Source organism: Melitaea cinxia, chromosome 1, assembly GCF_905220565.1.
Source record: "Melitaea cinxia chromosome 1, ilMelCinx1.1, whole genome shotgun sequence".
NCBI lineage: Eukaryota > Metazoa > Arthropoda > Insecta > Lepidoptera > Nymphalidae > Melitaea > Melitaea cinxia.
The window spans coordinates 15,034,615-15,178,793 of NC_059394.1; the positions used below are offsets into that span (position 1 = coordinate 15,034,615).

The 144,179-nt window shown below is 35.3% G+C and overlaps 13 protein-coding genes and 3 long non-coding RNA genes across 18 annotated transcripts in view; 9 read left to right on the forward strand and 7 right to left on the reverse strand.

Annotated features, from left to right (window-relative positions):
- The first annotated feature begins 3,445 nt into the window (after positions 1-3,445).
- On the forward strand, positions 3,446-4,998 carry LOC123654168 (lipid droplet-associated hydrolase). Its single transcript, XM_045590093.1, has 2 exons — positions 3,446-3,629; positions 3,741-4,998. The coding sequence occupies exons 1-2, from the start codon at positions 3,446-3,448 to the stop codon at positions 4,457-4,459; spliced, it is 903 nt and encodes a 300-aa protein (XP_045446049.1). The 3' UTR covers positions 4,460-4,998.
- Positions 4,999-8,722: 3,724 nt separating this feature from the next.
- Positions 8,723-10,019, forward strand: LOC123657617. Its single transcript, XR_006743732.1, has 2 exons — positions 8,723-8,902; positions 9,935-10,019. It is a non-coding gene; the product is annotated as an uncharacterized LOC123657617 (long non-coding RNA).
- A 2,437-nt stretch (positions 10,020-12,456) lies between these two features.
- On the reverse strand, positions 12,457-16,899 carry LOC123670121 (alpha/beta hydrolase domain-containing protein 17B). The gene is made up of 4 exons (XM_045603630.1): positions 16,886-16,899; positions 16,172-16,804; positions 13,208-13,340; positions 12,457-12,718 (listed from the first exon to the last, which is right to left on the reverse strand). Exons 1-4 carry the CDS (start codon positions 16,897-16,899, stop codon positions 12,635-12,637), a joined length of 864 nt encoding a protein of 287 aa, XP_045459586.1. The 3' UTR covers positions 12,457-12,634.
- Positions 16,900-19,401: 2,502 nt separating this feature from the next.
- Positions 19,402-25,428, forward strand: LOC123670129 (F-box/WD repeat-containing protein 9-like). Its single transcript, XM_045603638.1, has 5 exons — positions 19,402-19,530; positions 19,609-19,920; positions 20,020-20,288; positions 22,590-23,130; positions 25,190-25,428. Exons 1-5 carry the CDS (start codon positions 19,402-19,404, stop codon positions 25,283-25,285), a joined length of 1,347 nt encoding a protein of 448 aa, XP_045459594.1. The 3' UTR covers positions 25,286-25,428.
- LOC123670138 lies at positions 21,001-28,204 on the reverse strand. Its single transcript, XR_006745875.1, has 2 exons — positions 28,010-28,204; positions 21,001-21,170 (listed from the first exon to the last, which is right to left on the reverse strand). It is a non-coding gene; the product is annotated as an uncharacterized LOC123670138 (long non-coding RNA).
- Positions 28,205-28,901: 697 nt separating this feature from the next.
- LOC123657620 (DNA ligase 4-like) lies at positions 28,902-46,478 on the forward strand. Its single transcript, XM_045593144.1, has 13 exons — positions 28,902-30,435; positions 34,613-34,925; positions 36,081-36,256; positions 36,338-36,523; positions 36,918-37,113; positions 37,411-37,624; positions 38,602-38,728; positions 39,302-39,419; positions 41,743-41,930; positions 43,387-43,524; positions 44,138-44,402; positions 45,094-45,356; positions 46,123-46,478. The coding sequence occupies exons 1-13, from the start codon at positions 28,978-28,980 to the stop codon at positions 46,444-46,446; spliced, it is 3,966 nt and encodes a 1,321-aa protein (XP_045449100.1). The 5' UTR covers positions 28,902-28,977; the 3' UTR covers positions 46,447-46,478.
- A 5,216-nt stretch (positions 46,479-51,694) lies between these two features.
- LOC123670142 (doublesex- and mab-3-related transcription factor 2-like) lies at positions 51,695-58,096 on the forward strand. The gene is made up of 3 exons (XM_045603651.1): positions 51,695-51,886; positions 55,930-56,098; positions 57,784-58,096. The coding sequence occupies exons 1-3, from the start codon at positions 51,695-51,697 to the stop codon at positions 57,987-57,989; spliced, it is 567 nt and encodes a 188-aa protein (XP_045459607.1). The 3' UTR covers positions 57,990-58,096.
- A 4,759-nt stretch (positions 58,097-62,855) lies between these two features.
- LOC123670150 (transportin-1) lies at positions 62,856-82,024 on the reverse strand. Of its 2 annotated transcripts, XM_045603669.1 has the most exons (16): positions 81,834-82,024; positions 81,258-81,522; positions 80,941-81,156; positions 80,742-80,864; positions 80,471-80,566; positions 78,315-78,485; positions 75,094-75,100; positions 70,843-71,012; positions 70,209-70,418; positions 69,121-69,432; positions 68,692-68,805; positions 68,192-68,365; positions 66,528-66,699; positions 65,572-65,667; positions 64,886-64,961; positions 62,856-63,620 (listed from the first exon to the last, which is right to left on the reverse strand). In XM_045603669.1, exons 1-16 carry the CDS (start codon positions 81,935-81,937, stop codon positions 63,338-63,340), a joined length of 2,589 nt encoding a protein of 862 aa, XP_045459625.1. In that variant the 5' UTR covers positions 81,938-82,024; the 3' UTR covers positions 62,856-63,337. The 2 variants fall into 2 exon arrangements, with proteins under 2 accessions (XP_045459625.1, XP_045459618.1); XM_045603662.1 differs by lacking the exon at positions 75,094-75,100 and having other exon boundaries at positions 70,843-71,045; positions 78,302-78,485; positions 81,258-81,590; positions 81,833-82,024.
- Positions 82,025-87,276: 5,252 nt separating this feature from the next.
- On the forward strand, positions 87,277-90,087 carry LOC123657639 (probable dimethyladenosine transferase). The gene is made up of 5 exons (XM_045593161.1): positions 87,277-87,474; positions 87,785-87,971; positions 88,267-88,570; positions 89,546-89,767; positions 89,935-90,087. Exons 1-5 carry the CDS (start codon positions 87,417-87,419, stop codon positions 90,082-90,084), a joined length of 921 nt encoding a protein of 306 aa, XP_045449117.1. The 5' UTR covers positions 87,277-87,416; the 3' UTR covers positions 90,085-90,087.
- LOC123657629 lies at positions 89,843-91,517 on the reverse strand. The gene is made up of 3 exons (XM_045593154.1): positions 91,149-91,517; positions 90,423-90,524; positions 89,843-90,348 (listed from the first exon to the last, which is right to left on the reverse strand). Exons 1-3 carry the CDS (start codon positions 91,389-91,391, stop codon positions 90,196-90,198), a joined length of 498 nt encoding a protein of 165 aa, XP_045449110.1. The 5' UTR covers positions 91,392-91,517; the 3' UTR covers positions 89,843-90,195.
- Positions 91,518-91,854: 337 nt separating this feature from the next.
- Positions 91,855-105,057, forward strand: LOC123657643 (mitogen-activated protein kinase p38b-like). The gene is made up of 9 exons (XM_045593168.1): positions 91,855-92,078; positions 92,445-92,581; positions 95,853-96,046; positions 96,495-96,604; positions 100,408-100,532; positions 101,124-101,203; positions 102,697-102,818; positions 103,357-103,487; positions 104,281-105,057. The coding sequence occupies exons 1-9, from the start codon at positions 91,975-91,977 to the stop codon at positions 104,358-104,360; spliced, it is 1,083 nt and encodes a 360-aa protein (XP_045449124.1). The 5' UTR covers positions 91,855-91,974; the 3' UTR covers positions 104,361-105,057.
- Positions 92,662-92,965, reverse strand: LOC123657651. The gene is made up of 2 exons (XR_006743733.1): positions 92,927-92,965; positions 92,662-92,827 (listed from the first exon to the last, which is right to left on the reverse strand). It is a non-coding gene; the product is annotated as an uncharacterized LOC123657651 (long non-coding RNA).
- Positions 105,058-108,268: 3,211 nt separating the features above from the next.
- LOC123654179 lies at positions 108,269-108,625 on the forward strand. Its single transcript, XM_045590104.1, has one exon. It carries the CDS (start codon positions 108,269-108,271, stop codon positions 108,623-108,625), a length of 357 nt encoding a protein of 118 aa, XP_045446060.1.
- A 1,267-nt stretch (positions 108,626-109,892) lies between these two features.
- LOC123670166 (E3 ubiquitin-protein ligase Topors) lies at positions 109,893-118,339 on the reverse strand. Its single transcript, XM_045603678.1, has 4 exons — positions 118,133-118,339; positions 117,383-117,558; positions 112,272-112,481; positions 109,893-112,143 (listed from the first exon to the last, which is right to left on the reverse strand). Exons 1-4 carry the CDS (start codon positions 118,337-118,339, stop codon positions 110,688-110,690), a joined length of 2,049 nt encoding a protein of 682 aa, XP_045459634.1. The 3' UTR covers positions 109,893-110,687.
- Positions 118,340-123,545: 5,206 nt separating this feature from the next.
- Positions 123,546-129,111, forward strand: LOC123670175 (NADH dehydrogenase [ubiquinone] 1 alpha subcomplex subunit 5). Of its 2 annotated transcripts, none has more exons than XM_045603687.1 (3): positions 123,546-123,738; positions 124,365-124,526; positions 128,840-129,111. In XM_045603687.1, exons 1-3 carry the CDS (start codon positions 123,721-123,723, stop codon positions 129,014-129,016), a joined length of 357 nt encoding a protein of 118 aa, XP_045459643.1. In that variant the 5' UTR covers positions 123,546-123,720; the 3' UTR covers positions 129,017-129,111. The 2 variants fall into 2 exon arrangements, with proteins under 2 accessions (XP_045459643.1, XP_045459649.1); XM_045603693.1 differs by lacking the exon at positions 123,546-123,738 and adding an exon at positions 123,830-123,857.
- A 5,185-nt stretch (positions 129,112-134,296) lies between these two features.
- LOC123657657 (tax1-binding protein 3 homolog) overlaps positions 134,297-144,179 on the reverse strand; it is an 11,305-nt gene continuing 1,422 nt past the window's right edge. Inside the window, exon 3 of the mRNA XM_045593181.1 lies at positions 134,297-134,534. Within this exon, the coding sequence (XP_045449137.1) occupies positions 134,346-134,534 (189 nt within the window). The 3' untranslated portion in view covers positions 134,297-134,345. The remainder of the gene's footprint in view (positions 134,535-144,179) is intronic.

The window sequence follows — 144,179 nt, forward strand, 5'->3', positions numbered from 1 at the left end:
AGTAGTTATCAGATCTCGATAAAATTTATATGTGACCACATGATAAACATCAACTTTCGATTAAATTAAAAATTACCAAAATCGGTACACCCAGTAAAAAGTTATTGCGGATTTTCGAGAGTTTCCCTCGATTTCTCTGGTATCCCATCATCAGATCCTGGTTTCCTTATCACGGTACCAAACTAGGGATATCCCCTTTCCAACAAAAAAATAATTATCGAAATCGGTACATCCAGTAGAAAGTTATGCGGTATAATACACCGTAGGTCGACGAAAAAAGCGTCAAGTAAAAACGCATTATTAGATATAGCTCAAAAAGTAGTTGTTAGATCTCAAATAAATTTAAATGGGCCCAATTGACACACACCACCTTTCGATTAAAAAAAAAATTCTCGAAATCGGTCCACACGGTCAAAAGTTCGTCGAATTGAGAACCTTCTCCTTTTTGGAAGTCGGTTAAAATCAAGTCATACTGTCATCGTTTATTATTATTCTTTGACATGATTACAAACACTGTATATTCGACGTTGCAGAGCATGTATAGCTGCGAATGGGGGTCATTTCGAGCATTTGGTGTAATTTTTAGAGTGTAATCATGTCAAAGTAAATAATAAACGATGACAGTATGACTTGTTTTTTTTTTTTTAATACCTTGTTCTAATTTACAAGTTAGGCCAAAATCACTCTGTAACAGTAGTAATTTTTTATTTTAATTTTAAGTCTTTTTCAATTAAAGTTGCAATATTTTTTTTTATTAATGGGATGGCAAATCGTTTTTAAATCTGTGTTTAGTAGGAATATTTTAAAATGAACAGGCACTGACAGTGTAGTTACTTTTTTTTACAAAAATCATAAGTATTAACGCAACTAAATTTTAAAATGTATTTTAATGAAAATCTTCCTTTCTTCAATTAAAATTGGATATCTTTCTGTTAAACAATAGGATCTGCTATTGTGATACCATTTTGAAATTGGTATTTAGTAGGCATATTTTTAAATGAATGGGCACTGACAGCTTAGTACATTTTTTTTACAAAAATCGCTCTTGAATTAGCATGATATGTTAAAAATTTGGGTTTAAAGTAGAGTAGAACCAATTTTTTTCTTCAAAAGCCTTAAATTTACATTAAAAACATGTTATTAAACGATAGCTCTAGTGTTCAGCAGTAATTGCCAGTAATCAAAATGAAAAAATTATGGTATTTGTTAAAACTACAACCAAATTTGTAACAAGGGGTACAAATATCGTAAAAAAATAAAAAATAAAAATATTTCCGGAACCTTTGGGTAAAAATGGATAAAATTGTAAAATGTTATAGGAAATTACCTGGTTTATCGAATCCTTAACGGTGGACCACTATTTACGCCACACCCTGTATATACTCAATATCTCTGATAAATTTGATAGCGCGGTGTAGGATGCGTCAATTTTTCTCTAGTTTCATGTCATCACGTCGGTCACCAGTTTGGGGGTGCGGAGGAACAAGGTGTTGAGTTCCTCGTCCGCCATCGCAAAGGGAGAATCCTCCGACCAGACGGGTATTGTGCCTGATGGGCTCCTGCCCCGACGGTTGTTGTCGGGTTCTTGTATATAAACTCAATCATTCTGATAACATTTATAGCGCGATGTAGGATACGTCAGTTTTCTCTAGTTTTTGTATGTCAAAACAAAAACTAGAGAAAACTGACTGCAAACAATCTGACGCGTAATTTATTTATATTAAGATACTACCTGTGTCCGCGACTTCGTCCGCGTGGAAATCAACAAACAAATAATTGTGTTTGCTCACAAACGAAAAAAAAACCGACTTCAATTACATCGACAAGTAATACAACGTTGATCGACGAAAAAATAGTCAAGCAACTACGCGTTACCAAAGATTACTCAAAAAGTAGTTGTCAGATCTCGATAAAATTTATATGTGACCACATGATAAACATCAGCTTTCGATTAAATTAAAAATTATCAAAATCGGTACACCCAGTAAAAAGTTATTACAGATCTTCGAGAGTTTCCTTCGATTTCTCTGGGATCCCATCATCAGATCCTGGATTCCTTATCGCGGCACTAAACTAGGGATATCTTCTTTCCAACAAAAAAAGAATTATCAAAATTGGTACATCCAGTAGAAAGTTATGCGGTATAATACAACGTAGGTCGACGAAAAAAGCATCAAGTAAAAACGCATTATTAGATATAACTCGAAAAGTAGGCACACACCACCTTTCGATTAAAACAAAATTTGTCGAAATCGGTCTACCCGGTCAAAAGTTCTGATGTAACATACATAAAAAAAAAAAAAATACAGTCGAATTGAGAACCTCCTCCTTTTTTGGAAGTCGGTTAAAAAAACTATAATTTAAGTAGCCTAAGTTACTCCTTATTACATCAGCTATTTGCCAGTGAAAGCCCTATCAAAATCGGTCCAGCCGTTTCAGAAATTAGCCAGAACAAACAAAAATTATAAAAAATGTGATTGTGGTATATGTATCGTGTATACATACATATGCATTTATTAATAGCGGTTATTTTAATATAACAAACAGACACTCCAATTTTATTTATTTGTATAGATTTTTTTATGTACTTATGTTCAGGGGATAACTTCGTCGTTTATGAACCGATTTTAATTTCTTTTTTTGTTGGAAAGGAGATATCCCAAGTGTGGTATCATGACACGGAAACCAGGATCTGATGATAAAATCCCAGAGAAATCGAGGGAAACCCTCGAAAATCGTAGTGACGACTAGTGCGTTTGTTAATTTTTTTCGTCTACTTACGTTGTGTTTGTCGATGTAATTGAAGTCGGTTTTTTTCGTTTGCGTGCAAACACAATTATAATATTACAACCAGTAATAATAATAATAAAATACTAAGTTTATTTATTTGTAAAGTTTTAACTTGAAATAATCAATCATATTATTTTAAATATTAAAATTCAAAATATATAAACTCTGATTTAGCACGTGTGTATAACAATGTAAAAGACGGGTTTGTTATGACGTCAGCAATTTCAAACGCTAATTAAATTTCTTATGAAAGTCTATTTTGTTTGTTTTCAAAATGAAATTGAAACTGTTATCTCAACCGTTTTGACCAATCTCCTTCGTGTATCCACTCTACGTGACAATGTCACGATGACATTGGCGGAATCAATTCATCAATTGTTCTTTGATGATTGATGTTTGATTTGATCGTGCTCCACTTTTTGGTGCTCCACGGGCACAACTAAAAGGAAAGCCCTTTAACCAATCAATAAATGATCTAATTAAAGGTATAGCGCGTTTTTAAATATATATATGTATAGGTATAATATACAACAATAAATTATCAGTTCCTAGTAATAGATAAAAAAAAATTATCAAACACTTTGTTCCGTGATCGTTTTATTATCATTAATTATTAGTTTTATGTTAATTATACAATCATATCGAAGAGAACAAAATGAAGAGAATGTGTAAAAATGTTAACTGTGTGAAAACAGAAATATTAACTTGGGGAGAACCTTTCTTTGACAGAAAACAGGATATAATTGTTTGTATTACCGGTAATCCCGGTATTACAGATTTTTACATAGATTTTGCTTCAGAATTGTACAAAGCTGAACAAATGCCGATATGCGTAATTGGTAAGTAATTAATTAAAAAAAAATTCTGTGAGCTATAATAGTAATCTAAATTTAAACACGATTTCGTTGCAGATTTATTAGAGAAATTTATTATGAGCTTTTTTTTCACAGGCCATGCTGGTCACGATGGTAATTTTAATGATAAATCACATGGATTGGTTAACAATGAGCATTTATTTAGTTTAGATGCGCAAATTAAACATAAATTGGACTTTTTAGAAAATCATGTACATCCAAACAGTAAAATACATCTTATTGGCCATTCCATTGGTGCCTGGATAATTGTTGAATTATTACACAAGTACGATCAGTTAAAAGATAGAGTGTTAACTATCAATTTATTATTTCCTACTTTGCAAAGAATGGCTGAATCTAAAAATGGTAAATTTGTTAATAATTTCTACAGAAATATGCATTGGTTTATATTATTTTTAAGTAATTTTTTATATTTATTTCCAACATTTGTAATCATGTTGATCATTAATTTATGTTTAGCTGTTAGATCTTTGCCAAATAACTATTGTGATGCAATTTTAAAAATGATCAATCCTTTTATTCTTGAAAAAATTTTAATTATGGGATATGATGAAATGGATATAGTTAAAGAACTTAACAGAGACGGTATTGATAAGATTAAACATTTGACTCATGTCATTTATGGAATAAGGGATAACTGGGCACCATTAGATTACATGGATGATTTGAAAAAATATGAACCCTACATCAAAATGACTAAGGCCCATGATGTTGAGCATGCTTTTGTTTTAAAATCATCTGAGCAAGTCGCCGATATGGTAGCTAAGTTTATAAAATCAAAAGTGAAAGGTTAGCCACATTTTTTCTAAATAGGCTTTAGAAAATAAGTTTAGATAGGTGTACTTAAATTTATTAAAATCATTATAATACATTGTTGTTGATTTATGTTAATATCAACAGTAATAAAGACCATTTGTGATAATAGCACCTTTACATAGTATTACTTCACTTTTTATATATATAGTTGCAATCAACACAGATGGTACACTTAATTTAACTGACAAATACTTTTATTATTACACCATTGTTGATGTTAAAATTCACAAATGTTAGTTTAATATATAGTTTAGGTAAATACGGGTATTAGGATATTTATTGATTGAATTCACATTAGAAATGTTTGAGAATGAAGAACATGGCTGGAAAAATTGATAAATATTGAAAATCATGTTAAATAGTTATTATCATTATTATGAACTTTGACTTATGAAAAGCAGAATATCTTGATATATTTATAAATTACGCATCACATTGCTTATCCGCAATGGATTCCTAAACTACTTAACCGATTTTAATCAAATTTGCACACTGTGTGCAGTTTGATCCAACTTGAAAGATAGGCTATATTTTATTTTGATTTATGTAATTATGATGATTATAACTTTATTTATAGAATTTATTAACTTCTATATATAGTTTCATAATTCGTGTTTAATATTTAAAAATGGTTTTAATTGAGAGTGCAACAGTAACTTGTACAATAAATGTTAAATAAATCAAAGAAAAGTAATAAAAAACAATAACTAGGTACTTCACTCTGCTAATTGTAACAACACAAAGAATAATTTTGTTCTTAAATATTACATAAAATAAAGCAAATGAAATGTTTATTTAATATACTATGCATAAAGTTGTAATATACTAAACATGTATCTTATTTAATGTAAATAAATATTGTTTTTTTAATAAATAATTCTTTGATTTGCGAGTGATGTAGACAATTTTGATGTAATCCTTTACTTGTTAAAGAATAATGAAGAGTATTAGGTTTTATTTTTAATTACTGCAATTTATAAAATTTAAATTTTTTCCCATATTAAAATGAAATTAAAAATTGGAATAACATACCTACATAAATTTTTTCCATAACCAACCCATTTCTTACTGAAAGTTAAGATTCTTGGTTAATTTAAATGAATAATTTCAATATTCGTCTCCTTAATTTAGTTGATTCAATCAAATGAAAAATCAGAATTAATGAGTATTAAGTATGTGCCAATAATAATAAAATATAATATTTTAGAATAATATGATCATTACATGACAACAAAGTCGCTGTCTGTATGCTTAGATCTTTAAAATTACACAACGGATTTTGATTCGGTTTCCTTTAGTAAATAATAGTGATTCCAGAGGAAGATTTATATGTAAAATACAAGCATAATATACTAGAGGAACACTGATACTTTTAGAGGTTTCTAATGTGATGTAAATAAACACATTTTTTGCGCTTACGTTGCAAATAGTTATTTTATATTTAGTATCATAGCATTGCACCCTTGCAAAGCTGAGGCGGGTCGCTAGTAATTATTATATTTATATTATTATTAATTTCTTATTGGCTGACACTAAAATATTTCAAAACATAATATATTTTTATAACATCAAAAAAATATATAAGTACAAAAAATCTTAACGTAGCCTTGGTATGAGTGTATGACCTAATTAGCTGTACAAAATTAGGTCGTTTGTATTTTGTACTACTAAAATAATAATGGCTTGTAAATAAAAGAGGTCCATATGATATGTAGTATAGATATAATATATTTCTGATAATAAAATAAAATTTAAACATAATATATTAACTAAGTGACCGTTGCAAATGCTTTTATTTTAAGTGTCAGTAGAGACTGCCCCAAACGACTTCAAAGTTTACAAAATATGCGAACTGCAATTGAGTATCTTTAACAACTATTACCACCGATGTTATTTTTATTTATTGTCTGCCTTGCATAAAAATATTCTTAACAATGCTAAAAAACAACAATGTAAGATTTTGGTCTCAGATCCTAAACAAGTATATGAAATGTGTTGGAGCACAACCATTTTAATAACTTATATTTTATTTGGAAACAAGAACTGTATGTTCATTAGCTGTAAATATAAATTAGTTCAGTTCTTAAAAGGTTGCTTATGATAACATCGATGAGTGAAAACGGAAGCCCACTATAAATCAAGAGCTGCTTTGAAGTTATGTTAATTAATTTATGCAATAGCTGTTTTGTCAGATCATCAGATTTTTAAGTTTATATGGAATGTTAAAGCTAGAAAGTTCAACACTTTTTCAAGCACCTCGTTTTAGTATACCAACTTCACCAATAGCAAGCAAGGGTAAATTTTTTTTAAATATATGTGGTGCATATACTTGATGAACTATTAATTTATTGTATGCCAATTTTTATATTACTAACAACAATTTCAATATTTAATTTCAAGTTTCTAAATTTATTATTTATAATTGGCTAGTAAAATTATTAGACTTTAGAACTCATATTACCATCATTTATTATTATAAATAAATAAACATTTTTATTCCAAAGTAAAATGTAAATTTAAAGCAATAACTATACTTTCAAGGCTACACCGCAGTCTCCCAAAATGTTTTAACATGGAACTATTTGAATAGATTAATATTTAATTATTAATGTTTACTTTCGCGGAAGTAATTTCATTATTTTTTAATGATCATGGACCTGGTCAAACAATAACATTACATAGCTAATTCAATTTGTGTTTGTGAGTTTACATGAAAATTTATATTGAATAATTTAATGTTTTTTATAAATAATATAATAGCAATTTCAGGAAAACACAAAGTGAAAGTAGAATCATGAAAAACAATTTTTTGATAAACTATAGGTTCTCGCCAGTGGGATTTTAGTAACAAGTGCATTGATTATTACATATATTCCATTTATTTTAAAATTACCTAAAAATGTAACTATACATTAAAAATAATCGACCACACACACAACGGAACCAATAAATATTTACTTTCATTTTCAGCAGCATTATTTTTTAATATATAAATTCAATGAATATTTGCTCACTGGGATTATAACATTTAAAAACGTTTTTTTAACCATAATTGTTTTGGTAAAATTACAATGATAATAAATTGCATTTGTTTATATATGTATATATTATCGTCACTATTAAATAACGCTTTAATGCAAATGATATTAATTTATTTAATTAAGTTTTTTTAATGATTAAACTGTTCAGAACTATAATTATTGAAGGAGTATGTATAACATAGGAACTAGTAAGATATCGTTTTAAGTATTCATCGACATTAAGTATAATAATGTATATAATTTCGTACGATAATAATCAATTAAAATGCATCATCGATACACATTCGGCACTCACATATTTTGCGCACAACCTCTCACATTTAAAGATAATTACAATATCATAAAAAACATACATATTACCATACCAAAACGCTACATAGAATATGATACAATTACAATTTTGAAATCTTAAACCTAGCGGGATATAAAAATTCGCACTAATAATACTCGTACATCGAGGAGACGAGACGCACGCGTCACACCGACGAGACTCCTCAGCACGTGGTCTCGAGCAGCGGGTCGGGCGCGTCGGGCGCGCGCGCGCGGCCCTCGTCGTGCGAGAGCGCGCGCGGCGGGCGCGGCGAGCGCGGCGAGCGCGGCGGCGGGCGCGCGGGCGACGGCCGCGGCGAGCACGTGCAGGCCGCGCGCGCGCACTCGCACGCCGCCGCGCCGCACGCCTCGCACACCACGGCCGCGCGCTCCAGCCGCCCGCGCCGCGCGCGCGCCTCCACAGAGTCGCGCGAGGCCGCGCGCCGCGCCGGCTTGCGCACCCACGGGTCGAGCGCGTGCGACGCGTCACGCGAGGCGCGCGCCGCGGGTCGGCCGGAGCGCCCGAGGTCCACGTCGCTCATCTTGCGCCACGGGTCCGCCTCGGGCCGCGCGCGCGCCTCGTCCGCGAGCGCGTGCAGCGACGCGTCCGGCGAGGAGCGCTCGCTGCGGACGGCGCGCGGCACGAGCGCGTGCGGGCCGAGCGGGGAGACGGGCGCGGCCGGGCGGCGCGGCGAGGGCGCGGGGGAGGGCGCGGGCGAGGCGCGCGGGCGCTCGGAGTGCGAGCGCGCGCGGGCGGCGGGCGAGCGCGCGGCGGGCGTGACGTCGCTGAGCGAGCGCAGGTGCAGGCGGCGGCGCGCGGCGGGCGAGTCGGCGTCGGTGACGCTGATGCTGATGTGGTGCGCGAGGCGCGGGCTGCGCGCGGCGTCGTCGGCGCTGCGGTCGGGCGCGCGCGGGCTCGCGGCGCTGTCGACACTGAGAACGTTCTTTTCGGGGCCGGCCCTGCAGGGCCCGGCCCCCGCTAGCTAGAGGAGTCTCTCGGTCGCCGAACTCGAAGTTCCGGAGCTCAGTGTGGATGCGGGATTTTGTTCTTCTCCTATAAATAGAAATAACGTAAATATACTAACAACTAGCTTTAAATAAAAACAATGACTGTAAAAACCCATATTTCCGTATACTGATTTTTTTTTAATTCAAATAGCCTGTGATAGTATCAATTTGTTTTCTGAATTGAAGTTTTTTTCTTTATACCACTATGCCAACAAACAAGCGTACGGCTCACATAATGGTAAGTTGGTAAGCGATTACCCTATACCTGCAACACCAGAAGCATTACAAATGCGTTACCGACCCTAACTCCTTATCCCTCCCGGAAGTGAAAAAAACTTGAAAACAGTATAATTTAGCTGTGTATTTAACTTCTGTAAGATCAAGGTACTTCCCCTGAGGAGCTACTCCAGGTTTTGAGTAGGATATTTTCTGCTGTGCCCTACCTCAGAATATTATATGTATACCAATTACGTTTTCTAAAATTAACGAAATCATTGCTTATTAAAAAGTTGATTTAATTAATGGTTGCATAGTTTAAGTTTAGTACGAGATACGGCTTGAGAAGGTAAGTTAGGCAAGGAAGTTCTTTATATTTTAACTTGCCATCAAAACATTCTGTCGCGGACAGTACTGTTGTACACATGCAACATCGTATCGAGGTCAATGTCGTACATTGATTAATTTATTGAAACAATAATATCAGTACAACATTCTTTTTTTATAGTACCTAAAGCAGTATTTTTTGAATCTCAGCATATGTTCTAACGCATTTGTAATTTGCAATTACCGAGCTTAAACGAGAATTACGCAACTATTGCAGACATATTGAATGATGCCTATGAAAGTTACTTTCAAATATAGGAAAAATCATGGTTACCCATATATAACGATATAGATTACCATAGGAGTTGGGACTTGATGATCGACGACGGTCAACGAAAAAGTAACAACCGCGTCATTACTTTAACGATAACATTAAAAAAAAGAAAAAAACTTTTTTGATAAAGCTGACATGTACGGTACAAAACGTGGACTTCGCAGAGTACCAACAACTAAATACTACTACGTATTTTAATGTTGTATTTTTTGTTTTAGGACCTTCCGGATGAATCTAAACCAATTTTAACCAAGATTCAATCTTTGATACACCTAGAAAACATAAACTATGAGAAAAGTTAAATAAACAGGAAAATTATTTAAAAAAAATTAAATCATTACAGCAAGGAGTTAGACGTCTTAAAAAGGAGCTTGCGCCTCAGAGGAATCATCAATAATTTAAAAACGCAAATTTTCATTGACACAGATTTATATAATTCATTAAATCAAAACATCATAGATTTCTTTGTGGTAAAGGATATGTCACGACTTTTCTACAATATCTATACATGCCTGGATGCTGAATCGAACCACGTGCCAGTCTTACTGACAATCAGTACCACAGTGGTGAGCATCAGAAAACCAGTCAAACTATACAATAGCCGTACGGACTGGACCTCATTTCTAGAACTAGTGGATTGTAAGCTGGATCCAAAAGTAGCTTTGAAAACAGAAAATGATGTTGATATAGCTACAAAAATATTCACTGCAACTGTCCAGGAATGTTGTTGAGTTTGTACACCGGAAGTTACTGAACGTCCATCTCATTGCAAAGTATACTCTGAAGAAGTAAGGGCAAAAATAAAGGAAAAAAGGAGGCTACGGCGTGTATGGCATACAAGTAGACATACAAGTGACAAAGAGCCCTCAATAGAGCAAGCAGAGAGTTAAAGGTCCTAATAGCGGAGGCCAATGATATGACTGTGCAAACACATATAGAAAATCTCACAGCTACTAACTATTCGCTATGGAGAGCTTGCAAAAACTTTAATAGACCATTACACCACAAGTCTGCTCTACGGAAGAAAGATGGAAGCTGGGCTAGGACCGTGCAAAGCAAAGCGGAAACCTTCGCAAAACATCTAAGCGAAGTGTTTAAGCCGAATAATATGCAGACGACCTGATGCAGACGAGTCGGACATTGACTCTATTCTCAGCCAGGATTTCCAACTTGATCGCCATCTAAAGTTAGTTACGCCGGGAGAGATAGCCCGGCAAATCAAATGTCTAGCAAACAACAAGGCACCATCTCATTGATAGGAAAACCTTGTAAAACTGCCACGTAAAGAAATAGTCTACCTCACCATGCTGTTTAACGCCATCATGAGAGTGGGACACTTCCCGGAACTCTGGAAGGTATCCCTGATTACAATGATACACAAACCTGGCAAACCTGCACACGAAGTCGCTTCTTACAGGCTTGTTAGTTTATTGCCGACTATGTCAAAGCTCTTTGAAAAATGTTTTCTACAGAGACTTAGCAAGATCCTGTTGCAAAATCGTATCGTTCCCAACCATCAGTTCGGATTCCAGAAAGAACACTCAACCGTAGTAAAGGTCCACAGAATTTGCAAAAAAATAAGATCTTCATTTGAGAGGGGCGAATATTGTTCGGCTGTTTTCTTAGATATAGAACAAGCCTTTGATAGAGTTTGGCACAAGGGGTTGCTGTGCAAAACAAAATCATTGTTGCCCCACCCTTTCTTTGGAGTACTGAAATCATACATTTCTGATAGAATATTTCAGGTGCGAGAGAACGATTCCACATCGAAATTCTACGAGATAACTGCATGCGTAACGCAAGGCTCCGTCCTGGGACCAGTTTTGTACACTATATACAAGTCGGATGTACCACAGGGCTCGGACGTTACTGTTGCAACCTTCGCGGACGATACAGCTTTATTGGCGTCAAGTGAAAGTCCGACTGAGGCGTCATCTATACTCCAGAACTCTCTTAACGAGATAGAAGAATGGTTGGCCAAATGGAGAATGTCTGCTAGCACCACCAAATCCATTCAGGTTACCTTCACGCTTCGCAAGGAGAACTGTCCACCCTGAATGGCACATAGCTCCCACACCATGACACTGTCAGGTATCTAGGCATGCATCTTGACCGAAGGCTCATCTGGAAGAAACACATTCTAACGAAAAGTGATACAATCAACCTAAAGTTCAAGGATCTCCATTGGCTTATGGGTTGAAACTCAAAGCTGAGCAACGACAACTACAAAGAGTGCAAAATGGCATGCTACGGCAGATGTCGAACGCGCCTTGGTTCCTCAAAACCTCGGAACTCCATGAACTGCTCCACATTACAACCATCAAAGAGGAAGTAGCTTTCTCTTGTCGTAGATACAAAACACGACTGCAGAAACACTCAAATCAACTTGCGGGTCAGCTGACGATACCGGAAAGTAATCGCCGTCTGAAAAAGCGACGGGACATGTTTGACGATAAAGACGGCTGGTCAACCTGATTAGCTGTAACATACTAAAGGGCTGAACTTCGATGGGAGTTGCACCCTACACATGATGGACCAACACCGCATCTGCTCATGGCCTACCAGCCGATTGCATGATAAAAACCAGAAAAAAAAAACTCAAAACATGACTACAATAGATTTATTTAACAATTTCAATCGAAAAAAAGGAGTAAATTTATTTAAAACGAAAAAATAGATTTTTATTTTTACATACCCATTTTACCTATATTAAATTAATTTTGTTTAATCCCACTTAATAAAATTTTCAGGGACTTTTTTTAAAAGTGTCAACACTTCACTCACTCACACATACTTATAAAAGTGGCTTCGGTTTTTTGTTCTAAGTGCGTTATCTATTTTTTTTACTTGATCTATGAAATTATGTTAACTTTTTTTTATTTACCTTGAGTCGTCTGGCCCGTGGCCGGCAGTCTTTGTCAGTTGAGCAATTCGACAGAGACAAAACGTTTCAGTCTTTCTAAGTATTGATTAAAGAGTTCCACGTCATTATGTCCAGCACCCTACAAAAATAATAGAAACATAAAAATACCAGAGATTCAAAAATACTGTTGATATTATAGTATACATATGTATAAAGAGAATTAAAGATTAAATACATAGTCACGCGCAACAATTGCATAGTTTAACTAAGTATGGGTAAATAACCAATTAGCATTAAAACAATACGTGTCGGAAAGAAATTCTTACAAAATATTATTGTGACTCACATAATCGCATTTACTACGATGTTTGACTTTTTAATCGATTTAAAAAAGAAAAATATAGATTGATTTGAAATATATTTTTACAAATAAAACAAAGATCATTTATAATTTTTTCAAATATTAACTGAATTCCTAAGTATTATTTACGTTTACAAATAGTGGTTTATTGTTTATCAATTTCTGAATAATTTACAAATAGGGTATTGTAAATCATGACAAGACGATATTTCTTTTATAGAAAACTGGGGGAGATTGTAAATAACAAGTATCATAAATGTCATTTACCTCAACCCATAATGGCTCTACCGCGCGTGGGCATCGTTCGTATATGGCGAGACCATGTGAGAAGTCTATCACCTCGTCCTCAGTTCCATGAATGACAAGAACTGGAGAGGTCACTTTGGGAATTTTATCAATACTGAAAAAAAATTATTGTTTTAACTTTAAATTAATAAAAAATATACAAACAACACTGCTCCAATGCGAATCGGCGGATATATTCCCTACTATAAGTAATGATCGCTATCAGATGTACATGATAACATCTTGGTTGTTTAACAGCGGCCTAACGTGCTCTCTAAGGCACGGTGGGAAGACCCACAAGGACTGCACAAACACCCAGACTACAGCAAACATCTGTACGGCCAATACAAATGTAAATCATGTGTGGGGATCAAACCCGCACCCGTCAAGGCAATAGCCACAAACCAGTGATGGTGACCATCGCGCCAACGCGTCGTCAAAAGACCTATGCCCAGCAATGGCAAATTAAAGTGTATACAAACAACATATACATGTTTCATTTTGTAAACATATTTTGTTTTATAAGCAAATCTGCAATAAATTCAACACATACTTTTTAGAAAACTGAATGCATACAAGCTTTATAGGTTTGTGGTGGCTATACTTACATAATATTTACAAAATGAATGTAATTCAATATATATAGGATCTAGTAATTGATCACATTTAAAAATGTAGATTTTTAGGACTAAAGTTGAAATACTAAAATTCAATTGTGTATATCTATATTTTCACGAGAATTTGATATAACGACCGATACACTGGCTCACTGGCAATTAATTACATTTTATTAGTGTTGAACATCATATTCCATTATGACAAGTGTCAACTTGAATATCTTTAATCGTGTTTGCATAATAGTACTAGTACGCCTATGACTATTAAAAACGTCGGATGTGAAAAACAGCAACTTTACAGGAGTGCGATTCAAAGTGTAAATTGCGTGTATCTTTTTACTTATTTTAAGCAGGATCATGAAATTTTAAAGTAATGCTGTACAGGCTATTTATGTTTAATAATATTACTTGCCGGTATTTAATGTGTAAATATAAGAAAAGTCACTTGTTAGATTTTTAACAGATTAAGACTAATAGGTACTGATTTGTCAGAAGTACCACAACTAAATAATATATGCATAAAATAAAAAAATTCTCTTCAGCTGATGATAGACTTGGTTATTTGGGAACGTTTTATGAAATAAACAAAAAAATGCAATTTTGCAGTTCCGACGATGTTAACAGTCACTAGCGAGTAGTTCTGAGAAAATTTTAAGCCATTTAAATCATGCAAGGTGAATGAAAATCAGACTTTATAATCATAACATATATAATATATACTTTCTTAGAAATATACTTTCTTAGAATTTTAAATCAATTTTTAATTAAATATAAACAAAATTGCAAGAACAAAACCTAAATCCTATTGAAATATCATAATATATTTTAAACAATCACAACCTTTTAAAATATGTTTGTTTATACTATTGGACCAATTTTTCCAATTAAGGAGATTGTAAACATAATTGTAATGCTACTATATTAATTTCAGCTTGTTATGGTCCAATTGCTATTAATTTTATTAACAACTTTACTAGTTATACATGTACATTTATACCTTTTCAGCATTATTAGACCTAAAACAAATTTAGGAAGCTTCGCTAAGCAACTACTGACACTAACTTCACAATGTTAATTGGGTGTTAGTAAAAGTTTCTAAAAGCTCCGACCATCCCCAACTATGATGTTAATCCTGTGTCAGGTTTCAAAAAACACAAACAAGACATGACTACAAATGCACAGATCATGGCAATCTTCTTAATATCTGATACATCAGAATATATATATTTATATCTATATAATGCATCAGTCAGTTGCAGTGACCAAACACTAAAGCACCACCAAATCAATTTGGTTAAAAGCTTGTCAATTAGATATCAATGCTAACATACAGCCATTTTGCATGATAACTAAATTATGTTTATAAGCAATGAAACTTATATTTGTTTTAAAACTAGCTGCACCGACTGACGTTGTCCTGTCTTAACTATGAATATTGAATTCGAATTAGTATAATAATTTTTTTTTTGAAAAAAGTGTTAGTTCCAATCTTCTTTCAATTCTATGTATTATGTATATGTCATAAAGTTTACAATAAAAAAAATTATATTGTCCAAAGCACTATGGTTAGAACAGAAAATTTCTTATATATATTAATGATTAATTAATATATTTTATATGGTAGTTAAGTATTCTTAAAATTTTCTAATTTTCTATGCAATTTTCTAAGTTTTTTCTTTTATAAGAACCTTCAAAAAACAAACACTACAAAAAAATAATTAGTGGAATCGGTCCAGCCGTTCACATGTGATGGTATGACCAAGGGAAATAGGGATTCATTTATTTATATATATATGTATTGATGAATAACCATAACAATCCTATGAATAAAACTTTGATTTCTTGATAAACGTGTAGTTTATTATTTTCTACATAATATTCTTAAGATAATTAAAAAAAATATTATATAGGCCATAGAAATTAAAATATTTATTAATAAATATTCCTTTAAAATTATTATTTATTAATAAAATCTATGGAAATATTACATTGAGTACTTAATTATAACTGGTAAAGTTAAATTAATAACTATATATATTTAAAAAATAAATTTTATCAACATAATTTTAATAATAAAACCATAGTAGTAAATTTGTACGTATGATCTATCGCAAGAGTTCAAAATAGAACACAAATTAAAACTAAACTTTTGTCTTCAAATACTACAAATATTGTTCTACAATTATATTGATCTACAATATGTTTTCCTTCACTTTATTTGAATTCTCAATTGTACTGTTTCCTGTACTAAACTTTCGTCACAATAGTGTAAATATGTCATGAATGACTCATAACATTTGATAAAAGCAAGTTTAAAAATCTAGCTTACCTTGGAAAGGCATCAAAAAACCATGTTCTCTTAGTATTTGGAAATGCCACACGCATGCCAGACATCAATGGTGAGTGGAGAACCACTGCCCCTACTTCGTAACGAGCTGCAAGGTCCACAGTGGGTACAGTACCAATGCTCTGCCCATACAGTATAATATTCTCAGGGCTGATACCGTAGCGAGTCCGTAACGCCTGCCACGCAGCATCAATATCGGCGTATAAATTCTTTTCTGAGGGCTTGCCACCACTGACACCATAACCAGAATAGTCATAACTGAATATGTTACAATTTATTCTAGTACCTAAACCTAAATAAAAGCTACTCATTTGTCCCAGATCTACGGCGTTTCCGTGCGAGAACAATATCGTGAACCGAGCATTAGGGCTGCATCGAACAAAGAGGCAAGCTATTCTATTGCCTCTCGACGTTCTCGAATAAAAGCCTTCGATATTTTCTTTTTCACGTTCAGAATATTGCCATTCTGCTCGTTCGGTAAGAGTTAATGAGAACTTGGATCCAGTTTCATCGGGTGTGAATGCATACGTGGGTTCAGGAGGCAGGAATGCTAACTTAGCCGCGATTTTTCCTGGGCATGGCGGACAACAAAACAGGCAACAGAGTTCACTGAAACTTAACCCGTTCATAGTGAAATTTTATTGTAATTCATCTAAATAAGCATTCAAACATTATTTTTTACAAATCACAACTCACGAATTACAGGTCATTGCGAAAATAAAGGAAATTTCACTGATTTTGACAGTAAGACAACATTTCAGCCATTTTTTAAAGATATTTAATTTTTATTTAGGGTCTTGGAGAGAGTCCTTCAAGCCTAATTTCGTTTTGAAATTAACGTCAAAGTAATAGATTTGTTAAAATATCCTAATAATAAATAAATAAGTGCTCGAAAGCAAAAAAATACTTATTCTCTATATGACATTCATTAAAATAAATAAGAGAGTTGAAAATAACAATACACAATACATTTAGTAAATAAAGACAACGATGTTACTGCGATTCAGTAATATATTTTTAATGTTATTATTAACTGTAATTATTTTATTTTTACAAAGAACGTCTAAAAGACTAAAAACACATAAAAAAAATAGTTAGCCAAGAGAAACAAAGAGTCATCATTACAGCCTATACAGTCCACTGCTGGACATAGGCCTCCACAAGTTCACGCCAAAAATAACGTGAACTCATGTGTTTTGCCCATAGTCACCACGCTGGGCAGGCGGGTTGGTGACCGCAGTACTGGCTTTGTCGCACCGAAGACGCTGCTGCCCGTCTTCGACCTGTGTATTTCAAAGCCAGCAGTTGGATGGTTATCCCGCCATCGGTCGGCTTCTTAAGTTCCAAGGTGGTTGTGGAACCTTGTTATCCCTTAGTCGCCTCTTACGACACCCACGGGAAGAGAGGGGGTGGCTAAATTCTTTAGTGCCGTAGCCACACAGCACAAACAAAGAGTATATAAAGCTAAAGAGACAGGCAATTTATTTGACGAAGATCGAACCGCAATGAATGATAAAATAAGAACTAATTCTTTTTTTAATATTTCATCGGACGATTTTAATTCATTACTTTTTGCTTAAAATAACACAATTTATGATAAGAAAATAACGATTATTTTTGATTTTGCTAAAAGATATTTCCTTAGAGAACACACGATAGGCATTGGAGGTAATAAGAATGCCTCCAATTTATAGTTTTAGTATGATACTATTGTCCAGCAGTGGACTACAATAAGCTGAAATTATGACGAAGAACGTTGTGATATAAAAAGTAGTACATAACAATTTCAAAAGTATTTATGTATAGGTAGTATGTAGATAAAGAATCATAATGTGATTATGGTTAAAGAACTTTATTTTTCATCAAATAATACAGAGCAATACCAAGAAGATCCAAATTTAATATAGATGTTTGCTAGTAAAACTGCTAAAAATATATTAGATCTACCTAGACCTTAATACCATCTTAAAACTTATCTATATATATTATATAAAAATCAATGTTTGTCGGCATGTCCTTTATAGAATGGTAAACTATGCATTTCATCATGTCATGATCTTCAGCAAAGTGTTGTGCACGAGCCCACAAAGGTTTCTGAGTTGATACAACCCAAAAATAATTGTGTTTGCTCGCAAACTAAAAAAAACCCGACTTCAATTACATCGACGAGTAATACAACGTAGATCGACGAAAAAATAGTCGCGCGTTATCAAAGATTACTCAAAAAGTAGTTATCAGATCTCAATAAAATTTATATGTGACCACATGACAAACACCAGCTTTCAATTAAATTGAAAATTATTAAAATCGGTACACCCGGTAAAAAGTTATTGGGGATTTTCAAGAGTTTCCCTCGATTTCTCTGGGATCCCATCATCAGATCCTGGTTTCCTCATCATGGTAGTAAACTAGGGATATCTTCTTTCCAACAAAAAAAGAATCATCAAAATCGGTACTCCCTAAGGCTCCCTCGGTAAAGATTGTTTCCTGTGAAAATATAAAAGAAAAATTGAAATTCCATTATCATTAACGTTTTGAAATTTTATACAGTTGTACAACTTTAAATTTTACTTCTTCTTGCTACCATCATTAATTACATCTATACAATGGTGTTTAAGTTATGCTTTGAGTTTCTTGCTTTATACAAAGACTTTTATTCTAAATTAAAATTTAATGCTATCAAATAATCTCAATTAAAAGACTTCGGAACCCTTTCTATTTCTGCCATCTGTCATGTTTTATTATGTCAATGTCAAATAAGTTTGCTACATGTTTGCTATTTCAATTTCTTTGTTGACAAATATTGTGCTATAACTTTTTCAGTAAGTATCCTATCCTTTAAAAATATATAAAACATCACTATCCCACAAGTATTTGAAATTTATATAAAATAAAATATAGAGACAACTAACGAAAAAAGTCAATTATAATGGTAAAAATCTTAGAATATATTGTAATAATTGATTATCTTTCTTTTTCTCCTAATTCAAGTAAATATCATATTGAAAAATTGTGTTCACATTTTTGTAAATAACATTTATTTCATATATTTTAATTACATCATGGTCGTATTTATAGTTAACCTTTGAGTAATAGGATAGTGACATAGATTTACCATATGTGGCCACTTGTGAGACTGTTAATGGATATGTTAGTCATACAAGTTTTCTTAAATACATTTTAGCCACAGTGACCTTAAAAATCACAACACAATGTGTGATGTATTACAGTCTGTAAAAGAACAATTGATTGACATTGAAAATGAGTGTAAGATTCCAATCACAAAAACTGATGATGTTTACAATGCAGCAGAGCCTTCTTTGCAGAATATGCCTTTAGAGGTACACATTTAACTTTCTTTTTTACATATTTTAAGTTTAAACTATTTTACATATTTAAGATACATAAATTGTTTACAGATAATCTTAAAAATATGCTCATATTTAGATGCAAATTGTATAAAAAATAATTTGAGTAATGTATGTCAGAGATTTAATGACATTCTAGCAGACATAAGTCTGTGGAGGTACAGAGTAAGTTGTAAAGTAAGTGGGTGTTTTCCTCCATTATCTAATTTGAAGAATTGGAGTGAAGATGAGGTGGACTGGACTGGAATGTGTATTGAAATGGAAAGTGAGAGGGACAAATGGTGCAATGTGGACAAAACTGCAAAACACTTAGTTATAAAGGATGTTCATTATGCATCTGTTGATGCTGTTATATTGGTTAATGTAAGTTAAATTATTTTATTTAATATACATTTATTATTTTAAGAAATATGTATCACTACTACATTTTCTGCAATTTGTTTAACATAAGAAATATTTTAGAAAGGTCAGACATGCATTTCTGGTGGACGAGACAGGTGTTTAGCTCTGTGGAATGTGTTAGACATAGAAATTGATGAGAATGGTGCAAACAATACTGTGATGTCAGATCTCAAGCCCACAAAAATCAGACATGATGCCCATGCTGGTTGGGTATGGGACTTAGCTGCAGTTGATGTTAACTCTGCAAACACTGTATACTCTGCTTCTTGGGATAACACAGTCAAAGCATGGGACATTAATTGTGGATTTGAGTGTATAGAAACATTCAAGTAAGTATTATTACTATATATAATGTCTAGGAACAGTAGTCAAAGATTCTAATTATATTATTATAGTAATAATGGTCATATCAAGTTTTTATCATCTTACTAGTTATCTTACTACTGTTTACTAACAAAGTATGTTAGTCTATGTAAAGGTATAATATAATTTTAAATATTAATTAAAATGATGATTTTCGCTACAGTGGTATAATAATTACACAATGAACACATGCCTGGCTGATTTTATATCTTAATAAATATAAATTATGTGTCATGTTGTTTGTCCGCGATGGACTTCTAAAATACCCCTAAACCGATTTTAATCAAATTTGCACACCCGTGTGCAGTTTAATCCAACTTGATAGATAACATACAATTTTATATTACATTATTATATTATGACTAATTACAATAACTGAAATCAATAAAGTTTCCACTATTAGCTAATACATACAACAGCACTATACATTGCGTGAAACATATTGTTTAGAAAAAAAATCAACAAAACAAAATGGAGAAAAAAAATTTCTAAATTTAGTGTAAAAGAAAGGAAAAATCTTTTTAAGTAGGCATATATTTAAGCATTTGCTTAACGTCCCGCTTGTATCTTTCTATTTTGCAATTAAAAATATCAATTATATTTAAGGTATTATATTTAAAGGGTTAGGTGTAGTCAGAGACATGAAAACATGACTGACTGACTTTTAAATAATTTTCGTTTTCCAGTAAATTATTTTATTTTATAAAAGTAAAAACATGGCATAGTAAGTTCAAGTCAAGTCAGAGAGAAAAAAAGTTAATAATTTAAAAGTAATGGCTGTGTTTGTTGTTCATCCAGTTCCATCTAAAGCTCCTTGCGGTGACCATCACGTATCCTTGGAGATTCATCTAAAATCAATCGGACGAAAAAAAAATAGTTTTATTAATAGACTAGCTGCCCGGACAGACTTCGTTCTGTCAAAAGTAAAAAAAAAAATTATTAGGCGAATTGGTCAAGCCATTCTCGAGTTATGCGCTTAACAACATTCATTTTTATTTATATAGATAATCTAGTGCCTGATCGAAGCTGTTTTTTCTTTTTAAATTAACAAAATGGTGGTCTCAGGATTTTTTTACAGATTTTCAGAAAAGAACCAATAGTTAATTTTTTATAAAAAATCGAAATTAAAAACAAAAAAAAATTCAATTAGACACTAGTTTTTCATGTTCTCAAAATCATCATCATCATTACAGCTTATACAGTCCACTGCTGGACATAGGCCTCCACAAGTTTACGCCAAAAATAACGTGAACTTATGTGTTTTGCCCATAGTCACCACGCTGGGCAGGCGGGTTGGTGGTCGGTGGGCTTTTTAAGTTCCAAGGTGGTAGTGGAACTGTGTTATCCCTTTGTCGCCTCTTACGACACACACAGGAAGAGAGGGAGTGGCTATGTTCTTCATTGCCGTAGCCACACAGCTAATAAAGCTTTTAATGTATGTTACCTCAGAATTTTTGACTGGGTGGACCGATTTCAATAATTTTTTTTTTTGTAATCGAAAGTTGGTGCGTGTCATGTGTCCATTCAAATTTAATTTAGATCTGATAAGTACTTTTCGAGTTATCTATCTATACATATAATAAAATGGTAGGAAAGTCAAAATTGTACATTGAGTATTTTTTTAAAAGAATATACTTGGGGTGTGATCTACAATCGATACAGAAGCTAAAAAAATAGTTTTTAGAATTTTTGTCTGTTTGTCTGTATGTATGTCCGGGATAAACTCAAAAAGTACCGCATGGATTTACTTCAAATTTGGCGCGAATATTATTAAGAAGTCGGGTCAACATATAGGCTACATATTATCACGCTATCACCTGCCGGGAACGAGCAGTGAACCTTTATTTCCTCAACGCATTCTGTGAAATGTAAAGAAGAAACGGGTAAATGAATGTTATTTCAAAAGGTATAATCGTAGGTATTTTTGGTGCTGTATAGCGTTCACGCAGACGACGTCGCGGGCAGCAGCTAGTATTTAATATTCTGTATTTACTCGACTCTTTTTTTCATCGACCTACGTTATATCATACCAAATAACTTTTCATTGGGTGTACCGATTTTGATAATTATTGTTTTAATCGAAAATACTGATGCTTCTTATGTAGTCCCATTTAAATTAATCTTTAATAATGCTTATTTACTTGACGATTTTTTCGTGTACCTGTACATTGTATTACTTGTCGATGTAATGTAATGTGGATGTCATTTTGCAAGCAAACATAACTATTAAAGAATATTTTCTTTCATAATTATTGTATTAATTTCAGTTGTGGTATGTCTGCTCTTTCTGTGGTTGCTTATGGAAATAATGTGATGGCCGGGTTATATTCTAAAAAGATACTTAGGTTTGATGTTCGATGTGGGCCCAATCCAATACATGTTTATAAACCTCACAGAGGTCCAATTCTATCTCTAACAATTCATAAGGATCAAGTTGCGTCAGTGAGTGAAGATAAGACTTTAGCTATATTTGACAGTGTAGCTGGAAAAATACTGAAAACCGATATTAAAATGCCATCAGAGAAGGCGTACCCAGTTTGTATGAGCTGGAATACATATGCAATGTATATTGGTGATTCTAAGGGATGTTTGCATCTTTTTGACCCCGACAACCACACCTACGTTAGAACACATGAGTTGTGGGAAGAACCTTCTATCACACAACCTTCAAATAGAGTAGCGGGATGTCATCAGGGTGAAGGAACTTTAATTGCTTGTTCTGACAGAGGTGAAATTAAATTTTTGTACAACTCAAGTCCACCTACAGAGTATCAAAAAATACATACCAGCACTGTTGATGTCACACAGGTAATCATTACCATTAACTGTAATCTCCGAAACTATAAAATCTACAAACTTGAAATTTTGCAGGTAGGTTCCTTATAGACGTAGACGTAGACATCCGCTAAAAACGGATTTTATGAAACTCGACCCCTAAGAGGGTAAAACGGGGGTTGGAAGTTTGTATGAAAGTTCTATGTTTTTGAAGTAAGAGACCTGAAATTTAAAATGTAAGCTCTATAGATGGTGTCAAGGTGTCCAAATAATGTATCTTTAGAAATCAACTCCCTTTTGGGGTTAAAACGGGGGATGGTAGGTTGACTCACTCATCACGAAATCTCCGAAACTATAACACAAGCTTGAAATTTGGCAGGTAGGTTCCTTATATGGCGTAAACATCCGCTAAGAATGGATTTTACGAAACTCGACCCCTAAGGGGATAAAACGGGGGTTGACAGTTTATATGAAAGTCCTATGTTTGTGACTTGAAATTTAAAATGTATGCTCTATAGATAGTGAAGAGGTGTCCAAATAATGCATATATATAAAAGAGAAAGTCACTGACTCACTCATCACGAGAACTCAAAAACCGCTGGATGGTCCATCCATCCAGGATAGACAAAGATGAAATTTGGCAGGGAGGTAGACTATAGTTAGTAGACGTCCGCTAAGAGCGAATTTTGCGATATTCCACCGCTAAGGTGGTTTAATTGGGAGGTGTTCTGATAGGCTATTTATACTGCAGTCGGAAAATAAAACTAAAAATGTGGTGTATAGTAAGGTTTTATAAAAACAACTATTAAATTATACTAAATTGTGTCTTTTAAAAAGTTACTCAGTGTGATAAGCATTTAAAGTGACTGAGATAAAAAAATAATTTGCATAAAAGATCTTAATAGAAACGCATATCTTCATAACCACGCGGACGTAGTCGCGGGCGACTGTTAGTGTATTATAAAACAAAGTCCCCAAAAGTGTATGTGATCGATTCCCTAAAAATCTACTGAACGGATTTTCATGCGGTTTCACCAATAGAGAGAGGGCTTCAAGAGGAAGGTTTACGGAACGGCTAAGCCAATTTTGATGAGAGTTTCACTGGAAGTTTGCCGGGAAAACTTTGTGACACACTGATTTCAACGCGGGCGAAGCCGCGGACACAGCTAGTCTTAATATATATTAATTACGCGTCACGATGTTTGTCCGCGATGGACTCCTAAACTACTTAATCGACTTTAATCAAATTTGCACACCGTGTGCGGTTTGAACCAACTTGAAAGATATGCTATATTTTATTTTAATATATCTAATTATTATATTTAAGAATAAAAAAATAAGGCGGACGAAGTTGGCCAGGTCAGCTAGTAAATATATACTTTTAGTAATAGGTTATCTTATAATAAACTAGCTGACCCGGCGAACTTCGTATCGCCTAACACAAACTTTATCGTATGGTATTAAAGTTCAAATTGACTTTTAAGTATTATCACAAATCTTTTGTATGGGAGTATAGAAAAGTGTTGTTTTTAGACTTTTTCAGAAAATTTAAAATTTTTTTTTTTTAGAATTTTTCTCTCCGTAAGAACCATCCTCGTACTTCAAGGAATATTTTAAAAAAAGAATTAGCGAAATCGGTCCAACCGTTCTCGAGTTTTGCGCTTAGCAACACATTCAGCGACTCATTTTTATATTATAGATAAATAGATACTTAGTGTTACATTTGACTTTTTTTTTTAAGTTATACTTCTTTTGGCGCGTTAGGGAAAAATTATGAGAGTAAATTCTTACGATGCGCACCATGCACACCGTCACAAAAAAAAACCGACACCCTGACGTTAGCTACTCAACAAAGAAGTTAGCAACGTGAAGTTAGCTAGCCAATGAAGTATATTATAGAACTTCTTACGTGCGTACATAAGTACACACACACTTTTTATTTAAATATTATACCATAATGAGTTTCATTTAGTACTATTTTGATTCTATAAATCATATTGTAGTGTTTCATACATAATTTTCTTAATTGGTTTCCGAGCTTAGTGCCATTATCTAAATTTTTATATATTACTTTGGGATTATTTATTTTCAGTTGCAGTACCTAAATGGAGTATTAGCTGTTGGCACCTGTGATTCAGCCCTCGAGTTTTGGATACCTAATGAGAAGTTTAACCACAATGAATTATAAAATAATTTATTTAGATAACAGATTAACAAAGAACGTTATGATTTATTAACTCAAATGAAATGTTATAATTTATTAACTCAAAGGTTACGAAACGTACCTTTGCGAAAGTTGTATTGTGAAATTACACGTTATTCAACCTCTAATATAGCGGTAATATTTTATTACAAGACCACGACGTAAAATGAAAAGGTTGATAATGTAGATGCTATTTATGCAACAAATTTTATACCGGTTGTTTCTTCTAAACTTATTTATTGCATTTAAAATGTTTAAAAAAGTGTATAGCACTTTTACTGAACATTGTCACAATCTCAGTTATTTTAAAAGTTACCTAATGTGTAGTTTTATTAATAAATTCACATGTAAAATTGATTAGGTAACTGCATGATTACGAGATTTAACTCGAGTTTACGTTCATATCTTTTCTTCTGTGCGGCGTAGAGTGATCTCGCCTTAAGCCCTTTAGATAATAATCTTCAGAAAAATCGGTTTTCCAATGTAAGGCATGATGACCATTTTTAAAATTTTATTACTGAATTAAGGTCTGCAACGCCCAGTATGTTGAGACGATATGATTAGTATGATTATGAGTATGATTTTTATGTACTAATATTCTAATTACACAATCATTATTTCGAAGAAATATATAAAACATAATATAAGATACGATAACTATGGGGTAGGGTCGGTATATTTTTTTTTTGCGAGTGTAGAAAAATGATACTACCTTCTTCATTTATTAAAAAATAACATAAGCTGATAAAAATATATAGTGCACAAATAAATCGGTTTCAAATTAGTGTAAACTAAGGTATAAATAATGAAGCTAACATTATGTCGAAATTAAATTTTATTACCAAATTTCTAAATCGTAAATTTTTGAGTGTTGAAAATTTTCAAAGAAATCAAAATTGCCTGTGACTACTGTTACAGTAGCTACCTTTTACCTTGTAAGCTGTAAAAATAATTATTGTTTCACTGAATGTTAAAATAATTGTTAAATTGAAATAAACTTATAGCTTTTTTACTGGAAAAAAATTGTTAAGATAAAAACTTATCAAATCATTTTTATATGATAGTTGTAATAAGACGTCTTTTTTATTTGATTTGAACACAATTTTTTTTATTGTTTAAAAATGTACTGAGTTTAGTGTGATAGCTGATTTAATAATTTATCTATGAGATTATAAATTTCATGAAGAATTCGTGTGTTTTAATTATATTATTAGGGTATTGATCTATGATTGTATAATGCGTTACAAAATAAAAATAAAATTAAAATAATTTCATCGATTTAATTCAATGTTTTGAATATACGATGCTTATACTACAATAAGCATCATATATTTAAAACATGGAATTTATTATCGGCGCGAATATTGAGCGCTGACTTTCCTGCACAGAAATAAATTTTAGGTCTCTGGTGGTAAAATGGAGGCAAAGGGGCGAAGTAATAATATAGTTATATGTATGATTGGTCGTACTTCCCTCGTGCGCTTTTCATAATTGGTTCCTATTCTAAAACTTTATTGATTTTACTCCTGACGAAATGTACTACTACTAACATTCATATTTTTATGGATCTAGTTAAAGATAGTTACGACCATTATTTACACTACTATAGGCCTCTTTCTTCATGTAAGAGAAGAATTAGAGCATAATCCATCACACTACTTTACTGCGAGTTGGCGGATATATTACCCACTGGTCTAAGATCCGAACCTAATTATTTTTAGAATTAGAATATGAATGTGAATAAACAAGTATGTCGATGCCAGTTTTCTCTACATACCTGGCAATCCAGTAAAAAAATAGGCATCCTAACGGCTGACAGTCCATACGTTTCTATCACTACTATCAAATACTATCATTTACTATCAAATCAGATTTTTATTTGAAAATAATTAAAAATAGTCGGTCCAGGATTTTTTTAGGCAACCCATTTTTAATATATTATCTAAATATAGTAATTTATTATAAAGTATGTTTCATTCTATTATCAGCTCGGTGAAGATCAACTTAGGTTCGAGTCTTCTACTATCACAGAGTACTATGGTATAAAGAGGAATCTACTATATTAGTCTGGCTAATGAAATTAGAAACTGAAACAAAAACGCGCCAAATTTAAAAAATATATCAGTATGGCAAACTCAAACTGAGTGTCAAGTACTCAAGTAATGTATTGTGCACGGTCTTATATACAGATCATGCAACTAAGCCCGATTTCAATGGTGAGAGATTAGTACGATATTTTCATAACTTTTCGTTCGCGTCAACGCCGCTGTACGTCTCTGCTATCGATGGGTGCGGTCATGTGGTGCAATGTGCAGTTCGCACTGCGCACGCCGGTTGATTCGCTCGCCGGATGACGCTCCATTGTAATTGGTTATATTTTAAAACATAAATGTGTACCGTGTGATAGAAAAAGAGACAGAATGCTATTCTGTCTTCATTGGACAGCACACCCATTGATAGTCATGCCTCTGGCGGTCATAAATTGAAAAGAAAAGCGCAACTATTAAGGCGACGTAACTCCTCAATTGTACCGTGGTATTGTGGCCTATCGATGACACCATACTCTGATTCTTCCGAATCTTTAGCGTAGTCGCCGAAATTCGTAAATTTTTATTATAAAGTTTAACTTGCTGAGTTATTTTGGTTATTTTAAACTATTGCTGTATGTTATTGAATTAAGTTGTTTTCATAATGGTCATCGACACGTACCTACTTACTTGAGCTTTTGTAGGTTTCCACATGATATACCCAGATCCAAAGGCAAATACCCGATGGTGGAAATACTTAAGTGCTCTCGTGTAAAAATATTGCCAAAAATGGAGTTTATACATTCGTTAATATAAGTATTTTTTAATATCAACCGGGACTGACACATGACAACTTAACGTGCTCTTTATGGCACGGTGAAGTGACAAGTATCAACAGTCAAACCGGAAACAAATATATGTACAAATACAAATATCCATCCCGAGTGGGTATTTGTATTTGTAGGGTACGTAAAAGCTCGTATTTACTATTATTTATTTTTATTCGATTGCATAACGTTATAATTTAATGCCACACCCTATTACCGATCTTATCCATCCCCCACGTGTCTTACAGAGAAGGAGGTTTAGTAGGTGTTGATAAAAACGTCTTGATTAATGACGTCAGGAGCGTGGTAAAAAAGAAAATATTTAGTGACGTCGAGGTAATGTTACCGGTATCGTTACCTAGCCCTGGTCCCTGGTAGAAAGAATAGAAACGTTAAGCCTTTTTTTACGTGAGCATCCCTAGTCTGTGGTGACGTTATACTCTTTGAGTCTTTGGCAGAGTTTGGCATTTGTTCAAAGAGTAAAATAACTTTGCATTTGTTTGACATGTTTGCATAATATAAGTGATTGATAAGTGATATAATCTCATCTCACCTCAAAGGCTGCTCCTGCTCAATAAATTTTGTCATTAAATAATAACAAACTCAATATAACCGTACTGGGAAACTCGTTTTATTATTTTGAGCTTTAACACGCTAATTTACATGATTGAAGGAACATTTATGTACAAGAAAAAAGTGAGTACACAAGACATTCGTAAAGTTAAATTTTAACCTTTTACATAATTGAATGACTATTTTTTTAAATGTTTTATTAAAAAATAATCATACGTCTGTAAGTTAACCATTTAAAAGGTTACAAAAAATGGATAAACACCAGCCTAGTACGTCTCAACAAAATAGACAAGATATGGATGTGGATAATGAGTTGACCAATAAATTTTTGAGCGGTGAGATGTCGTTTGCTGAATATTCAAGCGAATGGTGCAACGGAGAAGACGATGAGGAATTTGAAGAATTAAAAAAGAACAATGAGGATTCCACACAGTCAATACAATTAGTAGAAAAAATCAACATCAGAAGACGCAGAGGAACACGTTTATCTCCAGCTCTGATGGGGTTAATGGGTGAGGCAAATTTACGATTTGCACGTGGAGATATTGATATGGCTGAACGAATGTGCCATGAAATTATCAAACAATTACCTTCTGCTGCAGAACCATACCAAACATTAGCACAAATATATGAACATGATATCGAAAAATCTTTGCAGTTTTTATTATTAGCTGCTCATTTGAGTCACTCAGATGCAGAGCATTGGTGGAGACTGGCTGGAATGTGCAAACAAGTGAATGATGTAAAACAAGAAATGATTTGTTATAGTCAGGCAATAAAATCTGAACCACAAAATTTTGAGGCTCATATGAAAAGACTTGAATTTCTAACAAAATTAGAGGAAACTAAATATCCACTCAACACTTTAAATATTACAAGAGTAAAATGTTATCATAAGATAGTTAATTGTTTTTCATCAAGTGAAGGAGAAATTTTAATGAAGTATGCAAAACTGGCAGCCACTATGTATCATAGTACTTCAGAACCTGAAAAGGCAGCTGAAGTTATGTTTACAGCATATAAGAAATGCTCGTCACTATTCACCCTTGCAGATATAAATATATTACTCGAGTTACTTATTTCACAAAAACAATACCACTCATGTATAGATATCTTTGTATCTAATATAGGTGTTGAAATTGAAGCTGAAATACAAACAGTCAAGAACGCTAATGATGAAATAGAGGAGCATACTAATTACTTAAGTTGTACCACACCTGGTAATTTGGCTGTGGATTTGAAAAGTAAATTATTAGTATGTTTCATTCACTTAGGAGCTTTCAGTCTTGTACAAAATTTATTAAATGATTTTTTAAATAGTGATGTCGAAAAAGCTGGAGACCTTTATATGGATATAGAGGAAGCTTTTTCATCAGAGGGTCATTATGAGATGGCAATTAAGCTACTGGAGCCTCTCGTAGAAAATACTAATTTTGATCTAGGAGCTGTTTGGCTTAAATATGCAGAATGCTTACTCAAATTGGGCAGAGAAGATGACGCTATGCAAGCATACTACAAAGTATTAAAACATGTACCACAGCACCCTGATGCTTGTAGAAAACTTTTCACAATTTTAAAAGACCGAGGTGAGATAACAGAAGCATTAAAAATTTTACAACAAGATTATAAGTATGTAGTTAGTGCTAGTTTATTGTATGAACAATGTAAGTTGTTAAAAAGTCAAAATGATCTACTAAAATACTTAGAAGTTGGAGAAGCACTATTTTCGAAAGATTTAACAAAATTTCGAAATCAAGAAGAATTAAAGTTAGCCTGTAGAAGTAAAGGTAATGTAGAACTTATTTATAATTTTCGTACCATGAGGGGTGAGAGTACTTTTCATGAGGATGATATTCAGTTTGAAGATGAAGCATTTCAACTATCACCGAATGAGGAATATGAATTTTTCAAAGAGCTACTTAAAATTGCTTGTGACCACAAACTTTATTGTACAATGCAAAGGTTAACATTTTATGCCATGATGTCTAAGGGACTAGCACAGTATCGCCATGCAATTGAATTTTACTGTTTCCAAGCTTGCCTTTTGAATCGTGATTTTACAAATGCAATAAGATTTATTAAGGAATTTGCAGCAAAATATCCTGGCCCACGAACATATAATTTATTAAGTTATGTTGTTAACTCTTTAGACGACAATACTCAAGGAAAATTTTTATCTAGACTTTTTCAAAAAGATTATAATATTGTTAAACATATGTTTTTGGGAAACAATTTTTTAATATCAGGTAGATATCTTGTTGCTTTAAAATATTTTTTGGAATATCATGTACAATGTAGGGAACCCTTGTCAGCTTTACTAATTGGAGTAACAATACTTGCAATGGCAGCCCAGAGAACAGTGGATAAACATCACAATTTAATATTACAAGGATTATCTTATCTTCTTACATATAAACAACTGAGAAAATGTGACCAAGAAGCTTATTACAACATAGGCAGGGCATATCAGATGTTGAGTATTAATAACTTAGCAATTGAATATTATGAGAAAGTGTTAGAATGTGGTCCAATTACTACATGTAAAAAGCATGGAGTAGTGGATTTAACGAAAGAAACAGCATATAATCTTTATGTATTGTATAAAGACCAGTCACCGGAAATTGCAAGAAGATACATGATGAAATATTTAGTTATTTGAATAAACACCAAATCATTAAATTGTGTTTTAATGCCTTCGTAGAACTTGTTGAAATTTTTTTTTTTTATTTATTTAAAAATTAACATCCACGGGCTTAAAATGCCTATGCCTTTTGTTAAACATGCATGCATTATTATAATATCACAGGCGATTTTTCATTACAACTACAACTCGACAGTCCTGTGACTGCCTAGTAACAGTAGGACGTGGTCAGACACTGACGGTTTTTTTTTGTTTTGTCTTTTTTTTTTCCTTACACTTTGATGGAAAAGTATACACATTGTTCATTAATTCGTAATTTCTGAACATACCTATTATTATTTTTCGTATCTATGTCTATATTTACACTTATTTGCTAGTTACCCTACACTCATGTTCTTACAATATACACTTGCCTATGTTACTGCTAGTAAGGGTTTTTTAAAATATATTTATTTATATATAGTTATTATTAATATTTATCTATTTATTATTTATTTATTTCTGTTATTTACTTGCATTTCACTACATCGCATACTTACATAGGACTTGTTTCAATTAAATTTTTTATATATATTTTTAATGTTACTGTATATTTTATTGACAATTATAACCACCATATTAATAATGCTATATGCTATAAAATTTTAGTTATTTCTCACTTCTTTTTAGATTAGCTTAGAAGAATAAACATGAGTGCAGTGACAAATGTATTTCCGGCAAATCTTATTTTATTTGGAGATTTATGTGAAGTTCTCGAGCAATTGTATAAAAAGAAGAGGCAAAAACAAGAACAAAATAAAATACTGGCAACGTTTTTGAATAATGTAAGACTTAAAAGTGCAAATACAAAAGTCGAAAAGGTAAAGGTCATCCCCATCTCAAATACCTAATAGACTAACTTTTCTGTTTCTTTGTTTACCTTTATGATAAAACTTTTACATTCACTCTAATATGAGCAATACACAGAAAAAATAATTTATAAACAGCTATAATATTTCTTCAGATACATACCTATTAGGTACAGTTGTGACGGTTTTTTTGCTTGATCATCAATGCTTGATTATATAAATATTACTTACATTTGTCTATCTATAGATAGACAGTTGCATAATTGTTATTCGTTAAAATTCAGTTTTAAAATATGTATATACCTACCTACTGTATTTAATTAAATAATTTATGTAGGTAGTGAAATAGTCGGATTAACCATTTTTATCCTCATAATGCCCACCGATTTATTGAAATCTATAACCAGAAAAATGTTCCGCATACAAGTACTTTAGTTCCTGGTACAAATGCACAACCTGATTACGATTTTTTTGGAGCGGCTGCCGCTCGTTTCAATGTTTCATAATATGTGTGTGTATAAAAAATACTCTTGATAACGAAATTATCGCCCAATGGGACAGTTTAAAAATAATTGTGTTTGCTTGCAAACGAAAAAAACTGACTTTAATTACATCGACAAGTAATACAACGTAAGTAGACGAAAAAATGAACAAACGCACTAGTCGTCATTACGATTTTCGAGGGTTTCCCTCGATTTCTCTAGAATCTCATTATTAGATCCTGGTTTCCTTACTATGGTACCACACTTGGGATATCTTTTTACTAACAAAAAAGAATTATCAAAATCGGTTCATAAACGACGAAGTTTTATCCCCGAACATACATACATACATATATATAAACGGTTGTATTGAGTAACTTCTTCTTTTTTGAAGTCGGCTAAAAATCAGTCAGATTTAAATTGAACATAACTTTTGTGAATACACAATATATTCAAAATCAGTCTGTAGTGAAAGACTTATAGTAGTGGTAAGCAAGCAAGTCAAATTAATGTAAAATAACATGGTAAGCATGGTCCATAGATTATACACTTAAATACTAGTAGCATGGTCTTTAGGTGGTAATGCGCTCTTCTTCATACATCCTACTAAAAGATATAATATAAAATGTATGCAACAAATACAGATAATAGGTCTAATGAAGTGAGTGCGTTTTAACCGACTTCCAAAAAAGGAGGAGGTTCTCAATTCGATTGTATTTTTTGTATGTAGGTATGTTATCATTATCAGAACTTTTGATTGGGTGGACCGATTTAGATGAATTTTGTTTTAATTAAAAGGTGTTGCGTGTCATGTAGTCCCATTTAGATTTAACTAGCTGACCCGGCGAACTTAGTATCGCCTAACACAAACTTTATCGTATGGTATTAAAGTTCAAATTGACTTTTAAGTATTATCACAAATCTTTTGTATGGGAGTATAGAAAAATGTTGTTTTTAGACTTTTTCAGGAAATTAAATTTTTTTTTTAGAATTTTCTCTCCGTAAGAACCATCCTCGTACTTCAAGGAAAGAGGAGCAGCGAAATCGGTCCAACCGTTCTCGAGTTTTGTGCTTAGCAACACATTCAGCGACTCATTTTTATATTATAGATTGAGATCTGACCATGACATTTTAAAGTTATATCGAATAATGCATATTTACTTGACTATTTTTTCGTCGATCTACGCTGTATTAATCCTGATAACTTTTCACTGGGTTTATCGATTTTGATTATTCTTATTTTCATCAAAAGGTAATGCGTGTCAGGCAGTCTTATTTAAATTTGATCGAGATCTGATTACTAATTTTTGAGTAATCTTTGCTAACGTATATTTACTTGACTGTTTTTTGTATTTTACCTCATAACTTTTTACTGGGTACACCGATTTTGATGTTCCTTTTATAAATCAAAAGCTAATATCTGTGGCTAATTTTTTGTGCTGTCATGTAGTTCCATTTAAATATGATCGAGATATAATGAGCACTTTTTGTGTAATCTTTGATGACGCGTATTTATGAGACAATGCAACGCCACGTCACGTCACGCCAACTTCTTTCTTCTTGTTTTAATCGAAAGCGGATGCTTGTCTTGTGGTCCCATTTAAATTTGATCGGGATCTGATGACTACTTTTTGAGTAATCTTTGATAGCGCGTATTTACTTCATTATTACGTTACTACATACTTACGTTGTATTATTTAGTCTTGTCGGTGTAATTGAAGTCGGTTTTTTTTCGTTTTCGAGCAAACACAATTATGTGACGTAAACTTGTCCAGATTCCTCATTTACGATATCTATATTATCATTAATTTTCTCTTTCACAATCGTACCCAGTCACTTATATAATAATGGTTTTAAAAGCAAGTTTTTGAACTAAACAAATGAATATTATATAATAAAAACAAAAACTTTCAGGACGCTACGTTGTATCCAATTTTGAGGTTACTGATGCCACAGTGTGAGCGGGAAAGAAATGCGTATAATTTAAAGGAAAAAAAGCTTGGAAACTTGTTAGTAAAAGTTTTATCACTGACTCCGCAGTCACCAGATGCTCAAAAATTAACAAACTTCAGTTCCGTTCACAGTTCATCCCAGGAGGGTGATTTCGCTGGCATAGCATATTTTGTTTTGAAAAGTAGATTTGTTCAGAAGTCGTCAATTTTAACAATAGGTGATATTAATGAAATTCTTGACAATATTGCGAGGGCCGATGTCGATAATAAAGGAGGTATGTTTTTCATGCAATTATGTACCTATTTATATTATGACTCTGGTGTAGTTGTGTGTGTCATGTTGGCGCCTACACATTCGCGGTGGCGGTTCGAGTCCCGGTCGTAGTGAATTTTTATATTTTAACAAATTTTTTGTACCGGTCTCCGTGTCTATCCTCGTGGGTCTGTGCCTCAGAGAGTACGTTAAGCCATCGGTCCCGGTTGATATCATAGACACATGATAACGATCGTTACTCATAGCTGGGAATATATACGCCAACTCGCATTGAAGCAGCGTGGTAGGCCAATGCCCAGCAATGGATTTTATAGTCTGAATCATTATCCATTTATAAAAAAATATTGGCGAAGCGAGTCACTATCGCAGACAAGGTAACTATTTTTATCGTAGATACTTATATAATCGAAGACGCGTTGGCGTAGCGCTGTTGCGCTAGCGGTCGGGGGTTCGAACCCCGCACATGACAATTTTTTATATTGGCCACATAGATGTTTGTCGTGGTCTGTCTATCGGTAAGAAATTTTTGTGCTAGTGTATTGTGTGTGCTTCCAGACCCCCGACACAGGATACAATCCTACTGGGGCCGTTGAGTGTGACGCATTTATTTATTTATCAGTACATACATACAATAATACAGCTCCATGGCTGCCTGTCAGTGGGATACTTTTTTAAATACCTGTGCAAGGCTGTCAAAGTAACGTACCTACCGTGCAGGCGCATGTTTTCTAGATTATACAGAGCACCAACTTAACAAACTTGAGCGCCTCCAAAATTTCTGTATACGGTTCATATTTGGGCTTCGCAAATACAACAATATCTCCGATTACTCTAACTCCTTCTAATACATCTTCCTTCTGTTCTAATTCCGTTACTGTTGAAGCTGACCGCCTTTGGAATTCTGTTCTGCTTCCAAAAAGACGTGCTCCTACTCCAACCTGATGTAAGCAACTTCTAAAGAAGAGTTATACGTCGCTTAATACATACATACTGTCGTAATTCAACACTACCATATCGTGCCCTTTATTTATTTATTTATTTAAAAGTTACAAAACGTTAAGCTCTTCAATAAAACATAACATAAAGCAATATACCTACCACACAGATATTTTAATACAACATTAGTTAAGTAAATATTTCTGTATTTTATTTTTAGTGCTTTTGGATGAAGTCTTTAGCTATGCTATAAAAAAATTAACAGCACTGGAATTCAAATGGTTCTTGAGAATTATACTAAAAAACTTAAAACTAGAAATGAGTGAAAATCGAATATTAGCAACTTTTCACCCAAATGCAGTGGATCTTTATCAAAACTGTACAAACCTACTGAAGGTAACTTCTGACCCTTTCTATATCGTTGTCAATCAAACATTATGTATTCATTTTTATTTTTAACATTTTTTACTGTCTAAGGTCTGTGAGGAATTAAAAAACAGTGATGTTCCGTCTGGAACTAAGAGTTCGGATGAGGTCGGTGTTAAGTTGTTCTTCGCTGTGAAACCGATGCTGTCTGAACGACTGGACGTGACAGATGTTCATAAGCTTTCTGCTAATATCACGTACCACGTAGAAGACAAATTTGATGGCGAGAGGTTCCAGGTTAATGGTTCCAAGAATAAATTAAAAATACATAAACACACATAAGTATAACACGCTACGTAGATGCGAAACATTAACATTCTCGAATATCCTGACGAAATCTCAATCAAGTTGTAACAGGAATTGTCGATTACAATATTAATAAAAATATTTTTGTACTTCGACGTGGTTTGTGTTATGGTTTATGGAGTTTTTTTTAATTATCAAATAAAATAACACTTAAACACGATCTTGTATGAGTAACAATATACGGAAATAAATCCTAACACTGCACAGAAATACGGCAGTAGCTGCTGATGATATGATAGATAGGCCTTAATTTGGTATCTATTCGTAAGCAATATTATTACACAACCTTAAAGTATTTAATAAAAATCTGTAATATGTATTGCAGATACACATGGAAAATGGTATATTCGAATATTTTTCGAGGAACAGCTTCACGTTTTCAAAAAATTATGGAAGAACTTATGATTCTGGATCATTGACGCCATACTTAAAAGACTGCTTTTCGTCTGATGTTCGTAATTTTATTATAGACGGTGAAATGATGGGATGGCATAAGGAAGATCAATGCTTTGGATGTAAAGGTGACTTGTTAAATTTTAAATTACTGTTACAAATTACTAAGTAAATTGCGAAGGTTAGTGGGTTCTTTATGTTAAGTTGTGTTACATGACTTTTAAATTCGATTGATTTATCTGGAACGAATGGGTTTTTGAATATAGAAATCGGCTTAAATTTTAAAACCACGTTCTGTCTAAGAATTTATTATCTGTGCTTTCTGTGATCTTTTATGTGACTATTTTTTTCTATTTAATGCTGCAAATATATTTTAGATCGAAATTTTTTAATACTTCTATACTAATCATGTAAAATAATTTTAGGAATGTCATACGATATCAAGAAGATAACGGATAATTCATCGTTTCGTCCATGTTTTTGCGCTTTCGATATTTTATATTATAACGGAAAATCGCTCATTGGTTCTTCGCAGAATGGCGGCATGCCACTGAATGAGAGACTCGAGATATTGGACTCACTGTTCATTGACGTACCTGGCGTAATACAACACAGCAAACGGACTATTGTTAAAAACAGGTATTAGGTTTACTGGATGCTAGTTTTTGATACTTATTATAATTATTTTTTAACCGATTAAAAAAAAGGAGGTTCTCAATTAGAATTTTTTTTATTTATGTTATAATTCTGTTTTAATAGAAAGGTGGTGCTTCTCGTGTGGTCTCATTTAAATTTGTTCGAAATCTGATGAGGACTTTTTCAGTAATCTTTGATAGCGCGTATTTACTTGACTATTTTTTCGCGGTTTTCTTCGTGGTTTTCTTGTTTTTTTTTTTTTTTTTGTTTGCGAGCAAATAAAATTATTATACTACTAGGGTGGTAAACAAGCGTACGATTCGCCAGGTGGTTAGCGGTTATTGTAGCCTTTAGAGGTCTGCAATACAAGGAGCATCAAAAGCGCGTTGCCGACTGTACCTCCGAACCTCTCCACGACGTCTCGACGGCTACCTTACTACATAACACAATAGTACTTATGAGTAGTGTTATTTGACTGATATCTTCTGTAAGGCTTTGATGGGATCTCACCAGTTCAATTACTCCAAGTGTTGAGCAAGATGTTTGATGCTGTACTCCAGCTCATAAAATAAGTACCATGTTAAATTTTATCTTTTTAACGCCGAGTTGCACGAAAAGAAATTAAAATTTAAGTAGTGATTAAACTAATTTAATTGCAAGAATTGTATGAAATTATTGTGATTAAATTAGTTTAATCTCTACTTAAAGTTTAATTTTGTTTCGTGCAACTGGGCGTTAATTCCTTAAAATACAGAATATCTAGTATGAATTTTTTTGGAATATTATTATTTATTTATTTTCACATATAGGTTGCGTGTAAGTCTTTGTTTTCTTATAAGAGCAATCTTACCTTTCAAGAGAGGACAAGACGATGAAAAATTATTATAGATAGTTAATATGATGGTTACAGACATTATTACAGTTTCCCAAATAAGCCTGTTATCATCTGAAAGAGAATGTAACATAAGTACCATTTTCAGTACAGACATCTTGGACGCCTTGAACGCCGCCATCGACAACCAAGACGAGGGTATCGTTGTCAAAGATGTGAAATCATATTACTGTCCCAACAAGCGCAACGCGGGTTGGTACAAAATTAAACCCGAGGTACATACGAACTACAAAGTTCAAGATTTTTTACATTTTTTTGTTTCGTGGGTATAGAAGATTTTTTCTCTTCTTCAGAAATGTGGTTTTAGTTTTGGCCTTAGATTTTGATGAAGTTTCATCCGTTGATCATCATCATCATCATTTCAGCCTATCGCAGTCCACTGCTGGACATGAGCTTCCAAAAAATCGCGCCAAAAACGGCGTGAACTCATGTGTGTTGCCCATAGTCACCACGCTGGGCACGCGGGTTGGTGACCGCAGGGCTGGCTTTATCGCACCGAAGACGCTGCTGCCCGTCTTCGGCCTGTGTATTTCAAAGCTAGCAGTTGGGTGGTTATCCCACCATCGGTCGACTTTTTAAGTTCCAAGGTGGTACTGAAACTTTGTTATCCCTTAGTCGCCTCTTACGACAGCCACGGGAAGAGAGGAGGAGGCTATATTCGTCACTACCGTAACCACACAGCGTTTTTCATACGTTGAACTTACCTTATACTTTTGCCATTAGACCTAAATACTGTTTGATAAATATTATCAATTCCGTAAATAAAATATATGTAATTTATTTTGTAGTACACCGACGACACTATGGAGGATTTGGATTTAGTAGTAATTGGTGCCGATGAAGCTGAAAACAAAAGGCAGGGCCGCGCTAAGAGCTTTCACGTTGCTTGTATCGATGTCAGGCCAGGTAACGTTTTTGGATATAACGTAACAATATACTATTAGCAAGTAGTATATTTAAATTACTGCAATATTTTGGGCAGCTTTACCTACCCAAAAATTTAGGCCAAAGTTAGAAGATATTAATATAAGATCTCTGTATTATCTTCTGCGACGGAGTCCAACTATTAAGTTTTATTTTGGGATAGACTATTTTGTTTGATCCAATTTTTTTATAATTCTCCAAGTACCAATGTTTTCAAACGAAGTATTTATTAAATCAATTAGCAGTGAGTAACAATTCGAAGTAGGTAGCAGCAAAAAATATTTTGCTCAAAACTTGGAGAAGTTCGATTGAACAAGTACCTCAACCTTACAGAAGATCACAGCTAAATACTGCTTATAAGTAGTTTCATGTTCCTGTAGTGAGTTTAGCGGTCGGGTTATAGAATCGGTAACGTGTGGCGAGTAAGGTGGAGGTGGACCTTAGAACTGCGAGGATTGCAGGCATCTATAGGCTACAATGTCCGTCATAAGCTACAGCCAATTTTATTGGTTTAGGCTATTTAACTGGTTTATAATCCACAAGCTGCAGTTTCCGCTTACCATCAGGTGGAAAAGCCTTTATTTAAATATTAATACGCGAAGCAAAAACTTTGTACCCCTTTTTACGAAAATTGCGCGGACGGAGGAGTACTAAATTTCGCAAACTTATTATTTCGCCCATTTATTTCAGTTTATATAGAGAAAGATTGCAAAATGCTAATATTTTTTAACCGACTTCCAAAAAAGGAGGAGGTTCTCAATTCGACTGTATTTTTTTTTTTTTATGTATGTTACATCAGAACTTTTGACTGGGTGGAGCGATTTCGACAAATTTTCTTTTAATCGAAAGCTGGTATGTGCCAATTGGTCCCATTTAAATTTATTTGAGATCTAACAACTACTTTTCGAGCTATATCTAATAATGCGTTTTTACTTGTCGCTTTTTTCGTCGACCTACGTTGTATTATACCGCATAACTTTCTACTGGATGTACCGATTTTGATGATTCTTTTATTGTTGGAAAGGAGATATCCCAAGTTTAGTACTATGATAAGGAAACCAGGATTTGATGATGGGATCCTAGAGAAATCGAGGGAAACTCTTGAAAATCCGCAATAACTTTTTACTGGGTGTACCGATTTTGATAATTCTTTTTTTGTTGGAAAGAAGATATCCCTAGTTTAGTACCATGATAAGGAAACCAGGATCTGATTATGGGATCCCAGAGAAATCGAGGGAACTTCTTGAAAATCCACAATAACTTTTTATTAGGTGTACCGATTTTAATGATTTTTAATTTAATCGAAAGCCGATGTTTATCATGTGGTCACATTTAAATTTCATCGTGATCTGATTACAACTTCTAGAGTAATCTTTGATAAATCGTTGTTACTTGACTATTTTTTCGTCGATCTACGTTGTATTACTCGTCGATGTAATTGAAGTCGGTTTTTTTTTTCGTTTGCGAGCAAACACAATTATTGTAATAATGAATAAAAAACATTAAATTAATAAAAAAAAAATACACACTACTATGTATTTGACACACAGAAGCGTATATACTCTTTTGTTTATTGTTAAAGCCTGTGTTTAAATTATGGTCGAATTTCGGCTACTGGATGATCATTAGCATATAACCAATTGAGCAGTAGTTTTTTTTATGTAACGGTGTATGTTATGATCGGCAAACAAGCATACGACTCACCTGATGGTAAGTGATTACCAGAAGTATCGCAAGCGTGTTGTCGACCCCGTCCCCAGTTCCCCCAAGAGCTCTGGTCACCTTAGGTCACCTTACTCACCAACAGGAACACAACCTTGCTTGAAAATAGTGTCACTTAGCTGGCATCTTCTGGAAGGTCGAGGTCGAGGGGTGCTGCTCCATATTTTGAGCAGGAAACTTCTTGCTGTGCCTCACTTCAGTTAAGCGGTGGTGAGTCAGGCGGGTTACCTGAAATGCTGTGTGGTTACGGTAGTAAGAATATAGCCACCTTCCACCTTCTTCTCGTCCCGTGGGTGTCGTAAGAGGCGACTAAGGGATAACACGGTTCCACTACCACCTTGGAACTTAAAAAGCCGACCGAAATACACAGGCCGAAGACGGGCAGCAGCGTCTTCGGTGCGACAAAGCCAGCCCTGCGGTCACCGACCCGCCTGCCCAGCGTGGTGACTATGGGCAAAACACACGAGTTCACGCCATTTTTGGCGCGAACTTTCGGAGGCCGATGTCCAGCAGTGGAGTGTGTGAGGTCGATGCCCAGCAGTGGAGTGTGTGGGGCTGAAGCGACGATGACGCCGGCGTGCAGACGGGCTGGCGCGCTACGTGTGCGTGGGGCGCGTGGCGGGCGGGCTGTCGCGCGAGGCGCGCGCGCGCGTGTGCTCGCAGCTGGAGCGCACGTGGCGCGCCTCGCGCCGCGCGCCGCCGCCGCCCGCGCTGCTCTTCAAGGAGCTGCCCGACTTCTGGCTGCCGCCGGAACACTCCGTCGTCTTCCAGGTGCGGACGCGTCTTTATTACATATAGCTTTATAGAATACTAGCTGACCCGGCAAACGTTGTCTTGCCGCTAAACGCTATTTAAAAATAGGGGTTGATTGTAGAGGGTTGAAAATTTAGGGTTGTATGTATTTTTTAATGTTGTATCATAAAAAAATAGAAATTAAAAATTTTGTCTAAAAAATAAAAAATAAAAATTTAGGGGTGGACTACCCCTAACATTTAGGGGGATGAAAAATAGATGTTGGCCGATTCTCATAGATACCGAATAATCACAAAAAAATTCATCAAAATCGGTCAAGCCGTTTCGGAGGAGTATGGCAACGAAAACTGTGACACGAAAATTTTATATATTAGATTTATCTCTCATTAACACCTACAGTCACATGAGAAATTATCAACAATAATTTGGGTGAAATAGAAAAAATGTCCAGCAGCTCACAGATACGTTGCGATTTGTTTTATGTATAATATTGTACTTACAACAGAATTCGCATTACTAAGATACGATACGATTCAGCCTGTAACATTCCACTTCAGGGCATAGGCGCTGTCTCCGCGTAGGAGAATGATCGGAGCTTAATCCACCGCGGCGCTCCACTACGGGTTGGAGGATACATTCCATATTATGTACTCATCACAATCGCTATTAGGTATATATGATAACAAATCGTTAGTTTAACTGAGGTAGGGCACAGCAGGAACTATCTTGCTCAAAATTTGTAACAGTCACACTAGGAAGTACGTCCCCTTACAGAAGATCACAGCTAAATAATACTGCTTTAAATTAGTATTGTGTTCCTGTAAAATGACCAGATGACAATTCGAAAGTGCTTTCGAAGCCTAATTGAATATATTTATTTTTGATTTTGATTTGTGGTGAGTAAGTTGACCAGAGCTACTGGGGGAGATTTAAGGATAAGGTCGGCATCGCGATGGTAATGGTGCTGCAGGCTTTCGTGTCGCTCACCATCAGATGAGCCGTATGCTTCTTTGCCGACCTAGTTGTAAAAAAAGAAAACAGTAAAAATTACGATATATGGTAGTAGAAATCATAATACACGATCACGAATCATAATGACACGCGTTGGCGCAACGGTTACAGCCATGGATTGTACCTGTTGCGCTGGCGGTTGCGGGTTCGATCCCCGCACGTGACAAACATTTGTATTGGCCATACAGGTGTTTGCCGTGGTCTGGGTGTTTGTGCAGTCCTTGCGGGTCTCCCCACCGTGCCTCGGAGAGCACGTTAAGCCGTCGGTCCCGGTTGTTATCATGTACACCTGATAGCGATCGTTACTCATAGTAGGGAATATATCCGCCAACCCGCATTGGAGCAGCGTGGTGGATTAAGCTCTGATCCTTGTCCTACATGGGGAAAGAGGCCTATGCCCAGTAGTGGGATATTACAGGCTGAAGCGTATAATCATAATACAACAATTGATGGAATCAAGTAGGTGCGTGCCACAGAGCTGGTCCGCAGCGCGGGCCCCGGCGCGCGGTACACGCTGCGCTTCCCGCGCGTCGTGCGCGTGCGCAGCGACAAGCCCGCCGCCGACGCCATGACGCTGCAGGAGTTCGACAAACTCGTCGACGTGCGTTTACGTGCTCACAAACACTATTTATTCTTACACCCCAATCATCTATACCGATATTATTAATCTTAAGAGTTTGTATAATGGTTTTATTACGAAACCATATGGAATAGAAAATATATTACTTTACTTTTTAACCGACGAAAATAAGAGGAGGTTTCTCAATTCGACCCTATATATATTTTATTTAATTTTTTGTTCGCGGATAGTTTCTTCGTTTGTGAACTGATTTTGCTGATTCTTTTTTTGTTGGAAAGGAAGTAACCCAAGGGTAGTACCATGATTAGTAAACCGAGATCTGATGATGGCATCCCAGAAAAATCGAGGGGAATCGTAGTAGCGACTCTAGTAGGCGTTTGTTAATTTTTTTTCGTCTACTTACGTTGTATTACTTGTCGATGTAATTGAAGTCGGTTTTTTTCGTTTGTTAGCAAATACAATTATTTTTTCAATTTTCCAATTTTAACAGAATTGATTCAGTTCATGTATAAAGATCATTTCGTCTTAAAGTAAGATATATATGTATAATGAGATTTTTCCTGAGATACCATCCCAATTTCACCAAATGTCTTGCATTACTTCTACTTATCATAAAACTTTATACTTTAAATAGACAAGAAGTCCAGTAATCAAATTGAGCAAAAAGCGTGTGCACGAGTCTCAACTAAATCAAGTTTCGACAACGCTTCGCAAACGTACCGCGAACGTGCTGCAAGTTTCCGAACGATTCCGAACGAAAACGGCCGGCGATGTACCAGTTGTTTCCAGGGCTCTACTGGATAGGAAACTGTGCATCATTTCTGATGAAGACGACTGCAAGAAAGTCGACTTGATACGAATTATAGAGTCGCACGGTGGGAGACATGTTGAAAATCCTGGTAAGTTCATCACAATATGTAGTAGGCACATGCGATATTGCAAATAGATTTAACATTTACTACAATTGTGTTCAATAAATAGTCTTTAGCTTGAACAGACAAAAAAAAAACGACAATACTATGTCAATCATTACATAGTATTTTTTTTTTTATGTCTCTAAGTCGGCAAACAAGCGTACGGCTCACCTGATGGTAAGCGATTACCGTAGCTTATAGACGCCTGCAACAACAGAAGCATCGCAAGCGCGTTGCCGACCCAATCCCCAATCCCCCAGGAGCTCTGGTCACCTTACTCACCAACAGGAACACAATACTGCTTGAAAACAGTATTATTTTGCTGTGATCTTCTGTAAGGTCGAGGCCACGCAGAGTTATAAAATAAATAAATTTCTAAAATAAAAGTAGCCTAAGTTACTCCTTATTAAATCAGCTAACTGTCAGTGAAAGACCTTTCAAAATCGGTCCAGCCGTTTTAGATATTAGCCGGAACGAACAGACGGACAGACAGAGAAAAAATGTAAAAAAGGTTATTTTGTTATATGTACCGTGTATACACCCATATGCATTTAGTAAAAAGCGGTTATTTTAATATTACAAACAGACACTCCAATTTTATTATTTGTATAGATAAAGATAACTCAATAAATGCAATTGACTAAACCCAACAACAAACCCTCACTAATACCACCAGGTCCAGACACGTGGTGTTGCATCGTTGGGAAACCGACGCCTTTAGCCAAGAAACGAATAGAGTTACAGGAGTTGGATATAATAACTGCCTCCTGGCTTCGCTCGCTCCCCATCTCGGATACGTCTTGCTCCTTGTGTCCTTTACATATGTTGTCTATCAAGAGAGGCACAAGACAGCAGTTAAGCGTAAGGTACGATTCGTTCGGAGACAGCTACAAGGATGAAATAGATGAAAGTATTTTGAAGAAATGTTTGCAAAATATGGTGAGTACTGAGTACCTGTGGTCATAAGATTTTGTACTTTTTTTAATTCGATTATGAATCCTTTTTTAAACGGAACTTACCGGGATTACTAATTTGTGAGATTGCGGACATCATTGTCAAAGGTATACTTGAACCGTTTGAATAAAAGTGCTAATAGTAATCGGGAAGTTGTGTTGCCTTATATTCATTTATAAAGGTCCAAATTAAAGCAAATCTATCATGTATAAAACAAAAATAATTCAGGACCCGATTTCTAGTAAGCGCTGCATTCGGTGTTAAAAGTAAAGTTTTTGGGTAGAGTATTCTCGATAAAGCTAAACGTATGTAATGTGGAAATCCTTACTTATGTAGATATGTAGTATGGTGCAGCTGTATGTATGAGTCATCGAGGCTGATCATCATTCATCATCATTCATCATCATCATTTCGAATAAGTCATCGAGGCTAATCAAATTGGATTAATTTAGAACATTTTAAATTTCAAACAATTAAATAAGGTCCAATTTCGATATCCTTTTCTAGTTTTAACATGAACATATTAACTACACTAGTCATTCGTTCACAAGATTTGAATTTTCATATCTATTACAACAATTGCTCATTTTACCGCTCTTTATACTCGTACCTTACGATATTTCTGTTTTTATTTTAAGTGATGTATTGTTTTTGTTTTAGTATACATAATTATTATTATTATTTTCTCGTGACTGTACGTAGGTACGTTTACCCTAACTAAATCTATATTAAATGAGATATCATATTTCAGGAACCATCAATATATTTAACAACAAAGGAGAAACTGAAACTAGATAAACGTCTGTTCGGCGATGACAATCCATTCTCGTTCCTGAGAAGCTGCACGTTACACATTATAGGAAAGCCTGTACACGTGTTATTAGCGAAAATGTACGGAGCCAGCATCAGCGATGATTTCTCAACTTTGACCCATTTTGTTATACCTAAAGATACAAGGAGTGAAGATTTAGAAGCTTATAAAATAAAAGTAAATGCAAAAATAGTATCTACTGAGTGGTTGAAGATGTGCTTTCATAATAAAAGACTTGTGAATGAAATGGAATATTTAATTTAATATTGATTAAATAAATATATATTTGTGTATTATTGCTGGCTATTTTATTTCATCATACTTTCTTCTTCTAATTCATCAGACATTAATTTGATCGATTTTAATGTAAAATGCCCCAAACCATGGGCGTACCCACAGTGGGGGAAGGTGGGGCATTTCTCCCTATCCTGACTCGAAGCTGATAATAGAATTTTAGATTTATTATACCAGCAACAAATTTCAATATTCATTTAGTAACCTTCAAAATTAAAATTACCGCGAGAAACAATGGAATGTGCATGAACTGAGCATGCAAAGAGGTTGCTTGTGGTCAAGTCGAGTGATTTTCGAATGAAGATTGAAGTGTTCAAATATTGTAGATAATAAATACAAAAAGTATCAGTAAATAAAAAGAATTTTTAATTTTCTATGTAGGTACTTATTAGTACTTTTTTACATTTAGGTATTTGCTGCTGCCGTTACAAAATTCTGGGTACGCCCCTGCCCCATACTAAAAATTAACACTAAAAATTAACGAATATATTTAGATATATATTTTCCTATAAAACATATTATAGCGCGATTTTTTTAGAAGTTGCTTAGGTAGGTACTCTATGAAAAATTTGAGGCCTTTTCATACGTATACCTAATGTTTATAGGAAGATAAGCATTATCACAATATATGGTTAAAAACGTATTTAAACCAGAAGTGTTTTTATTTATTTATTGAACCAATAAGATAACAGTTTTTTCACATTTTTGGAATATTTCTCTTTGTTAACAGAATTATTAACTTGATTATTTTGTATTATTACTAAAGATAAATGTGTTACATTCTTAAATAATCCTGTATACAGATGTGTATTTATCTGATGAGGTATAAAAGTAATTGATACTTGGTTTGTTTGAAATGAATAAGTAATTGTACGATCAGAAGCGATCGGCCGCGAAATGAATTAAAATCATGCGAGACCGCGCCGACACTGGTGGCTCTGTTCGAACTTGCTTCGAATTTTATTTGTAGATATAGATTTATTTATTTATTTTATTTTATTAGGCAATATACTTCATTTCAATACACAGTTTTAAATTACTATCGTACCTAAACATAAAATGATAGTAATTAAGTAGATCCCGACTAGAAAAAAGGTCAGGTTCAACCAGATCATATATCAGGACCGGATCAGGATAGAATGAGGCATGCCAGATCAGGCAAGCCCTATCAGGACCAGGTCTGGTCCAGACAAGGATAGCCTGATGTAAAATATAATCAAGTATGGTAAGGCATACTGGATCAGGACCCGGTCCGGTCCAGATCAGGATAGCCTGATGTAAAATATAATCAAGTATATATACCTACTGCTACAGGGAAACGTATTAAGATAAAAGATATACATAGTTTGATTTGATGAATACCTTGCAAATCATGCTTTTGAACGAAGTTCCTTACGGCAGGCTTGACGACCGAACTGAAAAAAATGTGATACTAAAACCGTAAGAAAAATATATAACGGAAGTGACGTAATATCAATCACACGACTGTATAATATGACGTTTGTAAAACTAAAATATTACTAGTAAACTTTTTTTTAATTATTTATGTAACTTTATACTGTCGACAAAAATAAATAGACACATGTTTTTTTTTATTTCACTTAATAGTTTGAATTATTATTATTATTTTGTTTGATTTATTTTATTTTACGGTGTTTCTTATTTTCTGAAATACTATAAGTATATGTACTTAATTAAAAATCAACCACCAAATAAAAAAAAACAAGAACTAGAAAATCTATATAAAATTAGACATTTTTTTTTCAAATTGTGTTGCTTCTATACTGTCCGAAGGAACTTTGTATATTATATATTATTATATATAAATTACTAAAGCTATGTAACATATTATGCTTTAATCCGGCCTAGTATTGTAAAGAATCGGATCTTAAGGCTTTATTAGAATTAAAATTAGATCGAACACAGTCATCTTTCTCCCACTGAGCAATTACCAGGTAGAGTTGTATAGTACCTATAATGTAGAAACGTTTAATTTCTAATGAGTGAATAAAACTTTTCTAAAATAACTTTAGTAAAGTTTAATTCAATAAAGTTTAATGCTTATATCTTTATCAAAATAGTCCAATCAATTTTCTCTAAGACCTTTTTTTCAATAACATCTATTTATCTAAATTCCTGTATTTTAATAAATAACATATCGATTAGTCTATCTGTCTAAAGGACTGTGCCGAAAAATTCCGAATTTAACGCGAATCGAAAATACTTTCGATTTAATAAACTAAACATATTGGATAAGGTATATACTTTTATTTGTTTTTAAATATTGTAAAAAAATAAACCGTATTTATGAACCATACTTATTCTTTGCTCGCACGGAACATTAAAAGGATAACGCTTCATAAGCCAACAATTATTACTATAGAGTGTTCATTGTTAAATGCATTGAACAGGCAGAAGCAATTATGCTTTTATTAAGTAAACTTTGGCGAAGTTTTTATTTAATTGAGTGTTAGTAAATTTTTTAAAAAAATTGCTTAACTTGGAGTACATCTAAGTACCTATATATCAAATACTTTAACTAAAATCAATTGACTAGTTGACCCGCGCATTTTAACGCGTAATAAGTTTACTGTCCAAATTTGTAGTCGCCATGTTATTTATTAAAATATTTTTTAAATGGCCACAAGACCCCGGATTTCATCTTTTTAATTATTTAGTGAAAAAAAAAACATTCTTTACTTACGGACTTATGGATAACTCTTTCCCGTTAGTTTGTAGTTACACTTTTAGATATAAGGCGAAATACTTTTGTGTAAATAATCAATTAAACAAAATATAAAATATAGGTCCAAATTCAAGTTTTCAGTAGGTAACTACAGGTAAACTTTTTATGGTTTCCTAATTTTTTTTAAATTTTATAGATCGTGTCTTAACTCACGTGACCTAAACAAAACACGAAATGAAACAGATATAAGGTACAAGATTACTCTTAACTAGGATAGATTCAATAGAAAATAAATCTGTGGACAACGGCCAGTGTAATACGAGATCTAATTGGCAATCGTCACCCGAGATTTCGTATCATTTACACAACATTGTGATTGTAGGATGATACAGTTATGATTTTAATAAGGGAGAAACAGTGGGCCAATCTGTTACAATAATTAGTGGGTATAATTCTTAATAAAATATTTGATATTTTTAGAAATTTATATCAAATCTAAAATTTCTAAAGATTTAAGACAGTTTAACCATACTACAATAAATAGATACCTATATTGACGTAGCTATAACGTTTTGGTTGTCGCTATTTTAGTAAATATTTATTTTGTTGTCCCTTACCTTTAACATTGATTTAATATTTTACTTTGTTACTAAGTTAAGACATTTTTTAAACAAATAGAACCCTAAACCTAATGCATGGTGGAACAATAATTGGCCCTTTGTATACGCACTGGTAGAGGTACCTACTTTGAGAGATATAAGTTTTTGATTTTGTAAATTGAAAGAACATAGCTTAAATTGCTAAAATTTCTTTGGCAATTGTAAATTAGGTACTTTGAATCAACATCATCATCATCATCATTTCAGCCTATCACAGTCTACTGCTGGACATAGGTCTCTACAAGTTCATGTGTTTGCCCATTGTCACCACGCTGGGTAGGCGGGTTGGTGACCGCAGGGCTGGCTTTGTCGCACCGAAGACGCTGCTGCCCGTCTTCGGCCTGTGTATTTCAATGTCAGCAGTTGAATAGTTATCCCGCCATCGGTCGGCTTTTTAAGTTCCAAGGTGGTAGTGGAACTGTGTTATCCCTTAGTCGCCTCTTACGACACCCACGGAAAGAGAGGGGGTGGCTATATATGGTTAGTGACTATATGTATATTGTTTTTTATTCTAAATGTTGTTTTGTTGTACTAACACAATATGGACTTTAAATTTAGTCTGAAATAAAGTATTATTATCATTATCATTATTATTATTATATATATTCCTTACTGCAGTAGCCACACAGATGTACTGTTAGTAATAAAATATTTTGAAAATATTGCTCTAAATATTCTCTACTAGGTCATTTTGAGTTTCACGCGCCTTAAATTATATCTATGCTACCATTAAAACTAGTTTTCACATAATTTAAGACTTTAATAGGCATTAAGCTCACAGCTGACGTTAATTGGAGCTAAAAATGTCATAATTACATATTACCAGCCGCTATCGAGTAGACCTTTAATCTAGCAACACATACAGATGTTATACAACCTAAAAATGTAACTTTCTTTGATTTTTTTTTTTTAATAATAATAGAATGATAATTAAGTGTGAAGAAACCTGCAAAACCAAGAAGAGCATTTGTGACGTGTCACCGAATGCCGAACTTATCATCTATCGACACCAGTAGTTTGGCTCCTCAATCGCCATAGAAATACAGCGCTACTTGATAGCGGTAGTATTTGACTGTGATCTTCTGTACCTAAGTAAGTAAGTACTTTCTCTGTCGGGTTGCAGTAATATTTGAGTAATATATTTTCTGATTTGCTCTACCTCGATAAATCTGAATTTAATTTGAACATTAAAAATAATTCACACATTATTATTATCTTTAAGGAATCTTTTTTATTAGTTAAATATACTTATTATACCAATACCAAAGTAGTAAGTACCTAGTATCTACGTGCTGACTAAGCACAACAAAAAAAAAGAACGGAACTGGAACTTAATAATTCATTTATTTGTTAGAGTTGCTTTTCATAATCTATCAACCTAGTTATTTATGAAGTGGTTTTTAAATTTAAGCAAAATATTTTATTCGTTTTCTTTACATTTTTTTTTTTTTGTCTTAATTATTTCTATTCATCACATTGATGATAATATTAGGAAAAAAGGCACATACTAATACTATCATTTTACAAAAATAAAACAATTTAGACATCTTGATGTAGCCGCCCTCTATCAGTCTGACCAATAGTGACACTTCGTGGGCGGAGTCAAACGGATCTGTGATTGTTTAAGAAACGATTTCATGCCGTTTAATCTTTGAAAAGTTATTTCAGCGGTAGCATCTCTCGTTCCGCTTTTTTTCTAAACGAAAAACAAATAACATTGAATATTTGAAAAAAAAATATTGGCAAGGGACACTATGAACTAAATGTGTTATTAATTATTATGAAACGTTCGTAATGTGCTACACTTAAAAAAAATCCTACGAGTAAATTATAAATAGTAGCAGTAATGTGAATTTTTAATATCGACATCAATATGCCAAGTGAGAGTAAGGATAGTGATAACGGCGGAGGCAAGAAGGTTCTTCGCACGCCCAAATGTGCACGATGCCGTAACCATGGCGTGATCTCCTGTCTGAAGGGCCACAAGCGGCTCTGCCGTTGGAGGGACTGCCGATGCCCAGGCTGTTTACTGGTGCTTGAGAGACAGCGAGTTATGGCGGCTCAGGTATTTATCCCTTACACTCTTTTATCTATCCGTGTAACATACCTACCTATATATAAAGTTGGTTCAAGAGCTCGAGATATTTTTGAGAAGGTGCCTTAGGCATCGTGAAAGCTTCTGAAATACTTTTTAACAATTACATATATAGACAACGTTCCTAATATTGTGGTGTAACTGGTGTAAGCAGTGGGTAAACGTCTGCGGTCGCGGGTTTGATTACCGCTTGGGACAGATATTTAATGTAATTGTACAAATATTTATTTCTGGTCTGGGTACATCTCCTTGTGGGTCTTCCCACCCCGCCTCAAACAGCACTATAATTAAACTACTTATTAATAATATACTCAGCATAAATATAGTATAGCCATCGTTTCCAATATTGTTAACATACCTACTCGTAGTTACCTGATAGCGATCGTCCCTCGTACTAGAGTTTTTTTTTTATGACGTGCAGTGGATAGCGTGGTAGATGAACCTCTTTCCTATACACAGAAGAGTCAGGAGACCATTGCCTAACAGTAGGACATTCACAGGCTTATTTATTCTTTCATTTATACGTAGAAAAATACAAAAACATAAACATAGGTAGGTAAAGGTAGTATGGTCAGTGTGGTATAATAAAATACCTCATTTTATTATTATTTTTCATTCTAGCAGATACTCCTGTACTTCTACCTACATACCTATGGTTAAAACCAGTATAATCTTTGTGGCTTGCGTTAAAATTCTATACTTAGATACCTATCCGCTGCTGCCATAACATATTTGTAAATTGATATAAGTATCTACTAATTAGATAGGCTATTTCTATGAAAAATGACCAAGAGAAAGTTTTAACAAACATACATATACCATATTTTTCATATACATATTTTTTTAAGTGCAATAAAGAACATACCTAGGTATAATAAATAAGCTATAAATAATAAGCTATACTCGCTGTAGATAACGAAATGTATGTACGACGTGGCGACGATGACCGTTCATGTCCAGGACCAGAGAACGAGACCTATTTCCCTCCGGCGTGGGGTAAGACAGGGATATGTAATATCACTGAAACTGTTTGCGCTTGAGGATGTCTTTAAGACCTTGGATTGGGGGGCACGAGGCAGCCGGTGTCGTCAACGGTGAATTTATCTCTCACCATCGTTTCGCCAACGATATTGTCATCTTTGCGGAGACGTTGGATGAGTTAGGCCAAATGCTGGCCGGCCTAAACGAGTCCTCCAGACGTGTCGGTCTCTGTATGAACTTGGACAAAACGAAAATTATGTTTAACAATCAAGTCATACCGAGACCGGTATCTGTCGATGGTACCCTTCTCGAAGTTGTTCAGGATTATATTTACCTAGGCCATACTATCCAACTAGGCCGCAACAACTTCGAGAAGGAGGCCGATAGGAGGATCCATTTGTGCTGGGCGGCGTTTGGCAGGCTTCATCGAGTCTTCACTTCGAAGATTCCGCAATGCTTGAAGACAAAAGTCTTCGAGCAATGCGTCCTGTCTGTGTTAACATACGGAGCCGAGACGAGGACACTGACGAAGGGACTGGTCCACAAGCTTAAAGTCGCTCAACTTGCAATGAATCGGGCTATGCTTGGGGTCTCTCTCAAAGGTAGGATTAGAAATGAGACTATCCGCGAAAGAACGAAAGCAACCGACATAGCCCACAGAATTAGCAAATTCAAGTGAAGTTTTTATCTCAATTCGACCCGGTAGGTGGCGTTGTTATCGGTATGTAAGCTATCAAATTTGGTAGCTGTTTCCCGGGCAGAACAACGTCTGCCGGGTCCGCTAGTATAAAAAAATCACTATGTCAATAAATCATTTAAATTAAGAAAGTCTTATGTTAGTTTTATGCGAGATTTGAAATCAGTAAAAGCATCAATTATATAATCGTACGAAATTTTTCTCATTCATTATGATTCTTTTTTAAAAAAGAACACTTAGTTATTCTTGACTTAAAGGCGATCGTTTGTAGTTTTTTCACGATTTAAGCAAAACAAGCTTTTCCTACCCGAACAATTGGAGACATAAAGTGCTATAAACATATAAAGTGTGGTTAAATGGTCTCCAAATTTTGTTTTCACAGGATAAGTTCAAGAGAGAGTTAAGTTCAAAGATAGGTTATTTAACGATTCAGATTCGGTTTCTTGAAAAATTAGAATCGAAAGTGTACAATGACCAGAATTATTCCATTTTCTAAATCATTATGATATGTATCTTCTTTTTTCTGAGAAAATGTGCATTTTCTTATGGGTTGATGGTAACAACTAACTGTGGTTAGAAATGTAAACTTCTAGTTAAGTCCGTTGTTGGATTCATGCAGTTTTGCTATTTCGGACACGAGTCAATGAATAAAGACGAGGAACGTGTTAATCCTGAAATTTGCTTGCACTTGCATATAATAACTATTCTAATATCTTCTTCTGATGTTTTGTCGTCTTTTTTTTTTCTTCTGTTATATAATGCTACAATACACTTAATACCTACTACTATTTTTTTCAAAATACTGGAATTCTCTCTTTCAGCTATGACAACCATAAGGAGTAATTCGTAAATATTAAGTATGGCGAACAATTCTGCAGTGGTAGAATAAAATTGAACGTTCACTTTGTTTATAGCTTCCAAATATAATTTCAAAACACAACCATTACCGCTGTTTCTAGATTTTCTGAATTTAAACGTAACCCGGAGCTTCTCGTCGTGTTACAAGCTTTTCTCTATAATCAGCCTTGATCGGTTACATGGTCTTAAAAACTACGAACCAAGAATCTCTCTTAATTTCAACTCTTATAATACGCGTCCATTTTAGTTGATAAACGTCTCAGATTCAGTGTCTTCCATCTTTTTAATTTTCCAAATTCACGCATTATACAAATTTATTATGCCAGAGTTTTGTCGTGCTTATATAAAAATACGTAAATCGTAGAACGTAAATCCTGTAGCACCGTGATAGATCGACAAGTTTGTCTACATGATTCAGCAACAGCACTAAATTCATTAATGGGTAGAAAAAAATGGTGCTTGGTATACATAACTTTATGACTATCCCCGAGAGTTTTCAATATTTATGCCTAATGTTTTTAAAACTTTCTTCAGCTCCTAATTTCACTCTCGCGTCTCTCTCTAAACCCGTCAAAAGAAGTATCAATTCGAAAGTGAGGTAAAATTATTGAATTTAAAATATATTGAAACGGTATTGGATTGTTTTCAAAATAAATCGTTTCAAAAGTATATTTACCTGAGCGTGTTGTAATTTTTTGTTAAACGAATTCCAAAAAAGGAGGGGGTTCTCATTTTGATTGTATTTTTTTTATGTATGTTACCTCTGAAGTTTTGAATGGGTGGACCGATTTCAATGATTCTTTTTAATCGAAAGGTGGTCCCATTTAAATTGAATCAATGTTTTTTTTCTGTTTTCTTAGGCTTTGAGTTGTATCAGTGGGGCACGGTTGATTCCACCTATGTCACGTATATCGAAAAACACACGAAGAAGATTGGTCGGTGCGTTGAGATAACAGTCTCAATTTAATTTTGAAAACAGGCAAATTGTCAGACTATCATTGTTATACCTTACGCTAAAAGAACACAAACATTTAATGTTAAACTAAGACTACAGATATTACTATCTAAACTACTATCATGTTAGCAATATAGTGATAGAGATTAATCTGAAAACGACGCGTGCGTGTTAGTAATAACGATTGTATTCAATTACTACTAGGGACAACGTAAAATTGCTACTGCACTACGACAGCGCTCTACTTCATCTTGCCACTTCTCTTCCGTACTTTTACGATATGCAGGATTACTATGAGTAGGATTTTAACTTTTTTATCAGTTGAGCCCAGCCGCCTCCTTTCATGTGCCACCCGGGGCTATACACCCCACTCCCTTCCCGCTACGCCGCTGTTAAACCAAATGTCCGGCCAAACTGACTAAGCTGTCCGGCTACAAGGTGTGAAGACCTGGCAGCCCTACAACCTAACTGCAAAAAAACTAACAATAAGAAAGTAGGTATAATATGAATCGGTTCGGCCAGGTCGCGCTCCGACGGCAGCAGGGCGCGGGCGGCGTGGCGCGGGACGGCGACGCGGCCGCGCTCGCTGCACGCAAGCGAGCCTACCGCGCACGTTTACGCAGCGTTCAGATTTCGCGGAACTATGCCATCCCAACTACTTCTTTTGGTAAGTTTTTATGTATTTTTTTAGGTCCGTGATAATCTTAACCACAGAAGTGTATAATACTAAATAGTGGTTTTTCGGTTCCTTTTTTTACACCATGGGGTTAAAATAACGAAGAGAAAATACATTGTTAATAGGCAGTAAACTCTTCTTTTAAAAAAAATGAAGTAATGCTGTGGCGCCTGTGGCTACATAAAATTGTCTGACGTCTTAAATAATCTACTACAAAGATATTCGTCCACTTAGCTTACATTTGTGTCGCTGAATAACAATTAACGTTGTTTGGGTAATCTAAAGGAGTTTTAATTTTACATGTTAGTATAATGTCCGGTATGCCGCCCGGCACTCAGAGGTTTGTTATTGTTGTAAGTGAGAAGACTCTGTCGTCTGTTTCGTATCTCACAACTGAAATGCTCCATGCGAATTAGCTGAATAAATATTTATTTTGGAACACTCGATCTTGTTTAAATTGTATTTTGAAAAGATGTGTTCCGTAAATTTCGATATAATCAATTTCTTCGAAAAATGTATGTCTGAAATAACGTTTTAATAGACTTTTTACGACTTCAGTAGACAGAAAAGACTCTTTAGTATGAGAACTTGTAATATACATGTGATGTTTAAGTGATAATATTCTTTTATGTAAATAGATACTCTTCAAACAATTAAAAATAGAGCACCGTTGTAATAAAAAGAACGGCACTTCTAAACGTCCCCGCCTCATTATAGAACAAAAGCTGTCATTTAAGAGTCGGTAACATTTCACTGTCTTTAAAAAAGTTAAATATCTTTTGACTATTTTTATGAGCTGTAAAAAATGTGAAGATTGTTTTACAAAAAAACTCAGAGCCGGCTCTTTGTCGGGGTGTCGGATTACAACGTACTGTTGACTGTAAACATGTCTTTCCGCTCGTTTAAATGATAGCTCAGCGGGTGCCAAAAAGATCTTTTTAACGAGTGTTGCGACTTTATAATTTGATTGGATACACGTTGCATTATACCAGAAGTTGATGATAATGAAACGGGGTCTTTTAGTAGGATTGTCTATTAACAAGTGTCCTAACTTTAGAAATAAATTAATCTGACCTATAAGATTTTAAGAACCGAGTAATGTTTTATTATTTTTTTTAGAATATCTACAAATATGACAGTATGACATCATTTACATATAATTTTTTTCCACCTCTATACATATAAGGTGTTCGACTCCTAACTGCATTCCTTCAAATGGGGTTCCTGCAGGAGTTATAGACCAAGTCCCACGTAAAAAAAACATCCTAGCCCATTTTTAAATTTGATTTTGTTTAAATAGTCGAGTTACTTTAATAGACTCGTTCCGCATGATACGGCTATTATTATTACATACGCAGTTCTTTAGTTGTATGCAGCATGACATGTTCATGTTATGATATTTCAATTCATCAAAGTTTTTTAGAGCTAAGAAAAATAGTATTGGACGGTTATGCAGAAGTACCTTGCCCGATTAACTCGTATATTAAGTCAAAGTAAAATTTAAAAAAGAGCTAGGTCTTTTTTAACTTGGAACGTGATCTATAAACACATACGGAACTCCCCATTTCAAAGAATGCAATTAGGAGTCGAACATTCTGTATACAGCTTTTAACAGCTATTTTGTTCACTTTTGTTTTCGTTCTTATAACCTAGATGTAGCCTCAAGTCTAGACTTAACAATAGAGCCTAAAAATCATCAGGTGATCCTGCGTGGAACGAACGTGTGCGTAGACGTAGAGCATTTGCGGACGCGGCGCTGGAACAAAACGCCGCTATCACTGTACACGCGCCTCGTCCTGTTCTATGCACCCAGCTACTGGCCGCTCTACTAGCTAACTGCGTGCCACCTCCACCAACCAGACCCAAGATATCCTTCTCCATCGACTCCATCATCGGCGTCAAGTAGATACGGCAATATACAGCGGACCCTTGATATAACGCGCCTATCAAGCACGGCATACTCATACAACATTAGACGAATTGTGGTATAAATTCTATAAAAAATTATAATTTTTTAGGTTTTTAATTTTTCTATTTTACATCAATAATTTTTTTTGTCATCATCAATCATTGTTTAAAATTTCTTTAATGTATAAAATGTTTTTTTTTTTGCAATATAACACATTTTAATTGCTGTGCTGTGTGGCTACGGCACTAAAGAATTTAGCCACCCCCTCTCTTCCCGTGGGTGTCGTAAGAGGCGACTAAGGGATAACAAGGTTCCATAACCACCTTGGAACTTAAGAAGCCGACCGATGGCGGGATAACCATCCAACTGCTGGCTTTGAAATACACAGGCCGAAGACGGGCAGCAGCGTCTTCGGTGCGACAAAGCCAGTACTGCGGTCACCAACCCGCCTGCCCAGCGTGGTGACTATGGGCAAAACACATGAGTTCACGTTATTTTTGGCGTAAACTTGTGGAGGCCTATGTCCAGCAGTGGACTGTATAGGCTGTAATGATGACATTTTAATTTATTTTATAAGTCTTGAAATATATAAGAATTTGGTAAAATTTCTTCCTTCTGTGGTTTTCAGAACTCTGTATCCAAACAAAAAATGAATTATGTTCTAACCATAACCATTAGAACGTAATTCATTGACCCATTACACTTGATTGCCCAAGGATATCATTTTGACTGCTTCTTAGATTCAATTAAAAAGTTATGTATAAAATGATTGATTTTCTTAATATTTTGTGACGTTGTATACATGATATGAACGTAATTATTAATAATTGTAGTTACCTCCTCCTTCCTTCATTTTCTTTATAGTACCTGTGAGGTATGTGTGTTGTAAAGCAGTCAAAATGACTATCGTGAAAGAATAACTAATGTGTAGAGAAATTATTTAAAGTTAATTTTTAATATTTTTTATATTATTTACACAGGTTTATAGTAAAAATATGACCAACTTCAAATAAAGAAGGCGGTTCTCAATTCATTTTGAACTATATTGATATTTGATTATCCTGACGATTTTTTTACCAAAGATATTACCTACACCACAGTATTTATTGTATTTCATAAGCTTAATAATATAAGATGTGAAACAGATGTTATAATATCAATATATTCTTTTTCTTTTAGTATATTTTCATATATCAGAGACTATTAATATTTACTGTTATAGTGTATTGAGAATTAATAAAATAAAATTCGTCAGTGAACAATGAGTGCTTTATTAACGAAATGTATGGTAAAAGAATGTCTATGGTGAGGTCAATGTATTACAACCAGAACTTATACATACAGTACACTTAAACGATTCCGCAGTAACTACGAACTAACATTGGCGACATATGTACAATTTCGATCAACAGTGAGTACAGACGCTTTTATTATTTTTAAAATATAACAACAATTTACTGTCACGTCCTTGCCTATTTAGGCCTTAGATTAGAGGTAGTGATTGTTTTTGTCAATTTTAATGTAATATTTTCTCCGACTGTACTCACTAATAAAAATAATAAAAGTAACAATATGTCAAGGGGACCGGATTACGAGCCGTTATCAATTCAATTTATTATTATAAGTTTTGCTTAAATAAACGAAAATATTTAATAGCATATTAATCTAATTTGTACAAAATAATGAAAAACATCACTTTTGTGGTTAAATTCTGATTAAATGTAAAGATTGAAGTTATGTTGCTTCTTTAGTTAGACAATTGTAAATTATTAACCAAATAAAAAGACATGGCAGTACCCTTTACTTTGTTTTGTTTGGTACAAACTGGACTTGAACGGTTTTTATTATTATTATTATTATAGTATACATTTGTTTGTGCTTACATTTATTTTGTTAATGATTATAATAATAAAATGTATTTTATACATGAAAGACAATGTTTTTGCTTCATACATTATACACAAAATTACAAATTTTGGGACAACTTATTTAAAACAGATAGGTAAAAGTGTAAGTAATAGTGAAAAGACGCACAGAGATGCAACTATATATCTACCAAACTAAAATAATGTACAATTATTATTTTTATTTCATATATTTAATATTTAACACGTTAAACGCCGGCTTGATTGTTTAGTTTTTCTGTTTGGGCCATGGGGGATATCATGTAGTCGACACACATTTTTTCCGTTGGTGCCGCGGGGGACACCACAAAAACGGGAGCAAGAGTCAACTTTAAATTAGACTTAGAAAAATATGTCATATAGTGAAATAAAAAATAAGTAAGATCTTTAAGAATGGGTATGATAGTGCAATAAAAACTTCTTATAAAATTTTAGTAAATAAGGACTTTTAACCTGGCCCCATGGACTAAACAAGTGAGGCCCAACTGGTGTCCCCCATGGCGTTCAACGTGTTAAAATGTAAATTTTATTATTTTAAACAAACTTGGCCACGTTTACCAGTCCCCCTTTTTGACCATTCGTAATAGCGATAACTACTCAATTTTCAAATAGACTGACAACTGTAAGCGACAATAACTTGTTTACGAGTTAAATGTTATTAATAAATAAAATATTACAGGAAATATTCATATATATGATAAACACAATACAAATATCAAAATAGATACATGTAAGTACGATTTATATAATTTAATTCGACGATGATGATGATATATATCTTCGAACACTGAACAAGGTTTAAGGAATTTGGAGCATTCGTAAAATTTAAGATACACTAAGTAACTTATACTATATCACTGATATTTATTCCAATGTACAATTTTTATGTATTTGATGCTGAAAAAAGTTTGCATAAAGAGTTTAGCCGCATAAGCGTAGAAAACCGCACCAGTCTCAAGTGAGATGCAAAATAACTTTCTAGTTAGAGAAAAATGTGTGGGTAAAGTTGTAGCAGAGGAACAACCCTAAACGTTATTTAACTATTTTTTTCTTTCAACATAAGATATAAGTTAATGAAATAATTAAGTTAAAAATATTTATAAAATAAATGATTATTATTATTATTATTATAAAATACACAAATAGGTCTTTAAAAATAAAATATCCGTAAAATTTTGTTACACGTAAGATTCTCGACCTTTTAAATTACAGATATTGGTAAATGACACCCGTAGAAAAGCCTCATTTGTTCAAATTGTCACTCACCAAAAAACACAAAAAAATCCGTATCACGTACAAATAATACACGGTTACACTGTAAAGATACTTTTAATACAGGAAGACTGACTTTCATTAAGATATATGGAATGGTTTCGACAAAAAAATAATTGTAACGTTTAAAATTGTTATCCTCATAACTCCTTCATAATCGATGATAACGATATACAATTAAGTATAAAGACATTGCATACAAAAATAATATCCAAAGTAGTTTTTCATTTGGCGTTGGTGCAGTTTTCACACGCTTAGCCGGTTAGAACACTTTGACCATGGCCCGGTTATGTCAATTGACGGTCACCAAATATTCAGAGAAGACAATACATATCGTCGACAAAATGCTATTGATGTCTTACCCACGTAAAAATTTAATTAAATTTATGATTCACAACACAAAATACGATAACGAGGTGTAGCACGATATACTGTCCTAACATCACAAACGTACGATACTGACACAGAACTATCGGAGGATAGGATCGTGCCCCAGGAAGCCTCGCTCACTCACACACGCACGCAGACACTTAAACAGCTATTATCACGGTTTCTTTAGGAAAACAATACTACATTTAAAAAATGTCGACAAAAATCTAATAACCTTAAAATATAAATTACGAGTACATCCGTAACTTCGCGTTTCGCTTAAAAAATAACGGATCGGATATAAAAAAAATTTCGACCGCAGTTCTGAGACGAGGATACCTCGCCACAAGTGACATGCGATGCTCACACCGTCACACGTTAAGTTCGGTTGAGTCAAGTGAGCGCTCACGCGCGCTAGGCTTCGTTGGCACTCGCAGGAGGGACTAGACGGGAGGGGGAGGACGCGGGAGATACATACACGAATATTACACAATTTACTTGTATACGACGATTGATACATAACGTCCGGACAATTTCAAAAACGATACTGTAACGAGACCGAATAATAAAATGATATCCCCAAGGAATGTTAATTTTACTGTATCCCCGAAAAACCCTTTATATTCCACTGCACACTTAACCCTACGCGATTGCAAAATATACTAATGTTCGATCGAACTACAAATTTTCAGATCCCCGTTTGACAGGCTCCTTTCTAAAAGGCACTATACGAATATGATTTAAACAAAAACTCGATAGTAAAATATATAAAAAACGGACCTAAAATATTTTTTTTTTATCATCCTCAATAATACCCTAACGCTATTTTATATTTTGGAATTAACCATTTTATATTTTTAGAAAAGAGCCTGGTATATCTGAAAAAAAAATAATATATATATGACATAACAAGTGTTTAAAGTCAGACTTTTAGCTTTTATAAAAATAAAAGGTAACAATTATTTGCATATAGTAATATAATATACAACTAAATATGTATTTACATATACATAAAAATATTTTCATTTAATATACACATAAATAATACTTTATATCAATCGTACAAGTTGCCCGAATTGAATCGACTGTCGTGACATCAACTTATCAAAAATTATAGCTGCTGCAAGTAGACAATTTAGTTTCCCAAATACATATATTTTTTATTATTCTAACAATTTTCTTTTTATTATATATACATTTCATTTCATATCATATGTATATTGTTTTTATTCTTCTAATAAGCACTATAAACAAGCCTATTGACGTTATAGCCGCTACTACAATTATTATATAAGAAGCGAAGCAAATAAAAATCGACTAAAGATAACAAAATATTTATTTTAGTCAAAAATATTTTTGTCGATGGCGAGTCAACATCAAAAGAATTTCTTCAACGAGGGCAACTCAAATATACAATTCAATTAAACAAAATACAACGTAAAACGTAAAAATACTATTTGGTATATTATATAGCAGATATCTAGCCCACATACAATCTATCGAAGCAGTATATCTACACCGACACTGACATATAATCGTACACATATATTAGTCAAAATAAACCAGTCACAAATCACAGTCGACATAAATTCTCGATTTTACTAAGTCTTGTAATTTATATTTAAAATAGTAGTTAAACACATCAATTTTTATATACTTAAAAATATAATCGAAAGAAAAGCCCAGTGGAGACACGAATAAATGCTTTTAGACAAATATGTACGTGTATAAATTTGTTTTTCAATTCGTCAGTATACATAATCCAAAACGACGCAAGTCCCCCGGCAACAGTAGCGGCGCCTAGATGCCGCACATGGCGGCCAGGCGCGCGCTCAGCTGCACGGGGAACTGGTCGGCGAAGCGGCGCCAGTTGTCGTCGCCCACCTGCGCCTTGAAGCCGTGCAGGATCTTCGTGAACATCTCCTTGAGGTCGTCCTTGGGGTGCGACCACGACGCCACGGCGTCGCAGAAGAACATGAAGTCGGGCACCACGCCGCCCGGGTTCACCTGGATCATCTGGCAGATGCCGCGGAAGGCGGAGTCCTTCTCGTCGTTGTCGCGGATGTTGCGCAGCGACGTGCACCTGCGGGAGGCGGGCGTGCGGTGGCTGTGACGTCGGACGAGCGGTACGAGCGGTACGCTCGGGCCCGATTTATACAGCGACCGTGGGCGTTTATTCGGGTGGTATTTCATTTTTTTTGTAATATCATTCCGACTTTTTTATTGGCTTAAAAAAGTACAGTTTAATTTTAAAAAAATATTTTTTTCCTTTATATATTTCATGTGCAAATACACCTCCTTGTACCCTCTCGACGCCTAAGGTCGCAGTAGATCGAAATGAAAGCGAATTTTTGTAACGAAATTGGACATAGCGAAATGTACTTTATGTCGATTGCGTAAAGTACAAACAATGGCGTACCGTAATGGCGGTAATGTTTGAAACTATAAAACAGAATTGCAATTTATTTATTTATTTTTATTTCTATTTGTACGGTACACGATTGACTTAAAATCACTATACTATGTTCAATCACACTACGAAAAAACCGCTTGCGTTCCGTTTTTAGAGAAATGTATATTGAGCCTTAGGTACATCATTATATTCTAACAACTTTTGGTGGATTTTTAACCGTTCACGGGCAGTCGTGAACGATTAAGGTAGGACTGAGGAGTGTAAGCGATTTTTGTTATGAAAAGTAGTCCTATGTGATGATCTATAATGCAAACAAAAATCTAAATCCTCTCATTATAAAACGAAAGACTTATGTGTAAAAATAATAAAGCATTTTAACATAACTGGACTAAATACGCATAATTATATATATAGTGAGTACAGGATTAGTTAAATGATAAAAGTATTAAATGTCCAATATAAAATCATATTTAAATATACATCGAATAGCATGTTCCAAACTGAAAGCAAACACAAAAGAATCTTAAAAAGAATAATAAACGTGTACAATAACGAACGCTCGCGGTATAATCTTACGTTACGATTTCGATTTGTCTCGCAGTTTGGACAAAATAAAAATAATTAATATAAAAATTAGCATTTCATATATATATTTAGAAAGCGGATGGTGTTCAACACACACAGTACAGCACTGAAAATAAGATGTTCGAACGAATACCACCCCATATATCAGTGATACTCAAAGTGTGGCCCGCGTCGTACAATTACATGCTGGTTGAACAAAAACGGGAAAACTAATCGGGTAAATAAATATAACATTAACAAGCCACGAACAAACACCATCCACGATCGAAATAATAGCAATGAAAAACTTATTCGATATTAAAACGTAATAAGTAAATATAAAGTAATAATAAAAAAAATGTACTACAGACCACTGGCGAACGAATTGATGTAAAACGGGTGCGACGTCGTGGGGGCACACATAACCTAGCCGACCGATAGTAATCGCTACGCCACGACAACCACGACAACCACGACAACCGAGAACAAAATTAATAAAACAAATCAACAAACCATTCAAAACATAGTAATTACATAATTATAGCAACAAATCGGTGTACGAATATAAATAATCATAACATCATTCTAAGTACAACTGAAACACCGGCTCACACTTTACTAATGGCACTACTCTGCTGTTATATTTACAATACACTCCAAACTAAAAATAAATAATGATTCAAATGCGATGATCGTTCGAGTTAATCGCTGGGATTAGCTGTGTTGTTATATCTCGGAGCTTGTTTATAATATATAGGTGGGTGGGGGTTGCGTGTCTTTGGGAACACAAACGTATAATTTATTAAATTAATTAATATATTTTATTAGTTACGAATACATAGACGTACTCATAAAATATTAAAAACTAATTTAAAAATTATTACAAACGGAAAATCTATATAATTATGATGAACACATGGTAACACAAAGCAGTGAAGAAGATATGTCAGTCATGGCTGCCACCAAGGATAAATCTCAAAATTATTCTAGCAAATAACAGAAATCATTTAAACACCAATGTGTATGTATACAATGTCTGAACGTTCACATCACTTACCTGTATTTTCAAGAAGTGTTTTAGGCGTGTTAGGCCTATTGATGATTTCTACAAGATTGCTCAGTACTAGAGGAATATATTTTGAAGTTTCAGGTCCTGAAAAATGCAATGTGTTGTAAGTATTTTCTTAGGGATAGAACATTTTAAACTGTTATAAATGTAATAACATTAGATGCTTGAAATAACTTATATTTACTTCAAGCATTTTGTATCCATAATAACGAAAATATTAAAAATAATAGTAAACGAGAATGAAAAATAGAATGATCTTTATCTTACATGTGTATAGAAAATGTTACAGAATACCATAGGTCACGATAATTGATCGATCATCTACATTCTACACTATACTTTTGATAAGGTTCATTTCAGATTTTGTAATGTTTACCAACAAATGGAACGCAATTTGGTCGCAACTTGTCTGTATTATACTTAGTTCGCAAAAATAATTTAGTGTATTAAATAGTTATTAAGGTTACTAAAATACTGGATAATACAAAAATACCGATCGCGTCTGTATATTTGGATGATTACAATAAATATTTTTGAAGCATCTCATGTTCTCGACTAAAGCTATAATTGCGGAAATCCGCTAGTAGGGAAAGTGCTTCTCATCCAAAATATAGTACAAAATGAATCGCCTTTTTATAGAACTAGGTTAGCAAAAAAGCGTACGGCTCGCAGCTTATAGAAGCCCGCATCACAAGCGCGTCTTCGAACCTACCCCCAATCCTCCCAGGAGCTCTGGTCACCTTACTCACCACAGGAACACAACACTGCTTGAAAGCAGAATTATTTAGCTGTGATCTTCTGTAAGGTTGAGAACTTTCCCTAGGCGATCTGCTCTAGATTTTGAGCAGAATATTTCCTACTGCGCCCTACCTCAGTTATATCACTGAGGAGACTTCAATGGGGCGAGGGAGTGAAATACGATGTAACAAATCATAGCAACGGACCTAGCTTGATACTGATCTCGCCGATGGCCCAGGTGGCGTTGTTGCAGACGGATATGAGCTCGGGGTTGAGGTTCATGCCGAGGATTGGCAAAAACTCGGGGATGTAGGGCAGCACGTGCTGGAAGCACGCCTTCGTCAGGTCGCCCAGCAGCGCGAACGACGACTGCCGCACCTACAACAACCGCACGAGCTCCAAACATACACGCTGGCATCTGTTCCTACGGTAAGCAACTTAATGCTTGTTATAGGTAACAGTCGACTGATGTAGCTACATATAAGGTGTTTTACATGTGTTATTGATCACCTTCCACGTGAAAAGAAGTTATAGCCCATTTTTTAATTTGACTTTGTTTAAATAGACGAGCTACTTTGATAGATTCTTTCCGCATGATATCTTTCGTGAACGCGCAAACACAGCTACAATTTACAATAAAAATATTCTACGAGAAATATATTTCCCTTAATCGACATTTTTCAGGGCTAAAAAATAGTATTGGACGGTTATGCAGAAATACGTTGCCAGAGTAGCTCATATATTTAGACGCTGAGCAGAAAGATCTACAAACTGCAACAGGTCGGTCGCTATATCAAACACGCGAACTCAAACTACCTCATCGACTCGAAGTTGCTTCACGTAACTACCGTACAAAGTCACACGTCGCTGTGTACGCACACTACACGCGAGATAAAAAATTGTCGCGAGTGGTTGTAACAGATCACAATTTTCTTTAAATAAATATTGTAAATATTCTAAATCATTACCAGTTAAGAAATAAAAAATTAAAAATCGGATGAGAGAACGACAACGTAATAGATAAATTTATTTTGACACAAAAAAATTATTTACATACTTTTTTAACCGACTTCCAAAAAAGGAGGTTCTCAATTCGACTGTATTTTTTTTTATATATGTTACATCAGAACTTTTGCCCGTGTGGACCGATTTCGACAATTTTTTTTTTTAATCGAAAGGTGGTGTGTGCCAATTGGTCCCATTTAAATTTATTTGAGATCTAACAACTACTTTTCGAGTTATATCTAATAATGCGTTTTTACTTGCCGCTTTTTTCGTCGACCTACGTTGTATTATACCGCATAACTTTCTACTGGATGTACCGACTTTGATAATTCTTTTTTTGTTGGAAAGGGGATATCCCTAGTTTGGTACCATGATAAGGAAACCAGGATCTGATGATGGGATCCTAGAGAAATCGAGAGAAACTCTTGAAAATCCGCAATAACTTTTTACTGGGTGTACCGATTTTAATAATTTTTAATTTAATCGAAAGCTGATGTTTGTCATGTGGTCACATATAAATTTTATTGAGATCTGATAACTACTTTTTGAGTAATCTTTGATAACGCGCAGTTACTTGACTATTTTTTCGTCGAACTGAAGTCGGTTTTTTTTCGTTTGCGAGCAAACACAATTATTAGTACATTGTTCTATCTAAGTTACTATTCATTTTATGTTACAACTTAGTTCTTTGATTTCTACGTAAGCTAGTCAGATTTTCTTGGTACTTAAGAACCTGCACACTTTCCTTTTTTTTTTAAATAGTCCAACAATCGGAACAATCCAAAAAAATAAATAAGAAGCATTTAAACAGAAAAAAAACAATGTTATCCAAATTATAAAATCGTACAGATAATTAAAACGGTACCTCTGGCATGGGATCCTGCATACACTGATAAAGCAATTGCATTAGATTAGAGTTTAGCACTAGATGATTAATGTGACCATCTAATCCTTCTGCAAGACCACTTAGCAAGTCTAAAGCCACTATCATGAAATCTTTATCCGGTGCTTCAAACTGTTCTGGGCTCTGACTATTGGCCTGTAAATAATAACATTTTATATAAATACAAATAAATGAAGTAATTTAAAAAATACATATTTGTTTCATTTTTTGAAACTTAATTAGCCTGAATTAATTTCGACAACTCGACGACAACTATTCATTTAATTTTAGACAAAAATAGATCTACATATAAAAATAAAAGATATAAAAGAAAAGATAATAAAACTTATTTTAATAGTTTTATGTTACTTCGTTTAAACATAAAACTTACAGAAATATATTCTAGCACATACAGCTTTCGGAACTAAAAAATATATTAATAACAGAATTACAGGAAAAGCTATTAAACATTAACATATAACACTTACAATATTTTGATTTAATGTCTGTTCTATTAGTGATACGCATCTCCTAAAGACTGGTTCACAGTATGGTAAAAATCCTGACTGCAGAGCTGTGGCGACTGATGACAAACACTAAAATAAAAGTTGACGTATAATAAATCACATACAACATTTAAAAAAATGAACACCTGATTTGACAGTCAAATATAAACTATAATTAAAAATTATTTTTTGCTACAATAATCTGATAAAAAACTTCGCATTTAGGCACCATTATACGTAATATTCGTTTCAAACAATTTATAAATGACATTAAGATTGGGAAGATTTTAAATATCATACAAAAAACCAGTGATAAATTGACAAACTTTTTGATTTTGGTAAAGTGAAAAATGTTAAATCAGAAAAGTGGTAAAAATAATTTATCAATATTAAATATGGGCGCACCTCGAGTAAAGGAAACAGATCTTTATCTTCATCTTTCAAGACATTCCATTTTGTTATTAGGGGCGGCATCAACAGGTCAATGTACTCGGGCTTATTCAAATGATGTCCGACTGAGTCAGCAAGGGTACCAATAGCGTCATACAGTATCAAAAGGTTTTTGTGTTGATATCGGCTGAAGGCATAGACGAGCGTCTGCAGTATGTGGCCCAAGTATGGAACGAGTTCTGTGCAAGCTTCTTCCTCCAATGTGGCGAAAGCGGAGCAAGCCGCCTCTTGGACACGCTTGTTGTTGTCCAGTACGCGTTTAAGAAGCTGAAATAAAGTAGGACACGTAAAGACAATTTCTTAATAAAAGTAGTCTTGAGACAATCAAATATAATTATCAATCTTAAATTACTGATATAAAAGTTTCAAGTACATTTGATAAATTTTCAATGGACTCTCCAACGTCTGTGTCTAGAGTTTTCGAGTATTAATATCAAGTTAATAACTCTGAGTAAGCGATCTAATTGGCAAACCTCAAGGCGTTTTAATTTAAAATAAATTTTAATGAAACAGCACGTCAAATCCATTGACCCTGATTGTTCCTACACATCTGTTAATGATTGTAAGACTCGGTAGGAAATTTATATGCCAGCTGTTCTCAGTATCAGGCTTGTTCAGTACTTACTAAATTAACATTTGCTACTAAATTAACATTTCCTACTAAATTAATATTTGCTATATTTGTGCTTATACAAATATTTATTTCCGTCTGGTTGTTAGTCCTTCTGTGTCTCCCCACCGTGCCTCGGAGTGCACGTTAAGCTGACAGTCCCGATTGTTATCATGTATACCTGATAGCGATCGTTAGTCATAACAGGGAATATATCCGCCAACCCGCATTGGAACAGCGTGGTAGATTAAGCTCTGAGTCTTCTCCTACATGGGGAAAGAGACCTATGCCTAGCAGTGGGATATTACAGGCTGAAGCATTCATTGTAAGAACATAGGTGTGAAAGCTTATTCCGAATTTTGTATATGTGTGTATGCGTGCGTTCGTGCGTACATGGGTATGTGTGTACGTGTGTGCGTGTGTGGACGCTCACCTCGGTCATGACGGGCCGCAGGTAGAGGTCGTGCGACTGCGACACGATCCAGTGCGAGTAGCGCGAGAGCGTCCAGCAGGTGATGGCGCGCACCAGCGCCTTGCGCTCCGCCAGGCAGCACACGAGGTAGGGCACGAGGTCGGGCAGGTGCGGCACCATGCCGCTCATGCAGCCGTCCGCCACCGCGCCCACCGCGAGGATGCCGCTCTCCTGCACATTGGGACACACTTGTCAATGTAAATGAAATAAATAATTGGATATTTGTGGAAAAAAAATTATGAAAAGCGTATCTTAATTCGTGCAGGAAATCTTTCTTCGGCTTTTTTAAATTACGGTTAAATAAAATTTTAAGGTGCAGTTGTACGCGTTCCATAAATTCCCCTAAACACCGGCGGTTTGCGAGTTCGGTCTCGCTCGAAATAGATATTTGTATATATTGTTGCTGTCGAGTATGACTATAAATTTAATATTATATATTAATTTTAACTCGTTTTTTTTTTTTTTTTTTGTAATTACACTCTGCTCAATTCAAATTTAGGAATTAAAGTCACCAAGAAATTGGGTGATCATTCACCCTCGAGTGCAACTTTACTTCTACCCACTCATATGCAAACGTTAGCTTTACGTCTCGTACCTTAATGACCCAATCGTCGTGGAACAGTGTTTCCTTGAGGATGGGGAATAGGACGGGCAAGAGGTCGGCTCCGAACACGTTCGCAAGCACGTCCAACGCGGCCGCGCTACACTTGCGCAGGTTCCAATCCGACAGCGAGCCGTCATCGTCTCCGCCGTCCTCTTCATCGTCTGATTCGCCGCCGCCGGACATATTGCTGTCACCTGCACCGGCTGAGGGAATTACAATCTTCAATGAGTCCATTCAAATTTTCATACACGACGACGAACACTAGCGACACGGCATGGCAAGAAATAAAAGCGTGTAGTCTTAGGTTCTGGTTATTATCAAGGTCACCTGATTATAAAAAAACTAAACTAAATATTAAAAAACTTAACTAATAAAAATAAATCATCGACAGAAATGTTTAAAGCAAACATAATACACTAAACAAAGATATAATCTAATATCTCTAAACTGTAACACGAGGTCGAGGAAAAGGGTTCTTCATATTTTATAAAAATCAAGGTAAGATTTTACAAAATTTATTAACATTACAATAACACATATATGTATGTCCATTTTGTTCGATAACTTGCCGCCATTTCGTACGTAGGGACAGGATTCTGTTGCTGTAGAAATTCTGGGACTTTCATTAAAAAACCGGAACAAGTAGTTGTAGCAGTTCTCACTTGATGTTAACTTTACACTACCCAAAGAATTCTGGAGACCGAAACAGATGGAAATTTGAGGGTGCATGAACGGGGTTATACGATGGATGGATTAAAACTTCCCAGTCAAACTTTTTCAATTTTTGTCATTATGAAATACCACATCTTTTCTGTTGATCAATTCTGGCCACTTATTCTCAATTTCTTGCTTAAGTCTCATCACCTGTTGAGAATAGAAATTCGAATCGAGGATTTGCTCGGCAGTAAAATCTCATGATGAATGATGCCCTTCCAATCCCACCACACACTCAGCATTACCATATTGCATGTCAACCAGGGTTTCGCGATAACATGTACAGCTTGACCGACTTTTGACTACGATTTCTTTCGTACATTCTTGTCAATTTCTTCAAAAATGGGTCGATATCATTACGTCTTCAAGAGATAGTCGCAAATAATAATATATAATAGATAAGTACACGGTGCATTAGGTTTCATTCAGTGAGTTCATGTGGCACCCACATAGCTTTTTTGTATAGCCAGCCTTTTCAAACGGGTCATAAGTGCTTTATGATAAGTTTTAAATCTTGAGCTATATCGTACTAAAATGTCGATCAAACTCCACTTTTTCAAAAATGCCGTCAAGTTTATTCGTAACTGACTGATTTTAATTTCTCATCATACTCTTATTTTTTACTTTTAACCGACTTCAAAAAAGGAGTAGGTTCTCAATTCGACTGTAATTCTTTGTTATGTGTGTTGCTTTTAATTAAAAGATGGTGCTTGCTATATGTACTTTTATAGTTTTCCGTAAAAATGTGCATTTAATTAATTATTGTTGGCCTACCTACGTTGTTTTATTTGTCGATGTAAACAAAATCGGTTTTTTCGTTTGCAAGAAAACTTAATAATTATTTCTTTGCTTCGTGTCCCATACACGGTCCTGAACGGGTGTCGGTGTATGTGTGATTGTTTGTGTTGGTAGTTGTTGTGACAGTACTGGCACTATGTGGCATGGATGCAGCCTGTGAGCCTGTGTGTGTGTAGAGCAGTCGTGCTGTTTCTTTTTGCAGCCAAGGAAGCGGCTTTTCTCGCGAAGCAGATGGTAGACTGATCCGGTTGAGCCTTCCTTAAGTGAGATGGATGGCTCGAGGAGGAGGACTTGAGACCGGACCGCCCCTCTTAATTTAAGGTGCTCGATGAATTGAAAGTGTGGAATGCTCAAAAAAATGCTTCACACTCAACGGAATGTGAAGCATTTTTTTGAGCTCTCACAGAATAAACCGAAATTGATTTACAAAGTTAGGGTTTGCGGAAGTGAGAACAAAAACCAAATAAACCTTTGTAATTTCTTTGGGATTTACTTAAAATTTTATATTGAAGTGGTTCTTGGCATCTTTACGTCAAATGATTTTATACTTTTGCCTATTTCCATAAACAATATGGAAGTATAATTTATTAATATTTTTGATAAGGTGATTATTTCTTCCATCAGTTATCTGATTACCACATCGGTGAGAAAGTTTTGTGATTTCATAGCAACGTGATTGGGAACAGTATCACAACGAGTACAGAAAATTAGACTCAATATTGTGAACGGGCTGCTTTATTAAATACAATAAATAGAAATTTATAGGCAATTCTGGTTTTTTTATCTATGTATATTTTAAAGAAATGTTATATCCAACGGTTTTTAGTTTATTTTTTTTTCACGACGACTACAACATCTACACATACGGGACTTGCAGCGATTAATGGAGACGCCCGCGACCAAAGCGTCTACAACGCTATCACAATATCGTGATTATCAAAATGATAATGCGATAAGTCCCGTGTAAGTAAAAATTTCAACAAATCAGTACTCTGGCTGTAATCGATGTTTTTATTCGCAAACACTACATAAATTTAAAAAAATGTAAAGTTTAAAACTAATTTTGTACTGAAAAAAATTAGACACAAGTTTAATTTAAAAATAAGCGGGCAAGAATGTAAAAATTCGAAAAGGGGTTTAGGTCAAACCAGACGCGAATCATCAATAATGTTTGCATAGTAAAATAAACTCTTGCTACGAATCTTAAAGTAGCATTATATGAACTTATTCATATTGAATGTAAAAGTTTTTTTATTATTTTTAAATAAGTAAAAGAGTCATAGATTAGATAGCCATAGATTTACAATTAATGCGTGAACCAGTTACCTTAACGCAATATCTTTGTAATCATAACTCGATTATTCAAGATAAATAAAAGTAATGCTACTTATAGTTTTTTTTCTCTATTTCAATAACATAGAGATTAAATAAAAATCGATCACTAATATTTAGTGTAGCCTAGTAATAATCTATATTATATATAATAAAATGGTAGGGAAGTCAAAACTGTACATTGAATATTTTTTTAAAAGAATACTTGGGGTGCGATCTACAATCGCTACCGAAGCCAAAAATATAATTTTTAGAATTTTTGTCTGTTTGACTGTATGTATGACTGTATGTGATGTCCGGGATAAACTCAAAAAGTACTGCATAGATTTACTTCAAATTTGGCACGAATATTATTAAGAAGTCGGGTCAACATATAGGCTACATATTATTACGCTATCACCTACGGGGAACGAGCAGTGACCCTTTATTTCTTCAACGCATTCTGTAACAACGCGTAATCTAACGACGCATATTTGAATGTTGTTGTTATTATGTTAATAATCATGTAGGCGAGATTAATAGTTGTTTTTTAAACGGTTTTATTTAGCTCACCCCGTTTGTTTTATTTTTTATTTATTATTTATTCTTGGGTCAAATTTAGTAATTCAAATTTCACCCTCTTCCTGTCCGCCTGTGCGATTCTTCTATCGCACATTAAGTCGATAATTTGTAGACAATTGACGTGCCCCACGGTTTTATTTTAGTCTAGTCTATGCATATGTTTATAATTCCCACGACTGTATCTATTTTATTATTTTTTGGTTTTTAGTACATTTATCTTAAACATTGCAATGTATGTTTAACATAAAACCGTTTAACTTAAAAAGTTTTTTTACCTATTTTTTACAGTACAGAATAAATAGTAATAGAGTTTGTACAAAATAAACGTTGACTGTTAATATTTTTGTTCGGTATTTATTGGTTTTATTATTGCTTGCTCTTCTTCTTCTTAATTTATATATTTTCATGTCTCATATAAACTTAAGTGAGATGTGGAACTAGCTAGGTTTTTTTTTTACTCACACACAGCCATTTATTTTATGTTAAAATCGTGTAAAGTCATAAATTAAATTTGTTATAATTTTTTACCATATAACTGGACTTTCTGTAGATATGAAATGTAAAGAAGAACGGGTAAATGAATGTTATTTTAAAAGGTATAATCGTAGGTATTTTTGGTGCTGTATAGCGTTCACGCAGACGACGTCGCGGGCAGCAGCTAGTTTAAAAAATATATACATTGTAACGTTATACGTACATTATTATTATTATTAATTACATATTTAGGTTATCTCATATAATCATGTTTTTGACTTATCATAAATAAACTCAAACGACATATCTGTCATAATTATCTGGCAACAGCTACCTCGACGTTATGTACAGACCTACTACTACTACTTAACTGACTTTTATATGTGTACATATATTATACCATCGTTTTAATTATGTGCTTGAATATTTTTTTTTTAATATTTGCCTAGATTAAAATTAGTTTTAACATATCACATTCGTTATAAGTTTAAGTGTACTAGTTCTGTTTTAACAGCTATTTGTAAATACCTAGTCCAGCCATAAGTTATGTTACCAATGAAAACGAAAAAAAAAACCGACTTCAATTACATCGACGAGTAATACAACGTAGATTGACTAAAAAAAATAGTCAAGTAACTACGCGTTATCAAAGATTACTCAAAAAGTAGTTATCAGATCTCGATAAAATTTATATGTGACCACATGATAAACATCAGCTTTCGATTAAATTAAAAATTATCAAAATCGGTATACCCAGTAAAAAGTTATTGCGGATTTTCGAGAGTTTCCCTCAATTTCTCTGGGATCCCATCATCAGATCTTGGTTTGGATCATGGTACCAAACTAGAAATATCCCCTTTCTAACAAAAAAAAAGAATTATCAAAATCGGTACATCCAGTAGACAGTTATTCGGTATAATACAACGTAGGTCGACGAAAAATGCGTCAAGTAAAAAAGCATTATTAGATATAACTCGAAAAGTAGTTGTTAGATCTCAAATAAATTTAAATGGGACCAAATGGGACCAAATGACACACACCACCTTTCGATCAAAAGAAAATTTGTCGAAATCGCTCCACCCAGTCAAAAGTTCTGAAGTAACATACATAAAAAAATACAGTCGAATTGAGAACCTCCTCCTTTTTTGGAAGTCGGTTAAAAATGCATTTTTTTTCAATAGTAACGTAATATTATTAAAATTTATACCTACATATTTATTAACGTCTCAGCAAAAAATAAAAAAAATTTCTATTCGAAATGGCTATCTTTAGCTTTTATACAGGCTTTTAATCTGTTTGGCCACGAATCCATGGATTTACGCACTGTTTCCAAGGGAAATTTCGCCGCTGCTTGCTCCAAAGACTTTTTAAGAGACTCAATGTCGCCGTGTCGTTTACAGCAGGCCATGTCCTCTAAAACTGACCATAATTCGAAGTCTAAAGGGTTGAGGTCTGGGCTAGATGAGGGCCAGCCCTCAACTCTTATAAAGTCCGGAACGTTGGTTTCAAGCCAGGCTTGGGTAGTTCGTGCCTTGTGACCAGGTACAGAGTCTTGCTGGAAAGTCTACGGTATATTTTTAAAAAGTGTATTGCTGAGAGGTTTCACAACATGATCCAAGACTGTATCTTGATACAGTTTGGCTGAAGTTTTCACTCCTTTTTCACAAAAATGTAGTTTTGTGACTCCTTGATAAGACGCGCCCCACCAAACCATCACTGACGCAGGATGATGACCACGTTGTACCTTTTCGACAACTTGAGCAGTTTCTTTAGAACTGTGAGCGTACACTTTATCATTTTGCTTATTGTAGTGTTCTTCAATCGTGAAAATTTTTTCATCGATAAAGAGGACATTTCTGTGCCTTTCACCTGCGTATCACGACAGAAGGCGTTTTGATCGATCCACTCTCTTTAATTGTAATGATTGATTTAGGGCACATCCTGTATATCGGCGATAAGCACCGAGCTTCAGGTCTTGTTTTATAATACTCATCGGGAATCTTCATTTCTCGCGATTTTTTGCTTCCTAATGAGATTTCGACGAATTTTGGCTTTAACAGCATTAACAGTCTTTGTAGTTCTAACAACACGCGGCCGCCCCGATTTTTTCTGTTCTTCGACAGACAAAGTGTTTCTGTATCTGTTTATATTGTTTTTTATCTGTACGATATACGAACATACGGCTGATACCAAGCTTTTGAAGTGTCTGGAATATGATCGACGGCTCCATACCTACTCTGTGCACGGCGATCACTGCAATCCTATTTTCTTTAACACCCCATTCCACATTGTAATTTGATAATGAACACAAAAAAATATGTGATAGGCACAAAATCGAAATAAGTTTTAAAAATAATATACGTGTTCCAATTTCAAAATAATTAAAAAGTTGAAAAAACTAAAAGTTTTTATGTAACAGTATTTATGGCCAGACTGGTTATAATCAATAACAAAATGTCACATTAACGACGCTGTAGATTTATACAAATTTATAATTGTAATAAGGAACTAATAATAATTTCATAAAAATAGTAAAAAAATATATTTAAAATTAGTTAAATCGATATAAAACTTGAAAAAAAAATCAAGTATATTAAAGCTAACAATATACTAATTAGAAGTGTATACTACACGCCTATTGTCGCGCACTATTATTATCACGTAAAATATTAAGTCACGTTTCGGATAAGGTCAAAACCATAAACATTGCTTAGTTTTGATAACAAAATATATGCTAACTTGCTGTACGCCGCAGTTTCGTCCGTGTTGATTTGAGGAAAAAACGTACTACAATATTATATAGCCCATAACATTCCTCGGTAAATACTTAAATAGACTATCTAACACAAAAATAATTTTTCAATTTAAACTTAATTCCTTATTGAGTAAGGTTATGGAACATATGATTATAAGTCTTATGAACAAAGAAGTGATAATTAATGCAGGTCAAATTATGCACATCATTTAGTTCCAATATTTATGTTGTAATTTATCACAGGTTCACTGGATTAGAATATGAGCGGAGTTATTAAAAGATTTCGGTTGTCTTGTCTCTTACACGTATAAATACAGAAAAGTTACTTTGTTTCGTTAAAAGCTTAAATACCTGGAGCCACCATCTACAATATCTTTTTTTTGTTATCAGAAGCGTTTGATAAGTATACAACGTAAGTAGACGAAAAAATAGTCAAGTAAATACTGATTATTAGATATAAACAAAAGACATCAAATGTTTCACAGCTAGGAACATTTTGTATTGGAAAATGAAGTTGTAATTTTTAGTATTTTCCGTTACTTAGTACTTATGTTTTTCATTATTTAAACCTTCCCCAAACTTCCACAAATATTGAAAGATCAAAATTCGCCAAATTGGGCCAGCCATTCTCGAGTTTTAGTGAGACAAATGAACAGCAATTAATTTTTATATATAGATAATTCAATTACAAGTAAAAATAATGTCAAAACTGATATAAAATTGCAACATATATGACGTCACACTAGGTAGGGGTGTCACCTCATAAGTGTAACCAACGGCAGGAGCACGTAGACGAGTGTCAGAGCGATGCGTTACCGTTGTGCTTGACGGTGTGCGAGCGCGGCTTGTGGAAGCGCGGGCGGATGTCGGAGTCGCGGTCGGGCTCCGCGTCGTCGGCGTCGTCGTCGCGGTCGCCGCGCAGCAGGCTCACGTCCATCTCGGAGTAGCGCATGCCGCGCACCAGCACCGGCAGCAGCGCCGGCAGCCGCGGGCCCAGCATCTACCGATACCACACCACTGATATGCACTGTACACGTAACATACGCATGCATGCGCCTAAACATCGACGGTTCGGAATGGATTTATTTACATTTGTACAATATTTCTTTCAGGTTTGGATGTTTGTCTTTGTAGGTCTCCCTACCGTGCCTCGAAGAACTCATTAGACCGTCGGTTCCGGCTGTTATCATATATACACCAAATAGCGATCGTAACTCATAATCGGAATATATCCGTCAACCTGCAATGGAGTGGCGTCTTGGATTACGCTCCGATCCTTTTTCTACGTGGGGAAAGAGGCCTATTTCCAGCAGTAGGATGTTAAAGGCTGAATTGTATATAATGTCAATTTGAGATACCAACCAGTTCACAATAATATTTGACATATGAAACTTGTTTTCACAACAATAAACAATTTCAATACATATCGTTTAAGTGAAATACCTTGATTTTAAACTGATTGTAAACCTTTTTGAAATTTTTGTGCCACAAATTTTTTGATATTTAGCTATTAATCATAATCACCTCTTGTTATTGTTAAAAAAATTATAATATTTTATGTAGGTGATTTTTAAACATAAATCACAGCCAGTAATATACAGTTACAGATTCATGTGGTCAATAGATGTATGGATGACAAAAAAAATTAATAGAAGCATTAAGGGTTATATAAAAAGTCAGATGTGGGCACCCAGTCCTAAAAAAAGAATTATTACATATTTTTTTTCATCTATTAGCTATTACATACCTAGCTAAGACAGCCACATTAGTGTCCTATACCACATTAAATCTATACCATTTTATGTATCTTTATATTAGTCAAGAGTAAGTATTGACATGATATGCCACTTTAAGCTTATGCACATAAAAATAGTTATTACAATTTATTTAAAAATAAAAATTAAAAACATAACCTTTTTAATTTGATATAATATATGTATTAGCTGACTCGGCAAACCTTGTCTTGCCGCTAAACGCTATTTAAAAATAGGGGGTTGGTGGTAGAAGGGTGAAAATTTAGGGCTGTATGTATTTTTCAACGCCAAATCATAATAAAATAAAAGATAAATAATTTGTCAAAAAATAAAAAAAAAATCAGGTTAAAATTTAGGGAGATGAAAAATAGATGTTCGATTCTCAGACCTACCTGATATGCACACAAAATTTCATGAGAATCGGTCAAGCCATTTCGGAGGAGTTTAACTACAAACACCGCGACACAAGAATTTTATATATTAGATGTGGTAATATTTAAAATAATAACAAACAAAATCTGTGAACTCTGTATATCGTGTGTAAGCAAATTATAAGTCAGTGTTTTCCATGATGATTGAACAACATCAACATAAACATGACATAAAATGTCGAAAGATATACATCAATGCTGTTTAATCATTATTAAAGAGCAATAAAAATTACTATGTCGTTTAAAAAATTTTTATAACAATATCACTAAGCCATTAAGCCAAATGAATGAATAAAGAATATATAGAAAATGAATATACAAAAAAATAACATCTTATTTTTAAGAACAAATTTGTTTTGATGGTAAATATTTCCATACTTTAATAATTGTCAACCTTTTTTTTTCAAATTTTGTATTTATAATCTCTGTTTTATTATTGTGTTGTTGTCATCTTTGTATAAGATTAGTTTCATTTATGGTTTCGCTATCTGAATGCAAAGTCCGATTATGTAACAATAAACTAATTTTTGGGAAGACACTGTGGCCTGTTAAAGCTTTTTTAAGCTATCACGGGTCGCAGGACTTCTGGATAGTGTAAACTACATAATTTGAGCAAAATAAAAACTATTTTATTTTTTATTTATGATAATTTATAATTTAAAACTCGTTAAATTAAAATTAACTTTTAAATAAAATTAGTGATTTGAAAACTAATATAAATTTAATAAATAGAAACTAAAAGCATAATAATATTTGTATGCTATTAAAAAGAAATACTATTAACAAAAAAATATACTAACCTCTCTGCAGACATTCTGTTCAGCAAGTGACAACCAGAATTCGCATGCTTCTAAAGCAACTGCCTGCTGAGGGTCTTGTGTGCGCATCAACATGTACTGTAGAAATTTAATGACAATTACAAAATAAATAACAATAAACCAAAATATAAATCAATATTGTGTTTGATCCATATGCAAACATTTAATTCAATTTTTTTTAATTTGTAATGGAAATGAATTAAAATATACTTATTTATTGCAGAATATATGTTTGATATCAAAATTTAATTACCTCAATGATGTTAGGTAAATAAGGAATGAGACGGTCTAGTTGAACTTCTAGAAGTAAAACTAAGGCATGACAAACATTCTTTCTAACATCTGTATCTTCATCTGCAGCCAGGTGAAATAAATTCTGTAATTGTCAATAATTTTATAGACATGTCTTCCATATACTTTAGATATTAAAAAATAAAGTAGAAATATGTTACCTCTAAAAAGGAGTCTATGTGTAGCATCAGAGCTTGAGTTCTGCCCATTATAAAGTAATTGACACAAGCAATAGCATGACATCTTATTTTAGGAGATGAGTGTCGGAAAAACTGTAAGAACTTAGGTATCAAAACATTTAAAGGTCTATTCAGGGCATCACTGTCCAGTAGTTCAGCGGTATCTTCACATATTTTCTGTAAGGCTCCAAATGCACCCTAAAACATGATTTAATAAATAACATTCACACTAAGAAGTAACCATTGATAATAACAAATATTATCGATTTTATTTTATTTTGCTTAATTTTTCAATTTACCTCACAAACATTGTAATCTTGTGAGTCGAGCATTTGACATAATGCAGGCAGTAGCTCAGGCCATGATGTCAGCTCTCCTTTACTAGCAATAGTTGTTATGATAATGCCTACAGTAGCCCGGATCAGTGGAGAGGGGTCCCCAACAGCAGATAAGCATTCTCGCTTTATAAACTCTGCTACTTCTGGTAAAAAGCTATTATAACGCGCTTTTACATTGTTTTTTAAAATTAAACCACTTAAGGACCTTGTGGGTTCCTCTTCAGATGTCAAATTTGTCAATACGAATATAAGGTAATTGTTGAAGTCGGGATATTTGTTTAATTCTTCCAATTTCTGAGATTACATTGTTATGGAAATCCAAAGCTGTCAATGACTGTCATGTCGGAAAAATCGATTTTATTACGAGCATGAAAATGATACACCTACCCCAAAACAAATGATATATACAAGAAATAAACTTTAACTATAATATAATTTTCAAGCAATTGTAACAAAATAAATAATAAAGCATTCATATTATACAAAAAACATCCACGCCGATATACAAATTTGTTCGAAATTCTGAAAAAGGATACTTGTTGAACTGCTCTCTGCGTTGCAGTGTCTGGTGATTGAGACTCCTTAAGGAGTGTAAGTATTTGTCTTAATCCTTCTTCTTCAGGTTTCCACTCCATTTTCATAATAGTTTTACGAAAACGGTTGTATTTTACTCAGTTCTATGGAAATCAACCATGCCAAAATTTGACTACTCAGAATTGCCCGATATTAAAAAGAAATAGTCATAGATTAAAAGCATTGTGGAATAACAGTAATGTATCTAACAAAAAATATATCAAATAGTATGCCTATTTTATGATTTTAAATTTTTAAGTATTTTATTTATATGTGTACAGTTTTACCAAATCAAAGAATTTAAGCTTAAGTCAACTATTTACATTTTATATCGGAAATTTGATAGCTATTTATTTTATAGTCTTCTGTATTGTTAGTGATTTTGGCAGGAACGAGGAATAATAATAAAGCTTTTATCTTTTAAACACTTTTTCTTTTTATTTTTTATATTCTTCATTTACATAATTACCACTTACAAATCTTACCTTTACTATTATTATTACAAAACTGCCATAGACAAAAAAGACATCCTAAATTCATAGAGTGATAATAACATGAATAAACTTTTGGAAGTGGAACATTGTCCTTTTCTCAACACTCTCCCTCAATGTTACAATCTTCCAAACCCAACAAAGTAACAAACTTTCTAAAATGATGAGTGGTTAGAGGCTTTGTCATTAAATCTGCTAACTGATTATTTGTAGAAATATAATTTACCTTAATGAGTCCCTGTTCTACCTTTTCCTTAATAAAATTGTATTTTATATCAATATGTTTGAGACGTTTCTGATCAGGATTATTAACAGTCTTTATAGTGCTCTGATTATCTTCAAAAATAGTTACATGTTTCAAGTTAACATCTACATCTTTAAGTAATTTCATTAACCAGCAAGACTCTACACAACTTTCACACAAAGCAACTAACTCAGCCTCAGTAGTACTTAATGTCACAATATTTTGTTTTTTAGACTTCCAAGAAATAGTATTACCATAAAGTTTAAAAACATAACCACTAGTAGACTTTCTGTCCATGCTTCTAGCAAAATCAGAATCAGCATATCCTACTAGAGTATTATTATTATTAACATTACAATTGGTATAAGTTAACTGATAATTAACTGTTTGTTTTATGTATCTAAGAACTCGCTTTAAAGCTTTTACAAGTTTTACACTAGGTTTTCCTTGAAATCTGCTTAAGTATGAAACAGCTGTAGCTAAATCAGGTCTAGTGCTAACCATACAATACATTAAAGATCCTATGAGTGATCTACAATAGTTTTCTAACGTCATGTCTAGGTCAGTGTTTATGTCTAGTTGTAAATTAGGATCCATAGGTGTGTCAATGCCCTTACAATTTTGCATACCATATTTCTTTAAAACATTTTGTAAATACTTAGTTTGATTCAGATAGATCTGTCCATTTTGTTTTAATATAGAAATTCCCAAATAAGTTAAATTATTACTTCCCATATCTTTCATTCTAAATTTTTCTGACAAATATCTTTTTATTTTTTCTATTTCTTTATTGTTAGGTCCAAAAATTAACAAATCATCAACATATATTAATAAGTTTATATCTTTCTTATAATATAAACAATAATCATTATTAGATCTTTCAAAACCATAAGTAGTTATAACTTCGTTAAATTTCTCATACCAATATTTAGGAGATTTCTTTAATCCGTATAGTGACTTATTTAGTTTTAATACATGACCATCTGGTATATTTAATCCCTGAGGGGGCTTTAAGTATACATCTTCATCTATCCTACCATAAAGAAAAGCTCCTTTGACATCCATTTGATGAATATTATAGTCTCTGTGTGCTGCTACTGACAACAACACTCTCAATGTTTGCAGTTTCAAAACCGGTGAGTAAATGTTTTCTAAATTTTCTTTTTGCTGGAATCCTCTTACTACCAACCTTGCTTTACATATTTCCTTGTCTCCAATATCTTTTCTAGTAAATATCCACTTGGTATCTATTAACTTATTATTCTCTGGTTTAGGTACTATCTTCCATGTTTCACTCTCTTGTAGGACTTTCATTTCTTCTGATATAGCATTTTCCCATTGCTGTTTATCTTCTCTGTTCTGTATCTCTTCAAAACGTTGTGGTGCGTCAGAATGAATCGTAAGTAAAGCATATAATATATCTCCTGTATCTTCATTATCATCTAACTGGTAATCTGTTTGCCATTTAGGTTTTCTAATATTTCTTCTAGGTCTCTCCCTGCTTGCTAGCTCCTTTTCAACCTGTCGGTCTTCTAATTTTTGCACTGCATCTTCATAAACTTCTGTGTTTTCTTCACTGCATGACTCTTTATTCTGTTTCTCTTGTGTGTTATCTTCTGTATTCTTCTCTGTTATTCTCTTACCTTCTTCTTGTTTCTTTTCAGGTGATTTTTTTCTTTCTTCGGGTGCTTCATCTTTTTCTTCTACATCTTGGTAAGGTAAGTAAATTCTTGGTACATATTTTTCTTTAGGTTTTTCATCGAATATCACATTTCTTGCATGTACTTCCTTTTGTGTTTCAGGATCGAAGAGTATGTAACCTGCTGGAGCATATCCAATCATAATCATCTTACGTCCAGTGTTATCAAGCTTCTGTCTGCACTCTTTTGGTACATAATTATATGCTAAACTTCCAAATACTCTCATGTTTGACACATTCGGTTTTCTTCCTTCCCAGAGTTCACTTGCAGTATGGTACCTGTCTGCTGATGGACTTCGGTTACTAACATATGCTGAGTACAATACAGCATCTCCCCAAAACTCTTTTCCTAAAGTTGAATCTAATAAAATTGTTCTGGTCTTTTCCAACAACGTTCTATTCATTCTCTCTGCTACCCCATTCATTTCTGGATTATATGGGACCGTGTACTCCAATTTAATTCCTTTGTAATAACAAAAATCTTGAAATTCTTTATTTACATATTCCTTACCGTTATCTGATCTAAGTTTTAAGATGTTCCTATTAAAATGGTTTGTAACATAATAATAATATTGTTTGAATTTACTAAAAACTTCACTTTTATTATTTAATAGGTATATCATTACAAAATGAGTATAATCATCAATGAAGGTTATAAAATAGCGATATCCATTTCTTGTTGGTGGGTTAATTGGCCCACACACATCTGTATGAACTAATTCTAAAGGCCTGGACGCCCTACGACCCTCTCTATTAAATGGTTGTCTTGTCATTTTACCTGTCACACACTGTTCACACAATGTATCATAATTATTTGTTTTTAAGTCTCCTAATCCATTTACCATGTTATTTTGTTTTAATAAACTTAAATTTTTAATTCCTAAATGTCCAAAGCGCCTATGCCACAAGTTAACATCATCAATATTAGTGTAGTCACATTCCAGTTTATCTATTAACAATTTGACTGTATAAAGTGAACCTTCTTGATTTCCTATCATGGTAAGATCATTATAGTTGTATACTCTAATCTTACCTTTGTAAAATTCTACTCTAAAGCCATGGTTTTCTATTTTAGATACTGACAATAGGTTCTTTCTTAAATCAGGGACATAATAAACATTTTTAATAGTAAAATAAGACTCTTTTCTACCAACAAAACATTTTACATTAATATTACCTATGCCAATTGCTTGTAACATGATACCATTTTTAGCTGCTGCAATTATTTTAGGTTTACTTAATTCTATGTAATCTATAAAGAAACTTTTATTATTAGTTAAGTGATCAGAGCAACCTGAGTCTACACACCATGTAGTGTAGTTACTTTCATTTACATTCACCTCACTAATACACAGCGGTGCCTCCTCTTCTTCAAATGTTGACAGGAATGTGTGATGGTTCTTTTCATGGTAGTGTCCCCTATATTGTCCTCGTCCTCTGCCATGTCCACGTCCTCTGCCATATGGCAGTGGATATCCACGTCCTCGTCCTGCATTCAGGTATTGTCCTTCTTGACCTTTTTGTCCGCATCCTGCATTACCTCCTCGGGCTGGTCCGTAACGTCCTCTCCCTCTATTATGGCATTGAAACTTCTTATGGCCCGGCAAACCACAGTTGTAGCACAGGAAAGCATTGTTGACAGCTGTTGTCGCCTCTGATTTTGTTTTCTTTCTTTTCTCCTCTTCCCCCAGCAATCTCTCTTTGACAAAGTTGACACTAAGATCAGTCATAGTTTCCAAAGTTGTTATTATTACTTCATAAGATTTCGGCATACTAAGTAAGATGTAATTCACCTTTTCTTCCTCTGACAGGGTGGATCCTCCGTTTTTGAGTTGTGTAAACAATTCCTCCATTTGTGTAAAGTGTGATTGCAATTTTTCATTTTCATTAAACTTAATTTCCATTAATTGTCTTCTTATAAAAATTTTACTTCTGGTATTTTTCTTCATGAAGTTTTCTTCTAATATCTTAAGCATCCCATATGCCGTTTTCTCGTCTTTTATATATTCAATATGACTGTCTGCGATGGAGCTTACTAAAATGCTTACTGCTCTTGTTTCCTTTTTTATGTTTTCTGTTTTGATCGCAAAATTCTCACTTTCTATAGCATCTAAGCATTCCTGCTCTTTTAATATAGTTTTCAATCTGTATTTCCACGTATCGAAATTTTCTCCTTCAAACTGTTTCATTTTAAACTCATATTGTCCTGACGCCATTTTGTTCTTTCACGTTGTGTTCGACGATATTTTTCTTTTTATAGATTGCCGGAAACTGCAGAGAACCACGCTCTGCTACCACTGTTAGTGATTTTGGCAGGAACGAGGAATAATAATAAAGCTTTTATCTTTTAAACACTTTTTCTTTTTATTTTTTATATTCTTCATTTACATAATTACCACTTACAAATCTTACCTTTACTATTATTATTACAAAACTGCCATAGACAAAAAAGACATCCTAAATTCATAGAGTGATAATAACATGAATAAACTTTTGGAAGTGGAACATTGTCCTTTTCTCAACATGTATTAATATAACGTTTAGCTACACTTTTAAAGGGACTTTTTTAATTTCCTCCTTTAATGATATAAAAAAGTAATCACCTCTCTTCATATTCTATAAATGATTTGTAAGAAACTGTTTATGTACCTATAGTCTATACAAATACAATTACTGAAGAAACCTTATATACTAAATAATTTAACCACAATTTTATTGAAATTTAATACAATACATTAAAATAGTAATTATATTAAATAAATGCTTTTTTTATTATATAGTACCGATATTAAACATACCTATTGACTAAATTTTAAAAATAAGTGAATTGATTTGGATTCATGCGTATTTTATGAATAAAAGATAAATTTAACAAAAAACATGGCTAGATCGCCTCTACTATTGAACATTTGCGCAAAACACATCAGATGTGGCTGTCTGGATTAGTACTTTTGTCTTTCTTTTGATACTCAAAAGTTTATTATGGTTATTTTTCAATGTCAACTTGTCAAGTATGAAACATTTTATCTTAAATAGGTATTTATTTTTAAGTTAAGAGCATTTATTGGAAATTTTTATTTTCTAATACAATACTTGAAAATATAAGATAAACAATGCCTAAAATCAAAGCCGACAAAAAATCCAGGATCCATAATGAAGTGGCTAAGCAAGGTATGAGTTTGAATTTTGTAAGGTTATGCGAGCATGTCATAAACATACCTTTATATATTAAACTGATTTTGATTTGATGTTTTCTTTTTATAACTTTCTTTACATGCAATAATAACTTGTAATAAAAAGAACACATAAAGATACCTTAACAAAATAATTTTACTACGAATTTTTTTTGTATATACAAAATCTCTGGTTTCCCTTCAAGACGCATAAATCTTTCTTTGTATATACAAGTTTATTTTATTAATGTAAATTTTTTTTATTTGGTGTAACAAAATTTACATGATGTCTATTATCTCTATTTCAGGAATTCAATTTAACAAAGACTTTGGTCAGCACATATTAAAAAATCCACTTATTATAACTTCTATGTTGGACAAAGCAGGCTTAAGGCCTACAGATGTTGCTCTTGAGATTGGTCCGGGTACTGGTAACATGACTATAAAAATGCTTGATAGAGTCAAGAAAGTTATTGCTTGTGAAATTGATACAAGGTAATATTATAAGAAATAAATTTATAAATTTTCCATCAATACAATTTAAGTTTTTATTTTAACCAAAATTTACAAATATATAAACAAATAATTTTGAACATGTCACTTGTTTATGTAATAATTTTACTTTTTAACAATTTTTCATGTTTTTAAATTAGTCTCACCACATCTATGCTACTTTTATTACCAAAGCTCTTAAATAAACTCAGTAGAATATAGTGTTTGAATTTTGTTGTAACATATATTAACTACAATGGGTTATTACTATATTCCTAATTAAAATATTATTTTTCAGATTGGTTGCAGAACTTCAAAAACGTGTTCAAGGCACGCCATATCAAGCAAAGCTACAGATTTTAGTTGGTGATGTTTTAAAAACAGAATTGCCATTCTTTGATATATGTGTGGCAAATATACCTTACCAAATAAGTTCACCTTTAGTGTTTAAACTGCTTCTCCATAGGCCATTCTTCAGATGTGCAGTTTTAATGTTTCAACAGGAATTTGCACAGAGATTAGTTGCTAAACCTGGTGATAAACTGTACTGCAGGTTGTCTATAAATACTCAGTTATTGGCGAGAGTAGATATGCTGATGAAGGTAAGGATTGTTTGTTCTTAATTAAAATGTTTATCATGCATCGTGCATTTATTTAGTTGTGTGCAATTTAATCTGTACAATGCATTCCAAAAAAAATGTTTTTGTTGATAACTGACTTTCCTGGATCATTTACATACACAACTGCTTTCAAGTATTCTATCTCAATTTGATCTATGTGACGTGCTTTGCTCATGGAGTACATCAATTTGCTGAGTACGATCCATGTTTGGGAATGTAAATAAAGTGATTTCATCAACAAAATAAGTTTTGCGTAAGGCACCTACTTGTATTAACTTGAACATTTGCCTGAAACTATAAGCTAACAGCCTCAAAGTTCAAATTCTGCCCAGTTACCTCAGTGAATGTGGAGTAGTCCTTTTCCACTTATATATATATATATATATATATATATATATATATATTGTGAATGATCAAAGGCACAAACTTACCACTAAAAATTTGGAACAATACTTGAGAGTTTATGTTTACAAAAATATTAAAAATTTGTAGTGTAATATAATGTTCTATGTTAGTTCACCTATTGCCCATCAATGGGTAATTTATTCATTTTAAAAAAAGAAAAATATTATAATTTTTTTTTTTTTGGTTTCCTTTACTTATCATTTAATTTCGCATCAGTTTGTATATTTCACCTATTTTCATGCATATTGCAAGCATTTTTTATGCATATTTGCATGCATAAAGCAAGCTTTTATGTTTATTTAATCCAATCACTGTTTTTTATTAAGGGCAACGAATAACTCTAGCTCATCCAAACAATTTTTATACTGCTCTGGTAAAGATTTAGCTTTTCATAACTTTCACCAAGATATACAGGTTTCCTCTCAAAGCTTTGTTTGAACATTAAACTCAGTATGAATTTTTAATGATAAAATCTATTTAAAAAGGATTTATTAATTTTACATTAAGGATTTATTGATTTTACATTAAGGATTTATTGATTTTACATTCTAGGTGGGCAAAAATAATTTCAGGCCTCCGCCTAAAGTTGAATCAAGTGTAGTCAGAATAGAACCAAGAAATCCACCACCACCTATAAACTTTGTGGAGTGGGACGGTCTTACAAGAATAGCGTTTGTTCGAAAAAACAAAACACTGTCAGCTGCTTTCAAACACAACACAACAATGGCTGTTCTTGAAAAGAATTATAGAATTCATTGTTCTTTACATAATAAGGTAATTAAGACAATAATTATTGTTAATAATACCAGTAAATCATAATTTTCTAAGTAAAAATTAATAATAATTAACTTTATTTTAGATTTTATTAACAGTTAAATAACTAGTTTCTTAACAACGAAAGCCAGTTACTTTTTATAACATTTTTTTTAAATTATTTTAAGGAGATACCGGAAGATTTTGATATTAAGCAAAAAGTGCAAGATGTGCTGATAGAAGCAGAAGCAGATCAGATGCGAGCGAGGACAATGGATGTTGATGATTTTATGAAATTGTTACACGCTTTTAATTCTGAAGGAATACACTTTGCATAATAACAGCTGTTTATTTTTTATACCTCACTTTAATTGTTGTATTAAATAATGATTTCTATATATTTATATAAACTACCAAATATCTTCTTTTAAATTATAAGCTGGAGTTGTTTACTTTCCATCAAAAAGGGAAGATTTGCTGTAACCTCTATCAGCATAATCTGAATCTTTAGTGCGTTCAGATTTGTAAGGGAAACCAGGTTGTCCAGGTAACACCATTGGTTTAGATCTAGTTACTCTCCAACCTCCTTTCTTAGTCCAGTCCTGAATAACAAAAAAAATTATAATAAATAATTTAGCCTTTTCTTATATAAAATTTAATTTATATGATAACTTACATTTCCATGATATTTAAAGTAGTAATGGATACCCATAACTCCAACAGCAATTAAGCCAAGTTTCCCAGTGATGTATCTGTAATCTGCTGCACGTGAAGCTCCCTGTAAATCACATCAATGAAAAATAGTTATACAAAATGTACAGTTTATCATTCACAAATTTAAAGATAAGTTAATAAAGTTAAAAAAATAAATCCTTGGACAATAATAAATATAATAAACACCTTTTTATTTTGAAATTACTTACTATTTTTCACTAGCGACCTCTGATTGTCCATACTTTTTTTAATTTTTGGCAACATGCTGCATCTTATGGTATAAGTATTATTTTGATCAGTTCAGTAGTTTTTGCAGTATAACCATACAAAAAACTGGCTCTCCATTTCTTGTTGGTATAGATTTTTTTTTCTCACTATTTAATATTTGTTTCTAATAAATAAATTAATTATTAAGAACAATTCTTCATATTTATATACTTTACTGATAAATCTAAAACATAGTTGATATTATAAATGTGTTACTCTCGTAATTATTTTGGTACAATTAGTTAAAGTTTTAGGCAAATCAAAATAATTATTTATTATAACTCTGTCTGTTCTTAGTAAATCTGAAATTAGTAAAAATTATATAAATTACTAATGCTTGTGGCAATAAGAACTATAATTTTAGTAGAATTTAATGTTTAGGTTTGGATATGTTAAGGTTAGTTTTGTTATATAATCTTACCAGTACAGGACTCAGCTTATTAAACAGTACATCTAATGGTTTACGATAAAAGCGACGAATAGGATTAATGCGTTCTTTCCAATACTCTTCGACGTGTACAGGCTCGTTTGCAGCTAAGACCTGGTCCTTTAGCCATTGCTTGCGCCAGGCCCTCTCAGCATCAGACATACCAAGACATCTTTCTCTTTCCAGTGCTACACGTCCAGCAATAGCTATGGGCTTTACACCCGCTGTTTGAGCCATCTTTTACTTTTGACTTCCTCTACTCTAAAGTAGTTGCGGTAAAAATTTAATTACTATAATTCTTTGTCAAAGCTTTAAGTGATATTTATCTGCAAAATGACATTGACATTTAAGATATATTTTTAATTTTATATTCAAATTCAAAGCCGATCTCCTCTCCGGCAGTACTATAAATTACCTTGATAAACTTTTCTCTCACAAAATTTTGTATTTATTTATATTTAATGTATGTGATATAGTACTTACTTATTTAAAAATAAATAAATCAGTATGTACGATTTTATGAAATGATAAACCTATTATTTATATTTTAATTCAAACAGAAACTTTCTCATTATTTTTTTAAGAAAAGAATATATTGGTTACTTTTACTTAGTAACTTACTATTTTTTAATATACATATAAATAAATAATATTTTTTAACTTATCTGTTGAAAGTGTATAATTGTGAAATGGCAATTCACAAGTCGCCCCGTGTGACAGTGAAATTAATTAGGTACTCTTTCAAGGCGAAATTAAAATTCTGTTTACGTTTGATAGCCACTTAAATAATTATAATAAGTTGTTAAAGTACAAGACCACAATGCCTCGATATCACACAGTTGAAATAAATAAAACAGAATGGATTGTACCTGAAAGGTATCAAATGCTTACACCTGTAGGATCTGGTGCCTACGGTCAAGTTTGGTACGTATTTATTCAGAATCGAATAGGCACTTTGCCAGTATTTATTTTTAAATGTAATTTTTAATGAATATGTTCATATCTATTTCATTACACGTATCAAAATTAAAAGAGAATTATTGAGGTAAACTAGAACACTTGATTGTGTGGGTGTAACAGGTTTCATGACAAGCCTATCATTTTAATTAATTATTATCTATTGATTATAACGATTAAATGAACATACATAGAACCGCATTTATCTACATACATTTTTAGATTTAAGGCTTAAGTGAAACTTAGAATAAAAAACCTTTTATTTTTCAGATTTTAATTATATTATTACTAAAGTTGTTATCATTGATAATCTTGATAAAACAATTTTTTCAGTTCTGCTATCGATACTTTGCATAATATGAAAGTGGCCATCAAAAAACTAGCAAGGCCCTTCCAATCAGCTGTACATGCAAAGAGAACTTACCGGGAACTTAGAATGTTGAAACATATGAATCATGAAAATGTTATTGGTATGTCCCAATATTTTATAAGAAATATAATATTTACTATTAATATTTTTATATAAAAGCAAAATGATAAGTAACATTGATTGCTATTTATTTAATATTTATTGAGTAAAATAACACATAATCACACAGAGTACAATAACATATAAATCCAACATATTAATTTTTATAGTAACTAAATTAATGTAAAGTTCACATATCAGACAGAACTTTTAGGGCCAGTTTCACCAGTTGTGCATAAAGTTTATCCTGCAAATAAGTTTATTTATTTATTTATTCTTAATGTATACCAAAATACAGATACATATAAAGAAAAATACAATACAAGATGTACAAAGGCGATGTTACCGCTAAATAGCGATTTGTTCCAGATAAGCTTTGGGTACTGGACACGATACAGTAGCAGCGGTTAGAAGTGTGCACATATTTACGAGGAAAAATAATAATAAATAATGTTAAACATATCGTTTACATGTTTAATACTAAAAATACGAGGCATTATCAGACATACGCAGATATAAACTACTATATGATAGACTTACATAAATATAAAAACTTATATATAAATAAGTAAATATTTTAGTATATAATATATAATACACATATACACATACATAAATACACATATGTAAATATATACATATATAAATATATATATGTATATAAAGTAAACTACAAATCACGACAGTTTGACTTAATGAGCGACATATAGTGCTTTTTAAGGCGTTGCTTAAAACAAGCTTACGTTGGAGCTTGTCTTATTGAACAGAGAATAAATAAGCGGAAGAGAATTCCACAGACGGACAGCATTAACACTAAAGGAATTGGAGAAGAAGGAGGTAGAATGGGGAGAATTTTTCAGAAGCAAATTGGATTCAGATCTAAGGGAAAGTTCATGGGAATTGCAAAGAAACGTAAACCAATCTTTAAGGTAATGAGGGACATTACGATTAAAAAGAACACAGTAGAGCAGAGTGAGTATGTGGGTATTCCTGCGAAGGCGAATTCGGAGCTACTTGAGTATACTGCGAAATTAGGAAACGTGGTCATATTTGCGAAGACCAAACGTGAACCTTATACAGTGATTTTGAAGGCGCAAGCGTTCAAGCTTTTTTAGTTGCTCCTCTTTGAGATCCAGAAAACACATATCTGCATAGTCAAGGATTGGTAAAAGTAGTGATTGTGCTTACGCAATTTTGGTAGGCAAGAGAAGAAAGTACTGGAGTCGACGGAGTAAACCGAGGGCTGCAAACAATTTCCGGCTAAGCTCAGTTAATTGAAGTGACCAAGAGAGATGACGATCGAAAGTTATTCCTAGATTTTTTTCACTTTATCGCTAACATTCAAAACAACATTGTTGAAGAGTACAGGAGGTACAAGTAACCAATCAATGCTACTGACTAGTTTTGCACTACTCACGATAATCACTTGAGACTTAGAAGGATTAACTTTTAACCCATATGAGTTACTCCATTTAAAAATAAGGTCTAAGTCATTATTTAGTTGGTAAATACTCATGGGTAGATCAGCCAGCTTAGAATAAGTGTACATTTGAAGAACGTCTGCATACAGGTGATAGAGAGAAGATAGTGTGTAGTTAGTGAATTTATAAATAAAGAAGTGAGACAACACGCTACCCTTGCGGTACGCCAGCAAATACGTTAGCGCTGTCAGAGAAAGTATCTTGAACTTGCAAACGCTGCCGACGACCATACAAATAACTTTAAAACCAGTCAATTACCGGTGGAGATATGTTAAAGAACCTAACATAGACAACATTCTTCGATCGTCAATTACGTGTCTGATGTCGTCAGAGATTTTGACAAGCGCTTTTACCGTGCTACGACCCCTCTGGAAGCCGGATTGAAATGAATTTAGAAGATTTTTTAAGGAAAGGAATGATGTCAGCTGTTGGTGAAGAAGACGCTCTAGATCCTTGGGCAAGAAAGGTTGGATAGATGGAAGGCGGAAATCGGAGAAGTCAGATAGATTAGATTTCTTAGGTAAAGGAATATGAGCGTCTTTCCAACAGGAGGGAAAGTACTAGATGCGAAGGAATAGTTAAGGGTTAAGGCAGGAATTATGTAGTCCCGGCCGATAGTCGGGAGACTATGACCGGCCGGACGACACGACCCCACACGTCTGAGGGGTGGCCTTGTTGTGAGCGAGACCACCCCACCATTGTGCCGGGGCCCGGAAGATTTGCCCGGGTTTATCGCCGGGGCGAGGTGGTGAATGCTAGCGCGACCCCATCTCGTCCCACCCAGGCAGACGACTGCTCACACGTGGTGGTTTTTTAATCAGTAGGAGTCTGACATAACCCTCTGGCGCCCTTGCGCTGGAGGGTATCTCTGATGGATTTTCCCACGTAAAAAAAAAGGAATCATGTAGTGAATGATAGGAACGATCATTTTTCGGCTAATGGAGTCATAGCCTACAGCATGAATGCAAATACACATATACAAAATGAAATGAGCAGAGTTATGAATAGAATCTTAAAGCAGAAGGAAAATAGCTCCTTAAACCTGTTTCACTTCAATAACTAAACTACAAATTTTAGATTCATATTTGCAAATAGAAATATCTCATTAATGTAGTGGAATTTATGGTAAAAAAGAATAATATATCAGAGACTTTTCTGTTGGATATCTTCATCCATCAAATTGCCTTATCAACAACAAAAGCCTTATCGACAACCAGTGAAACAGGTCCTTAAAAAGGTGTAAATTGATCCACTCATCTTGATGTTTTATGAATTATGTGCATGTACTTGTAAATTTGCATATTTGGTTTGTGAAATTATAAGAGATAGGGTGCAGTCAAAGAAATTTTAAACTTAAAATTTTATTGTGTATTTAATTTCAAGAATGTTTCCGTATCAAATACAAATATACATTTATAATATCACTACAACCTTGGCACTTATTCAGTGCAGCATATAGAGATGAATTAAAGCAATATATACATATGTGTGGTTAAACATGTATTGCTATAGTAGATTTTTAAGACATGCTAATATATATATACAAATAATAATCTGCATGCAACTCATATTTAAATTTTTACTTAGTATGTAGTTTACTTTAGTGTTATGTTTATGTGTGCAAAAGAATAAGGCAAACTATAAATAAACAAAGTATAAATTTAAATGTTTTAGCATAAATAATGATTTTGTATTTCTTTCTGTAAATTATTCCTTCAGGAAAAGTAAAAATTTGCTTTCATCAATATATTTATATGAATTGGTCATGAAGAATATATATAAATTTTTCAGGGCTTTTAGATGTATTTACTCCTGAAAGTAACTTAGAAGAGTTTCAGCAGGTATACTTGGTGACACACCTCATGGGTGCCGACTTGAACAACATTGTTCGCACTCAAAAGCTTTCTGATGAGCATGTCCAATTTCTTGTCTATCAAATCTTAAGAGGTCTTAAATATATCCATTCTGCAGGAATTATTCACAGGGTACGTAAAGTAATTATTTGATTCTTTCTATCTAAAATTGTGCTTTATGGCTGTTCATTAAATATACTTGCCATAACTCATCACGCTAAGCAAAGCTCCTCTCCCCTACACAAATTTACGCACGTATTTAATAAACAAACTCTTAGAAGATGTGTCCAAAATTAAACAAATCAATTGCTATACCTATTATAAATAGGTAGTAGATTTTTCACTGAAAAAATGGTTCCTTAGCAAATTTTTGATAGTTATGGGCGGTTGTTTATGGTAACTGGCAGGGCCTTACATACTTTTTAAGATACATTGGTGGTGCCTACAAAGACACATGTAGATCACAAAGTACAAACTCGTATTACAAATATTATTTTATTTACTACTACTAATTGTTTACTGGTAATGAATCAGTAGAAAATTATGTTGTTTGCTTATTTCTATATTTTCGTTTCAATAGGATTTGAAGCCTTCAAACATTGCTGTTAATGAAGATTGTGAATTAAAAATTTTAGATTTTGGTTTAGCACGACCAACAGAGACTGAAATGACTGGATATGTTGCCACAAGGTATAACATTTTTATTATTGATTTTATATCTTTTATATTAAGAAACAAGCAGTGCCAGAATAAAAGCTTATGAATGATTAACTTTGCGACAAATGCTAATTTAAAGAAATAATAAGTAGTATTTCTTGGTTGAAGTAGCTAGTAATGGCTAGTTAAAATCAAATAAGTTGTGTTAATTTAATACTGAATAATTAATAAATTTAAATTTTAAATTAAAATGTAACAAAAATATTGTAAACTTCTTTTTAGGAACTTTTCCTTGTATTTTAATGGTGACCTTTCAAACTATTATTATTTAAATCACAGTAATGTAGTTGATTGTCAATAACAGTATAGTATAAGTTTATTAATTTTGAAGTATAAATCTTTGAACTACATATTTGTGTTAAGAAGAATTTTATGCATTAATTATTAGTATCTAAAAGATAGCATAGTTACAAACATCTGAAGCCTAAATATTTTACGCACACTTATTTGTTATATACATGTGTTTTTATATGGGTGCACAATAGTGATGTTCCGGATATCCGTATATCAATGTCAACTGTCAATTTTCTCGTGGATCTTTTAAGAATCTTTTATTAATTTTCAAATTCAATTGACAGAAATAAAATGCTGCAAAATAACTTTACGTGAATTACGTGATTAAGTAAGTAGTATAATTAAAAAAAAAAAAAAAAAAAAAAACAATTCAGAGTATTTTTTTATTTCTTATAATCAAATATTTGGTACCTATAATTGCAAACATATATTCTAGTTAAGTTACCATACTAATCATTACATAGTAAAAACAAAGTTGCTTCCCGCTGTCTGTATACTTAGATCTTTAAAACTGCGCAATTGTTTTTGATGCGGTTTTCTCTAGTAAATTAAGTGATTGTGGAGGGAGGTTTATATGTATAATACATGAATAAAATACTAGAAGAACACTGATGATTTGTTCAACCGTGCAAAGCCGGGCCGGGTCGCTAGTAGTATATAACTCAAAGATACTAAATCAACTGTCTTATAAGATCACTTTTACACATAGAAAGTTCTGACATTACTTTTCACAAATATAAAAAAATGAAAAACAAATAACTTTTTATTGCAACAACTTATTTTGTCGCGGTCTATTAAGTTTTTTAGATGCCCGACATTTCCAGCAGGCCTAGCATGCGCGCTACGACAAAATTTTGTCTACCCCTTTTCTCGTATTATCTCTCTATGTCTACAGTAGCTAACATGCGTGCACGTGATACTCTTCTCGTTACGTCTATAGAAGAGATAATCATTAAATTTTAGTGATCTGTGGTATTTATCTCTACGGAAGCTAACATGACATCGTAATTTTGTCGAATTTAGACGTTTTAAGAAGAGAAACTTTTCGTCTTCAATATTATCGACGAGAAAGACGATAAATAAAAAATAAATAAAACCGGGTGCCTATTTTTTGCATACCATGGCGTTTCCCTATTATAATTATATAATTTCGGTATACGAAGAGCGGGAAGCGCGAAAAGTCGAGTGAAGTGTGCCATATAATGGCACAAAAAACGTATTTGCGCCCTGTTGCTTTTTATTCTAAAACAATGCGTGATAGAATTACAATTATCTAATGTGCGACAAGATATAAAGCACAACACGAGCATATTGTTTTACATATATAATTAAATTCATTTACTTACGCCGTTTTATTTTCCATATTATATTTTTTAAATTAGATATACACTTTTTATCTTAACCAAAAGGCCGAGAACATTGTTATATAAAACATGTGTCACTCGTTTGAAATTATACTGTGAATCCAAACGTTGGCTCATCCCGGTTTGGCACGATTGGTCAATAACCTTGTAAATTCAACTTTACGACATAAGAAATAAGAATGATATTCAGTTGTGATTATGGTTGATAATGTTTAATTTTTGAAATTCCTTCTTTATTAAAATTTCATAATCGAACGAATTACAAAGTGTTTTGAATTTTGAAAGTGATAGGCGAAATTTTAAGATTCTTGTTTTTCTTGTTTTTAACCGACTTCCAAAAAAGGAGGAGGTTCTCAATTCGACTGTATTTTTTTTTTTTTTTTTTATGTATGTTACATCAGAACTTTTGACCGTGTGGACCGATTTCGACAAATTTTGTTTTAATCGAAAGGTGGTGTGTGCCAATTGGTCCCATTTAAATTTATTTGAGATCTAACAACTACTTTTCGAGTTATATCTAATAATGCGTTTTTACTTGACGCTTTTTTCGTCGACCTACGTTGTATTATACCGCATAACTTTCTACTGGATATACCGATTTGGATAATTCTTTTTTTGTTAGAAAGGGGATATCTCTAGTTTAGTACCATGATAAGGAAACCAGGATCTGATGATGGGATCCTAGAGAAATCGAGGGAAACTCTCGAAAATCCGCAATAACTTTTTACTGGGTGTTTCGATTTTGATAATTTTTAATTTAATGAAAAGCTGATGTTCATCATATGGTCACATTTAAATTTTATCGAGATCTGTTAACTACTTTTTGAGTAATCTTTGATAACGCGTAGTTACTTGACTATTTTTTCGTCGATCTACGTTGTATTACTTGTCGATGTAATTGAAGTCGGTTTTTTTTTCGTTTGTCTGCAAACACAATTATTTAAATTAGTTTAATAGTTAGTTAGTTAGTGTTGTTAGTTAGTAATATTTAGTTAGTGTTTATATTTTTCATTATAAAAAAATGGTATATTTTTTTGTAAGGGCAATTTTCTCTACTCGACAAGGCGAAGTCTTCGGAAGAGAATTTTGTCTCTCGTAGTGCGCATGTTAGGGTAATCGAGATAATACTCGATGTAGACATTATCTCTCTCTCTCGTCAAGAGATATCTCGTTGTATGCATGCTAGGCCTGCTGGACCTGGTTGCTAAACAAAAGTAATAAGCGCGCAATGCAAGTCGCCGCATTGGCGCAACGGTTACAGCCAAACGATTGTACTTGTTACGCTGGCGGTTGCGGGTTCGATCCCCGCACATGACAAACATTTGTATTGGCCATACAGGTGTTTGCCGTGGTCTGGGTGTTTGTGCAGTCCTAGTGGATCTCCTCACCCCTGCCTCGAAGAGCACGTTAAGCCGTCGGTCCCGGTTGTTATCATGTACACCTGATAGCGATCTTTACTCATAGTAGGGAATATATTCGCCAACCCGCATTAGAATAGCGTGGTGGATTAAGCTCGGATCCTACTCCTACATGGGAAAAGAGGCCTATACCCAGTAGTGGGATATAACAGGCTGAAGCGAAGTGAAGCGAATGCAAGTCGAAACCTGTCCTGCTGGTCGTTGCGCCGGGCGTGACGTCAACTTTCAACTTTAGTGAATTTCCTTTCTGCTTTAGTGAATAAATAAAGATCCGTATCCGTATCCGCGGGTATACATTTTTGACAATCCGGCACATCACTAGTACACAATAATATCGTGTAATATATTATACAACACCATATAATATTACATGGCAAGCTATACTTGTGAATTTGAACCCTTCTCTTGAGGTTCAATATGGTTATATTGAATTTAAGAATAGAGAGTATGTCCCAGCGGGCAGTATCGATTCTTATCATGCCACAAGTTTCATTCCATTCTATATTTTTGGAGTCAATAAAATAGAGCCTTCTAATAATAATTAAAAAAAAAATTAAGAATATCTTCAATGTACGGAATTGGATTTATTACGATATTAATATGATATATTTATTATGAAATCTATCTAGATATTTATAATTTAGTCGTTAGCTTTAATTATAACACACTATACGTAGTAAATTGCATCAATTAATTGTAGATGGTACAGAGCACCCGAGATCATGCTAAATTGGATGCATTACAATCAAACTGTTGACATCTGGTCTGTCGGATGCATCATGGCTGAATTACTTACTAGCAGGACTCTCTTCCCTGGCACTGACCGTATCCTTTTATTATTTTGCATACATTTTTATCTCATTCCTAGGTATATAATTTTATTTAGAATGTATGTACTGCATTTATATTATGCTGTGTGTAAATTTCTATGTAATAGTAGAGTAAGTATACAAAGCAAGTGAAACATCAACATGTGTGTGAAGTTCAGGTAAGTTTTTTTTTTTTATTTGAGCTTAACCTATACTATAAATGTACTTAAAATATTATATACTAGAAGAGAAGGTTTTTAATTGTATGTATAAATCGTTGAATGACAGTGATAAACAATTCAATATGAACATACAATATATATATATATATATATATATATATATATATAATTACAAGCATGTGCAAGAGTACATTTTTTACATTTAGAAATTCCTGTTAGTAAAAAGATGAAGTAATATATTTTCGATTGTGGTTAACTATTAGAAACTTGAGTTGGAATGAGGGTTAGATTGTCTCTCTGGCATAGGATTCTACATTGATTTTTTAATAACGAAACTGTTTGCTTCATATGGTAGCATTATCTTTTAGCTTTCAATGTAGCATAAATTAATTTAATTTGGCTTGTAAACCTTAATGGAGTGTCAGATATCCACCAATTGAACTTGATCATGGAAGTACTGGGCACTCCTGCTCAGGAGTTCATGCAGAAAATATCTTCAGAGTCTGTAAGTATATATCTATGTTGTGGGTTAATCTGGTTGAATTATTGATTATGACAAAAATTTATCAAATGTAAATATTTGAGAAATAAAAATAGAGCATTAATTATAATTTGTGGGTCCATAGTCAGTTTTAAAACTATACAATTTGTAATATTTATAATATATTTTTATGAAATTTAGAATTGACAGTTTCTCATTAATAGTTTTGTAGGAATCTGAGGAATTTTCGATTAATCTTAATTTGTATCCATTAAAAAAAATATCTGTTTATGGACTTCAACAAAAAGCTTGTATTATTTACTGTGCTTGGTCTTGTGCTTCATTGATGTTCTGGTTTTGTCTCGTTACTATGCTTGTGTAAGTTTGGTGCTTGCCTTAACATTTACGCGTTCAGATATTGACCATCTCACAAGAATATTATTTTTATGCGGAAACCCAGAACAAGACACCATTGACAAAATAATAAGCGAAGAGGTAAGCTAACTAATAAGTAACTGTATTAATTAAATTATTTTATCCAATTGTGTTTCTTGATTTAATATTTAAAAAAACTAAAGTTATTTTCTATGTATATGTCGAGGAGAATAAGGCTATTAAATAACGAATAAGGCGAATAGTAGGATAATCGAGTAAAGAAAGTACATCGTAAACGCCATAATCTTCGTCTTAATGATTTCACTAATTTCTTTTATCTTGCGACAACACGTCTCGCCGTCTTGATAGAATTGCCTTTGTAGACGAATGCTCTGGGCGCTACGCCAAACTTCCTTATTCGTTCTCGTCTCCGACATATACGTATACTCTATTTTAGTTACTAGGTTTTATTATAAAAATTTTGTATTAAATGAATAATACTTAGCTGTAAAAGTTATAATTGGGATAATAACATAAGTTCTGGTTTTTCACTTCTAAGTAATTCGACATAACTATATTAACAATTAATTGAAAAAAGTGCATTAAACGCGTTACTAAAGTTTATATTAAAGTAACCAAACAATTGTATTGTCAAGTCATAAGCAAATGTTGCTTTTTGAGCTGTACTGTGCTGTTACTTGATCTCCGTTATGTTTTACGTCGATTATTAGAAAAGATTTTATTATATAAGGTGTTCGACTGCTAACTGCGGTCTTTCAAATGAGGGACCTGTTGGTGTTATAGATCACGTTTCACGTGAAAAAAATCCTAGTCTTTTATTAACTTTGTCTTAATATAGAACTACTCTGGCAAGGTAGTTCTGCATAAACCGTCCTTACATTGTAAAATAAAACCGTGCTTACGCGCTCATTGGACGGATTGAATGACCTATATTGATGAAGTATCCTCCATTTCAATGACCGAAGTTATCAGTGGAACACCTATAAGGTTGAGGTATTTTTTCAGTCAAGCTGCTGTATATTTTGAGCAAGCGATTTCCTACCCTACGTCTAAAGCAATAATAACGTGTAGTTCGCGCCAGCTTAAGGTAATTTATATGAATATTATGGTTTTCGTTCCAGGCACGTAACTACATCCAGTCGCTGCCGACGCTAAAGCGACGCGACTTCCGCGAAGTATTCCGCGGAGCCAACCCACTGGCTGTCAACTTGCTCGAACTTATGCTGGAGCTCGACGCTGACAAGTGAGTCGTCACACTTACAAAACACGATATTGCATTAATCTTATTACTTACATGTTTATCACAAACAGAAATAACTCAATACATTCAATAACATACACAACTGTGAATCAAGCCACAATTGCGTTAAGGGGTTGTCCATTAATAACGTGATGTATTTAGTAACTTTTATTCGTTATCCTCCTTGGTGTTATTCGGTGAGGTTTTAGACTACGACCATATCCAAGAATCACGTGTAGTTTTTTTGTGCTATTTCAGAATTTTCAGAATATTAACTTTAAATACTGACAATCTGATTGAATTTTGAAAAATTAAACAAATTTCTAGACAGGCATTAAAGTTGCAGGGTGTTTTCTTGGTATGAAATCGCGCGTTCAACGAAAAATAAGTACACGTGATATCTCAATATAGCCCTCCTATCCATCCTTTTGACAATTCGTGATGTTTTTTCGAACCCTTTTCCCGTCACCCCTCCGAGCCTCACGTGATTAACGGACGACCCCTAAGGCTCGGTTAGTAAGACGAGGATGACGTCACACAGGCGCATCACAGCGGAGCAGGCGCTGGCGCACGAGTACCTGGCGCAGTACGCCGACCCCACGGACGAGCCCGTGTCCGCGCCCTACGACCAGAGCTTCGAGGACATGGAACTGCCCGTCGACAAGTGGAAAGGTACGCGCCGCGTCCACTGTTGTATACATGCGGTTCGGATATTCGGTTCGGGAGCGCTGGCGATCGTGCAAAAATAAAAATAAATAAAATTCCAAATTATTTAGTTCTCATTAAATATCTGTATCTTTATCCATTAAATGTTGATGTAAAGTTGAAAGTCTGTGATCAATATCTGTGCCTATGACTATGCTTCTACTCTTATCGACCTTCTATAACCTTATATGGGAGACTTTAACGCCAAAGTGTACAAGACCGTGACGAATCGAAAAACGGGCCACACGAATCACAGGGGGCAGATGATTGTCAACTTCCTCGAAACGTAGGGGCCCTTTTTGATGATTTTTTTTTTTAAGAAGAAGACCTAACGGAGGTAAGACGAAGCCTGATACTGTGACAAGGAACGAGATAGATTTCATCGTGGCGGATAAAATACACATATTCAGTAATAAATATATTTAACACCAACAGCGACTACCGGTCGCTGCAAGGCACTCTGAATCCTCTGAAAGGAACGAGCCCGCGTGATGAAATCTACTCTCCGACCTGCGTTGCCCCAAATAATATGTGGCTCTGAGCAGTTCCAACAGGAACTCCAAAATCGATTTCGTTTCGAAGGAAACTCATACACAGAGACCTCCGTTGGTCAAATACAAGAGATATAACAGCTCTTATAGGGAAGAAGAAGAAGGGGTGGAAAATTTTCCAAAGACCATTAGGAAGAAATTGCTTCTTGCGAAAAGCGAAAGTCTTCTTGTGAAACTTAACGTAACGTATTTTACTTTTCATTTTACAGAACTGGTATGGAAAGAAGTAGTGGAATTCAAGCCTCATCCACAACACATGAACACGGTGATTGAAGTCAACCCATCGTAATTTGAATGTTATTATTTCGAAACATAAGCCATTGCCCACTTATTCGTTTTATTGGACTAGCTTATAATATAATTGAAGCAGATGTCCGGAAAAATTAACACAGTATAAAAATAAGTTTAAGGTAACTTTGTTATGTCATAAATTAATCATTACGTGCCACCATGCTTCGATAAATAACAACGATTTTTTTATTTATTTATTATAAAAATATTTTAACTACATATATACATAAGAGAAGTGCTTGTCGGCACTTTCGAAAACTATTCGAATTAATTGTACCAGAGATAATTGGTGAAGGTTATTTATTTCGTATTATAGTTTACAAATCTGGTACACTAGGATTGGTCGAGGATCAATCAGATTTAGGAAACAAAACTACTATTTCTTAGGATACACTATTGTTACAAATTTTGGCTTAAAAGCTACATATTTTTGTTACATGCTTATGATACTTACGGTTAGTATAAAATACAAACCAAGAACTAAGAAATCAAAAGCTGAAAATGCATTTCTGTATAAAATAATTCTAATACTTCGTTTCTAAATTACATTAAACATAATCAGACGACTGCCTTCGCTTATGAAAGTCAATTTATATACGTAGCTATATATAGATAATACGTCAAATAGTTGGGTGTTATTTAATAACACCTTTTTTCTGTCAGTCAGTATAAGGATAAAAATTTATGTTTGTATATCTATTGCAGTTTTATTTATCTTCATGTTTTATCAAGTTTATTCTAAGTAGCTCTATTCAGTCATTTTATTTCAAGGTTTTTGTGGATGTCATTGAGAAAAATGAATCAAGTATTTTAACAAATAATAATATGTTTATTTTTACCACTGAATGAGTACACCTAAATTATTTCAGTCAGTCAGTTCAGGCTCTTGCAGTCCAATGGTTGGACATAGGCCTCTTCAAGTTCGCGCCAAGCATCCCGGTTCACAGCAATCCCCATCCAGCCTACACAGGCAATCTTACGTAGATCGTCGGTTCAGCGGACCGGAGGACGTCCCATACTGTGTTTGCCAACATGTGGTCTCCACTCCAGGATACGTCTGCTCCAGCGGCCATCGGTCCTGCGACACAGGTGACCAGTTCACTGCCTCTTTTACTAGCTAATTCTGTGGGCTATGTATACTTTCGTTCTCTCGCGGATATTCTCATTTCTAATTTTATCTTTGAGAGAGATCCCAAGCATAGCCCTATGCATTGCACTTTAGCGAATTTAAACTTGTGAACGAGTTGTGTCGTCAGTGTCCACGTCTCGCCTCCGTATGTTAACACAGGCACGTATTGCTCGAAGACTTGTCTTCAAGCATTGCTGAATGGTATAGCTTAAGTATACATACATACATACAATCTAGAACAACTTCGATATGGGTACCATCCACCGAAACCGGTCTCGACATGACTTGGTTGTTAAACCTAACTTTCGTTTTGTTCAAAATTGTTCCAAAACCGACTCTGTATATATATGCCAGAGCGAATATGCCTTTTATCCGCTATGACGTAATCTGTCTCGTTCCTCGTCACTGTATCCGTGCAATGCCATATCCACCTCCTTTAGGGCCTTTTCGAAAAAATTATTCATCAAAAAGGGCCCTTCCGTTTCGAGGAAGTTGACAAGCATCTACCCTGTGATCCGTGTGGTCCGATTTTCGATTCGTCGTGGTCTTGTACTCTCACTTTGGCGTTGAAGTCTCCCATAACAACGTTTTAGAAGGTAGAAGTAGTGCCATGTGAGTGTGTGAGTGAAGAATGAGTGAAATGTATCCACATACAAGGCTTCGACTTCATCGTCAGTGTGGCGGCTGCCGTAGTCGGAAATAGTGGGGTTGCCGCAGCCGGAAATAGTGTAGCTGTCGTAGCCGAAAATACTGGGGTTACCGGGAGATGAGGGCCGAAATCTGTGCCGCGACCTCTTAAGGATTTTTCCCATAGACACCGCGCTGTACCGGGGGATTGATGACCACAGGGCTAGCTTTATTGCATCGAAGACGCTGCTGCTCGTTTTCGGCCTGTGTATTTAAAAGCCATCTGTATAATTGTTATCCATCGGTCCTTGGTCGGCTTCAATAGTTGCAAGGTGGTAGTTGAACTTGATTCTAGACTGCGGTAGCAACACAGCACTTAAATTATTTGTATTTTATTAATTCAAAAAAATATATAGTTATATTTATATTTTACTTTTATTGGATTTTTTAAATATAAATGTGATGGAATATAAATGACCTAATGATGAAAATATTTCAGCAATAAAAATAAGAAACAAACATCTTCGGCTTTGCTTTGTTTTTTCACGAAATCATAATAAAGTGCAATAAAATGGAACTTATTGTGTCATTTTATATTAAAGTAAAAATATATTAACAAATACCGTCCATCGTAGATGGTTTTAATTTTTGCTCATTTTTTATCTTTATAAGATCTAAGAATATATATATATATATATATTGTATATTGTAACTGGTTTTAAAACCAATTGCCAATATTGAAAATGTTACCTACAGTTTAAAATGCCGCTTCAAATACAATTACGTCACGTTAGGGAAAATCGATTCTTCGAATTTTTATAATCAAGGCTTAAGATAAATTTCCTCAAAAAGAATTGGTACATGGCGTGGTTGTATTTAATGTACGAACGGTAACGGAAAGGTGTCCTTGTAAATGTATTGTTATTTTGACTTAAATTTAGTATTTTAATGAATATAAGTTTACCTCAACCTTTTGGTTTTTTATTTACAAATAGAAAATAATTGTGTTTGCTCGCAAACAAAAAAAAAAACAACTTCAATTACATCGATAAGTAATACAACGTAAGCAGGCGAAAAAGAAAATAACAAACGCACTGGTCACTACGATGTTCGAGGGTTTCCCTCGATTTCTCTGGGATTCCATCATCAGATACTGGTTTCCTTATCATGACATATCATTTCTTCGCTGTTTGTGAACGTTGTAAAGCTCACATTAAATTGAACTTAAATAACCCATATAGACGCCGCGTTGGCGCAATGGCTACAGCCATGGATTGTATCTGTTGCGCTGGCGGTTGCGGTTTCGATCCCTGCACATGACAAACATTGTTGTATTGGCCATACAGGTGATTGCCGTGGTCTGGGTGTTTGTGCAGTCCTAGTGGATCTCCTCACCCCTGCCTCGGAGAGCACGTTAAGCCGTCGGTCCCGGTTGTTAGTGTTAGTTGTAGGGAATATATCCGTCAAGCAGTTGGAGCAGCGTGGTGGATTAAGCTCTGATCCTTCTCCTACATGGAAAAAGGCCTATGCCCTATGTAGTGGGATATTACAGACTGAAGCGAACCCATATATCAGGACATGATTTTTACCTACAATAACAAGTAGAAAAAAAGATGACATGCAGAGGCTATTTCTTATAAATGAACCATTTAATACTTGACCATAACTAGCAGCTTTATTATAAAAGTACCTGGGTGATCGAGCTCGGTATTTTTAGTAAATCGTGTATCAAATCGTGAAATCAAATTTAAATAAGAAATACATATTGATAAAATATAAATAATATTTGCCGATTTTACCGACATAATAATTAAAAAATATGAACAGGGTTTTAAATAAAAAAATCATGAGTGAAATTAGAAAAAAAAAGGAAGAAATAATCGATCTGGCGGCATGGGGATTTGAACCGTGGTCTTCTCGGTTGGTCCTGACTGGGTGATTTCCCACCTGAGCTATTACGACTTTATTGACAACTGCGAAATTTACCTTCGTATTCTAACAATATTGCTGCCATTTTTTCATTGCCTAAAAACAGGGATAAAACGACATTTTCTAAAAATAAATTCTAGCTATATCGATTTATCGCCCCTGAAATCAAACAAACAAACGTCTGAACAACTATAATCACCGAGCTATTCCACTTGATAAACATGTATCGTGTGCCCGATTTCTTACAACCTCGAGACTGGATGTGTAAAGTCGATCTATCCCAGGCATATTTCCATGTGAATGTCACAGAATCGTACAGTTGGTTCCTACGTCTAGAGTACAACCAAGAAGTTTTAGAGATGATATGCCTACCGTTCGGCCTAAGCACAGCACCCAAAACATTCTCGATCCTCACAAAGCGGGTTGCTCAGACATTACGAGAAAGGTACAGCATAAAGGTACTAGTGTACCTAGACGCCTTTGTTATAGTACATCAAGATGCGCAGAGGCTTTACCATTATGCAAAACTGAACGTAAAGCTATTACAGAGATTGGGTTGGCAAGTAAATATACTTTAGCCCATAAAGTCTGGTTTATCTGGGTATGAGACCATGGGAAAATTTGAAAAATTTGGGCAAAATTACCTTAGTAGGAAATAATAGACTTTAAAAAGAATTAGGAAGACTGTCATGACCATGCCCCTATGTCTTGTTTTTTTTTTCATATTATTACCATAGAGAGTAAGAGTCTTCAAAAACTAGAAATTTTGCCTGATTTTTTATACATTTTCAGACACTCATTTATGGAAAATTACGCATATTTACAAAAAAAAAAAAAAAAACGAGAACATAGAGGTATAGCTGAAGGTTTTATTAGTTACATAAAAAAATTAAAAAAAATAATTGTCATGTTTTGGGGGGAGAATAGTCGACTACGAAATGCTGTTTGGGTCAATAATTATCTACCTAAAACGGTCTGAGCTGCAGTTGTTCCTTTCTCGGTAAAGTAATTAATAACAACACGTCTTAAGGTGTTACAAACTTATTCATACCAATAAGTGATTAAGAAATTACAGTTATGTATATGTTCCCACGGTATAATTAAATTATTATATAAAATATTTTTTTAATCACAGTAAATTATATCCATCACATTGGCGTTAAAAGTTGTATATACAAAAGTAAGTGGCGATAACAAACAGGTCTCATAATAAAGCTTTCAGTTACGGTCAAGTATTTAATGGCAGCGTTTAACCTGAAATAAAAATCATATTAAATACTCACCTATACTGAAAGCTTTCAGTGCATTTCTGCCTGTTTAAAGAGCTAATGATAAAACACAGTAACAAAAATTGCCACGTAACCGCCAGGTAACGCCACGGAGACGAGTCAAAAGTGACCGGAAACGGGTAGAAATTCAACGGAAACGGATATGATATCTCATAATAAAGCTTCGAGTAGGTATAGGTAAGTATTTAATATACTGCTAATTTGAAATTTTACTAAGATATTTACATTATATTAGACTTGGCTTAAAGGGAGTCAAATTAGTTCCAATACTCGGAAGATATTAAAAATTTTTGTTGGAAAAACTTAATTTGGAGACGATTACTCTTAAAAATTAACGACATCAGAATGGTTAGAGATTAATCTGCTGCTGCTAGTCAAAATATTTGGTCAAATAAAGAATTTATTATTATTATCATTAAAATTAAATATTTGTATATAGAAAAATGTCAAAGCGACACCGTCACTAATGCCTTTCAGCCCTCGATATTCAAAACGGCGGTTTTTTAACAAAATCAGTACTTCGAGTACATCTACAAAAATGTAATAAAACTCTAGGTTCATTGAGTACATTTATTTTCGCTCACTCGGTTTAGCACATCTAATATCCTTTATACAATCGAACAGTAACTCGTTTTCCTATTAAAATAATGAAAGCTCATGAGATGTGCTCAACGCAGTGATATTACAATTTCAAGGTAGGTTTCAAACATTTTATTTATTACAATGTTTAATGGTTTTAAACATTATATATTATAAAATTAAGTATCTCAGATTTAAATTTTTCGTGTAGCCACAAATCATCTCGTTTTAATAGTAATAATGGTATATATAAATTCGATAACAAATACCCGTATCTCAAACAAAATTAAACATTTACCAAAGCAATGATAATATAAATAACACATTTGAACAATTTTGTACACAAAATTTTGTAATATAGTCATTGATGCGATACAGAATTTGAAAAAGAATTTTTTTTTTACTCAAATGGACATAGATTTGATTGAGAATGAAAAAAAAGAAGCCTTACGAAATAATTGAAGTGATTTGCATTAATTATAATATATGTACAAAATGGTATACTATATACTAAAAATTATATGATGAATGGATCTGCCTCGATAAATCAATCACGTTTCTCATGACAATTAAAAAAATATATAAATAATGAAATCGATACATTTTTACATATAATATTAAAATTTTATTTTTTTATAACCAAAAATTACAGTCAACGGTGTGAACAGCGAGAGAGCGATCTGTTCGAGATCCAGCTCATTTTAAAGTGACAGGAGTTACTTTCATAAATAATATAAAATTATCACAATACTCGTTTACTTCACTGACATATTTACAAGGACGAGAACGCGTTGGCTATCGAGAGGTTCAACGGCAGGTCGTCCTCGGAGTCGGAGTAGTCGGGGTGGTCGGCGTCGGCCGGCGCTGCGGCCGGGTACGGTACGCTGGTGCCGCTCGCCCCTCCAGTCGTCGAACTACTTTTGGAACCAGAACTGGACTCGCCAGAATTTTTTTGGCTATTTATTACGTTTACGACACTTTTCAGTCTTTTCGTTTCGCGGCTTAACCTGCGGCGACCTACGTTACTATCTAACTTACGCTTACTACTCCTGACCGAATCACTGGTACTGGGTAGCGGAGCCGCCGGCACCGCAGGCTCGGACGCCGCTGTATTGCTAGACTTTTTCGACGATTTTACTCCCTTCCCGGAGTGTGATTTACGCTTACTTCGCTTTTCCCGGCCGGTGAGAGCGGCAGACGACTTTTTGCTCCTGCGGTATGACATATTTTTCTGTTTCCTTCTGTTTCGTTCCGCGTAGTCGACTCGCCTCCGCGACTTCCTCCGTCTGTGTTCGTTTCGGGAGCAGTCCGAGTCAGTGGAGTCTGTGGAGGGCGATGAGTACCACGATGCGCCAGAGGGCGTAGTGCGGCGCGTGTCGGCAGTGCTGGCTGGGCTGGATGGGCTTCCGGCGGATCCGGCGGGACTACTGCGGCCAAGCGGGCTCACAGTGCCGGACAGGCCGGAGCCGAGCCGGCGGCGCCGGCGCGGCGGAGACGGCGTGTAGTTGCTGTCGCTGTCTGATTCGCCAGGACTGGGAGCACTTCGCTTGAGCGTGAATTTGACGAGCGGCGTCGGTCTCGACTCGCGCGCCTCGCCGGAGGCCGGCTCTGCAGGCGAGGCCTCCTGCACGATCACGTCGCTGTCGGAGCCGAGCAGGTCGACCACCTCCGGCGTGCGGTCCTGCGGCGGCTTGATGTAGCCGACGACCATCACCTCCGACGAGTCGTCGTCCGTGTCGGACTGGGAGATGGTCTCGATGGGGACGACTCGGTCGGCGGCGGGCTCAGGGATGTAGTTGTGCGGGTAGACGGGCGCGGGCACGCGGGGCGCGGCGCGCGACGGCCCGGGCGGCGGGTCGGCCGGCTCCGAGCTCGAAATCATTACGATGTCCGAGTCGACGCTCGCCTCCGACTCGGAGCTGGAGATGACTTCGTTGACCATGGTCGACACCCTGGTGTCCGTGGTGTACTGTACGTTGCGATCATAGCCGGTCATGTCGTAGGGCGTGGAGGCGAAGCAGTATAACTCGTGTAAGAAATGTTCAGTTCGGTCTCCAAAGTACCGTTGCATGGTCTCTCTAAACTCCGTGGAGTTGATGTGATACTGTGGCAGCAATTCTAATATTTTTGCTATAACATATGAAATATGCCCAATGTTTTCATTTAACAAATAATGAAGTTCCCTATTTAGCCAGGGTACTAATCGATGCATCTGTGAGTCATTGTACCTATAAAATAAAATAATATATATATATATTATAGATATCAGTAGCCAGTTTCTTGCTTAAATTGACAATGACCAAGTTAAATAAATATTTAATTCTTGTATGAATAATGTATAAGTTGTCCAAAGCACCTGTAAAACTCTGGTGTGCAGTCTCTAAATCTGCCAGTGAAGTCGGGCAGAGGCCGCGCCCACAAGTTATACCGGTATACGGTGCGGCGGAAGGACGCTGGCGAGCGGCGGCGGTGCGCGGGCGGCGGGAACACGTCCGCCATCATGGGGTAGTGCAGCAGCAGCTGCTGGATAGCGATGGTCTCCCGCCGTGGTAGTGTCAGTGTTGTCCTAGAAATATCACATTTATCCCCATCAACAATTTCCTTTTTTATTTTGAAGTTTTAATCTACACATATAATAAAATGGTAGGAAAGTCAAAACTGTACATTGAATATTATTTTTAAAGAATACTTGGGGTGTGATCTACAATCGATACCAAAGCCAAAAGTATAATTTTTAGAATTTTTGTCTGTTTGTGTGTATGTATGTCCGGGATAAACTCAAAAAGTACTGCATAGATTTACTTCAAAGGACCCCGCACAATTTGTATGGAAAATGGCTCTCGGCTAAATTGGCTGGAATTTTGCATAGGGGTAGTTTTCAACATGCTGATCAAGTCTCAAGGGGCACAAACCCCCAAGTTCAACCCACGACTCTCTACAACCACCTGAACCCCCCAAAATGCACTTTGCAATAATCGACTGCAGTTTTGCGAAGAGATAGGCACCAACATGCTTAACATAATTCTAAACTATACCCCCTCAAAATAGACCCCCGACTACCTACAGCTTGACCCCCCACTCCACCAACCCCCACACACCCTCCCTTAATTCACTTTGCAAGAATTAGCTTAAGTTTTTAAAAGAGATGGATATCAACATGCTGGTCGAAATTCTCAATCGACACCCCCCCCCCCCCCCTAAAATCAACCCCGGTTCCCCTACACAAACCCCCAACCACCCTAAAATTGAGTAAGACTCGTGAATGTACCAACTGTAAAGCTATTCACAGAGAATACTGCTATTCTAAAAATAATTTTCTTAGGGTCCGCAGAATACGGTGATTCAGCAGTCCTTTTCAGGATAGTAGACCCGATCTTGATGATCTTGATTTTAGCAGGACTAGGAAACCGCATATCAGGAGGACCAGGGTCTACATGGACAACGGTAACCAAAAAGACCAAAAAGTCCAAGATGCGACTTCGACCGGAGGCGGTACTGATCACTCCTGATGAATCAAGATCATCTCGCGAAGTTTTGAAGGCTCTACGGTCGAATCTCTGCCTGGAGGATCACGCCATATGTGTTAGATCAGTTAGAACAGCGAGGAAGGGTGGACTTCTTATCGAGTTTGAGGGATCTGTTAAAGATCGCTCTACTCTTGGTAAGAGGATCACTGAGGCAGCCGGCGGAAGTGTTGAGGTGCGACATCTCATCCCAACCACTACAGTTGTAATTGACGGGTTAGACGCCGCGACGACAGTGGACGAGGTGAAGGCGTCCCTGGCACAAGCTCTTGGCACTGAAGTTGAACAGCTCAAAGTTAATATAACTAAACCAAATAAATGGGGAGGTGTTCGCGCTTTCATCGAGGCGGGACTCACGGATGCTTCCACTTTGGAAACGTTGGGAAAGGTCAAGGTGGGTTGGTTGATCTGCCGAATTCGGCGCTGGGAGCGCCTGGACCGGTGTTACCGTTGCCATGGACCAGGCCATATGGCTGGCACATGTAAGGCGGAAGTTGATAGGAGTGGACTCTGCTGGCGCTGTGGGCGGGCGGACCACCAGTCGAAGACTTGTACTAACCCACCGAGCTGTCATCTCTGTGCTGCGGTAGGAGACGGGCGCTCAACAGATCACATGATGGGCTCTGGAAGTTGTGCGTCGTATCGTGAGGTATTAAAAAAGAAAAATGGCTAAGGTTTTGCAGATTAATTTACAACGATGCAGACTGGCTCTTGATCTGCTTCTGGCGCGGAATTGTGAGTTTCGAGCGGATATTGTGCTGATTTCAGAACAATACCACGGTGTATCTGGACCAAATTGGTTATGTGACCCCTCGGGGACGGCAGCTATCTGGATTCCGGAGCTAGAGCGTTTTTCAACCAAAGACAACGGCTCGAGAGACGGCATTGTATGGGTGGTTACGCCAGTGGCAACCTTTGTGTCATGTTATTTCACCCCCAACGAGCCTATCACTGATTTCCGAAAGAGAGTTGATGATCTCGAACGAGTCGTCCGTCACCTTGAGGGAGAAATCGTGATAGGTGGTGACTTCAATGCAAAATCGGTTGCATGGGGCATGGATTACAGTGATACTCGAGGAAATGAACTCCTGGACATGATGGCGGGTCTTGATCTTGTCATTGTTAATAGGGGAAATGTTCCTACTTTCCGGAGATATGGTGTACGTGGGTCAATTTTAGATCTTACTTTCGCTACTCAACGGATTGCTGGAATGATCTCGGATTGGGCTGTTCTGGAAGAGTATACAGCAAGCGATCATCAATACATTTCCTATTTGGTCCATAATCAGAAGGGGAAATCCTCGATTGTGCCGAAGCGTCGAGTGAAGCGGAATGGATGGAGAATATCAAAAATGGACGAAGGTGCTTTCCAACAAGCAGTCTCTGACAGGATCAAGACCTATCCAGAGCTACCCACAGAGTCGCGGGAGGAGGTAGAGAAATACGTCGGTCGATCAATGGATGTTATCGTTGCAGGGTGCGATGCTGCGATGCCCCGCCGTTCCACATGCCCACACAGGAAGCCAGTTTACTGGTGGACCGCTGAAATCGCGCTGATTAGGACTGAGTGCTTGCGTCTTCGGAGGCAAGCTCAGAGATCGCGAAGACGAGGTACTGGTCAGCAGAAGAACGACCTGTACAAAGCGGCGAAAAAGCGACTCGTCATTGCTATAAAGGAGAGCAAGGGGAGGTGCTGGAAGGCAATTTGCAAAGAAGTGGATGACGACCTGTGGGGAAATGGCTACCGTATCGTCACTCAAAAATTTATAGGTCGCAGACCCGTAGCACCCATGGAACCCCAGGCGATGAAGGAAATAGTCGAAGCTCTATTTCCTGACCGCGATGACCGGGTTTACGTTCAGACTGTGATACCTGATGACGAGTGCCCACCTTTTTCAGCAGTGGAGCTGCGGGAGGTGGTTAGGTGCCTTAAGGGAGGTAAGGCCCCGGGTCCAGACGGTGTTCCCGTTGAAGCATATAAGGTTCTTATGAAGCGGCATGAAAAATTGCTTCTTGATACCTACAACGCCTGCATCACGGCTGGGGTCTTCCCGAAAAGATGGAAGCTGCAGCGATTAGTCTTATTGGACAAAGGAAAAGGTTCTCCCTACACACCTTCATCATATAGACCACTTTGCATGCTTGATGTCGCAGGAAAGATTTTTGAGAGCCTCATAAGAAATCGACTGAGGAGGGAAGTGGCTGATGTGGGGGGACTAGCTGAAAACCAGCACGGCTTTCGACCGAATCGCAGCACCATTGGTGCCATTTCTGAAGCGCTTTCATTCGCCAGACGGGCTTGGACGGGTAACCATCGGACCCGCCCAGTGTGTATAATGATGACGTTCGACGTCAAAAATGCTTTTAATTCAGCAAGATGGCCAGATATAATGAAAGCGCTTCACAAATTAGGTCTTTCAAATTACCTCATTAGGATCTTAGACGATTATCTACGTGATCGTTTTTTGATATATGAGACTACGATGGGAGAAATGAGGATGAAGCTGAGAGGGGGAGCGGCTCAGGGTTCGGTCCTAGGACCAGAACTTTGGATCATCCTTTATGATGCTCTCCTCCGCCTAAAGTTACCGGATGAGGTGATTCTGGAGGGATTTGCTGACGATGTGGCAGCACTGATACTTGCACGTTCATATGAGACCGCGCAAAAATTGGCCAGCCTAGTCGCTACGGAAGTAAACGCGTGGTTAAATGAACACGGTATGGCTTTGGCCAAAGCGAAGACTGAGGTGGTAGTACTTACAGCTCAGAGGTGGTTTCCGACTCCCTTTCGCGCACTTGTCGTGGATCAGCATATTGAAAGCAGAGGGTCCCTGAAATACCTCGGAGTTACGATCGACTCGAAACTTACGTTTAGAGATCAGGTTGTTTATGCTGCCACCAAAGCGGCAAAGGCGGTGGCAAGCCTCTCCCGACTAATGCCAAATATCGGGGGACCAAGAAGTAGCCGTAGAAAATTGCTTATGAGTGTTTCAAGCTCAATAATGCTCTACGGAGCAGAAGTCTGGTCTGAGGCACTCAAAGTTGAGAAAAACCGTAGACAACTTGCATCTGTACAACGTAGAGGAGCGCTAAGGATAGCCTGTGCCTATCGAACGGTTTCTGAGGATGCAGCCCTGGTCATTGCGGGTGTGATTCCAATTGACCTTTTGGTGTTCGAGAGGAGACGCATTTTTGATACTCGGAGGGATGGCCGCGGACCTTTATTAGATGTTAGGACCCGGGAACGCGAGGAAACGCTGAATTTTTGGCAGGAGCGTTGGGACGCCAGTGAAAAGGGAAGGTGGACGTACCGTATTATTAAACGGGTCCGTGACTGGATGCTGCGTAGGCAGGGGGAACTGGATTACTACTTAACCCAGTTCTTATCAGGACATGGACAGTTTAACGAGTACTTGCATCGTATGGGGATCCGAAGCGATCCATACTGTCAGTACTGTCCGGAACACATAGATTCCGCCGAGCACACCTTCTTTGACTGTCGCCGCTGGTCTGAAATGCGGCTACGTTATCAGAATGAGAAGGAAATGCCTGATAGGGCAGAAGGAGTCATTCCATGGATGATGGCGACGAGTGACAATTGGCAAAGAATGTCGGAGTATGTGAGAGTGGTCCTGCAGGAGAAGAAAAAAGAGGAGAAATAGGAATCGGGGGACATGCCGTTATAAAACCGGCAGGGTGGAGTACCAAACACCTCGAAGTAATGCTAACGCGGTTCCGGGGTGTTGGTTACTAAAGCAAGAGAGGAGGGTTTTAGTGGGTAAAAATCCTACACTACCTACCAACAATAGCCAAAAGGTGTCTTTTGAAGATTTACCTCCTCTCTTTATAAAAAAAAAAAAAAAAAGCTAGTAATACATAAAACACTACAATTTCACAATATTATGTAAGCTATTTGCACATCTTGCACTAATTAAGTAATTACCTGTATCTGAACCTTCTAGTTGCTGTAGCAATTGTATTATTATCAATATCAATTCTTTCAGTGATTTCTTCCGTCTGCCTTTGCTCGACCATATACTCCTCATATTGATGATTTGATTGTACATTGTGAATAATTGATCTAAAATTTTGCTTACAAAGTGGACATTCAGCTTTGACCTGAAATCAATGTGACAATTTTGAAAACAATTTTAAAACAATAAAAAAAAAATTCCTATTGTTTTGTTTTTAAAGCAGAAATAATATTAAAATTTTAGATAACTTAAACTTAACTCGTAACTTAATTGTAGTAAATATACTAGTACAATAATATCTCGGTGTTAATGTATGCATTCAATAAATTATATTTAATATTTTACTCATAGAAATAATTTACTTATAGCAGTTATATATGTATATTATATAACTAGCTTTACTCTAATTGAGTAGGCATTTAAAATAAAAAAGATAGAGACAGGAAATGAACAAAATTTAATCATACATCATTAAAAATGATTTTATTTATATCACAGTAAAATTTTGTATGATTTCAAAAAATAATCTGCTTTCTTCCTCTTAAAATCCTAATGCCATTAAAATGCATCTGCTATAACTTAAATTTATAATTTCACTGTTGCTTCTCAGTTACTTAAAGAAATGCTTTGACTAACTCAGTAATAAAAACCCTTAATAAATTGAAAACTATATATTTATAGCATTTTCAGAAATAATTAACTTTCGATATGTAACTTACTTTACTCCAGGTGAGTAGGCATTTAAAACAGAACTGGTGAAGGCAGGAATCAGTAAATGACTTGTTGCGGCATGTACCAAGACATATTGCACATTTTGGAGGTGGTGAACCTCTACCAGTGTCATTCCTTGGACTACTGTCATCACTTTTAACACTGCTTGGATTGGCCCCTGAACTATCATCTTGGGCTGGTGACAATGTGTCCATAGCTGATAGCTCCAATCTATATTAGCACAGTCAAATTTTATAACTTAATAAAAGAACTATATGTAGATAACACTTATTTAAAAGTGTACCATACAATAACGAGTGACACGATAAGAAGGTGGCTTTAAAATGACATATAAATTATATAGGTACTCGAAATTAAATCAAACCCTATTTACATGTCTTCTAGATATGAGCCTAAATCGTAGTCAAATTACTTCCACTGATAACAAACTTAATTTTTTGAAAAACAAACAATAGGTAACATAACTAATCAAATCTGATGGCAGCTTTAAGTTTTATATCCTTTTTAGGCTTAACATTGTTACCTACTGTGGCTCAAATCTTGACAAACAAGTCTTGAAAACTGCTACAGAAATCGATGATTAGCTTTTCATGAGTCTTTAATAATTCCGTATCCAATAATTCAATTTTTTTTATCTCCTAATATTCGCACTATGGTCACAAATCTCTTATTTTACTATAATACAACGATTTTTATTTCCTTATCGTAGTGCGTGATCCTACAGTACATGTATCTTGACAAGAAACTGTGTAGGGTGAACATACGTGAATATAAATAATAAATAGATAGAGTGGTTACCATAACTAAAATACAAAATGTAAAGGAAAAAGCATACGTAACGGATGCACGGTAGGACTGTTGATAAAATATCGATATATCGAAATATCGATATTTATTAATATTTTTTTTTGGACGATATATCGATAGTTCGATATTGAAATTCAAATATCGACATTCGATATTTTGAAGCAAAACTTCTTTACACAAGCTTGTCTTGGGGAGTAAACTGGGAAATACGTAATGAGAGTGTTACGAAAAGTGTGATCGGGCGAGGAGAACGGAAGTTGAGAGGGACACAAGTTAGTGAAAGTAGAAAGAGAGAGACTAATGTTTCGTTACGCTTCAGTCGTGTGGTCTAAAGCTTACTCGTTTTTCTAACCAACTATCAAAAAAAGGAGGAGGTTCTCGATTCGAATGTATTTTTTATTTTTATTCTTATTTTTGGAACGAAGTTTTTTACGGCGGGTGACATTTGGCTGGGCGAGCGAAATGAAAAAAAATGTGATACTAAAACCGTAAGAAAATTAAATAACGAAAGTGACATATTATCAGTCACACGAATGTATAATATGACGTTTGTAAAACTAAAATATTACTAGTAAACTTTTTTTAAATTATTCTTGTAATTTTATACTGTCGACAAAAATAAATAAAGGCATATGTTTTTTTATTTCACTTAATCATCATTACATAATAGCTTATACAGTCCACTGCTGGACATAGGCCTCCACAAGTTTACGCCAAAAATTACGTGAACTCATGTGTTTTGCCCATAGTCACCAGTCGGTGGGCAGGCGGGTTGGTGACCGCAGGGCTAGCTTCGTCGCACCGAAGACGCTGCTGTCTGTCTTAGGCCTGTGTATTTCAAAGCCAGCAGTTGAATGGTTATGCCGCCACCGGTCGGCTTTTTAAGTTCCAAGGTAGTAGCGGAACTGTGTTATCCCTTAGTCGCCTTTTACGACCTACCCACGGGAAGAGAGGGGAGATTTCACTTAATAGTTTGAATTATTATTATTATTATTATTATTATTATTTTGTTTGATTTATTTTATTTTACAGTATTTGTTATTTTCTAAAATTGTACTTAATTAAAAACCAATCAGCAAAATTAAAAAAAAATCAAGAACTAGAAAATATATATAAAATTCAACATTTTTTTTCAAATTATGTTGCTCTTATACTATTTATTTTTTATGTGTGTTACTTCAGAACTTTTGACTGGGTAGACCGATTTCAACAAAAAAATTTTAATCGAAAGGTGGTGTGTGTCATTTGGTCCTACTTAAATTTATTTAGATCTAAGAACTACTTTCCGAGCTATGTCTAATAATGCGTTTTTACTTGACTATTTTTTTCGTCGATCTATGTTGTATTATACCACATAACTTTTTACTGGGTATACCGATTTTGATGATTTATAATTTAATCGAAAGCTGATATTTATCATGTGGTCACATTTGAATTTCATTGAGATCTGATAACAAATTTTTGAGAAATCTTTGATAACGCGTATTTACTTGACTATTTTTTCGTCTACCTAAGTTGTATTATTTGTCAATGTAATTGAAGTCGGTTATTTAAGTAACTATTTATTTTTTTATTTTTTCTCGTCAATTATCTAAACTAGAACATCATAAACTTAATCTACTGAACTTTATTTACACTACATTATTTTTTCCTCTTTTAGTTTATTTATTTACATACTAGCTTTTACCCGCGGCTTCGCTCAAACTGAAGCCATTAAATAAGTAGAGAGATTTTATCTTTCGTAATATATATTTTTTTAAATAAAAAGTAACCTATATTACTTCTTATACCTCCAAGAATATATGTACAAAGTTTTATGATGATAAATTAAGTAGTTTTTGGGTGAAAGCGTAACAAACAAACATATACAGATTTATATTACTAGTAGTAATTATCCTAAAACGAAATGTAATTTACGTAGGCACTTCTCCACGCAGAGAAAAGGAAACAACTTCATCATTATGGGACAGACATGAAGATATGCTCTTGAAAAATTTGTCTAATGCTAATGAATTTTTTGTCACAATTTTGGTTACAATGTCTGCTGAATTAAAACAGTATTTAGATCAAACGAATATTTAAAGGTCATTAAATACACTAAAATTTTGGATTGATAGTAAACATTCCACTCTTGTGCTATCAATAGCTGTTAAATATTTGATTTCTTAAACTACATCTATAGTATCTGAACGAATTGCAGAGATATCGCGGTTGAAGTTTTGAGGTTCAATTTTCAAATCGGAAAAAATTAACCTACCACCTTTAAGGTTAGAGTAACGCTTGGCTCCGGCGCTGCGGGAAGTGCAGCCCTTCCGCCCTTGGGTGAAAAAGCATACTCGCTCATGCTCCGTTTCGCAGCGGAGGCTGGTCGCCGAAGGCTCAGACCTCAGCCGCTCCTCTAAGCATTCGTTCGCGCGCTTTCGCACGGCAGGCGAGGGCTACCCTCCCTCCGCACCTCCGGCTTAAAAAAAACACTAGGGGTAGGGCAGACCAAGACCACGTGAACAGTGGGGTGCTCCGATTCGGTTTTGGGTATTTTTCGAATTTCTATACCTATATTCTAGCACGCAATGTTACTAATTTTATTGGAATATTATGTCTGACGCGTTATTTTGTTTAAAAGTGTCTATTTGTCAGTCGTTAAAGGTCAGTTCGTATCGTATTTTGATCTTGCAGTAATGATCGTTTTTACGTAAATTTGTTCGAAAATAACGCGTGATAGTCGCAGTACGGAGCATGAGTACACTTACCGCAGTACTGGAATTAAGGTAGAGTCAGAAATAACAAAAATTTAACCTCCGATAAAAAAATCTACCCGTATTGTACATGATAGCCGAAATCTTATAGCTATTATTGAAATTAATTTAAATAAATAGTGAAAAGGAGAGATATTTTTTTTATTGTTAAATATTAATGTTGTTCGAGCGACATCTCGTGAGCAGTGGCGCTTCGAATGCTATTAAGTTACCGCTCATCGGCGGATACAAGGGCGACGGCCGGAGACTTCGTCTACCTTCGTACGATTCGTTTTCTTTGTCTTAATCTTTGTTTAATCATACGAGTCACCTTTTATTTTAAAGTAAAAGTTAAATAGTTTAATATCGATTGATAATGAAATTACATACTACACGAGCAATCTGAAATACGAAAAATTTAGGTACTTCGAGACGGATCAAGATTTAAGCAGAAATGTAGCAGAGTAGATATCATCCATCCATCAATTCTCATCGTCTCCAGATCTCCAGGCGTAACCATTCATCCATCCATCCATCCGTCCATCCATTCCTCTTTTCATCCATCCATCCTCATCCTCTCAGGATTAAGCGCGACTTCGTTCAGCGTCTTCGTTTGCAGTCAATACATTTAAAATTGTGAGTATCTTTTCTTTCTTTAAGTCATCAAGATGAGTAGTAAGGATGATAGCTTGAAATTGCTAAAATCTCCATGCAAATCAGATTCAGAACAGGATTCGTTGGTTGATTTAAAACGTAGTAGTGTAAAATTGCGGTTAACTTCATTCAAAAAATATATGTATAATTTAAATGTTGAACAAACTGCTATAGATTCAATTAAAAAAAGCAGAATTAAAGTTAAGAATGCAAAGTGTCCAAGAAAGTTATGAGGCATTTAACAAAAATCAATGTAAACTCGAGTTGGCGTGTGATGATAATTATAAAAGATCATACAGAATACAGAGACAATTTTGAAGACATTTATTTTTCGTGTATGGCATCTGCAGTCTTTAATTGAATCAAATATAAATGACGGTTCTAACTGTAATAGCTAGCTAATTTTTACTTTAAAATAACCTTAAATAAAGCTTCCCTCCCTTAACGATTCTTATGATCAATGGTTAGAATTTAAAAATTCATATATTAGTATGATACACATGCGTTCAGATCTCGACGCGATTCATAAATATCATTATTTGCGATCACTACTTTTTGGTAGTGCATATCAAGTAATAAGCGCTTTGGGATTTACAGCTCTCAACTATTTGCACGCTTGGGCTTTACTTGAGAACAGATTTAATAAAGACAGCTTTTAGTCCATGATCATATCAAAGCGTTGTTTATTGTACCTGGTAGGAATAAAGAATCGCCTAAACAAATCAGAACATTAATAGATACTGTTTTACGTAACTTACGAGCTTCTAAAACGTTAAACGAACCCACAGATCATTGGAATAGTTTAATAATTTATTTACTTTTGGCACTGCGTCCGATTATTACGATTAAAATCGAATGAAGCTAGTGTAATTCAGTAATTAATTAGTTACAGCACTGGCTTTAAAAAAAAAAAGACTTAGAACGTAACTGTTTTTGAGACGTTTCGTAATAATTAGAAATTGCATGCTACTATAAAGTAAGCGCTAAAAGAATACTCCCAATATATTCTATCATATAACGCGCCAAAAAATGTATGTATGTTTTAAAAACACTTTGTTATTAATAATTATTATATTGTTTCTTACAGGTTCGTACCAAGTTACGTTCTAGGGTATTTGTCAAATGTCCAAACGGGTCTCTTATTTTGTGACAACTATAAAGTATAATGTAATATATTCCTCAATCATGAGAGGCACCTCATGATTGAGGAACGTATCTCTAGTCATTAGTTTAGTGTCTAGTCTTTAGTAGTGTCAATAGTGTCATAAGTCAGTTGTCACTGTCAAAATATCAATATTTTTCAGTAAAAATCAAGCTTAAAGAATTTACAATAAAAATTTACATAAAGTTAGTGTTTTCCAACCAATATTTATAGTACAATGGGCGTATTAAAAAAGGTTTTTCTTTATAATACTATAAATAAACATTTTTAAGGATGTAGTTGTTATATAACATCATTGTGTTTGCTCGCAAACTAAGTAAAACCGACTTAAATTCTATCGACAAGTAATATAACGTAGGTAGACGAAAAAATAGTCAAGTAAATACGCATTATCAAAGATAACTCCAAAAGTTGTAATCAGATCTCGATGAAGTTTAAATGTGACCACATGATAAACACCGGCTTTTGAGTAAATTAAAAATCATCAAAACTGGTACACCCGTATAAAGTTATGCGGATTTTTGAGTTTCCCTCGATTTCTCTGGGATTCCATAATCAGATCCTGGTTTCCTTATCATGGTACCAAACTAGGGATATCTCCTTTCCAACAAAAAAAGAATTATCAAAATCGGTTCATAAATGATAGAGTTATCCCCGAACATACATTAAAAAAATATGTATATATATATATGGTCGAATTGAGTAACCTCCTCTTGTTTTGAAGTCGGTTAATAAAAAATATTTTTAAAATTATAATTAATTTAATATTAAGTAACCAGAGATGTAAAGTATTCTCTAACCTTAAAAAAAAGAATTACCTACACATATTATTTTCTTATTTATATTCAACTCCCTTTCTAGACGACAGGCCTTGTGGGCATGGCTGTTGCCCCTAATCCTCATCATACTTTAGGAGCGCTCTATGGAAAAATTCTTAGAACTCTTCAAAAGATGCCTGAATCTTCAGTATACAGAAAATATACTGAACAAATTGTTAAAGAAAGGGCTGCTGTTTTGAAACAGGTAATTTTTTTTCTTCTGATACTTATAAATTGAGTAACATCTTAATAGATGTAAATGCATATCTGGATATGATTATGAAAACTTGAATTAAACTGGGTCGGCTTGTAAACATTTCTGTCTGGGCAAAAACCTTCTTTATATTTAAAAAAAAAAAAAGAAAAAATATAGGGTCATTGCGCCTCTTCGCGTCCATCGCCCAATTCGCGTCCATTTTCGGATCTCACTTTGAAAAGTCTCGAAATTAAGAATACTAAGACACCAATAAGTCGAAAATTAATTACCAGCAATACCTCAATGTGTAAGAGGCACGCATGCATAGACAAAAGTTACGGGCGTCCAAGCAATCCTGGGTAAAAAAAATAATAATTGAGGGCTGTTCAACAAGAGAGCGAGAAGGCACGGAATAATGAGAAGAAAATAGTGGGCAGCGGTTCGTTTGAAGGTAAGTCTTTTATTGTTTTATGTCTATTTTGAATACATAGCTGTTTCTAGGCGTTGGTTATGATAAAAGGAATTATAATAATTATGAATTTGCTTATTTTTTTTATAGTTAACAGTTAAAATAAGGTGGACGCGAACTACTACACCGAATTTATAAAACTTCCACTTTGCGTCCGCAATGGACGCAAACTATACCTAAAGGGATTAATAATAAAACTAAATCGCGTCCATTTCTTAAATTAATTTTATAAGTTTAACACATAAAACTAATAACTACAAGTTTAATACCTATTCTACTTTGAATGCAATAATTTTTTTTTCTCTTTAAGATGAGTTCTTTGCAGATAAGAAAGAAGAAGAAAAAAAGAACATACACAGAGGAAGATTTAAGGGAAGTTTTGCATGACACACCAGCACAGCACCTATGCAAAAAATATGCTATTCCGATATTGGACAAAATCAGTGGGTGCAGACCAAGAGGGTACAAAACTTATCTACACAAATAAAATTGGAGTGTCTGTTTGTAATATTAAAGTAACAGCTTTTTACTAAATGCATATTGATTTACATACACGGTACATATACCAAAATAACATTTTTTAGAATTTTTGTCTGTCTGTCTGTCTGTTTGCTCCGTCTAATCACTGAAACGACTGGACTGATTTTGACGGGACTTTCACTGGGAGATAGCTAATGTAATAAGGAGTAACTTAGGCTACTTTTATTTTATAAATTTATTTATTTTGTAATTCTACGAACAGAACAATATTTGTTTTTAATTCCACGCGGATGAAGTCGCGAGCACAGCTAGTATCAAATAAAACCAAGTAACGAAGAAGAAAACATAACGGTATTATTAATATTTAATGCGAATAGAGATATGAGTCCACCTCGTATTTTGTTTCCATAATTATTATTATTCAAGGCTGATCTTTGTGGTGCTGTGTGCTCACGGCATCAAAGAATATAGCCACCCCCTCTCTTCCCATGGGTGTCCTAAGAGGCGACTAAGGGATAACACAGTTCCACTACTACCTCGGAACTTAAAAAGCCGACCGATGGCGGGATAACCATCCAACTGCTGGCTTTGAAATACACAAGCCGAAGACGGGCAGCAGCATCTTCGGTACGACAATGCCAGCCCTGCGGTCACCAACCCGTCTGCTCAGCGTCGTGACTATGGGCAAAACACAGGAGTGAACTTGTCGAGGCCTATGTCCAGTAGTGGACTGCGAAAGGCTGCTGTGATTGTAATTGCAGGGTGATCTTTAGCTTGCTTACATTCCTTTAAAATTCACAGAACAAATAATTGTTGAATTTTAATGGTAGAATTACTATTTAATTACTACATAGGTACCTAATTTGTTTTTAAATTTTAAGTTCTATCAATGTTTAGAAGAATAAATAGGAGTTTTATTTTCTTTATAGTGATTTATTAATGTTAATATGTTGATTTTGAAATAACTATAATTCTTCAATAAATAAATTATTATAATCCAATCTCTCTTTACATTATCATAAAAATATCACCTCTTTATTCCTTTTCTAAGCAAGTGGACGCGAAGTGGTCCAGCGGGTGGACGCAAATTGGATTTTATGGACGCAAACTGGGTAAATCACCTAATTCTGATGTTTGTCTTTAAATAAAATAATAACAAGATGTTTCGAACAAAACTGAAAATTAATCTTTAAATAGACTATATAATGAACACAGTAAATAAATTTTTCATAGAAATTAGTGCGGTGAAATTTATTTTCTTCTCAAAACTTTTTTCACTTAAACTTTTTTATTTTCTTCTTCAAACTTGCCAACTGCATTAAGTGGACGCGAACAGGCGCAATAACCCTATATATGGTATCTTTGTAACTTAACCTACTATGCTCCTCAACTTCTCAACCACATACCATAGGGTCGTAGATCTCTACCGTTTCTATAAGTCAGTTGAATATTTATTTTATGTTTCTATTACATGGTACTATCCTTGGCATACCTAGAAGTTACTAAAGGTAGGACAAAACAAATAAATTATTAATTTACTGCAACTTTGAATTTACTTTACTATCTATGCTACTTCAATAAGAGCTTGCCTAGGTTTTATCTAAATATAAATATCAACTATTACGTAGAGTCAGGGTGGGTTTAGTTAGTTTAGTCATTTAGATTAAAGAAAACCAAAAAATTATGAAAATAAAGAACTTTTTTTAAAATTTTTCAACGTGACTACAGACTGACAACCAACATAATTGTGTTTGCTCGCAAACGAAAAAAAAAAAACCGACTTCAATTACATCGACGAGTAATACAACATAGATCGACGACAAAATAGTCAAGTAACTACGCGTTATCAAAGATTACTCAAAAAGTAGTTATGAGATCTCAATAAAATTTATATGTGTCCACATGACAAACATCAGCTTTCGATTAAATTAAAAATTATTAAAATCGGTACACCCAGTAAAAAGTTATTGCAGATTTTCAAGAGTTTCCCTCGATTTCTCTGGGATCCCATCATCAGATCCTGGTTTCCTTATCATGGTACTAAACTAGGGATATCTTCTTTCCAACAAAAAAAGAATTATCAAAATCGGTAAATCCAGTAGAAAGTTATGCGGTATAATACAAAGTAGGTCGACGAAAAAAGCATCAAGTAAAAACGCATTATTAGATATAACTCGAAAAGTAGTTGTTAGATCTCAAATAAATTTAAATGGGACCAATTGGCACACACCACCTTTCGATTAAAACAAAATTTGTCGAAATCGGTCTACCCGGTCAAAAGTTCTGATGTAACATACATAAAAAAAAAAAAAAAAAACAATCGAATTGAGAATCTCCTCCTTTTTTGGAAGTCGGTTAAAAAGAGTATAATATGCATGTGTGTGCCAAATACATGGTAATTTGTGTAATGTTTTTTAAATTGATTTAATATATTTTTATGGATAATTAAAAAAAAATATTAGCATTCTGCACTGCTTCTCTATATAAACTATACTAGCGACCCGCTCCGGCTTCGCACGGGTATAAAATATAATTATAGCCTATGTCATTCACTGAAAAAATGATTAAAATCGATTATAGTAGTTTTGATTTATTCATTACTGCCCGTGACCCGCACGCGTTAACTTAGAGTAAAAGCCGGCCGGAACCGCCGCAAACGCTACGTACCGCGATTTTTAAATCTGTAATATCTTCGAAAATATTCATTTAAATCATTTGCTGTAAAGGGCCATATAGATCTATATTAAATAAAAAATATATTTAAGGTATTTAATTGGATAAGGATTAATGCTGTATTGGTTAAAATCGCTTCGAAAATTAGCCATTATTTGTCGTAAAAAGTAAATGACAAAAAAATGTTATTGTGGTATATCCATAAGAGATAGGTATATACCATCGCGGAGTTTTCTGTAGACCTTTTTAATGTGTACAATACTTAGTACATTATTTTGATAAATCTCGTAGGGTTCAGCCTGCGTTTGCAATTTAAGCGAAAAAAAAAAAATATTATTTACGACATAACATTAGAAAACTCAAAAATAACAGTATTTCTCCACTATTTAATGGATGTTATTATACATATAAACCTTCCTCTTGAATCAATCTTTCTATTAAAAAGAACTGCATCAAAATCCGTTGCGTAGTTTTAAAGATTTAAGCGTACATACATGTGCAGGGACAGAGAAAGCGACTTTGTTTTATACTATGTAGTGAAGTGGATGAAATTTCATACTCCGTCTGCGCAATTTTTGTAAAAAGGGGTACAATGTTTTTGCTTCATGTATTAATATATAGATTGTTTACTAAGACTTTTTTATTAGGTATGTTTTAGAATTACTTGTATTCAATAACAGTTGTATTTTCTCATTTCTAGACTAAAGATGCCTATGAAATCGAAACTAAAATAAATTGTGGCCAAGCAGAGGAGCTCATAATTCAAGCCGAAAATGAATTGAACCTAGCACGTAAAATGTTGACCTGGAAAGCTTGGGAGCCCCTAGTCGCCAAGCCTCCGAAGAGTCAATGGGAATGGCCTCCAACTAAAGCTTAAATGTTTCACGGTTATATGAAGATAATTTGTTATTTATAGATTACAGAACTATAGTTTATTTGTTTTGTTTCAAATAAAGAAACATTAGCATGCAATAACATTTTCATTCTGAACAAACTGTTTATAGACAATATTTATAATATTTTTTTGATTAATAACCACAAACCACAACCTCTCTGGTGTAGTGGTGCGAGTAGTCACCTAAAACACCGGTGATTTGAAGGTCACATCCCGCTCGAGATGGATATTTGATGGTATTTGTATAAATATTCCTTTCCGGTTTGGATGTCTGTCCGCGTGGGTCACTCTGCCGTACCTCGGAGAGCACGTTAAGCCTTCGGTGCGGTTTGTTATCATAAATACCTGATAGTGATTGATGCTCATAGTAGGGAACATATCCATCATAACCAACCTGCAGTGGAGCATCGTAGTGGTTTAAGCTCCAATCCTTCTATTAGGTGGAAAAAAGGTCTATGCCCAGCTGTGGGATGATACAGGCTGAATGCATTGATTAATGTAATTGGGAATGATTCTCAATTATACAAGATATATCATTCATCATCATTATCATCATTACAGGCTATACAGTCCACTGCTGGACATCGGCCTCCACAAGTTTACGCCAAAAATAACGTGAACTCATGTGTTTTGCCCATAGTCACCACGCTGAGCAAGCGGGTTGGTGACCATAGTACTGGCTTTGTCGCACCGATGACGCTGCTGCCCGTCTTCTGCCTGTGTATTTCAAAGCCAGCAGTTGGATGGTTATCCCGCCACCGGTCGGCTTTTTAAATTCCAAGGTGGTAGGGGAACTGTATTATCCCTTAGTCGCCTCATACGACACCCACGGGAAGAGAGGGGATGGCTATATTCTTTAGTACCGTAGCCACACAGTACGTATGATATATCATTATTTATATTATTTACTAGCTGCCCTTGTTCTCAAAGATTATGGAATCCATAATCAACTGCCAGCTCCGGCGGTATTTAGAGGAGCACCAGCTGATTAGCGATCGCCAATATGGCTTTCAACGGAGTCGCTCGGCTGGTGATCTTCTAATATTCTTAACTCACCGATGGGCGGAGGCAGTTGAGAGCAAGGGAAAAGCGCTGGCGGTTAGTTTGGACATAGCGAAGGCCTTTGATCGGGTGTGGCATAGGGCACTTCTAACAAAGCTACCATCCTATGGGCTTCCCGAGAAACTATGTAAATGGATCACCGGTTTTTTGACAGACAGGAACATCAAGGTCGTTGTTGACGGTGCATGCTCGGACCTCAAGTCTGTCAATGCTGGCGTTCCCCAAGGTTGTGTACTATCACCTACTTTGTTCCTTCTGCATATCAATGATCTGTTACAAACTAGTGGCATTCATTGTTATGCGGACGACAGCACCGGGGACGCCTTATACACAAGCCGTCCTAATATTTCTCGGGAACAAGTCGATGAGTGTCATTTAGACATTCAGATCATGAGACATCAGTAATTTCTTACAGTTTCTAAATTTCATAGGTAAATAGGAAACAAGAGACACACAAGACATATTTACTTTTCTTAGAGAAAGTAACGATGATATAATTAAACAACATATAGAGATAATTTCCATCAGAGGAACCACTCTCTCGATGTAACGTATAACGTATCATTATTTACCACATTCCTTCAATAAATCAATAAAACCAAAATTTACGTTACACTGCATGTGTGTCTACGCCCCTTACGGTCGGACACTAGATAAGGGTCGACATCCACACGCCGCAAAATTTATACCAGCGACGTTAAACAGAAGAAAACCTTTAAAATGCGACCATTTCGGCAATTTAGGATAAAGTGAATTTATGCTCTGTGGACATATTAACCAGTTTTACTAGGAAATTTTTAAAAAACATTTTTAACTATAATAAAAGCCTGTTAGCACCGCACTGATTGGAACAAACTTGTGTCTGAAATCGAGTCTCTTTTAGCCAAAGTTTCGCAATGGGGACGACATAATCTGGTCCAGTTCAACCCTAATAAGACACAAGTTTGCGCGTTTACCGCAAAAAAATCACCCTTCGTCGTTCCTCTCAAATTTGAAGGCACTCACCTAACAGCCTCGGCCAGTATTCCGAATGCGGGAAAAATTTTCATTAGTTCAATTTATAGTTTGTAAGTCAGAGTCTGAGGGGCTCCCTGAGCTTGGAGGCCACGGGGCACCGCCCCGGTTTGCCTCTTTATAGCTACGCCACTGTCTGCACTCCTCCTCTATATAAACTATAAGTGTGCGAAATTTCATACTCCTCCGTCTGCGTAATTTTCGAAAAAAGGGTACGAAGGTTTTGCTTCGCGGATAAATATATAGAAGATAAAACTATTAAAATAATTGTGTTTGCTCGCAAACGAAAAAAAAACCGACTTCAATTACATCGAAGAGTAATACAACGTAGATCGACGAAAAAATAGTCAAGTAACTACGCGTTATCAAAGATTACTCAAAAAGTAGTTATCAGATTTTGATAAAATTTATATGTGACCACATGATAAACATCAGCTTTCGATTAAATTAAAAATTATTAAAATCGGTACACCCAGTAAAAAGTTATTGCGGATTTTCGAGAGTTTCCATAGATTTTTCTGGGATCCCATCATCAGATCCTGGTTTCCTTATCATGGTTCCAAACTAGGGATATCCTCTTTCTAACAAAAAAAGAATTATCAAAATCGGTACATCTAGTAGAAAGTTATGCGGTATAATACAACGGAGGTCAACGAAAAAAGCGTCAAGTAAAAACGCATTATTAGATATAACTCGAAAAGTAGTTGTTAGATCTCAAATAAATTTAAATGGGACCAATTGGCACACACCACCTTTCGATTAAAACATAATTTGTCGAAATCGGTCCACCCGGTTAAAAGTTCTGATGTAACATACATAAAAAAAAAAAAAAAAAAAAATACAGTCGAATTGAGAACCTCCTCCTTTTTTGGAAGTCGGTTAAAAAGGGAATGAACTGTTTAAGATAGCTTATAGAACGAGCATCAAAACATGGAAAAAAGAATTGAACTAACAACATCAAACAGTGTCTTAGATTTTTGTATTTTTTTTTTTAATTTTTATCCCCTTTTACTCTTGCTACATCATATATTTAAGTAACATTTATAGCTAAAATATTAATGATAATTCCATATTTCATAACAATCTTTTAATTCAGATATTTTACAATTAAACCAGTTGTTCTGGAATCTGTTGGCATTAGCAGATGTAATAAAAAATAAGTACATCTTTAACAAATTATTATAAAAGCTTACAAAATAATACAAAATTGTATGAAAAGTACATATAAATAGCTAAAAAATAAACAGTCATTCCATGTAGGTAATTCATAGATCTTTGCAAAATAGCTACCACACTGTCGATAGCTTGACAACTTTAGTATGGTCATATTATATACATATAATATTTATTTGCTTGATACGAAAATACAATTAGAAAGTTTTGAGTAACTTTAAACTTATTTTTACTAAACTTACTTTTTAGATTTATTAGTAAGAGTAAAAAATACTAAAAATTAATTTATAAATAAATTACTGTTGCTTTGAAGACATTTTAAAATTACATTTGTTTGAAATAAAAATAATTAAAAAGGACTAAATAAACCAGTAGTCTTGCTCGAGGTCTCATCTATGTATACTACTTGTACTACTCTTTGGCATGTCACTGCAGTACCCAAAGAAAAATTCACTTTATTACAATTTTATATGCAAAATTAAAATAATTAAAGAGCAGTTAATACTATTTTACTTTATATTACAAAAAAAGTGTTATCAGATAAGGGTCATTTAAGTATTATGTAAGCACCAATGGACTTTGTTTTGCTTATTTTTGATAACAGGGGAGCGGGGGTATCTAGATGATGGTTACGTCGGCAATATTTAGTTATTATTTCTTGTTTGCTTTTTGGCAAATTTTAGTAGGTTTTAATAAATATTGCAACCCTATTGTCTATTCTTGACAGCGAAAAACATAGTTTAAACAGGGATTCCCCGGTTATTCGTATTGCTTACTAGCAGTCACACAGTGATAAGTTAGAAAGAACCGAAGTAGGGGAATTCCCGCACGATTATGTGCATAATACAAACATCGGACAAACACCAAAATGTTGAATGGTTTAAAGAGAATGATGTCGATATTCCAAAAGAACATGAAAGTGAGCACACATACAACATTGAACAGCAAACATACAATGTCATCGAAAACTTGGGAGTCAAGGTTTCAAGTGCCATACTATTTCATTCATTATTATCAATTGAGGTATTTTTGTTTACGTTTTTTTTTGTGCGTGTTGGGATTATTTTGTAAAAGTTACAATGGAACTAGCGTGTTCATGTAGGACAAAAGTCCCTAAAATTAATAAAAGAATAAAAAAAAGACAGAAAAAATAATTTGAATTTACTAAATTTTAAATAGAAAAAAATATATATCTTTTTAAATGTAAAAGAATATTTAAATATGTTTACGAATGTTAATAATAATTTTCTTGAATAAATATTAGGATATTAACTGTCCAATAAATTCACATGAATATATAGAAACTTGAATAGATTTAAAAATACTAATGTTTACCAATGTTTACGTAAGTATCTGGAGGTAGGGGTTTGCTGACTTTCGTGGACAAAAGGGAGGAGGGGGTTGAATATTACTGAAGTTCTAAAAGAAGTCCTCTTAAAAAGTATTTAGCAATATCAGCTGGCTGTTACCTATAACACAAGCATTAAGTTGCTCACGATAGGAACAGACGACCGTGTGTGAATGTTATAAAAAAATCTGCTTACTTAATACTTGACTGGCCCCTAAGCAATAGAATAAGTTTGGCACAATGCACAAAAAATCTAGGTAATCTAGGAATGTATGTAACGAAAAAAAAACTGTAAATCAAATTATTAATAATAACATGATTATAATTGACAAAAAAACATCATGCAAATGATAAATACATTAAAATTCATCACATTTGTTAACATTTATATAAATAGTCAAATATTTTAATATTATAAGAAACCCTCCTTTGTCTAATTTAGTTATATACTGCAGGGCACATGTCATCTTTATTATAACTTAGGTAATCCTTACAACCCAATTTTCGTCTTACAATGGTAACTCACTCATTTTAATGGTGTCAGCACGCTTAAGTTACCAAATTGTAAAATAATAACTAAAAAAGTTATATTACCGAGTTTTTCAATATACTAATTAAATGCTCAATATTTCTAAAAATAAATAACCATATAAAAATTACTCATACACCTTTGAACTCTTTCACTTAAAAGAAACATGCACACAAATGTGACAGTTATGTAGATGTTACACCTTTCCTTGCAACAAGAAGGTTTAATACTGGATGTTTTTTAATGTAACTAACAGCCTTTTTATGTGTCACCATCGTGAAGTCATAACCATTGCATTGTAATATTTTGTCATGCATTCTTAGACCTGCTTTGGCGGCAGGACTACCTTCATGAACTTCTGTTACATAAATTCCCTGAAACAAAAAAAAGGCACATATATTTTCATTTAATACAAAATTATGTGCTTTTTTGAAGTATTTGTACACATCATTGAATGGCACAGTTTTCATTAATTATTGTGAAGCTTAAGCTGTGTTGTAAGTGTACTATTCCACTACAAAAAAACGACAATTGCAGATGAAGTAAAGTTTTAATAAAACTATAGTTACAGAGTGGATGTTAATAATTTTAAACCTTCTTTTTTCATTCTCATCTTATCTGCATTGTCCTTAAACCAATCCTTTTTTATTAAAGTAAAATTCACTATAGTTGTGTTGCTTGCGCCGCGTTGGGACAACGGTCACAGCACTGGTTTGTGGCTGTTGCGCTGGCGGTTGCGGGTTGGATGACAAATATTTGTATTGGTCATACAGATGTTTGCCGTGTTTTTTTTGTCATATGAAATCTTTTGTTTCACGCGTCGGCGTGCAAATTAGCCGAATCTGGAGCGCCGCTCACGCGCAACATGCGTGGACGGAATTAATTTTCTGTACAAATAAAATAAATGATACCATTGAATAACATGACAAACAACGGTTGCAATAACTTCAATAATATTATGGAGGATGGATGGATGGAACAGGACCACAAACTCTAACTGCACAAAAAAAATAATGATTTGAATGACATGACAAACAACGATTTTAATAACTTCAGTACTATTATGGAGACTATGCTGGAAAAACTACAACATACAATGATTACAGTAGTGGAAAAAATGATGGACAAAATGTTGGACCGCATGGTCCAGTTAGTCAGCATCCTTATAAAGAAATGATCCCGAATCTCTGAGTGGTTTTGGAACGCCAACGGCTTGACGGACAGACGTCAAGAATTAAAAACTTTCCTTGAAATGGAGAAGATTGACATAGCACTAATTTTAGAAACAAGGCTTACAACTAAGTCTCACATCGCTTTTAATAATTATAAAACCTATACAACAAACCATCCCTCCGGAAACAGCCACGGAGGAAGTGCAGTTATCATTAAGGAAAATATCAAACACTATCTGAAGAAAGAATATCGCACAGAGAAAACTCAGGCCACAACCATAGTTGTCTTAGAAAACAGAGTGAGATAGTTTTCTCTGCTGTCTACTGTCCCCCAAGACATACAATCTCAGTTCAGGATTTCAAAGATTACTTCTCTACTCTTGGATCAAGATTTGTAAGTGCTGGTGACTGGAATGCAAAACATCTGCACTGGGGCTCCAGGTTGACTACCACAAGAGGACGGCAACTATACATAGTAACACAAGACATGAAACTGGATTGCTGGTCTGGAGGAAAACCTACTTACTGGCCTACTGATAGAAATAGAATATCTGACATGCTTGACTTTTTCATAACGAAAAACATGGATGGCAACTACATAACAATAGAGTCCTGTACCGATCTCACCTCAGATCACACTCCTGTAATTCTGAACGTTAATTCTAAAATTCAATTAAAAGAGCCTTTCCCAAAAATATATAACACTAAGACTACGAACTGGGAAAATTATAGAGATGTAATACAATCAGAAATAAATCTTAAAACAAAAATCGAGAGGGTGGAGGGTGTAGAGGACGAGATTGAGAAACTCAACATGCTAATACATTTTTTTTTTGATATCGCAGGGTAACCCATTTACGGGTGATATCCAGGATGCCCGGGTAGGCATTCCTAGACCTTATGTCGGCTTCAGCACTTGGGGGTGCACTACCGACCAAAACCCCTGCGGGAGCCTTCAGCCGCTTTAATTGGAGGGTCCCGGATCTGCAGACAACAGGATCCCTCCAGCGACAGGCTGGCCTCGGCGAAAAGACCAGACTTCTCTTCCATTGGGACTGTCCGGTTCACCTCTGAACAATCCCGACGACGCCATGTTTAGCAGGACCGGGTTCCCATCCCGGCCCGACACGGGCACAAGGGCGTTATTGGAAGCGCATTAAGTAGCGCCTCCTACGCACTCCCATTCGTCGCCTGCGGACGGAGACCTCGTCGGCGGCCCCCCCTCTCATCCGCTCGTCGTTTTCCTTCTGGCACATTACTGTCTCGCAGAAGGAGACCATCGCCTTCCAAGAAACATGCTAATAAATAGAGCAGCCAATTTAGCGACCACTAAACGAAATGGTCAGCCACCAAAGAATAATAACTATACGAAAGAAATAAAGGTAAAAATCAAGAAGAGGCGACAATTAGGAAAGGTCTGGCAAAACACAGGTTATCCGAACGATAAAACTGCATTTAATAAATTCTCTGACAAAATCCAAAACATGCTTTCAAACCTGGACCCAACAGCTGACACAGGCTATTCGCTGTGGAAGGTCACCAAAAACATGAAGCACCCAAAAACACATATACCTGCCATCAATAATAATAAAGGAGGATGGGCTAGGTCTGACCTAGAGAAAGCGACATTTGCCGAACACTTGAGCAATGTATTTAATCCACACCCAGAGAGCTGTCGTGAACATACTGAAGAAATAAAAAAACTATCTAGAACCAAATCAACTATGCTCACCATTGCAAAGTACTAGCCCTAAAGAGATCTTCCAAGAAATTAAAAATCTAAAAGGAAGGCGCCCAGGTATGATCATATAGATGCAAAACTCCCGAAGAGGTTTCTGTACAAGGCAGTAATGAAACTTGTCTACATATTTAATGCTTGCCTAAGATTCGAACACTTTCCTGGACAGTGGAAGATAGCCCAAATAATTATGATTCCCAAACCTGGTAAACCTTTAGAACAAACAAACTCATACAGACCCATCAGCCTGCTGCCACTCATTGGAAAACTGTTTGAACGAATACTTCTTAACAGAATAAAAGTACACTTAAATACCGTACTACCACAGTACTAATTCGGATTCCGTGAAAGTCATGGCACAATCGAACAAGTTCACCATACTGTTGACATTATTAGTAGATGTTTAGAAAATAAATTATACTGCTCTGCAGTTTTTTTAGACATTGGCAAAGCTTTCGACAAGGTATGGCATGAGGGCCTTATTTTCAAAATCAAAAAGTCATTGCTGTTTTCTTCAGATACTAAAATCATACCTCGACAGGAGAAGCTTCCAAGTAAAATGCAATGATGACAGCTCTGAGCTCTACGAAATCAACTCGGGCGGTGCCCAAGGTAGCATAATGGGACCTATCCTGTACCTCATCTTCACTGCAGATATTCCAACAGATGATATTACAGCGACATACGCTGATGACACCACCTTGCTGTCCTCTCATAGCGACCCAGACCCAGCATCACACACTCTGCAAAGTCATCTAAATAAAATCGAATCATGGCTTAAACAACGGAGAATCAAAGCAAACGAAATCAAATTTGCCCATGTGACCTTCACTCTTAGAAGAGATACTTGCCCTCCGGTTAAGCTAAACAATAAAGAAATACCTCAAACAGATAATGCAAAGTACTTGGGAATGCACCTAGATAGAAGGCTCACATGGCAGAAGCACATCTGGGCTAGAAGAAAACAATTAGATGGGAAACTTTGTGGTCTTTACTGGTTAATTGGACGAAGCTCGCAACTAAATAACACCAGAAAAATGTTGGTATATAAAGCAACCTTGAAACCTATCTGGACTTATGGGGATACAATTATGGGGAACTGCTAGCAAGAGTAACATCGACATACTGGAAAGATTCCAAAGTAAAGCACTAAGAACTATGTTCGGTATACCACAATGTATTAGCATCAAATATATGTATCCTTGACCTAGCCATCAACACTGTTTGTGAGGAAATAGTCCAGACAAGCCTGAAACACCAGGATAAACTAGCAACTCATGCAAACCAACTCGCACAGGCTTTAAGTGGAGAGGGTGGACTGCAGTACTATCGTCTGAAAAGACAAGGTGTTCCCAGTCTCGCCCAAAGATTTTGTAGACTGAGTCAGGCGGAGGGTTTGCGGGAAAGTTCAGCAATTGATTGGCTCTCAATGATAACAATAAGAGTATCAGGACATGTAGTTCCAGCCAAACAAGTGGCTTATTGTTTTCGAAAAGATTGCCATAGTGCAGAAAATATATTTAAAAAAAAAACGTTTAGTTAGCTCTAGTTTTTCGTTCATTTTTCTGTGAACCCTTGCCAAAAAATATCACGAGCCACCTCTGACCTAACCCAAATTGGAGCAGTGTGGTGGATTAAGAACAGGGTCAGGAAGCGGCATCTTTTCCGAAGACATAAATATTAATATATCACTGCCATTGGCACCTATAACACAGTGTTTCAAGCAGAATGTTTGGGTATGCTTGAGGCAGCCAGAACAATCGGGAGAAGAAACGTAAAGGACTCCCACATCCGTATATGACACGTAGACAGCATGTCAGTATTACAGGCACTAGATAGTAACTCAACCACTTCAGATATAGTCTATGAATGCCATAACACCCTGATGCAGGTAGGTAAAAATAACGACATCACACTGCAATGGATCAAAGGTCACAACAACACACGCGATAACGACAGGGCTGACAAGCTAGCAAGAAGGGGGTCAAGTATGACGGCCATAGGAGCCGAATCGATTATACCGTTACCTTCTTGCTGGCTCAAAGGCCAAATTCGACCACGCACACACCATCCAAACAACACCAAACACATCACACTATGGTCCGAAGTTGAGGACTGTAGGCAAGCCAGTAATTGATGCCAAATTGGCAAGAATTCTAATAAATCTGGACAGACGGTAACCGAGACAAATAACTGCGGCACTGACTGGACACGGTCCGTATAACAAACATCTATTTAATATAGGCATTACCGATAGTCCCCTGTGCAGAGCTAGCATGGGAACAAAGAAACGGCTACGCATGTACTTCTCCACTGTCCAGGTGTTGCGGCTTACCGGGCACAACATCTTGGCATCCTGAAGACACTTTCGGGGATCTTCAAGAAGTCAAAGTGACTTCTGAAGTTTCTGGAGGAGCTTGGGTGGCAGGAGTGAATGGACTATTCCCACACATGCAAAATAGGCGTTAAGACGTCGAGTTACGGAAACTAGCCCGTGTTTACCATACCATACCAAGCTCTGATCCTTCTCCTACATGGCGAAAAAGGCCTATGCACAGTAGTGAGATATTACAGGCCGAAGCGTGTTGCTTGAAAACGTAAACATGTAATATACAATAAAGTGGTGAAAAAATAATCATGTGACTTCGCTTCATTAAAGATTACTCAAAAATTAATTATCAGATCTCGATGAAATTTAAATGGGACGACAAGACAAGCATCAGCTTTTGATTAAAATAAGAAATATCAAAATCAGTAAACCCAGTGAAAAGTTATGCAGTATATATGTATATACACATAATACAATGTAGGTCGAGGAAAATAATCAAGTGTTGTTGGTGTCTTATGGTACCCCAGTGGTGCAAAGGGCCCTCGTGAGACGTCTCCATCCGCTTCTGTCCTGTGCCTCTCGCTCCACGTCCCTCCAACTTAGCCCGGTCGCTCGCAGCTCGGCGTCGATAGCCCGCTGCCACGTGTGCGCCGGCCGGCCCCGTCTCCTGCTCCCGCGCGGCCTCCACGTGAACGCGACCCTGGCGGCGCCTTCCTCTGGTCTTCGGAGGGTGTGCCCTATCCACTTCCACTTCCGCTGAGCAATTTCTTGCTTGATCGGGATTTGGTGGCATCGATTCCAGAGATCCTCGTTGCTGATAGTGTTCGGCCAGAATCTGCGCAGGATGAACCTTAGGCATTTGTTGACGAACACTTGTAGCCTGTACGTCAGACCCTTTGTTTCTTTCCATGTCTCGCAGCCGAAGAGCAAGACAGACTTCACTAAGGAATCGAAGAGGGAAATCTTGATCCGCCGGGCGAGCACGTTTGAATCCCAGATCGGTATTAATTGGGAAAGGTGCCTTTCGCTTTCTTGATTTGCGTGTCGACGTCGTCATCAGAGCCTCCGCTGTACAGTCGTGTACAGTCATCGAAATTGTTCCTCTAGGGCTTGGTGCACTACTCTGCAAGTACTGCCATTATATAGGGACTGGATTATACCTATATACTTGTTCGGTATTCCTTTTCGTGTGTTGTGTGGTTAGTTTAGTTAGTGCTGTGTGGTTACGGCACTAAAGAATTTAGCCACCCCATCTCTTCCCGTGGGTGTCGTAAGAGGCGACTAAGGGATAGCACAGTTCCACTACCACCTTGGAACTTAAAAGGCCGACCGATGGCGGGATAGCCATCCAACTGCTGGCTTTTTAAATGCACAGACCGAGGACGGGCAGCAGCGTCTTCGGTGCGACAAAGTCAGCCCTGCGGTCACCAACCCGCCTGCCCAGCGTGGTGACTATGGGCAAAAACCCCCATGAGTTCGAACCTAAAAATAAGGCCCTCAGTTCCCGGCAGCCCCACTATTCCCGGCTACGGCAGCGGTCGTGGTAACGGTGGGGTAGAGGGTGCTAAGAATCACCGGGGTACGGGAGGCTGCCATAGAAAAATATTCCTGGCTACGTATAATGGACGCACGCTACGGTTGGACCATCACCTCACCGAACTTGAGGTAGAACTTAGTCACATTAAGTGGAGCATACTGGGGTTGTCTGAAGTCCGAAGAGAGGGAGAGGACACGATGATCCTGGACTCCGGGCACTTGTTCTACTTCCGTGAAGGTGATGAACTTTCCCAAGGTGGCGTCGGTTTTCTGGTTCACAAGACTCTCACTAACAACGTTGTGGAAGTCAGTAGTGTGTCGACCCGGGTAGCGTACCTTGTACTTAAGCTCACCGACAGGTACTCCCTGAAAGTGATACAGGTATATGCGCCGACCTCGGCACACTCTGACGATGAAGTCGAAGCCTTGTATGAAGATATTACAAGGGCCATACATGGCACTACTTCGACCTTCTACAGCGTTGTTATGGGAGACTTCAACGCTAAAGTGGGAGTACAAGGCCGCGACGGATCGAGCATCGGACCACACGGATTGGGGCACAGGAATCACAGGGGGCAGACGCTTGTCAACTTCCTCGAATCGGAGGGGCTCTTCTTGATGAACTCATTTTTTGAGAAGAAGCCCCAAAGGAGGTGGACATGGCAAAGCCCCGATACTGTGACGAGGAACGAGATAGATTTCATCATAGCGGATAAAAGGCATATATTCAGAGATGTCTCAGTGGTTAACAGGTTTAACACCGGCAGCGACCACCGGCTAGTACGGGGCACTCTGAATATATGTCTTCGAAAGGAGCGGACCCGCTTGATGAAATCTACTCTCCGACCTACGCTGCCCCAAATACTATGTGGCTCCGAGCAGTTTCAGTTGGAACTCCAAAACCGATTCGATTCGCTGGAAACTACTAGCGACGTGGACGAGATAACCGACAACGTGGTGAAGACGGTGTGTACACTGGGTCGCAGGCACTTTCCACCAACAAAGCCAACGAAGCAGTCCAAACTTTCTCCCGAAGCCTTGGATCTGATGCGGCAGAGGCGCGAGTTGCCGGCTGCTTCGCCAGAACAGAGGGCTCTTTCCAAGAGGGTACGGAAAATTATTCGCCGAGACCTCCGCTGCTCAAATACGAGAGAGGTTGCTACTCTGATTGAGCAGAATAGGGGGTCCAAAGTTTTCCAAAGACCATTGGGGAGAAGCTTTCTTGCGAAGCTTAAAACAGCAGATGGCAGAACCGTCTGCTCTCGCCCTCAGGTCCGAGAAGAGGTTGAGAATTTTTATGGACAGCTGTACTCGTCGAGCGCACGCAAGCCTGCGACTTGGACACCGAAGATCCACGGGCACCATTGTTGCGCCATTATTCGGAGTGTATCCCGGACTTCGAAGAGGATGAGATTGGTGCAGCGCTCGGGCAGCTTAAAAACGGAAGGGCCCCGGGGGATGACGGAGTTACCACTGAACTCCTTAAAGCCGCAGGGCGACCTGTCCTGAAAGCCTTGGCAAGACTATTTAACGCCGTCATCCACCGAGGTACCACGCCGGAGGCGTGGTCCAGGAGTGTGGTGGTGCTGTTCTTTAAGAGAGGTGATAAGTCTCTGTTAAAGAATTACATACCGATCTCACTTCTGAGCCACGTCTATAAGCTGTTTTCGAGGGTTGTTACGAATCGTCTCGCCAGAAGACTCGACGAATTCCAACCACCAGAGCAGGCTGGGTTTCGAAATAGCTACAGCACCGTGGACCACATCCATACTGTTCGGCAGATTATCCAAAAGACGGAAGAATATAATCAACCGCTGTGTATGGCATTTGTGGACTACGAGAAAGCCTTTGACTCTGTCGAGACCTGGGCTGTCCTGGACTCTCTGCAGAGATGTCATATCGACTGGCGATATATCGAGGTACTAAAATCTATGTACGACGCGGCGACGATGACCGTTCATGTCAATGACCAAAGAACAAGACCTATTTCCCTCCGGCGCGGGGTAAGACAGGGGGATGTAATATCACCGAAACTGTTTACCACTGCGCTAGAGGATGTTTTTAAGACCTTGGATTGGGGGGAACGGGGCATCAACGTCAACGGTGAATTCATCTCTCACCTTCGTTTCGCCGACGATATTGTCATCTTTGCGGAGACGCTGGATGAGTTAGGCCAAATGCTGGCCGGCCTAAACGAGTCCTCCCGACGTGTCGGTCTCTGTATGAACTTGGATAAGACGAAAGTTATGTTTAACAACCAAGTCATACCGATACCGGTATCGGTCGATGGTACCCTTCTCGAAGTTGTTCAGGATTATATTTACCTAGGCCATACTATCCAACTAGGCCGCAACAACTTCGAGAAGGAGGCCGATAGGAGGATTCGGTTGGGCTGGGCGGCGTTTGGCAGACTCCGTCGAGTCTTCACTTCGAAGATTCCGCAATGCTTGAAGACAAAAGTTTTCGAGCAATGCGTCCTGCCTGTGTTAACATACGGAGCCGAGACGTGGACACTGACCAAGGGACTGGTCCACAAGTTTAAAGTCGCTCAACGTGCAATGGAACGGGCTATGCTTGGGGTCTCTCTCAAAGACAGGATTAGAAATGAGACTATCCGCGAGAGAACGAAAGTAACCGACATAGCCCACAGAATTAGCAAGTTGAAGTGGCAGTGGGCTGGTCATCTGTGTCGCAGGACCGATGGCCGTTGGAGTAGACGGGTCCTAGAGTGGAGACCGCGTCTTGGCAAACGCAGTGTGGGACGTCCTCCGGCCCGTTGGACCGACGATCTACGTAAGATTGCCGGTGTAGGCTGGATGAGGATTGCGGAAGACCGGGATGTGTGGCGCGAACTTGGGGAGGCCTATGTCCAGCAGTGGACTGCGATAGGCTGAAGTGATGATTCCTTTTCGCCTGAGGCTGGACCACAGTGCGCTCCACTTCACGGAGGTGAAGGCTTTCTCGAAGTTGACGAAAGCCAGGAATAGTTCGGCTTGCCACTCCACGCACGATTCGATGAGCACGCGTAAGGTGTTCGTGTGGTCAGTGCATGAACGCCCAGAACGGAACCCGGCCTGCTCCTCCCGAAGTGTTTTTACTACTTTTTTAAATAATGAAGTAAATATGCATTATTTGATATAACACGAAAAGTACTTGTTGATCTCAATTAAATTTAAATAAGACCACATGAAATGCACCACCGTTTGATAAAAAAAAAAACATCAAAATCGGTCTAACCAGTCAA

Coding starts and splice junctions, on each gene's coding strand:
- LOC123670166 (XM_045603678.1), bottom strand. CDS start 118,339: ATGGACACATTGTCACCAGCCCAAGATGATAGTTCAGGGGCCAATCCA. Junction 112,482..117,382: donor ACTAGAAGGTTCAGATACAG/GTAATTACTTAA, acceptor TGATATTTCTAG/GACAACACTGACACTACCAC. Junction 112,144..112,271: donor TGCACACCAGAGTTTTACAG/GTGCTTTGGACA, acceptor TTTATTTTATAG/GTACAATGACTCACAGATGC.
- LOC123657629 (XM_045593154.1), bottom strand. CDS start 91,391: ATGGCTCAAACAGCGGGTGTAAAGCCCATAGCTATTGCTGGACGTGTA. Junction 90,525..91,148: donor ATAAGCTGAGTCCTGTACTG/GTAAGATTATAT, acceptor TGTGATTTACAG/GGAGCTTCACGTGCAGCAGA. Junction 90,349..90,422: donor ACTTTAAATATCATGGAAAT/GTAAGTTATCAT, acceptor TTTGTTATTCAG/GACTGGACTAAGAAAGGAGG.
- LOC123670121 (XM_045603630.1), bottom strand. Junction 13,341..16,171: donor TTTTTTGATGCCTTTCCAAG/GTAAGCTAGATT, acceptor ATTTTTTTTCAG/TATTGATAAAATTCCCAAAG. Junction 12,719..13,207: donor TAGAGCCATTATGGGTTGAG/GTAAATGACATT, acceptor TTATTTTTGTAG/GGTGCTGGACATAATGACGT.
- LOC123657620 (XM_045593144.1), top strand. CDS start 28,978: ATGGATAAACACCAGCCTAGTACGTCTCAACAAAATAGACAAGATATG. Junction 30,436..34,612: donor ATCTACTAAAATACTTAGAA/GTTGGAGAAGCA, acceptor AAAAACTTTCAG/GACGCTACGTTGTATCCAAT. Junction 36,524..36,917: donor TTGATGGCGAGAGGTTCCAG/GTTAATGGTTCC, acceptor TATGTATTGCAG/ATACACATGGAAAATGGTAT.
- LOC123670150 (XM_045603662.1), bottom strand. CDS start 81,937: ATGAAAATGGAGTGGAAACCTGAAGAAGAAGGATTAAGACAAATACTT. Junction 81,591..81,832: donor CGCAGAGAGCAGTTCAACAA/GTATCCTTTTTC, acceptor ATGTAATCTCAG/AAATTGGAAGAATTAAACAA. Junction 78,486..80,470: donor AACAGAATGTCTGCAGAGAG/GTTAGTATATTT, acceptor TGGTATCGGTAG/ATGCTGGGCCCGCGGCTGCC.
- LOC123654179 (XM_045590104.1), top strand. CDS start 108,269: ATGTATCGTGTGCCCGATTTCTTACAACCTCGAGACTGGATGTGTAAA.
- LOC123670142 (XM_045603651.1), top strand. CDS start 51,695: ATGCCAAGTGAGAGTAAGGATAGTGATAACGGCGGAGGCAAGAAGGTT. Junction 51,887..55,929: donor AGCGAGTTATGGCGGCTCAG/GTATTTATCCCT, acceptor CGGTTCGGCCAG/GTCGCGCTCCGACGGCAGCA. Junction 56,099..57,783: donor GTTTTTATGTATTTTTTTAG/GTCCGTGATAAT, acceptor AAAAATCATCAG/GTGATCCTGCGTGGAACGAA.
- LOC123670129 (XM_045603638.1), top strand. CDS start 19,402: ATGTGTGATGTATTACAGTCTGTAAAAGAACAATTGATTGACATTGAA. Junction 20,289..22,589: donor GAGTGTATAGAAACATTCAA/GTAAGTATTATT, acceptor TATTAATTTCAG/TTGTGGTATGTCTGCTCTTT. Junction 23,131..25,189: donor GCACTGTTGATGTCACACAG/GTAATCATTACC, acceptor ATTTATTTTCAG/TTGCAGTACCTAAATGGAGT.
- LOC123657643 (XM_045593168.1), top strand. CDS start 91,975: ATGCCTCGATATCACACAGTTGAAATAAATAAAACAGAATGGATTGTA. Junction 96,047..96,494: donor CTGCAGGAATTATTCACAGG/GTACGTAAAGTA, acceptor TCGTTTCAATAG/GATTTGAAGCCTTCAAACAT. Junction 101,204..102,696: donor AGAAAATATCTTCAGAGTCT/GTAAGTATATAT, acceptor TTTTCGTTCCAG/GCACGTAACTACATCCAGTC.
- LOC123654168 (XM_045590093.1), top strand. CDS start 3,446: ATGAAGAGAATGTGTAAAAATGTTAACTGTGTGAAAACAGAAATATTA. Junction 3,630..3,740: donor AATGCCGATATGCGTAATTG/GTAAGTAATTAA, acceptor TTTTTTTCACAG/GCCATGCTGGTCACGATGGT.
- LOC123657639 (XM_045593161.1), top strand. CDS start 87,417: ATGCCTAAAATCAAAGCCGACAAAAAATCCAGGATCCATAATGAAGTG. Junction 87,972..88,266: donor GCTTGTGAAATTGATACAAG/GTAATATTATAA, acceptor ATTATTTTTCAG/ATTGGTTGCAGAACTTCAAA. Junction 88,571..89,545: donor GAGTAGATATGCTGATGAAG/GTAAGGATTGTT, acceptor TTTACATTCTAG/GTGGGCAAAAATAATTTCAG.
- LOC123670175 (XM_045603687.1), top strand. Junction 124,527..128,839: donor GGGCTGCTGTTTTGAAACAG/GTAATTTTTTTT, acceptor TCTCATTTCTAG/ACTAAAGATGCCTATGAAAT.